This window comes from Eretmochelys imbricata, chromosome 2 (genome assembly GCF_965152235.1).
Source record: "Eretmochelys imbricata isolate rEreImb1 chromosome 2, rEreImb1.hap1, whole genome shotgun sequence".
In the NCBI taxonomy this organism is placed as follows: Eukaryota; Metazoa; Chordata; order Testudines; family Cheloniidae; genus Eretmochelys; species Eretmochelys imbricata.
In genome coordinates, this window is record NC_135573.1 from 81335261 (window position 1) to 81445698 (window position 110438).

Genomic DNA, 110438 nt, shown 5'->3' on the forward strand with positions numbered 1-110438 from the left:
TGCAGGCCCAAGGTCCAGTCACAGGTATGAGTTTGCAAGAATGTCGTCCAAACATGCTTATAACAAAAGGCTGACTGCTAATCATGGCAAGGTGGGACAGATCCTTTATTGTTTTTCTACTTGACTAAAGTTTTTACAGAGCACCAATCACTGTAGTATCTAAACAGTGTTGTAAAATTTAGGTGTTTACAGTTTTCTTGTGTTTCGTCATCATCCTTTTTTTTTTTTCTCTTCTGGGAAGTCTTACTCAATAAACAAATTAAGCCAACAAACATAAGTTAAGCAATGAAAGCTACAGTTTGTGAAATTAGTTTTGGTTACATTTCTCAGACTGCTGAAGGAACACACAGGAACATTTCAGGTTGAGTATATTGGCCATTTGCTTAGAACTATTTTGTTATAAACTGATATTAACTCGCTTTTGAACTTGTACAATGCTTATTTTGATTTGTCTAAAATTAGACACAAATGTACTCAGTTTTAGTTCTTTTATCCTGCTTATCTGTTGTCAACAAAATTGGGTGATTTTTTTCTTGTTTTCTTAAAGGTGACCTGCAAATTAAAATTTTTAAAATGGCATTGTACCCTTTTTATTACTGCTTTATGATCTAAGAAGCTCTGAAAGGTTTTTGGTTTTGCTTTGCTTATTTAAAAGGAAAAAAATCTTATTTCTTATCTTAGAAATATAAAGCTTGTCCTTACTATTTTTACTGGAGAACTGTTTGGAGAATCATATAATTGTACAGGGAACTTTCGTATCCTTCAGTTGTAGATGTGTGTTTGAATATTTCACCAGCTGTTTACCAGTTGTTTGAGTTAAATACATATTAAGAAAAACTTAAAAAAAAAGAAAAAAAAAGAAGTTATAGAAAAGTCTGGTTAAAAATTTCTTCTCAGTTGCTAATATTTCATTCTATTCTTCCTTGTGAGATCAATCTCACTAATTCTTCAGTCATCCAGAAAGTTTTCCAAGAAAAACAGAGTAGACAATACATGAATTTCTAATGTAAAAAAAAAAAAAAAAAAAGGGCAGAAAAAAACCAGCACTTAAAAATATCTTAGTCAACATTTTAGGCTTTTTTGATACATCATAAACAAGCACACACACAAAAAATATGGATGCAAACTTTTTCTTCGCCACTTTGTAAGTCACCTTTAAATTTTCAGAGAAAACACAGCACATCTCCTAAGTTGAAATTTAGTGGTTACATGTAGACAGGAGTCAGACTGATAACTTTCATTTCATATTGTAGTCAATGCTTATTGTATCTTGTCAAAATATGGGAATACTGCAAAATTCTGCCTCTGAGTTACATAATGGATCTCAGTTCTATGTCTCCTCTACATATACAGAAGTCCCATGGATGGCAATGAAAGTTATGCATACGTAGAGGGAAAGAAAAATATGGGAGTCAAAGAATATCATGAGAATGTAAAAGGGGTTGTCTACACAGTGTTTTTATATGGATATGTGAATTTAAAGCCATGTAGTTATGTGGGTATAAGGGCATGGCTACACTGGAAACTACAAAGCGCTGTCACGGGAACGCTTCCATAGTGGCACATTGAAGTGTGAGTGTGGTCGTGTGCAAGCGCTGGGAGAGAGCTCCACGAGGGGATTACAGTAGCACCAGAGACTTTGGCCCCACTTTGGCATTTCAGCCAGGTGTGGCATGAGCCCTTAAGAATTCTGTGGTGGCAGGTTTAGCAGCACTGTCTGAAACATCCCTGATCAGGAGCAGGTAAACACTAAATGCTGTCAAAGGGTGGTTTTAGTTACGGAAAATGACTGGCAATGTTGTTGAGATGTAGATGAAAAATCGTCACATATATAGCCTTATTTATTAGAAATAAAACCACACCCAAATGAAGGAGCTCACATTTATTGGTTGATTTGTTCCCTTTTCTCCTCTGTGTTCCCTGCAGGCTGTAATAATGATCCCTGTGCTATTTCTGCTGCTCTTTGGATATGTCTTTTCACTGCCAGACTGCCCCCAGAAGTGTTTATGTACCCCTTCTCTAATGGATTGCCGCTGTGCCAGTTTATATGAAGTTCCACATGGTATCGCTCAAAAAACAGAAACATTGATCTTGAACGACAACCATTTAACCCTCATTTCTCCAGGAGTGTTTCAACACCTTCCCAATCTCACATTCCTTGGTTTAGCCAACAACAAGCTGTCACTTCAGAATGACTCTTTTGACAATATCAGCAAGAGCATCCTCTCTCTGGATCTCTCTGGGAACAATTTCACAGACTTGCCATCAAACTTGTTCAGGAACACAAAGAAACTGGTTTGGTTAAACTTAGCTGAAAACAGATTGGGTCTTCTGGACAGTACAATTTTCATCTCCTTAGAAAAGCTCACCTATCTGGACCTCTCCAATAACAGGCTGAAGATGCTTGCATCCATGTTTGTGGGGCTTTCCCAGCTTGATACCTTAATGCTGGCTGGTAACCATCTCCCCACCATACCAGAGGGAGTTTTTGATCCCATTCATAACCTTAAGATCCTTGTTCTGTCCCACAATGAAATAAGTCATTTGCCTGAGGGTTTGTTTGACAAGATGAAGAGTCTTAATGACTTGCTGCTAGATTATAATAATTTTACTGAGATATCACATGCTATATTCACAACCCTCGACAACCTAAAACATTTTTCAATTTCTAAAAATAAAATCCAAAGTATTCCACCTCTCTTGTTTGCTAGCAGGTTTACCTTAAGGAAACTTGACCTGTCTAGTAATTTACTCTTAGAGATGCCTTCTGACTTCGCTTCAGGGTTGGAGCAGCTGGAAGTTCTTAATTTATCTGCAAATTGTATTGGTAATGTTCCCAAAAATCTATTCATAAATAATACTAAGCTAAAGTTTCTGCATTTGGACAAAACTTGTCTCCACACTCCACCCATTTTTTCAGGCCTTCAAAATCTGATTGAGTTAACTTTATGCTGTAATGGCATAAAAATCTTACCAAAAACGTTCACTGACAGTACGGCTAATTTGGAACTTTTGGATCTCTCCATGAACAATATAAGAGAAATAGAGGATGATGCATTTAAGATGAACCATAATATCACAAAAGTAATTTTGACTGGGAATCCAGTTTGCACAACTGATCAATTTATGCATTACTCTTTTAAAGGACTAGGCTGTAGCAGTAAAAATTAAAGGATTGGAAGAACTGTACTTCTGCGACCTTCAATAAAAGTCTAACATACATATGGCAAGAAGCATGATTATTTCTGAACTACAAAAGACCATCCTCTAACAGTACGAGCATTAATACATCATATGAACTCACTGCACTGTCTGGTAGTTTAATATAATAATGGATATGTGACATGGTACAAAATCCTTTTGGAATTTCACAGGTTAACTTCCTCAGGAGAAAGATATTGTGATAAGTATAGCAGCTGTGAAATTTATTATAATAATTTTTATATTTACATTTGTGTCCCTTTACTGTTAAATGTCTCCCCTACTTCTTACCAGATCATTAAACAATTGAGCTATGAGCATATATACCCACACATACATATATTTGAGGGACAATATGATGGTATGAGTTTGAGATGGCTACATTTCTCATGAGTGTTGAAGCCATAAGAATTAATCTGTTCATCTCAGAAAACCTTGACAAGACACTATTTACTTTGTTTATGACACAGTGCCTTCGATCCCTCCAACTAGGAAGCCAGATGCCTTAGTTACCACAGGGTACCAATTACCTCTACAGAGGTACATAGGTGCTTAAACCCCAGACTTAGTGGCTAAGTCCAACTTTTAGCCTCCATAAAGCTACAAAGTCCAGCTGGAGGAAGACATGTAAAAGGTACTTGCTGTGTAGCTTTTAGCTCAGGGATTAGAGCACTCACCTGGCAATCACCCCAATTTAATTGCCCCCTCTGCCACGGGGAAGCAAAGGCTCTAATCACAAAGCTATGGCAGAGCTCCCTCAGTCTCTCACGCTGAAGCTAACTAAAGAGTAATTGGCACAGGGGAACTTAACCCTGGGCCTCCCATCTCCCACGTGGGTGGCCTAATCACTGGGCTATGGAATTATTTGCAGTTGTGCTCTCTCTCTTTCTGTCTGGCCCAATGAGTGCTCCACTGTGGAAAAATGCTTAATAGTCATTGGGATAGAAAGTGAGATCATGAGAGACAATGACTCTGATTGGTAGCCTGGTAGGTAGGGCACTCACCTGGGACATGGGAAACCTTCAATCTCTCTTTCATTATTTAGCCACAGTGGAACAGCTTTAACAGGAGAGATTGAGGGAGCCCCATATCAAATATTCTATATTTGGGTGGATGGAGTATGTACCTGAGAGGTGGGAGACCCCTGTTCAAATCTTCCCCCATCCTCTGACAGGCCGGGGGTGGGGAGATTGAAATTAGACTTGGCACATCCCAGGTGAGTGCTCTAACCACTGGGCTAAGAGCATATTTGGCACCTGACTCTTGAGTTTGGGGAGGCTGGGCACGGGTGCTGAAAGCTCCGTAGAAGTGTGTGTGGGGGCGTGACCCACTTGTGGCTCCGTCCTGAGGCCCCCACCCTTGCTCAGCTTCCTCCCCCTGGGGCCCTGTCCATGCTCCACCCTGAAGCCCTGCTCTCGCTCAGTCTCTTCCCCGAAGGCCCTGCCCCACTGCTGCCTCTTCCTGCCCCTGCTCCACCCCCTCCCCCAAGGCACCACACTCGTCTCCACCCCCTGAAGCTCCCCTTGCTTCCTGCTCACTCCTCTCTGACCCCCCACAAAGCTTGGTGCTTCGGGCGGTAGCGCTCCAAAGGCAGCAGGCTAGCATGTTTCCAAAGGGAGGTGTGCAGAATCCGGCATTTCTTGCCCCATTTGGGGAGGCTTAGCCTCCCCATGTGCCTTATATCTGCTGCCCTTTGGCTAAGAGTTATAAGGTGGTTTTCTGTTCCTCCTTCTCAAGCCTTTTTGTATGGAGAGAGGTAAGCACCAACTTATTCACACAAGAAACTGCTTACGTGCTATGACCATAAGCCAGGGGTTCTCACAACAAATGTTTTGGTGGCCGCTCTGACAATTTTTCCTAAAATACTTAATTAACTTTAGGAAAAACAAATAAATATGCACATATACATGTCCAAATCATTGTAATTTATATATGTAGGGTGTTGTTGTTGTTTTTTTTTGCCAGCTCAATAATAAGAATAATGTACAGTTGTCTCTATTCTTTACTGGACCAAAACAGAATAGAAACACAAATAAGGTGCTTTGAACATTCTTGTGTTTTTTCTTGTTGTTTCTTTTGCTTTTTGGGGTTGTTGTTTTTTAAAGACTTGCTAGCTATAAGTAAGTCTGCTCTGAAAAGTGATATTTGTATGTTTGTTACTATCACTTTTCACAGCAGACTTACTCAGCCCCAGCAAGCTTGGGGACAAATTAAGCCCTGGATGGGGAGGTGGGTACAGAGGTAGCAGGGGCGATGGGGCACTGGGGGAGGCAGCGGGGGCCAGAGGTGATGGGGGGGGTGAGTTCGGGGTCAGAGCCCGCCACCATGCAGCCAGGGAATGGAGCCCAAAGCCCCACATCCAGGGAACAGGGCCTGGGAACAGAAGCTGAAGCCCCATGGCTGGAGCCTGGTGCCCACCACCCCCCAGGGCTGAAGCCCAACCCCGTCACTCCTGGGAAGGTGGGAAACTCACTGACTGCCTGCTCCTCCAGCTTGTGTGTCTCTTCTCCAGAGGGAGGTGGGACCCAACCACTGCTGGTGGCCCCTGGGGAGGAGCTGCTGCTTTTCCTTCCCCCCCAGTCACTGCCTAGAAGACTGTGGCCACAAGAAAAGGCTGTGGTGGCTGCATGTGGCCACAGTGGCCGCATCTGAGAAACACTGCCCCCAGTCCTCACACCCAACATGCTACTGTAATAATCTTTGTAAAAAATATGCCTTATATGAGGGACCATTTGAAAACCAATAACTCACTGATCATTAATATTCTTGTATGACGTATGCACATGTGTATTAAGAGGTATGGATATATGCTAGAATTAGGATTAAAGTGTGTTTAATTTAGGCATACTGGGGGAGTTGTTAAACAGGCCTGCCCTAGACAAAGGAATGTGTTTGCTTCTCTGACCAGCACCCTGGTCATCAGGCAGAGACAATGAAGGTACATTTACATACAGGTAAACAAAGCTATCAAGCTAACAACTGGTGGAAGAGGCAGCATGGTGTCTGTGCCCCAGCAGGAGAGAGAAGCTTGGCCTGGTTTTTAATTTTCAAAGAATACATTGCAAAGGCGTACTAGTCTATAAACACAGGGGGGCTGAGCCTGACGTGATAAGTAATTGAATCAACTGATTGTATACAATATTACTGTATTATAAAAATGTATTGAGTGAGGTGTTTTATGAAAGCCTCTGACACACTGGTGATTAATATAATTGTGAAATGTATGTGTTAACAATATATGAGGAAATATGGATACATAATGATATTATGCTTTCGTCTGTGACAAGAAAAGGAGTACTTGTGGCACCTTAGAGACTAACAAATATCTGTGAAGTGATCTGTAGCTCACGAAAGCTTATGCTCAAATAAATTGGTTAGTCTCTAAGGTGCCACAATTACTCCTTTAAATTTCTGTGACAGGTTCTCTCCTAGATATGAGAGAAGGCAGCTATCTGTCTATTGGCCTAACTTCATTATCATGCACATTGTGTAAAGAGTTGTCACTTTGGATGGGCTATCACCAGCAGGAGAGTGAATTTGTGTGGGGGGGTGGAGGGTGAGAAAACCTGGATTTGTGCTGGAAATGGCCTAACCTGACGATTACTTTAGATAAGCTATTACCAGCAGGACAGTGGGGTGGGAGGAGGTATTGTTTCATATTCTCTGTGTATATATAAAGTCTGCTGCAGTTTCCACGGTATACATCTGATGAAGTGAGCTGTAGCTCACGAAAGCTCATGCTCAAATAAATTGGTTAGTCTCTAAGGTGCCACAAGTACTCCTTTTCTTTTTGTCTATTAAGATTAATCAAGGTGTGAGCAAATACAATGGAAGCCCTGTTTGCATAGTACAGCATGACATCATCCTGCCTCTTGAGGCAAACGCATTGAACTTCAGAAGATATAAGCAAAGCCAGAAGCCATCTTTGGCATCCATCACCAGACAGACACAAGGAGGCAGAGCTCTTGCAACCCAAGAAAGATGGTTCTTTCAACCAAGGGGGCAGGGTGTGTGAAGTCTCTGGGAACTGAATATAGGTGAGAAACCTGCTGAGACAAAGAGCTTTCACATAGGGAGACAAGGGAAACCAGCACCTTGTGTTTCTGTGGAAGGTCCTGACTGAGGGAAAGTCAGCCATGGCTGGGAAGAGGGAAGACTGGTGGGAGAAACCAGTCTTGCACAAAGACTGTACCTTGCTAGATTAAATTTTAGACTTTTAGATGCATGTTTTCACCTTTATTTGCTTGTAACTATCTCTACTTTTATTTCTTTTACTTGGCATCACTTAACCTATGTCCTATTGTTAATAAATTTGTGTTTATTTTTATTATAAACCAACTCATTGTGGTGGTTAAAGGGAAGGGTGTATTTACCTCCAGTTAAGGTAATAATCTGTGATGTACTTTCATTTCTTTAAAGGAACAAATAAACCTTATTATTTCACTGAACTGTCCAGGAGCGGGCTGGATATTGTAGACACACGTTTTTGGGAAGTCTTGGGACTGGAAGTGTGTTGGCGTCACCTTGCAGATTGTAACCAAGACTGGGGAAAGCCAGCATGGGGCTGTGGGGCTGTAGACAGGCTTCTGGGTCAGAGCTGCTGAACCAGTGCTATCTAGCATACAGACAGACACTTAGGGTATGACCTGCATGCTTAGAGGCTGGTTATGAGTATCCCAGGCTGGGAGCTACAGTAGCAAAACATTGTAAAGCACCGAGGGTTGCAGGGCACGTGGTGACACAACACCTCACTGGTCTGTATTGCACCCCAAGCCCAGTGACATCTAACTCCAGGAAACGGGTTCCCATTTGTGGATCACTAAGCAAAGATAGGCACCTTACTGCAGCCTGGATTTAGGTACCTATATCTGAGAGAGGGACAGGGCTTAATATTGACTTCTCCCATTGGCTAGCTTAGGCAGCTCCCCAACTAGTGTGCTGGGTTTTGTGGATAGCATTATATGGCATCTATCTTTCCCCATTCATTGTATAGGGAGGTCAGATCCCTAAAGCAGCTGTTGTGAATTGCAGTGTTATCTCTGTGATTTCTAGGAGTTTAAAAGTTAGGTGTTGTGACACTGAGCATTGCAATGCCTAAGTCTCTTTGTAGGTCCAGGCCCATGAGTCCAACCAATGGTTCAGGGCTCAGAGGGAGCTGTTAAAATGTCTAAAGCTACCTAACATAGCTTTTCTATAAGTAAAAACGTCATTTCTTTAAAGTCTGATGTCTTGGATTCTTTCAGGGCTAGAAGTGAGTGCTGCATACCGCATTTTGAACATGGGAATCTTCCTTTCACAGTGGGATCATGCTCCCATTTCAGGCCCATCAGGGCCATTACATACAGAACTCCAACACTTTTTTTCTCTAGAAAAGCTATCACTGGGCTATGACTGAATTTTGCCCACACTGGGCCTTAGATGGGGTAATTATTTTGGGAAATCCCATATTTTTGGGATGAAAAGAAGGAAACATTCTGCGGCAGGATTTTTTTTTTTTTAAAAAGTAGCTGTTTGAACTTCTCAGATGTTTGGAATGTCAGAATACAGCCACATGGCCACCAACTAGCATGATTTAAAGGTGTGAAAGGGTGGTTAAAGGGGTTTCCAGTTGAGCTATGTAAACTTGATAGAACTAATCTGATTTAAAAAAAACCCACCTTATGTCATTATGTAGACAAGTGTGTGAAGCTTAATAGAGAATGTGATCTTTTCTATAATTTTTGAACCGCTACAGAATTCTAGAGCAGGGATGTAATTCCCAAAGGGTGGCTTTGGGATGGTTTCCCAAAAACAACCTATGGAAAGGTTATCATTCGCTATTAAAATCTGTAGGCATTTATTTTCCACAGTCAGCTGGAGTGTGAGAGAATCGTGAGTGTGAACCACACAAGTGTAAGAAGAGGGGTGTGTGTGCAAGTGGTGGTGGGGAGAGTGAGCATATCTGTGTGTCTCGTCTCTGGAATGGGTTTCCTCTGGCAAGAGGGAGCATCGCCCCTTTAAGAAGGCAGTGCCTCAGGAGGTTGTTCTTGTGCCTATTGGAGCAAACACAGAGCAACGTGTCTCTGTCATGGCAGCCTCTCCAGGTGGCAGTTTCCTGAGCACTGTCTCCAGTTGATCACAGCGGGAAGAACCAGTGCCTCATCTTCCTCACCCGGACGGGGGAAATGCTGTGACAGATGTATTTAAAGAGACCTGCAGCTGGTCTGTCCTTCTGTCTCTTCTATCTGGCTTCTTATTTCACCAACAAGGTGAGGACGAGGGAGCTGTAAGTTGGTTTGTATTGATTGAGTGAGTGATTGCCTGAGCATTCCTTTTTCTAATTCACCTCCCTGGATTTTCTCCCAGATCTGACAGCAGGAAGGCTAACTGCATTTCTTTCTCCTCTCAGCATCTTCCCTTGCCTGCTGAAAGAGGAGGAGCTGTTATTTCATTTTCAGTTTCTCTTGAGAATTGAGAGACTCCAGCTGGTCATAGTCAGCTGCATACAAAACCCCTTTCTCCTTGCAAATAGTCCTTGTGCACAGACAGAGGAATCGGAAAGGGGTCCCTGTATTGTTGAGACTTCCAGCCCCTCTATCTGAGGGAGACACCCAATAGAAACCCCATATTAACAGGATGCATCTCTGCGGCTGTATCTCCCTTTAAAAGAACAGCCCAGCGGCAAGAAGCCATCAAATCGAACAATTCCTTCACGCCTTATACCCAACCTCTGTCCCGCCCCCGGAAAGCAGAGAGGGGGAAAGTTAGGTCGAAGGAAAATCTGGAAAAGCTGAAAGTGATAGGAGGCATTAGGGGCTATTTGTAAATGCACAGATTACAAAGTTACTGTAAGGCAGAGAACAAAGCCTTGGACAAATGAGTGAAGTAGTGGCTCTGTGTGGGAAAGGGGGTGGGAAGAATTCAACAAGTATTAATTACAGTTATGATTACTGTACAGTACTTTCACTTAAGTGTGACTGCCATTTTATATTTCTTCTCACTTTTTAAAAACTTCTTTTGGAAGCTTGAAATTGAAACATGAGGCTTCATTATCTTTTCACCTATTCCAGTGTAAAGCATCAGTAACTGCACCAAAGTAAGTGGAATTATAGGTGTGTACATTAGATTAGAACCAGGGTCCTGGTTTCTTAATGTAATCCTTAAACATTATTGTTCTAGTGTTGCTCATGAGTGCTGTTTTGCTGATACTTCCCCCTCCCCCATAAGAAGAATTGAAATGTTTAAAATCCTCTAAAAAAAAATTTTTTTTTTTTTTTTTAAATTCCAGTAAGTCTAATTTTGGGCCTCTCACATCTGAGAGTATCCTTTCAATACAATGTAAGGCTTGTAAATATAGTAACCGTTAAGTTACAGTGGCAGACAAACACTGGCAGTAGTAAAAAAAAAAAAAGCACAAAACTGAGAATTATACTTATTAGTAAAAGTTCGCCGGTCCCTCCAAAATTAGGGCTGCAACATAAATGAAATCCCAGCTTCTCAGCTAAAGCTCTAATGGGTTTCTATTTGCTGTTGTGGGGATATGATTGTCCATAATTTCATGCACATCCAAGCCTCATTCACCTGGCTCCATTTTCAAAGATGTGAAAACAAGCAACATTTTCAAGGTATGTAAATTCCAATATCCTGCCTACTGACAAGAGTGAAGGGAGGGCCTCTTTACAATCCAAACAAAAAATATTAGCTACAGAGCCAGTAGTTCTATTGCTTTGATAGTGTTAGTTTAATATTCTTGTAAGGCCATTATTAGCTGCCTGGCAAACACAGAAAGCGGAGGTGGTCAAGACCTGATACATCATGTAGTCCTTACGCTTTCCAACATAGGATTAAGTCCAGAAGGCACAGTAGCCACCATTAAAAATAGAATGGTAGCTTAGTAGTTGCAACATTCACTAGGGAATACTGCAAACACCAAAGTACCTGATCCAAGACAAAACTGCCAAAGTTTTAAAGGGTGATCATGGTAGCTAAGCAAAGCTTAATATTCATTATAGCCACATTAAACTGTAAGTTCAGGGCAAAAATCTACTTTCCACTGTGCTCTCTCATTGATGTCATTAGAAGTTCCATGAAGAAATAGAAGGAAAAATATGCCAGAGTGCACACTGTGGATGAGAATTTTTATGGCCTAAACTTATTCCAGAACTGTTTTATTTGTCCGCTAAGTACCTGAGTTTGTGTATTATGTAGTTTTAATTCCACATTCTGAGTTTCACGGGTTTATTTTGAATTCCTGTAGCCCAGGGTTGATGGCATCAGTGAGTTTGTGATTCTGCTGTCAATGAGAATGGTGAAAATTAGCAGTAATTTCACTGAAGCCAGTGGAATTCTAGTGGTAAAACTGACACAAGTGAGATCAGAATCAATCCCAGAGTTTGCATTTTGATTGTCCCATAACTGTGGGGAAACTATGGTAACCTCTTCTTATTTTCTCTGCTAGAGGATGCCTCTGTGGCACTGGTGCAGATACTTTGCAAGAAGAGACACCTTTGTTTGTACAACAAAGGTGTGTGGAACTTCTTGGGAGAGATGAAGAAATGTACTTTTTCATGAGGACCCAATGTAAAATCATCCCCTTCCCACCTGCAGCTTCTGAGTTTGTCCCACACACATTCTATTAAGAATGTCAAGGAGGGTTGACGTAGTAGGTAGGAACCGAAAGGGGCCAAAACAGCAGCTGTGTTGTATCTAAATGGTGTTAGGCTGCAGAAAGTGCTTGGGTAAATATATTTTAGATAAGATAAACAAAGCTCCCTCACACACCTAAAAATTGTTTATGGATTTAATGCAGGAAAGTTAAAAGATAATCAGAGTAAGGCATTTACATTTGTCCCAGGCACTGCATGAACAAAAGCAAAGCAGAAAGACACTTGTGCTTTAAACCAAGACATATATCAACTCTGAAGCGTATCTGTAAAATGCCACTTTCTTACTCAGACCTCCTCCCAGTGTGTACTGAAGTCATTTCTTTAGTAACAAAATATAGGGGCCAATTCCTGCAAGAGGTTCACACCCTCCATGCCCATTAAAGGCAATGGGTATTGAGTTTTGCTCAGCTCCTTCCAAGATTATGCCAATAGGTTTTTTGCTACCCTTTACTCCTGAAGGCATTACAGAGCAACTATTGTTAAGACTGCAAGCTGGATTCTTTTTTGGCTCATCAATAGGTTTGTTAGTTAAATTTCATCTGCAGGGCTAAATTCTACTTTCATTTACACCTGTACGACCTAATTGTTGCAATTATTCACATACTCATCTGAAAAAATGTGTAGCAGGCATATTTATTCACATCACAACTAAAAAGTTAGCTTGGAGTATACATTTAGTTTCACTGCGAGGCAAGCTACATAAAGACACATCTGAAACCTTCGATGCCCAATATTAGAATACATACTGGTCAAGTGGATACGTGGATAGAAAGTGTAATGGACTGGGTGATAAAATAGATTTTCACTTCTCTAAGTTCTACAATTCTACTTGTAATTTTTATTTATAAGAATCATGAGTAGTATATGTGAAGTGAGGGTATCTTTTGCATACATATGTTGGTTAAGTTTGGAGCCTGTGGTTTCAACCAAAGACACACATCTTTGGACTCTATATTATTAAAATGTCAGTAACAAGTCTGCATTACATTATGCCCAGTAATGATATACCGAGGAAACCCAACCTGGATTGACTGAGATAGATGAGATTAACTGGGCCCACTCACATGCTTAATGTCCCCCGTTAATGTCAGTGAGGCTCTAAGTCAGGGGTGGGCAAACTATGGCCCATGGGCCGAATTTGGCCCCTTGGGGCTTTGGATCCGGCCCTTGGGATTGCCACCCCCGTGGCGCTGCGCTGCTCTGGGAAGCGGCCACACCACGTCCCTGCAGCCTGTGGGCGTGGGGCAGCAGAGGGTTCCGCATGCTGCTCTTGCCTGTGGGTACCTCCCCCAAAGCTCCCATTGGCCAGGAATGGGTTACCGTGGCCAATGGGAGCTTCGGGAGAGGTACCCACAGGTGAGAGAAACGTGCGGAGCTCTCTGCGCCCCCCTCCACCCTCAGGGGCCACGCAGGGACATGGTGCCGGCTGCTTTCGTCCCCAGCCGTGGCGTGGGGCTGGGGCAGGGAGGCAGGGAGCCTGCCCTGGCCCCGGTGTGTGCCACTGCCACCTGGAGCCGCTCTAGGTAAGCGGCACCAGGCCGGAGCCTGAACCCCTCCTGCACCCCGCACCCCAACTCCCTGCCCTGAGTCCCCTCCTGCACCCCACATCCTTCTGCACCCCAACCCCCTGCCCTGAGCCCCCTCCCGTACCTGGCACCCCTCCTGCACCCCAATCCCGTACCCGGAGCCCCCTCCTGCACCCCGCACCCCTCCTGCACTCCAACTCCCTGCCCTGAGCCCCCTGCCACATCCCGCACCCCTCCTGCATCCCAACCCCCTGCCTGAGCCCCCTCCTGCACCTCGCACCCCTCCTGCACCCCAACACCCTGCCCTGAGCCTCCTCCTGCACCCTGCATCTCTCCTGCACCTCAACCCCCTGACCTGAGATCCCTCCTGCACTCCACACCCCTCCTGCACCCTAAACCCTTCCGTGAGTCTCCTCATACACCCCGCACCCCTCCTCTGCCCCAACCCCTTGCCCTGAGCCCCTTCCTGCACACCGCACCCCCTCCGACACCCCGCACTCCAACCCCGTACCCCAGCCCTGCAAGCAATTTCCCCACCCAGATGTGGCCCTCGGCCAAAAAGTTTGCCCACCCTTGCTCTAAGTGGTAACTTGTAAAAGAGCATGGCTGGAGTCCTAGCCCAGAGCCCAAAATTACTCCATATGGTTCCACTGCAAGCCCCAAAATGATCATTAGGGTTCAGCCAAATTTCAGGTTCAAACACTAAGGCTTACCAGCACTAGATCTTAATCAAGAGTTTTATTTAAATGATCCCCAAGAGTTCTTGCCATTCTCACTATTCCAGGGAACATAAGGACCATTCACAAACCCTGAACAGTCTAGGATCAGAGTCTCTCACCCTCCATGCTGTTCAGTGCTGAGCCCTGTAGGCAGAATCTTCTTAGCCTGTTGTCTAAGCAAAGTATGATCCTTACAAGGAGTAAATATCTCCGCTAGCTCCCAAAGCCTTACTTCTTAATAATATGGTCCACTTGCCTGCACCTCCCTTTAGCACAGACAGCTTGTATTATCCCTTTTGGGGGCTGGCCAGCAGCTGGCTCACAATTTGTATAGTGGGGGTGCTGAAAGTCATTGAACCAAACTGTAAACCCTGTACATAATGGAAACCACTTCAGGCCAGGGTGTGCAGCAGCACCCCTAGTTCCAGCATCTTTGGGTATGGCAGGTATTTTTCCTTTCTTCTGAGAAAGTTTAACTCCTTCTCCCTTTTACTGGGGATGGTGTTTATAAACCTGGTCATAGAAAGTACTTCGGTGCTGCATAGGCATAAGTGTGGGTAGATTTTTGCTCCTTATTTGCAGAGGCACATATGTGGGAAATCACCCTAGGATCCACATCCCACACATACTGATCTGCTAAAACATTCTAAAGAAACAATATTAATGCTTCTTCTGTAGCATGTTACATTTCCAAAGCACTTTCCAAACACTAGTTAATATTATATGCAAATAACCTATACTAACCACACTGAGATTGCGAAGTGCACCGCTCATCGTCAGGAAATGGCAAAGTTAACATGCCCATTCAACCTTACCTCTGCCCCAGGGTGGGCGTGTAAGATGATACAGTTTTAATTACATGTCACATTTTTTTTCCTCCAGATCCTTGCCTCATGTGCAGTGTGGAAGGTGCTCAGTGAATGTGACAGCTGTCCAATATTTATATTTCTCTTCATTGTTCAATGTGCAGCCCTCAGCCTTTATTTACTCTAATGCCATGTAACTCCTGCACTGAATGAGGCAGGGTCCAGCACATCTGAAATGCTAAGAACAGTTCTGCACTGGGGATGTGTGTCTATTGCACTGATTTTAGAATTCCTTGCTCGTGCTTTTTTCTGTAGAAGTTTCTTGTACTCCATTACTTTTGTGAATGTCTGTTAATGTTATAACACCATGGATGTGTAATGTTCATTAACTTTGTATTTGTTTTCCAGTATGTCCTGTCTGTCCTGAAATTCACCTATCCTACCCTTTTTCAAGGGTAAGTACCATTTGAAAAACACATTTGTTTGAAATATGACTCTAATCAGTAAACGTCTAGCTGTTCCATGCTGAAGCTAACTTTAGCATCTCCTGTCATTACAGGCTTTTCTTGTCTAGAAAACATACTCCATGGAGCCCTAGTAAAGTGTTTGTTAATTTGTCTGTGTTATTATTAATGTCATCCTGGTAAAGTATCTGTTTACAAGGTCAACAGCTGCTCCATCAATTCTAGTTTTTATGGTGGCCTGATATTTTAATCTAGAAAAATAGCAATTATAAGATTCCCACACCATTTTAAGAAGTACTGATTTTGGCTTATGTGCATATGTGATTCATTTAATTTCTTCCAATATGCTAACAATTAAATACGAATCTGTATCTAGGCTAATACAAATACAAGGACACTTTATTTTCAAGCTCAGCCCATTTCTTAATTGTAATTCTGTACAGTATTACAAATCACAACTTTATGCAGTGACTCTGACAAGCCTTTTGTTTTGGCCAAGTTAGCTGTATTTACTTTCACTGCTGTCATCAATTTATAAAAGATATTGAGTGAAATCCTCGCCCATTGATGTTAATGGAGGTCAGGATTTCATCATCATTTTTGTTCTCTTGGCATATGTGACCTGCCAATAGTGTTTATGCAGAGTGGATATTTTCAAGTCGTGGACCATTACCTAACTTTTTCTGTCTTTTCCCCCCCATGACTGTGATGAACCCCTATGAATCTCCATTTTCTTTGAGGCCTGGGAGGTCTATTAATCCAAAAAAGAGTTATGACATCTTTTTTCAGGAGTCTGTTCTACTGTCAATGTGTGTACAAATTACTTTATACTACTGTTTCACCCAAGAGGCCTGGTCATGGACCAGGACCCCACTGTACTAGGCACTGTATAAACAAACATTTCCCCCCCACCCCCCGCAATACTTCATATTTTCTGGGATGAAGTGTGTGTGAGGGGAGTATGTAGAAGACAAATATGGTAAGTCCTCATTAAAAGTCAGCATTCACTAGCAGTTACCACACCGTGCTATCTGAGTTGCTGCAGTTATTTCCTTTCCTGAGTACACGGAAATAGTGGGCTATCTTGGTGTAGTGATGGTTGGTAAATGCTGACTGTTAAAAGGCCTTTGCATATTATTGCTTTAGATTTTGGAGTAAGTGAGCAGGGGAGAAAAGCACCTTATCCTCACCATCTAACCCTGCCATAGGTCTGTTGTCATTGCTTGTGTTCTCTGTCTAATGTAGGGTTCTCTCCTGCAAGGTGATGAGGACCTTCAACTCTCATTGACTTCAACAGGAGTGGTGGGTGCTCTGTACCTTGTAGGATTATCTTCAGTACCAGAGGTGCGTTTGCTCTCTGGGACTTGATCCTGCACCATTAATGTTAATGGGAGTTTTGACTTGAATGGGAGCAGGATCAAGCCCCTGATGAACATCCGGCTTACCCAGCTTTTACATTATTGTATGCCCCTCATCTAAACAAGGTAAAGTGAACTGTTGTAACTGCACTGATTGTTCTTAATGTTCCCTGTGGGCAGTAATCTATCTGCTTTCCACCAGCATCAGGCTGTAGAGCAGTGGTGGGCAACCTGCGGCCCGCGGGCCACACATAGCCCGTCAGGGTAATCCACTGGCAGGCCGCCAGACAGTTTGTTTTTTTGCCCACCACTGCTGTAGAGTGAATTGCATGTGATGGTGTCTTTCTTTTCTTTTTTTGCAACACACCGCTTAACAATGAAAGGACTAACAGGCAAACAAAACCTTTGTGCCTAACAGTTACACAGGTTACAATGGTTTCGCATTACAGCACAGTACACTAAACATTTACTGAATATAAAGCAAATAGTATTCAAACCCCGCACCCCCCAAAAAAACTTTGCTAAACCAAAGGAAAAGGAAATGTGGAACATAAAACTAGCACTGAGTATACAGATTTTCTTTTTATAGTTTAAAATAAATTCCCTCACAGTCCTTTCATGATTTCACATGCTGTTTCTCTGGTAGGATAGAGAAGGCTCTTCTGATAGGGCAGAGTGTTATTAGTTATTGTGAAATACCAATATAGTGGCAGATCCAGGAGGTTTTGGATTTGAACAAAAAACTAGCCAGTTATGAAGAAGCTCTCTCTAGAAGCTACAGATTAAAGAGTGCTGTGGGCCGTCTATGTATTTGTTATTTGATTGTTATTGACAGTATGCTTGGCACTATATAGAAAAAAGTACAGTTTGTGCAGTAGGGAGTTTTCAATCCAGGCCTAGTGTGAGCTACCATGGATAGTCATGTTCGCGTTGATATGTGAAGTCAGTGGGACTACACATGGTATCCCTGGTGCTTATTGCCAGGAATGATCCAAACGAAGCCAGTTATTGAAGCCTTAGATCCAATAGTGTTTATAGGATTTAAACTTAAACAGATGGACAGAAAGAACCCCAAAACCAAAACAACCCTCCCTCCAACAACATACAAAGACAAAGAGGAAGGTCAATCCCAAAATATTGTTTATTTAACTGTTTTCTTTTCCTTTCTCCCTTCTATAATATAATGGAATAGAAAGTTAGCATTTGGGTATGATTAGCATGCATAGTGCTTATCAGACAAATAAACTGACAGATCCCTGCCTACAATCTACTTGAACCCAGAGCAAGAGACCATAAATGAAGGGTGTGGGGAGAGTATATGGAAGGACCAAAGTTATAATGTAAGAGAGCAAGGGTGCTAATTTTTAATGTGGTCAGTTTTTTCCTTATAAAGTATATTTGAATACAATTAGATTTGAGGCAGTAGCCAGAGTGATGGATGGGGTGGAGAGATAGGTTTTAAAAGAAAAGAGCAGGGCTGCATGCTGTACAGCAGTGGTGGGCAACCTGCAGCCCGTCAGGGTAATCCACTGGTGTACCGTCAGACAGTTTGTTTACATTTTCACGGCTGCCCACAGTTCCCAGTGGCTGTGGTTCACCGTTCCCGGCCAATGGGAGCTGCGGGAAGTGGCGCGGGCAGTAGGGATGTGCTGGCCGCCGCTTCCCGCAGCTCCCATTGGCCGGGAATGGCGAACTGTGGCCACTGGGAGCTGCAGGTGGCTGTGAAAATGTAAACAAACTGTCTGGCAATATGCCAGTGGATTACCCTGCCAGGCCGCAGGTTGCCCACCACTGCTGTACAGGCTCAGGGCTGACATTCCAGGGCTAGGAGGCACTACAAGAAAAGATGCCAAGCCACATATGGGGGAAACCTAATTTCGTTATGGGAAATATGGTTTGTGATATTTAAAAAAACCACCAGAGTGACTGTTCTGTGTTGTTTCAGGTGGCAGACGTTAGTTGGTGGATTTCTGCTCCACGTCTCCTGGAAGCTGGGCTGGGTGGAGATCAGTTGCAGTTCAAGGTACAGTGAACTCTGCAATACGTCATTAATATTTATTTTTTGTTGTTGGACTATGACACAGTTAGGCTTGCTGCAGAGGAAAGTATTGAGCTGCCACGTAGGAACAGATGGAAAGTGAGCACAGTTCAGAGTATAAATGTACAGTTTTCAAACAGACCAACTCCACTTAGCAAAGGCATGAGATATAACCCATGGGTGATATGGAGGTTCAATTTTCCATGAAGAGTGAGTAGGAAAAGGTGGTAGCATCACAGATTACTTGACTTACATATTTTTGGTTGTAATTAAAAAGATACATCTATTTTATTTGATAAAGGAGTGAAATTTTCATGGTGATACTAGTTGATAGCGCACTTTTGTGTTGAGATCCAAACAATTTGAATAGGGCATTGTACCTTTGGACTTCATAATTTTGAATGGAATCCTTTTGTTTGCAAGTAATGGGCTGAATTTTGTTTTCACTTGTACCCAAGTAACTAGACTGACTTCAGAGAGGTTGCAGGGACATAGATGGGAACAGAATTTGTCCCAATATGGTTTTATAAGCAATTTGGCTAGAGTGGGAATATTTTGGGCCAAAACTCTCATTGACATTGACAGGATCAGGCCCTTCGGGGAACAGCCTTGTTTTGTTGGTGGTAGTTGTTAACTACAATTATTAACAAACTTTTATTCTATATGCATTATTTTTCTTTACCCTTAATATATTCTGGAAATCCAGAAGGGATGCGGGCATAAGTTACATCCTCTCAATTTTTTTTTTTAAGCAGGCCTCATTTGGAAATGATTTTTTTTCTGATGAAAACAAAATCAAAATTGTTTGTCACATTTTTTCTTTGAGTTTTTATGGGTTGTTGAAAAATTTAAAGCCATACCCAAAACTAAACTGAATTTTTTTTGTTTCTAATGTTTGTTTCTTTCAATGAAAACCCTGAAAAAGGTTGAAGAAAATTTTAGATGAAAACTTTGGATTTTGTTGAAGAGCCATTTTATATATATAAAAAAAGTTTTGATGGAAAAATTTGACCAGCTTTTTTGTATGTTTTGGAAACAAAACCTTACATCCACTAGATGTCAGTCTGATATAGGGAACTAAATGAGACTAACAACCCCTGAGAGATTAACAGTTGAGAGAATTCCTCCATAGTTTTATGGAGCAGGATTTCTCTAACTATTAGTTAATGACTAAATTAAATAACTAGGCATAGCCAATGCTTTGGACTCATTCTTCAAAACACTGTAATTATATTCCAGTCTTTGTATGAAGTCTCATATTTTGCTGTACCCTTCGCTAGGTACTGCAATTGGTGTGAGACATTTAGGTCCATATTTTCAGAAATACTCTTTAATTCTGGGTGGCTTTGATTTTTGAGTGCCCATCTTTAGATAGCTAAGCTTGGTTTTCAGAGATGCCAAGTGTCCACATCTCCAAGTGATGCTTCTGGGAGCTGTGTTCAAAACCTCTGAAAAAACAGGCGCATCAAGTAAGGCACCCAAACTTAAAGGGTGCTTTTGAAAAATGTAGCCCCATTAGCTTTGCACTGGAATATCCCTTTCTCCTGCGTGTACTTCTGATCCTGAACCCAAGAAATATCTTTTATAAAAGCTAAAATGCAGCAGATACTGAGTTATATAATGCATGTGGCTTACAGCAAGATTTCTTTAGCTTTTTGGACACCACAGTTTATCTCCCCCCAACTCCCAAGGCCACCACAGTCACCATTCTCCTAGCTGCAAAAAGGCTGGATTTGTAACTCTGTATGAAACTTGGGTCAGCAAGAAGGGCTCTGAAGAGAGTTGGAGATGTTCCTAGCCTTAGGGGCTATGCATATCTCCATAGTTACTCGGAGTAAGAGACTATGATTCATATTGCATTCATTCAAAGAGAAATGCAGAGCTCTAAGGGTCTGATTCAAAGCCCACTGTAGTTAATGAGTCTTTCCATTGTCTTCAGTGGGCCTTGGATCACATCCTAACAGCCAGGCAGCTGACTTTTCCTTTCCTGTCTTTGTTACAGCAGTTTACTTCCCTGTATGCATGTCACTGCGTTCTGCTGTCAGTCATGTTAGTACAAGTGACTCAGGCCATGTCTACATTACAGAATTATGTTGACCTAACTTATGTCAGCATACAGTCACCGCAGTAATTAAATCGCTTGTGTGTGGGTGCACACTTGGCTCCTTGTATTGGTGGTGTGCATCCTTACCAGGAGCACGTGTATCGATTGTATTATCAGTGTGCGGCATTGTGGGGCGGCTCCTGAAAGCCAGTAACAGTCAACGTAAGCAACACAGTATCTACACTGACACTGCATTGACCTAAATACGTCGACCATGTGACCTTACGCCACTTAGAGAGCTGGTGTTACTAAATTGGAGTAGAGAGGCACTTACATCGGCAGGAGTCAAATTTAAGTGAAGATACTTCCACAGATAGGTTGATGCAAGGCAGCTTATGTCAATTTAACCTTGTACCATAAACCAGGCCGCAGTGTAATCCAACCAGCTGCCTCCCATGTGCCCTCTCTTGGCCTATGGTCGCACTACAGGCAGCCTTCTTCAGTTTCCCCTCTTGGACTATTCGAAGAAACTTTACTTGAGGCTTTTTCTTGGTCAAACATACCCATCCTTAGGGACTGGGCTTATTAATATAAAATAAACTGTAAATAAAACCAAACCTCCCCCCCAAAAAACAGAGTCCATTCATAAATCTACACAACTCCAGGTTTCTCTTTCTCCTCTGAGGCCTCCCTGTCTGACAAGCTTTGCAGTCACTTCCCTGCTTGGTCATGGTGTCCTCCATGCCTGGAGCACTTTCTGCAGACTTTGCCACAGCTTCTTGATGTTTTTCCCCTTCATTGCACCTTCCTGCACTTTTTATACTGGAATCCCTGATTCCTCTCAGGTGGAGCTCATCCTGTAATCAGGGTTGGCTTAGCCCCAGGCTCTCCAGCCCACCTAGCTACACTGAACCTGACTATTGGACTGGCCTGCATATAGGAGTGCTTATTGCTGATGAAACATTACATCAGATATCCAGGCATTCTTTTCCAACCCTGAAATTCCCTCTTGGCAGCATAGAACCTACTGTTACATCCTGGGAACTGCTTTTGAAATTCTTTTCTACTGCATTTTGTGATTGCACTGGAGATATAAACATTTCTGGAATTCCTGAAACTTCACATGGTGATCAGGGTTTTTTTATTTTTATGTTCCAAATGGGAATCCAGTACTCAAGTTGTGGGGTTTTATTTTCCCAGAGTTCTCCATTCTAATGGCATAGTTTGCTTTAGGTAGGCATCTGATGTGAACTCATTGGTCATACACTACAGTAGGTTCAGATCCTGATTCAGGCAAAATTTAAATGGAAGTCAATAGCCTTAAAAGGTGCATTATTCCTACCAAATGATCATAACTACCCAATAAACAGGAAAGCCTGGGGATTTCTATGTCTGTGACTTTTAGCTCTCCTGGGTTTTTAGTCAAGTGTCTTCAAAAGCATATATGAAAAGAAATGTGCAGAAGGAAATGAAACATGATGTTTATGTTTTTCTTCCATTGTATTTGCATAAATCTTTGCACATATATCCTCATTTCAGCTCATTTTAATTTCACATTCTTCAGTGGAGGGTTTTTTTTTTTTTTGCATCATGTGACTGCACTTTTTGGCTCTTGTCCACAATTCATGAACATGATGTAAACCAGGGGCTTGTGTTACTTTGGAAGAACTAGGATTCAGCACTTTAAAAAAATAAATATTCTGGAGTAACTTCATGATCTGTTAGGCCTGATCCAAAGCCAGCTGAAATCAATGGAAAAACCTATTTACTTCAATTAACTTTGAATCAGGCCCTTAGTTGCTCCCGCTTTACCCCCTTATTCAGGATTTGATATCACTCACACTGAAGTTAACCACTTGCTTGGTGCTTTTCCTCCCCTACTTTCTGAGACTTGCAGAAGAAAACAAATTTTGAAGACTCTTCATAAAGGTGAAACTTCAGCCCACAGCACAAAACATGACTAAGAACAATTACTTCAAGCTGGAATGACTTCATTCGCCCATATTAGTTGTTAAACTGCCTCTAGGAGTTTGGCTTAGTCAAAGGTATGTCATTCTGAAAACTCAAGAGGCAAATCCCACAGGGGCTAAGTGACCTGTTGGAGGAGTATGTTTGCAGATCTAGCTGAGGAATAAACATGTACATCCTGTATGTATGTGTGTGTGTATATATATATATACACACACACACACACATGCATCACACAGGCCATTTTATACCTTCATCTGTCAGTTCTTCCAACTTCTATTGAGCATCAGTGATGCCAATTAAAATGAAAATTTCTGTCTGTTAAAATCAATACGAACAATTGTTGTTAATGGAAGTTAAACAAGTATTCTGGGGAGATATATATTGGGGAGCACAACTGCTGCTTCTGTAAAAGGGAAATTTGGGGTTAGGTGGGTTAACTTGTTCTTTTCTGTCCTGGAGCGTTCCTAAGTAAGTCGGGGGTGGGAACGTGGGGGTAAAACATTGAATTAAATATGTACTGCTTTGCTTGAGAAACCCCTTTTACATTGTCCACCATAAACAACTACTGCTAATGGCCATTTGTAAAAGGAATGTGTAAAAGGGGTAAATAATGGTATTTTTCATTCTTTTTAAGGTCTGAAGTACTGACATGGCTCCCGGCTTCAGTGCTTTTTGTGGGCATTATCTATGCAGGTTCCAGGGCATTATCTAGATTGGTAAGAAACACACCAATGGAAATGAATAACCAGATTCTCTATACTTCGTGCGTAAAGAAAATATTCTACAAGCAAGGACTTCAGTGCTGTTTTACTAACACTACTAGAGATTAGAGTCTTGATCCTGCAAGGTGTGGAGCACCACTGAGATGTACCTCGCACCCTGAACTTCCACTGACTTCAGTGACAGCTGAGAGGACTCAGCACCTCCCAGGAACGCTCAGCATCTTGCAGAATAGAGCCTCGCCAATCTGCCTTATTATGCAAACAGAAGTTTCTGGAGGAGTTACTAACTCTGTTTTTTTTAATTTTCCTCTATTGCAAATGAGATGCACAATGAGATCAGTGGAAAAGGCTTGTGTCCCTTTTACAGGATATTTTTGACACATTTGAAAAAATGGGGTTTGAAAAAATAAATTGCAAATTTTTTATTTGGGAAGAGATTAAGGGATTGAATGGATTCATAAAGTCCTTTAAACCATAATAGGCCAGTGAAGATCTAGGTGAGGTCAAGTATACTTTAAGTAATATTTAATATCATTTGTTTAAATTGCCTTTAGTATTTTTGGTTCTTAAAAATCCTGTGACCTTATTTAAAAAAACCCATAGCACTATTTTATAGGAATTGTTCAGTCTATGTGATCAGATGCTGTGCAAACTTCCCTATGAGTTTTGTCAATGCATCCCAGTCCAGACCTAGACAACACTCTTCAACTCCACAGCCAGATCATATACACCTGCATTAAAACCCACAGCAGGGATGGGGAGGGAAATCTCCATAAGGATCTGCTTGCAGTGATACACCTCAACTTCATCTTGTTGGGTGGGGAGGGTGAAGGGCAGGGCCCCTCACTGCCACGGAAAAGGCTGTGGGGCCCAATCTCATCCCCTGTGGGTTACAGTGGCTGTTCAGGAAACTGGGGCCATTTGCCTGCAGATTGAATCTCACCCCTGGTCACCTACAATGGTGGCCTCTCTGTCTCCTCATTAGAGCAGATCCATTTGGCTTCCCCAGCTGTGACTAACCACAGATCCTTCAGGAAAGGACTAAAAGGAAACAATAATGCATCACCAGACTTCAGGCTGTATTGTCTTCTCTGCCTGTATTCCATAGGGATGGAGGAGGTACAGAGTAAGTCCTCCCCAGTCAGATCCCTGGTTCACCCACTCCTCCCTTGGTTTACCCAGTTTCCACCTCTTCCCTACTGCCTGGATACATGGACATCCAGCAAAGAGGGGAATGTCTTTTGTGGGGAGAGGAAGGGTTGAGCCTACTTCTGTGCAGGAGAGCAGAGATCCACACAATGAGGTTCCCGTCCATGCACAGATCTTAGTGGTCCATGTCCTAATCTCTCTTGAACTGAAGCTGCCAGTCATACTTGGTTTTGTGATGTGCACAAATGGGGATTTAAGGGCCAATCCTGCAAACACTTAGGCACATGAGAAAGTTACTCATGTGAGTAGTCCCATTAGGTTCATGGACCCTAATTGGTGTGTAGGCCCATGTATTTGAATGAATTTCAGTCCTGAATGCATGCTTCAATGTCCACTATAGGTATATAATACAGATGTAAGGAAAATTGATTTAAAAGTTCACTGGAGTTGAGCCTGCTCTTATCAGCAGTATCTTTGGCTCATAGATCCAATGGTTTACCTCCCAAGTAGAAATTAAATGAAATTAATTTCCACACCAAGGGCCCAATCCTGCCAACACTTATGAGTGAACAACGTACACGCATAATTATTTATTGTATTGGGCTCTCTATTCTTCTTTGTGCACATCACAAAAAACACTATCTGTCTCTCTGCTCAGGACAGGTCTGGAACTGGAAGAGGATTGCTTGCGTCTGGACTGAGATGCATTGACAGAATTATGTGGGGAAGTCTGCACAGAATCCAATCGCACTGGCTGGTCCCAGCCAGTAAACCTTCCGTTCATGAGAACTAAAGCCACTCATACATTTTAAAAAAATATTCACATCAAAGACAATAAACATATGGAGACGGTTAACTGAGCTGGGCAAATTGGAGCAATTGTTGGCTCTAAAACACATTTCTTTTGACTCTAGAAGGAGCCAATAACACACACAAAAAGTAGTAAATTGGCTCCACAAAAGGGAGAATGTAAATTCTGGTGTCAACTTTCTTTGAATATCATTATTTCTAGAGTTTCCTATTGTGTCTAGCTCAAGATTCTTATATTAGATGGTCTCATTTTAACTTTCTCATTTGGCATCAGAAGTCCAAGTCCAGCTGTGGGGTCAGAACTTGTTGTTAGGTTTTCAGTACCAGTGAAAGAGCAGCTGACAATTTGCTGTCTACATGTGCTTTTGTTTGCTTGGGTTTTTTTTCCCATTTTCTTGCTAATTTAAAGGTGTCTAAAGTAATCATTGTGTAAATATGTTCATTCCTCCATCTGAATTGTCATTATAGCTAGGAATGTTTTAATAGGGACAATTTGTCCAGCTATATGGAAAAGAAGAACAAAACACAGAAAAATGGGTTTGAAGCTTCTTTGCAAAGTAAAATCTAAGGTGTATTTGGTGCGTACACTATTTATCATCCAAGTGGATCTCAAGCACTTTACAAACATGAATTAATCTCTCAGAGTCTGTTTTCCCATCTGTGGATATTAATATTTACTTTTCTCATGTGAGTATTATGAGAATTAAAATCAACATTTTCTGACGTTGGGTTGCCTCAGTTTTTGGCTGTCAATCTGAGGCACCTCAGACCTGATTTTCAAAAAGTGCTGAGCACCTGCAATCTAGTTGACTTCACCTGGAGCCAGATTAATCACTATTGTTGTTGTCTGTTTCTTGATTACTTTAATTGGAGTAGCAGCAAGAGGCCCCTCTGGGTCCTTTTGGTTGAAGGTAGAATTCCAGTACTGCTTGAGTACCCTGTTCTATACTTCTTCCCTAGTTTATGGCAATTCTCCATAGGAGAAACTGATGGTAAACCTGTAAAACCATGGCACCCACAATGCCTTAGGCCAGGTTTACACTACCCGCTGGATCGGCGGGTAGCGATTGATCTATCAGGGGTTGATCTATCGTGTTTAGCCTAGACGCGATAAATCGATCCCCGAGTGCTCTCCCGTCGACTCCTGTACTCCACCGCTGCGAGAGGCGCAAGCAGAGTTGACGGGGGAGCGGCAGCAGTCGACTCACCACCGTGAAGACGCCGTGGTAAGTCGATCTAAGTACGTCGACTTCAGCTATGCTATTCTCATAGCTGAAGTTGCATATCTTAGATCGATCCTCCCGCCCAGTGTCGACCAGGCCTTAGTCTTAAGTAACACCCAAGTTTCTGTATCAATAGATAGATATAGGAAAATGAATAAGAGCAGCTTACTGTAGAGAGATAGGGTGCTAATTCTGAATGTCATTTTCCTCCTCCGGTGGCAGCCAATTCCTGTGTTCCTTACTGTCCACAATGCAGCAGAAGTTATAACCTGTGGATTCCAGAAGTTTGTGCAGAAAGAGGTAATCGATATATGAAAAGCCAGCTCCAGTAATGTAACTGCACTATAACAGGATGCTGTTTTTCTTTTAATACCTAAATTCAGGGGTGAAAGTAAGTCTAGGGACTTGCTGGGGCCGGCTCTGGTCCCTGGAAGGGGTGGGGCCTCGGGCGGAAGGGGCGGGGCTGTGGGTGTCAGAGCCAGCCCTGGCCCACCCTGTACCAGCAAGTGCCTCCTTCCCCCTCCCCAGAGTAACAGCAGCAGCCGGGGGCTCTGGCAGGGGTTTAAAGGGCCCTGGGTGGTAGCAGCGGCTGGAGCCCTGGGCCCTTTAAATCATCCCCGGAGCCCCACCACCGTTTCCCCAGGGCTCCGGCAGCAGGGCTCCAGGGACAGGGCTCCGGCCACCACTACTGCCCCGGGCCCTTTAAATTTCCGCCCCAGCCCCGCCGCCGCTACCGCAGGGCTCCGGCAGCAGGGCTCTGGCAGCAATTTAAAGGGCCGGGGTTCCAGCCGCTGCTGGGAGCCACAGGCTCTTTAAATTGCACCTGGGGAAGCCGATCCACCCCAGTACGGCGCACCGGGGCGTACCGGCTTACTTTCACCTCTGCCTAAATTAGTCCTGCATGCTTTCCTGTCTGCACTGATTGCACTGCAGTGAGTCTCAGAGACAGCATTGACTGTCAGCAAATATCAAGCTATTGACCCTTTTCTTGGCTAGGGAAATCCTTTGAATATATATTGGCAATTTGATCTGTATTTTTTAAGACTGGTTTGATCCTGATGACTTGTTCCTTTTGAAAGTGAAAATCCCATCTCCTTTATGCCAGATATAAGAACTTGATCCTTTGACTTCAATGGCAGGAGAATTGGGCCCCTTAAATCTTGCAGGTACAGTGTGTATAATGATGTGATAAATGATATGAGTCTCATGTGAACTATACACAGCTGGAATTGATCGCATCTGAACATGAAATTCAGGGGGGGAACCACACAGTTTTAGATGCTATGGGGTATGTTTGCACTGCTTTTTAAAACCCATGTCTGTGAATCTCAGAACCCGGGTCTGCAGACTCGGGCTCATAGGGCTCACACTACAGAATTAAAAACAGTTGTGTGGACATTCGGGTTTGGGCTGGAGTTGGGGCTCTGAAGCCCAAGAAGGGGGGTGGGCTTCAGAGACCAAGCCCCATCCTGAACCACAATGTCTACACAGTTTGTTTTTTTTTTTTTTTAAGGCCATAACTACGAGCCCATGTCTGTAGACGCAGGCTCTGAGACTTGCTGCCATGTGTTTTAAAACGCAGTGTAGATGTACCCTTATAGAGTGAAATTCCCATTCAAGTCAGGAGAAAGATTCCCATTTCCTTTAACAGGAGTGGGATCTGTCTCTTAAGATGTATTGGAGATCCTGCTTATTAGATATCTGTGTGATTTGCTGTGTAGAGTGGCCCTGGCAAGCACTTCACAACACACTCCTCTAGTTTGAAAGGAATCTTCCATTAATTACATCTGTGGTATGTGGAATAAAAGACAAATAGCCAGCACTGGCTGCCACTAAAAAACTGAAGCTCAAAGACTGTACAAATGTGTATAATTTGATCCACGCATGCCAAAGTTTGGGTGTATTGACATCTAGGATTTTGGCTCACTCCAAGATAAAGGCCAGGTATGAAATTCATATCTGGTTTCAGGTTAAGATGACCAGTATGCTAAAAATTCAGTTCTGAGATTGGTTTATGCCATTCTATAATCCTCATTCTACTGCAAAATAAGTGTCCCAGTCAAGCACAATGGCTGGTTTATTGTTGTTTGTCAGTGTCTGAACCAATTTATTTGCCAGTTGGGATGTTCTATAATGGCTTTAACTCTTTTGGGAGACTCTTTTCCATCATATGAGGAACTTATTTTATTAAATTATTAGTTCTGAATTTTTGTTATGTATAGCAAATATTAGAGTCACCAGAGAAAATGTTTGAAATCTACCTCCCATCTTAATGCAAAAAATGACTACTTTTTCAGTGATCAGTCACTTTAAATCTTCTGAGCACATTTTCTCTTTTTTTATACAGCAAACGTCTCTCCTAAAAATCTGTAGGTAAGTTTTTTAAGCTACTCAGATGGGGTGAATTGCACTGGTTTTGGCTCTGGTTTCTATATTTGCTTCAGGTAATGGAACACCAAAACAATGTATAAATGAAGACACATTACTGTGGGCAGCAGTAGGCCCACATTGCAACATTTATGTAATTAAATTATCTTTATATATTTTCATTTTCTAAAAACAATTGTGTAAATAGATTTTTTTTTTCTTTGTATAACATAAATGGCATTGCTGGAAGGCAAGTGATTATGACTAACAAACCATTGCATGCACGTGATGGAGGAAAAAATGTTTTTGGAAAGGAAACCTATTTCAAGTTTAAGCTTCCAAAGGATAATCATAAACAGCAAAAGAATGAAGCTTTAAAGTAGCTCAAGAATGGCCTTTCTGAAAATTGTAGGGCCCAATTCTGCCACCCTTTCTCAAGCTAGGTGGAAGAATCTGGCCCTTCATTTGTTTCTCCTAGAAATTTAGCCTCTGAAAAGGAGAGAGGGAGAATAACAAATAGAAAAGCCAGTCATTCAGAAGGCCAAGTGCTCCTTCCCTCCCACACAACCCCTTAGAGTGTAGATTAGTCACTTTATTTTGGAGCTGGAGAGTTCAGCTGCCCCTTTACCCCTAATCAGGGAGATTAGGTTTAACATTTTTGCTGCTTAGAAGCAACATGTCCATTGATGTGTTATAACTTTTTTCAGTCTAGGTGTTTTTTCCCAGTGATCTTGTTATACGTGGGTTTTGATCACTGGATTATTTCTATCAAGCATGCCTGTGTTTTTCTTGCTGTCCCCCCCTCCCCCAGCCCCCCGTTTAAAAAAACAAAACAAACAACAACCAAAAAACACTCGAAAACTAACTGCAAAACAATTATTCATTATTGTTACTATTGATGCAGGGTTCCTAACTTTTCACGGTGCATTGCAGAAATAAAGGTAGACACGAACTTTGGCTCAAAATGCTTACATTCTGAATTAGGTGAACTTCAAAAATGATGACAACAGATGAAGGAAGGGATACATAGGGAGGGATGAGGGTTACAACAATCAAAGAAAACGGGCTTAATTCTGCCCTGCATCTGAGCTCTGCCTGGAGCAGGGGAGAAGGGTGCTGTCAAAGAGCATGTTATAGCTACCTGGTTCTGCAATTGACTCAGCCCTGATGTGAGTAAGAGCAGTTTTAGGGACCTTACACTAGCGGAGGATTGGTATAGTAGAGCCTCTCTCCATTGCACCCTCAGTCCACCGTGGCCCCATGTGCTCCCTATGTTAGGAGTGGGGTGAGAAGTGTCTGGTGCAGGTGCAACCTCTGCTGGGTTTATGACAGCAGGGTACTCCCCTCAACAAGTGGAACTCTTTGGTGGCCATTTATCGCCATAACCTGACCCGCTTTGTGCTGCCGGGGTGGTATGAAGGGGCTGGATGGTAAAGGAGAATCTGGCACAATGTGATTAATACTCTCAAGTACGAAGCCTGTCCACAGCATTAACTCGTGTATATTTTGCATGGGTATTCTTTTCTGCTGATTAAATTCTTTTTGTTGTTGTTAAATACAAAGGAAAATAGGTAAAATACCTTCCTGTTGGTGGAAAAGGTGATAATCTATGTAAAAATGAAGGGATGTCAGTGTGAGAATGAATGGAAACTCCCAATCTGATCTGAGAGTGCAGGATTGGGTTACGAGCTATAGGTCTTTGTTTTCTTTCACACAGTGTGCTGTTCCTCCTAATCGCAGCAGGGTGCCTTCCTTTGTTTGACACGCAGGTGGGTTCTGTTTTGTCAGCTGTCTTTGACCTTGGTATTTGGGAGTCCAAGGCAGGACTTGTTTCCCGGCAGGGGGAATATATTTGCATGGCTTTCGCTTGTGTGCTAAGGTAATTCACGGTCAGTTTTGTGAAGGGTTATAGAACTGTCTCCTTGGCCTCTTATGTTTTATAACAACTAGGGCTGTCAATTAATCGCAGTTAACTCACACAATTAACAAAAAAAAATTAATAATCACGATTAATCGCAGTTTTAATCGCACCGTTAAACAAGAGAATACCAATTGAAATTTATTAAATATTTTAGATGTTTTTCTACATTTTCATATATATCTTGTATTCTGTGTTGTAATTGAAATCAAAGTGTATATTTTGATTACAAATATTTGCACTGTAAAAATGATAAACAGAAGAAATAGCATTTTCTAATTCACCTCATACAAATACTGTAGTGCAATCTTTTTGTCCTGAAAGTGCAACTTACAAATGTAGATTTTTGTTGTTGTTACATAACTGCACTCAAAAACAAAACAATGTAAAACTTCAGAGGCTACAAGTCCACTCAATCCTACTTCTTGTTCAGCCAATTGCTAAGACAAACAAGTTTGTTTACGTTTACAGGAGATAATGCTGCACTCTTCTTCTTTACAGGGTCACCAGAAAGTGAGAACAGGCATTTGCGTGGCACTTTTGTAGCCGGCATTGCAAGGTATTTACGTGCCAGATATGCTAAACATTCGCATGCCCCTTCATGCTTTGGCCACCATTCCAGAGGACATGCTTCCATGCTGATGACGCTCGTTAAAAAAAATAATGCGTTCATTAAATTTTTGACTGAACTCCTTGGGAGAGAATTGTACGTCCCCTGTCTGTTTTACCCACATTCTGCCATATATTTCATGTTATGGCAGTCTCAGATGATGACCCAGCACATGTTGTTTGTTTTAGGAACAAGTTCACTGTAGATTTGACAAAATGCAAAGAAGGTACCAGTGTGAGATTTGTAAAGATAGCTACAGCACTCATCCCAAGATTTAAGAATCTGAAGTGCCTTCCAAAATCTGAGAGAGACAAGGCAGGGAGCATGCTTTCAGAAGTCTTAAAAGAGCAATACTCTGAGCGGAAATTACAGAACCCGAATCACCAAAAAAGAAAATCAACCTTCTGCTGGTGACATCTGACTCAGAGAATGAAAATGAACATGCGTCGTTCGCACTGCTTTGGATAGTTTTCAAGGAGAACCCATCATCAATGTGGACGCACGTCCCCTGGAATGGTGGTTGAAGCATGCACATCTGGCACGTAAATATCTTGCAACACCAGTTACAACAGTGCCATGAGAATGCCTGTTCTTACATTCAGGTGAGATTGTAAACAAGAAATGGGCAGCATTATCTCCTGCAAATGTAAACAAACTTGTTTGTGTGAACGATTGGCTGAACGAGAAGTAGGACTGAGTGGACATGCAAGCTCTAACTTTACATTGTTTTATTTTTGAATATTTTACTTTTGTACATAATTCTATATTTGCAAGTTCAACTTTCACGACAGAGATTGCATTACAGTACTTGTATTGAGTGAATTGAAAAATACTATTTCTTTGTCTTTTTACAGTGCAAACACTTGTAATAAAAATAAATATCATGTGAGCACTGTACACTTTGTATTCTGTGTTGTAGTTGAAATTGAAATTGAAATTTGAAAATGTAGAAATCATCCAAAAATATTTAAATAAATGGCATTCTATTATTGTTTAAAAGTGTGATTAACCACAATTAATTTTTTTAATCACTTGACAGCCCTAATAACATAATATATGATCATTATTATTTTATTTATTTGTATTGCAGTAGCTTTTAAGAGACTCAGTCTTGAGGAAGGATGTTCCAGTGGTTAAGGTGCTAGCCTGGGATTCAGGAAACCCAGATTTAATTTCCTGCTCTGCCACAGACTTCCTCTGTGATCTTGGGCAAATCACTTTGCTTTTCTGTACCTCAATTTCCTATCTATAAAATGGGGATAATAGCACTTGTGTTGTAAGGATAAATTATAGACTGTGAGATGCAAAGATGGCCATAGAAGCATGGAGAGCATCTATCTATGATAGACGTCATAGACCAGGACTCCATTATTCAGGTACTGCACAAACATAATAAAAATATGGGGCCCTGTTCCCAAAAGCTCACAATCTCAGTAGTCGGAGTTGTCATTTTTTCCCCAAAGTGAAGTTTTTTGTATTTATGGTGTGTGTGTGTACTGAAAGAGTGCTTATTTAGATACTGTAACAGAAGGTACACATCTTGGGCAGACCTAGTGGTCTGCACTGCAATCTTTGTTTGATCCAGTCATATGATCTCTCTTGGTACAAGCCTGCAGAGGCTGAGAATCTTGGGGTATGTGTACCCAGCAAAAATACCCCTGCAGCAGTGAGTCTCAGAGCCTGGGTCAATTGACTTGGGCTGCTGGGCTAAAAAACAGCAGTGTAGCTATTTGGGCTCGGTCTGGAGCTGGGTCTCTGAAACCCAAAAAGGAGAAAGGGTCTCAGAGCCCAGGCTCCAGCCTGAGTCCAAACATCTACACTGCTATTTTTAGCCCCGTAGCCCAAGCCTAGCAAGCATGAGTCAGTTGACCCTGACTCTGAGACATGCTACTGCAGGTCTTTTTGGCTGTGTAGAGTTACCCTTAGAGAGACGGAATGACAGGCTATTGTGGGAAGGAACACATTACAGTACTCTGCAGCAGTCCCCCATCTGCTATGCTAATTTAGGAGAATTGGTTGTGACAGGTTTCTGAGGGAGTCATGTCTCTTCTCCTCTGCTTAAAGAAGAGTAGCTGCAATGCAAGGGTTTGTCAGCGGAGAGTGGAGATTATGGGGGTTGGAGTCTCAGGTTCAGTGCATGGAAATCAATTGAGCTATACTGATTTTTATCAGCTGAGGGGCTGGTCCACAGAATATAAAGTCAGGATAGACTGAGGGAGGATGATCCTCTAGGCTCTAAGAGAATCTCTGAGAAATCTTTAATCTCTCCTAACGTGTTGTAGTTTATGCTGCAGTTCCCATTGCTTTTGGTTTCTGAAACCAAATACAAAAGAAGTATTGGTGGACATATTTACATGCATGTGCATTTATTTATTTAGATGTTCTCTGTTGCAGTTTGATCCAGGTGGCTATTTCTGGGCTCTAATTCACTTGATCTGTGTTGGTAAGTTTTGAAAAACTTGTCTGAGAAAATAAACCCATCAAGCAGGCAAATTATGGCCTTTTTGTGAAGAAAGGGAAATTTAAACTAATGATAGAAAGGAGAAGAAATACTTAGATGAAAGATAAGAAAGGGTTTAGTGTCCTACTGCCTTGCACAGCAGAAAATAGGAACTCCCCTGCCCCTGCCTTTGTAGCTTTTTAAATTGAAAACAACAATAGAGGAAAGTAGGTATGGCAGTCAATGGTAACTCTGGATCAGAAAATTCACATATAATTTTAATAAGCAGTGATGGTTTTGTAGGGTTTTGATGCTGTGCTCACTAATAGATCTTCCGTGGAAAACATTTACTAATAGCTTGTGGTCTGGGCTGATTTTATTTTAAAAGTCTGTTGGCAGATAGTATTTTAAAATATAAAAATCTGTGCCGAACATACTCCTGGAGGAAGGGTGATGAAATTTTGGGTTATATTTGTATGTGAGTATACAATCCTCTTGCATTTTTTAATTTAAACTGTGGTTTTTCTTTTCTATGGGTATTTGGATATTTTTCTGTAGTTTGGATAAATTCTGGGATAATTGGCTTTGGCATAGTAAATCTGATGTCAGTGACCCACTTTTTCCATGGTAGCTTAAATAGTCAAGCCTGGAGAATCTGCAGATCAGGAAAGTAGCAATAATTAAATAATAATACATGTATTCATATAAAGGGTCTTAACCATGGGTCATTATGTACAAACAATAAATATAAAAATAAATTCTAATTTTAAATTGACACAACTCAATAAAACATACACATTTTAAAAGGACAAAATTTAAAAACACAGGATTAACCAGTCTCCGATTCATCTACACCTTTTAAAATCACCACCCCTAGAAGGGTGGTTTTGTGGCTAAAGCATTGGACCAGGTCTCAGAAAACCTGAGCTAATTCTTTGCTCTGCAATAGACTTGCTGGATGGCCTTGGGCAAGTCCCTCAAACCCAGATCCTTCTGTTTGGTGCCTAAATACCTCTGAAGATCTGGGCCTTGGTCTCTCTGTGTGTCAATTCCCCATCTGTAAAATGGGGATAATAGTACTTCCTTTCCACCTTTCTGTTGAGGTTATAAACTCTTTGGTGCAGAGATTATCTCTTACTGTATTTTTGTATAGTGCCTAGAGACTCTATTCTAGTCTGGGACAAGCTTGGTGTTAATCTGTGTGATGGGGCGTCCACCCCACACTGGCAGAGAAGGGGTTAATACAGCCCTGGAGAGGCTGCGCAGGAAGCAGCCAATAGGAGAGAGGCTGCAAGGAACAGCCAGTCAGGGCCCAGTAGTCCCATATAAAAAGAGCCACAGGGCAGAGCAGGGTCAGTTGCTGCTGGGAGTCCAGAGAGTAAGGACTGCATCCCTAGAGGGCTGAGAGAATTGTAAGCACCTTGGACAGAGCAGTGGCTGGCTCCTGGGACTGAGCCGCTGAGTGCCTTTAGGTGAGGGTGAAGAAGATGCTAGGGCCATGGGGAAGTGGCCTGAGGAAATAGAGCAGCATTGACAGAAGAGCAGCAGGAGGCTGCTATTTACAGGGTTCCTGGGCTGGGGACTGGAGTAGTGGGCAGGCCCTAGTCCCCCAACTTGCCACTGGGGAAGTGGCTGGACTGTTGGACAGAGGTACTCCTTCCCCCACCTCCCGGAAGGGGGAAACATAGATGACAACCTATTGGAGGGTTGAGTTGAGAAGAGGATGCTGTGAGCAGGAGCGAAGACAGAGTGCTGATGTGCAGACCATGGGTGGGTTGGCCTCGAGCTAATTCCCAGCATGACCAGGAGGAGGTGCCAGTCTGGCAGTGAGGGTTGCCTGTGACATCCTTCTGACAACCTGTTCCACAGTAGTTGGCCAGACCCTACAGACACGCACTATACTTTAAGGCCACCTTCCTATCTTCTTTCCTTTCACAGTTTGGGGTGTTAGTCAGAGCCCTGCTGCTTCTGGATATTAAGGTGCTAGTAGCCCAGATCCTGAAGAAGCTCAGCATGCAGCTAGCATGAGCATTTGGCATAGACACGGTGAGGAAGCAAATCCTAGACATCGCCTGCCTGCAGAGCCATTTCAACCTGCTGAACCTAGTGGGATTCCATCCTCTTGGACATATGAGCAAGAGGGCACAGAAGACATCAGCATTAGAAAGTCTCTAGGTAGCTTCTGTGAAACATATTGTGATTTTTGATGTAACTCACTTTGAAATGGGAGTAGATCAAAGCACGAGGAATGCCTGGGAATGCTGCAATGAAAAACCTGTGGCACTGAATCTCAGAGCCCGGATCAGCTGACTCAGGATCCTGGGGTTTGGGCTGTGGGGCTAAAAATTGCAGTATAGATATCTGGGCGTGGGCCGGAGCCCAGGCTCTAAGTCTGCATTACAGTTTTATAGCCCTGTAGCCCAAGCCCCACAAGCCTGAGTCAGCTGACCTGTGCCAGCAGGAGCTGTGACATGGGTCTTTTATTGCAGTGTAGATGTGCCCTCAAGAATGGTTATTTTTGTTAGCAATTGTGTGCATCCTTTGTGCCATGCTGGTACAAATATCTGTGTGTACCACTGTCAAATGAATGCAGCACGTTAACCAGAACGATTGTGTACTAGACCAGTTACACATGTCATTTCAATTACAGGGGTTTACAAAGTCATTCACAAGTTGTGGAAAACTAGTTCCTTAAGGTAACTTTTTTTATATTTTCTTTTTTAAAGGAAAGGCATGGCCATCACAGAAAGGTAGACATTTATTTAGAGGACAGGTAAACTATAGGCCTCTCTACTCTGCTTTATCAAGATAAACTAGGTGACCCTTGATAGATTAGCTTTCTTTGATGGCTACCAACTGACCAATAGTAACTTTTTCTGATAAAATGAACAGCGTTGACTGTCACCCTTATGTTACACCTAAGTGTATTGTATACAGCACTAAGATGAACACTGCTAACTCATGCTTGAATTCACTTTAAACAGTACATCATTAATGAATCATGACCCAATTCAGAAAAACATACCTCTTGATTCCTGGCACAGTTATTTTTAAAACATTGGCTTGTGTTAAGCTTGAGTGCTGCAGAGTCTGCACTTATCTTTTTTTCCCTCTCTTTCCACTATAACAGATGCAGGACAAAATGTTCAAAAGTGACTTAGGTACCTGAAATTCATGGACTTTCAATGAGATTTAGGTGTCTTAATCATTTAAGCACTTCGGAAAATTGGACCCCAATCCTATGAGCATTTTAGCACTTGTGTAACTTTACTCATGTGAGTAGCTCCTTTGAAATCAAGTCAGCCTGAATATTTGTCCTGTCATTAGTCTGCAGTAGCATATATGGATATGGGTGCCTGTGGCTGCAGGATATGTACATATTTACTTTATTATAATATGGTTAGACTGAAACTTATTTTCCAGACTGGTTGCTATATGTGTTTAAAGACAAAGGGTACATCTACACTGCAGTGTAAGCTCAGGGTTAGCAGAACTCGAGTTAGCAGACTCTGGGCTTGAGTGTCTACACTCATTTGTAACCCCAGATTAGGAGTTCTTGAATTTTGGGTCCCAGCCTGAGGCTACAGCATCTACACTACATTATGTTGGCCTGAGTGCAACTACCCATATGCCAGACTTTCTAGCGCCCTCCCCAAAAGTGGCTACTCCAGACCTTTGTTCGTGGTGCATTGTGGGAAAATTTGACTGTCCACCAAACTTGCCTTTCCGGAGGACAAAGAAAGTCATCCCAGGGGATTGTGGAATTCTTTTGGTGGATTCCCAGAGTACGAGTCCAGTGGGGCTGCAGCTACACTGCAAAGCATTAGAGCTGGGTCCCAGCTTGAGTCAGGCTCAGACCTTTCACCCCCCTGGAGTCCTGGGACCCTGAGTCTGAGCCCTGGGTTAGTGAGAGTTGTGTGTAGGTGGAAGGCTGGTTAATCTTGTGCCTGAGTTTGAACCCCAGGCTTACACTGCAATGTAGACATACCTTAAGGGCCCAATGCTTAGTCAGACAAAACTTCTATAGAAGTTAGTGGGAGTTTTTCCTTAGTAAGGATGACTGAGCAATAAACTTGAAGTACTGTTGAAACCATTTATATGTTTTTAATTAACATATTGATATTTTAAATCAGTGCTAGCTAGAAAGTGCTGCCATTAGACTGCTTTACTGATAGAGCTCTTTTTTTCTTTTTTCTCCCTAGTGATTTAGACCAACAATATATAAACTATGTATTCAGGTAAAATGAATTTGCTTTTGATACACAGTGATTGTTCTTAGATGGTGGATGTTTTCAACAGTGCCTTGTTTCGGAAGCACAGCTGATGCTCCTGCTAACCAAATAAATCTAATGTACCTTTATAAAAATATAGAATATTTGGGGTGAGACAATGGGTGAACATGCCAAGTTACACCTGAAAAGGTAACTATGTTAACTATGAGTGATCACTGATCTCCAAAGGTAAGATTGAGACAACGACTTGATGAAAGCAAACCTGGAGGAGAGCAAGCAACACCAATTATTACCAAAGGGGAGGTATTAGGTGTAGACACATCTCACACAAAAAGCATTGGCAGTAACTGTGATTTTTAAAATTGGTGCTTTGTATGGGACAGATAATTCCAACCTCTAGTTGTTGGCATTAACTGAGTGTATCAAATCATAGCCAAGGGGAGTCAGTGAGCATGGCTGTCTTTGGATTTTTGCAAGTCCTTATCTGAAGTAAGACATGTAGGGCTCTATAATCAAACCTCCCTGCTCACCTCTGCATACCCATGCTGACCCCAGTCACCTTTTGCCTGCCTGTGACAAACACCAAGTGATGTTTAGAGACAGGCACAAAGCACATCCATATTTTTACTTTTGCTTTGTTATTGAGGGATGGGAAATAATACTGTGGCAGCCTTCATCTGCTTGTGAGTCTCTCTGACCACTGGTGAGCCCCATGCATACACACTATTAGATGGTGCTAGAGAAAGATGACATTGAAAGGGAAATAAAATCAAGAACTTGAACTAGGAGCAGAACCAGATGAAAGAATGACTGGAGATGAAAATGTGTTGTGTGGGTGTGTGCCTGCCTGATTGGGCCTTATACAGACACATCAGTATGACACATCAGGATAGACCCAAGGCATTTAGTTGACTACTTTTACTTTTCAGAGTAGCAGCCGTGTTAGTCTGTATCCGCAAAAAGAAAAGGAGTACTTGTGGCACCTTAGAGACTTACAAATTTATTTGAGCATAAGCTTTCGTGAGCTACAGCTCACTTCATCGGATGCTGTAGCTCACAAAAGCTTATGCTCAAATAAATTTGTAAGTCTCTAAGGTGCCACAAGTACTCCTTTTCTTTTTACCTTTACTTTGTAACTCTGTGAACATAAAGTTGAAAAGCAGGGTCCGGTCCTCTTCACGTGAGTCAGATAAAACTTTCCAATTTGCATGAATAAGGTGAGCTGGAGTAGGCTATTAATGCAGGTTTTGTATGTGCTAAAGAAAATCTAGCAATGCAGCATGCACTGATAGTGTATGAGTATCCATTTGCATGATGCAGTTTTATGTCCTAAGGCAATCAATCTGTTCTCCTAGGTTTCTCAAGTAAAAAGCAAATTTTTGATGGAGACAGACATCTGTTGTAATTTTGAACACTGGTTCATTCACATAACTGTAAACATGTTGTTTATGCACAAAAATAATCTATTAATTCTTGACTGAGTGGTTCTGCTTAGAACATCCTAAATGGGTCTATTATGTAATGATGAGGTGGAAAAGTAAAGCAAGCAATAAAATCCTGTTCCTTGTAATTAGCACATGCATGAACTATGAATCTCCATTGTCATTTAGTTGAAAAGTACAGATGGGGCCCAAACCGTAGATTCAGGTCTTGGATCCAAATCTGAATTTTGCAGCATGGGTTGCAAATTTAGGGCCAGATTCTCTGCTGTGTAAATGGGTGAAATTCCATTGAAGCTGTGCCCAGTAGACATGTGGAGTTCCATTTTACCTGAGAATTATCATCATTTCACAGGCTTGTTTTAAAGCCTGAACATGGGTCTTTTTTTCCATGGCCGTATAATTTAGGTAGAGCTTCCTCCCGCCCCCCAGAGAACTTTCAGCCAAATCAAATATAAGAAAGAGGAAGATTTGGGGGATTTATAGCATAAAACTGTTTTATTTAACCCAGTGCTTGTGGGCAGTCACTGTTTGTATGTTGGAAAAGAAAGCACTTGTAGCTAAGGAGCTGTAAAATCAGATGTTTCAGTTGTGGCCGGCATCCCAGTTTTAAAGCTTTTCTTTAGAGGTGGTGAAAATGTGTGAATCAGGACAAGGTGTTTTTTCAGCTTCTCAAAAGCAGTGAATGTTAACAAGCATCATCATGCAAAGATTTTCATTATCCAGGGCTTTACAGGTCATCTGTGCTTGGAAGTTGCTGATACAAAGCAAATGCTAGAAAACAGCTGGTTTGATTTCTTTGATTAGAAGGGAGGCAGGTGGTTGGAAACTTACATTTCTTTGATTTGGCTCTCTGGATTTCTGTTTGGTTTTTTTAAAGGGACATTCAGTTCCATGGCAATTAGGCCTTGTTGAAACCAGGGAAAAGTGTTTTTTTGTTTTTTAAATGTGTTAACTAGAACATTTTAATTAAGTGCTGTTTAAAACTGTAAAAAGAACAGGAGGACTTGTGGCACCTTAGAGACTAACAAATTTATTAGAGCATAAGCTTTCGTGGGCTACAGCCCACTTCAGTATTCCTGTTCTTTTTGCGGATACGGCTGCTACTCTGAAACCTGTTTAAAACTGTGTTAGCCAGTTATGGTCAACCTAGGGCATAGCTGCCATTAACAGATGTTAAGAATCTTAGGGTGACCAGACTTTCCATTTTTTGAGGGACAGTCCCGTATTTAAGGTGTCCTGACTTTTTCTTAGAAAATACGGGACAATTTGCCCTTTTTTGTCTTCCCTCCCCACCCACCCCCATCAGTGCTGGTGGGTCCTGCTGCTGGTCGGATCCCTGCTCATCAGCCACCCACCCACCAGTGATGAGTGAGGGGTGGGTGTCCAGTAGCCAATATGGGGGTGGAAGTACAAGGCTAGAGGTGGGGCCAAGCTAAAGCGCGTGGGGCCAGCCACTCCTCCTGCTGGTCCGTCAGCGCAGCCACACTGCCTGTCAGTTCTCAGCTAGCAGGGCACCGCCCACCGTCCCATTTCTGGCTGGCACTGGCTGCGAGCTGCAATGGCTGGTGAGTGTGGGTAGGTGCCAGGCGGCAGCCGGTAACATGTCACCTCTGCTGCCCATCGGCCTTTATGTGCTCCCCCTCTCACTGTCTTCTCCCTGTTTTGTCACTTTGCCCCACTTCCCTAGCCCCACTGCTCCTCCATATCCCCCTCCAGTGGGGCGTGTCCCGCTCCCAGTACTGTGCGGAGAACCAGCCCCTGGTCGGAGTGCTCAGCTCACCAACAGCCTGGCCAGCAGGCTCCTTCCTTCCCCCACTGCCTCTGGCTGGGCCAGTGCTCCGGGAAAGTCCAAGACCCTTTACCCACCCCAACCCACTCTCCAGCCAAGAGGCAGGGAACACTAGCATCAGCATGTGTGTGAGCAGGAAGCGATTTCCAGCCTGTTTGCAGCCAAACCTGCAGGCTCCACAGCAGCCCCCCGGGCAGGGCCTTAGCACCTTTTTCACCTGTCTCCCTCCTGCCCTGAGTCTTGCTCCCAGGGAGTGCGGGGTTGCTCCGACCCTCTAGGCACCCTCACCTGCTGAGCCACCTCTCTGGTGGGGTTCGCTAAAGCCCCTGCAGTCAGGCTCCCTGGGCCCTGGTGCACAATGCACCCTTAGGCTTAACCCCTTCATGTCTGCACTGTAGCTGGGACACAGGAGGCGGCTGGATTATGTCGGAGGCCAGCAGCAGCCTGGAGGTGTTAGCTGTCTTTCAACACTGTGCAGGCAGGAAGGGACAAGCTGCTTCCAGCCATGGGGGTGGGGGGATTAAAAGAGAGGAGCTCTGCAAAGATATGGGCTAGGTCTCCTCGCCCCTGGCAGCTGGAAGCAACTCCCATCCCTTCCCTCCTGCACAGTACTGAAATTCTGCTGCTGGCCACCTTCCTGTGTGAACCCTGGAAGAAATCTGGGAAGGGGGGGGGCATGTGACCCTGCATGTCCCCACCCCGGTGTTGCCTCAGGAAAACGCAGTGCTGGGTAACAGGAGAGATGGGTCTGTCCTGGGTTCCAGCCAGGCATGGACAGCAGAGAGGGAAGGTGGGGTTGGTCGGTTATCCCCTATAGTGTGAGAGAGATGTATGGGAGTGTGTGTCACCCCTCCCTGTGTGAACCCTACAGCCTTAACGATAAGAAGATAAATAAAAAGAATCCAACTACGCAGTATTTCTTTTTAGCAGGGGTTCAGTCAGCTTGATGTTAATGTGAATGTTTGTACTGCATAGTTCTGATTGATTGCCATTGAACTCGCTTGAATACAAGTAATTTTACAGGGTGTTCCATGTTCAGCATAGGGAAATATGGTCACCCTTGTTAAGATGGTCAAGTTAAAGCCAGTGAGGAAGCCTAGGATTAAGCTTGACCAACTTTGAATGTTAAAGTACACACTGCCTTGTCTACCCCAGACTTCTAGAATGTGTTAGTTAGCATGTGTTAGCTAACAACACACCTTGTATCCTAGACTAGACAAGGTCTCAGTCTTCTGAGGTGCCAGGTTCTGTGAATGTGTGGTGCTTCTCACTGGCCTTGTCTACTGTAGCACTCTTCAGGAAATTTCACACTATTAGATTAGTAGCTCCGCTGCATACAGACGCTTCCCAATTTATGCAATCTTCCATTCTGGAACGCCTGCGTAACTCTAATTTTGCGTAAGTGAGAAACGTCTACCCGACCATTACACACACACACACACACCCACACACCCCCCAAAAAACCCCTCCTATTTCTAGTTTACAGAACTTTTTCCATAAGTGCGGATTTGCGTAAGTCGGGTCTTGTGTAACCCAGGGAGCGTCTGTACTGATGGTGGGGAAAGGGGCAGCCTCCGCTGCGTACTGGTGCTGCTGGTGCCTGATCAGATGGTTTACAGATGGCTGTGCAGGAAAAAGCCACCGTGTGAACACAACTTGACAGTGATTGCTGTAACAGGGTCAGATGAAAGTGTTAATGCCTAGTTATGAAAACAAAGTTGCACTTTTACTGTAGATGATGCCTGGATGGAGCAGATTAAAAATTTCCCACCAAGCTGTTGGATGGCTTTAATATATTAGTATAAAGTTCTTTTTTTAAAAGATCAAATATTTGCTCCATCTAGTATTGTCAAGAGTGTAACTGAAACAAATTAATATCTTAATGCCTCCTGTCCCTGCATGCACTGATTCTTGTTTAAAATCTGGAATGAATTTTTTGGGAGACTGTCTTTAGTATGGGCTTTAGAAACATGGCGGAGAACTTTCCAGAACGAGAGAGGTCTGAAGAAGGAGTTGCTGGATTTTGAAAATATGGCATTTCTCACGCCTCATCACTTAAAATATCTTTCTCAGAAAGTTGACCACCATTTATATGATGTTTCTTAAAACTATTATAGAAAAGCCTATTAAAGTTCACTTCTACCAGTCTACAAATAATCTGTCAGCCACATAACCCAGATAGAAACTGTTCATCTTTAAAAGCTGGGAAGTTTGGTTCCAATATCAAAGACTGGGTGCTCCAGCTGACCATTTTGAGGGCCTCCCTCATAACTAGTTATCTTCAGTCTTATTGTCCTGTCCCCTTCAGAGGGGCATTTTGCTGCTTTAGAGTAGAGCAGCAGGACACAACTACCTCTCCATGGGCTTTAACTCATCTTGTTGCTTTCAAATTTAGCAATACTTTGAGAGGTCTGAGAGACATAGCAGGGTTCAATTAGCAAGAGTTGTATATTTACCGCTCTTCCTTTTCCTTTGTTCTTCCCTTCCCATTTTATTATGTGTTTGGGCTTTGGTCATTGTCCCTCCGCCATGCCCCCCACAAAAAATGAGTGGTGTGTTGACTATGACAGATACAGTTTAAATATTTAAGAACCTACTTTGATAAAATGGTGGAAATATTATATACATTTGTATGGAATGCTGAGTCTTCTATTTACTAGCAAAACTGACTTAGAGCTAATTCCAAAAGCTGTATAATCCCCTGTCCTTATGTGCCCTATTTTGTCATGACTTAAAGTGGGCTTGTTATTTTAATCAGCACATGGAAGATAAATCACAAGGAATTTGTGACGGGTTGGATCACAGAAACCCTCTGGGGGTTGCCATCTGATGTGCCAAGATTACTTCTGCTCCTGCTTTCCTGCCCTGTCAGCTTAGACTTCAGTGCCCTGCCTGGTTTGAGCTAGCCTGCTGCAAACCCAGACCTAGGTCTGAACCACGTCCCCTAACAGCTGTATACTTGACTGAAAGCAGCTTACGACTGAAAGTTCCTGTCTTTAACACTCAGATGCCCAACTCCCAATGGGGTCCAAACCCTAAATAAATCCGTTTTACCCTGTATAAAGCTTATACAGGATAAACTCATAAATTGTTCACCCTCTATAACACTGATAGAGATGCACAGCTGTTTGCCCCCCCCCCAAATATTAATACATACTCTGAGTTAATAAATAAAAAGTGATTTTATTAAATACAGAAAGTAGGATTTAAGTGGTCCCAAGTAGTAATAGATAGAACAAAGTGAATTACCAAGCAAAATAAAATAAAACACACAAGTCTAAGTCTGGTACAGTAATGAAACTGAATACAGAAAATCTCACCCTTAGAGATGCTTTAATAAGTTTCTTTCACAGACTGGACACCTTCTTAGTCTGGGCACAATCCTTTTCCCTGGTACAGCCCTTGTTCCAGCTCAGGTGGTAGCTAGGGGATTTCTCATGATGGCTGCCCCCTTTGTTCTGTTCCACCCACTTATATATCTTTTGCATAAGGCGGGAATCCTCTGTCCCTCTGAGTTCCCACCCCTCCTTCTCAATGGAAAAACACCAGGTTAAAGATGGATTCCAGTTCAGGTGACATGATCACATGTCACTGTAAGACCCAAGCCTTCATTCCTCCCAGTCTGACTCACAGGAAGACCTGCCTGCAAACAGAGCCATCCACAGTTAATTGTCCTGGTTGATGGGAGCCATCAAGATTCCAAACCACCATTAATGGTCCACACTTTGCATAATTACAGCAGGCCCTCAGAGTTATATTTTATATTTCTAGTTTCAGATACACGAGTGATACATTTATACAAATAGGATGACCACACTCAGTAGATTATAAGCTTTGTAATGATACTTTACAAGAGACCTTTTGCACGAAGCATATTTTAGTTACATTATATTCACACTCATCAGCATACTTTCATAAAATCATATAGAGTGCGTCACAGAATTAATCTGAAAAATGCCACAATCTGCCTCTGTTGCTGTTGTTCAGCAGGCAAGCTGCAAATAATTTTAGACTGCAGATTTGAAAAGACTCTTGAACCTCCCTAGTTTTTCAAATCTGAGCTCGCACTGAGGTGCTAGGACATGTAGTGAGATAGTGAAGCACTATCTCTGGAGGGCTATCTGCTGTCCTTGCATAGGATGAAAGAAAAATGCGTGGCAGGTTGTGGCTTATCCTAACAATGCCAGCCGTAGTCCTGCTGATGCTAGTGCTCCCTGCATCTTGGCTGGAGTGCGGGTTGGGGTGGGTAAAGAGGTGGGAATGCATGCTGGGTACTCTCCCCCACAGCAGATGGGCAAGGACTGGGTGCAGTTTTGGTTCCATCCTCCTCCCCATCCCATGTTGTGATTAGCAGAGCTGGCAGGGTGTGCAGTGTGAGGGCAAAGTAATGTGCGCCTGGCAAAGTGGTGGCACTAATTGCTTCTCCTAGAAACATTGAGTCACAATTCCTTGCCAAGCTTTTGCCTGTGGAGAGGTAGCTGTGTGCCACTCCTTACACAGAATCCTAGAAATGTGGGGCTGGAAGGGACCTCAAGAGGCCATCTAGTCCACCACTCTCCATGATGAGGAAGGGTTAAATACACCCCGACCTGACAAATGTTTGTCTAACTTGTGCTTAAAAACCTGAAATGATGGCAATTCCATAGGCTGAGCAAAGGCTGAATTTGTTGTTCTTAATCTATTGGATGTTTGTCTGTGAAACTGAAGTGCCAGACAACAGACAGTCTCTGACCAAGAGAAACCTAGGACATAGAAGGGGAGGGGTGTTTTCAGGTTTTGATTCAAGTGTGTTGACGGAAAAATGTGTAAAGCCTGTAGAGTGCTCACCCACATTATAAGTGGCCTTAGGAAGAGTTGCTAGGCTTTCTCATTTATGAGCACAAAAAGCTGCACTGGATTTTTTTGCAATGATAAAAGGCAGCTTTGCAGGCATAAATTGCTTTTCTTGCTGACAAAACCGCCCCATAATCAGACAGAAAAGCATACAAGGTGCAGCCCAAAATAAAATGTTGTGGGTTTAGGAAAATTGTGGCGATCTAGTGCCTCTACTCCTTCTTCTCCCTGCCCTAAATTGTCTTTTTGGGAAGCCCCAGCTTCCTTCAGGCAGTGCCACAAGATGTCTACCAATGCCCAGTTGAGAACATAAATGCAGTGCAGCTTATTGCAGTTTTAACCCACTGGCTTAGGCTGCCACTTTCCCCAGTAAGATTTTTGTTTTCTTTGGATCTGAGCCTGGGATGTCGAAGGGTTATCAGTTCCCCTTGCTTGCAGATGAAGTTTCTTACCGAGGCAAACATATACACATTTCCTACTCTCCACAATCTTGTCAGTAAAATATGTACAAAGTAAAAACGGGGACTGTAGCACAGCCATAGCTCTTGCCACTGTTGCTGCAGCTTCATTTGTACTTCCATTCCCTTGTTGTGTTTCATATTGAGTAACAAGCAACAGGCCGTCACTTCCTTTGCTATGTTTACCAGCAGAATTGATAAGGTCAGTAAATTTGTGGAATTGGGGTTTATTTCTGGGTATCTAGTTTGGAGGCAGCAGCAGAGAATTACATACTGTGTGTCCAGCAGTCTAGAAACGTTGACTTTTTTGTGGCAAAACAGTGGTTTGTTAAAAATACAGATATTTAGACTTTGGACATTTTCCGCCAGGTTATATATACTTTAAGTACTTTGAAGAAAATGTTAAGCCTAAGCCACTTGACCATATCCTTTACATGTAATTTTCCCCTTTGCCTTGTGTGCTGCACTACTGGTTTCAGAGCCAGGACCCTCACCTCCACACCCTTTGGGACCTTAGTATCAACGTACGCCCTGCACCGGGCAGAAAAGCTCCATGCTTCATTGAACTCTAGTAAGACCCTGCTGCAGGCCCTGTCTTTGGCAGCCACAACTCCTTCTCATTTTGCAGGTCTCCATGGCTTTAGTGGTTGGGTTGGTACCTTGCAACTATCCTAGATCTGCCCTGGGACTGCAGGAGACCGTGGCAATTAATTGGTGGAAATTGTGATGCCTTCAGCATATCTTTTCACTGTCATAAATGCAGCGCCTACTAATGGTCAGTCAGGAAAAGGCATGGCCTGACCTCTGGCTGAACTGCTGCCCTCCATCTTTGTTGCTTTTCCTCCAGTGACCAGCATGGACAGCTGAATTGTTCCAGTTTGGAAGCAGCTAGAACTTGGCTTTGGAAGCATAGCTTCTTTGAAGCCATACAGCCACAGAATGTTTGCACATGGTGAAGGACCAATAATTCTGTAGTCTTTTGTCCTTGGAGACGGGATATTAACTGAACAACAGGGTGCTTTTCAAGAGAGACATTAGTATTGACTGGGAGTCCCTTCACCCCTTTAGTTTTGTGGTGTTGGCTCTGGTTATGCTAGTCTTAGAAGTCTGGCTGGGGCCTCACAAATCTTAGTTGAAAGGCCACAAAACCTAGAACCGGCCCTGACTGATTCTATAATTTATATATGCATGAAAATGTTCATTGATAAATATTCTTTAAAATTCCCCTTCCAGTGTTGTGAGTGTGTTTGGAACTCAGCAGTAAATAGCTTTAGAAAAGAAAACTAAATGCTGTTCGTTCTGCTGAGGCCAGGAGTTTCACTAGTATGCTCTTTCTTTATACATGTTTTAACTGTAACATGAATACTTGTTCCCTTCATCTAAGTGACATTTCATCTAAGTGTGACACTCACAAATATGGGAACACAGTGCTTGCACAAACACACATGTGGAACTGGATCCTTAATTTGCGCATGCAGTTACCACAATCATGCCCACAAATCATGTTTGCACACACAAGGTCAAAATTCACTCTTGTACAGAGAGCCAGCTCAAGGCTTATGCACTGTAGTCCCACCTAAGCTCCATTTTGATGACATAAGTGATCCAGAGGCCTGTGCTGTCCCATTGCATAGGGGGAGAACGTCACTCATTAATGAACAGTTAGGTGCACTGTCCATTTGTGGGCAGTTTGTTTGTACCCTCCTTTGTTCATAACTTTTGTATTCAATTTGTAGTAAAGTATATGTCTTTTCTTTTTTTAGCGTGGTGCTTTTGGCCTCTGTGTCCCATCCAGCAGGTAAAGTGAATAGAGAATGTGGTAACATTTATTTTTTTAGGGTTCTGGTTTGATTTTTTTTTTTAATGTATGCAGTTTAAGAACAGACTCTACATCCTGGTGCAAAATCTTGAAGAGTCAACAAGAAAACCACATGGAATTTCTTGCACAAAGGCCATGACAAAAGAACCATAGTAAACTTGTGTCAGGCCCTCCCACAGGGCTGAATCCTGCACCACTAGGAGGTTTGCTACTGAATTAACTGGGAGTAGGATCAGGACCATCTAGGCCATGATACAATGTTCAGAGAGGCGAGGGGAAAGGAGCCTATCACTGTGATATCTATGCACTGATATTTAATTGCATCTAATGGACTGTCATAAGGACCTTACCTGTCCTTTTCAAAAGAGCAGCATGGGACCCTGACTAACAGATACTGCAGACTATAGCCTGCATTTTAGCTGACTGGGGGCTAGTCCCAAGGATTAGCTGGTAGACTGCTCCCTTGAGACCAAGGCCTACCAGCCAGCCTGGATGCTGGGTTTCCTTCCTCATGCTCTTCTCAATGCTAAATAGAGGTCTCACTCTGCTGCTTGCACATAGAGTAAGGGGATCTCTTTTTTCACTATTCACTTCTCCTCTCCATCACAGCCCATGGTGGGATTTAGTCCTTCACTGTGGCCAAAGGGCCAACAATAAGTAATAATTCAGGGAGGTGAGGTATATTAGAACAGGGAACATAAGAATGGCCATACTGGGTCAGACCAAAGGTCCACCTAGCCCAGTCTGTCTTCTGACAGTGACCAATGCCAGATGCCCCAGAGGGAATGAACAGAACAAGAAATCATCAAGTGATCCATCCCCTGTCACCCATTTCCAGTTTCTGGCAAATTTGTGTTTTACTAGTCAAAGCAGTGATGGTGGAACCTGTCCATATTTCTTTATACAGAAGATTCAACCAGTCAGAAAGACAAAGGAAAAAGCATTTAAGAAATGAACAGGTACCGCTCTTCAGCTAGTGGGAGCTTTTGGTACTTTATAAAGCCACTGTGCCTGCTGTGTCCTCCCATCAGGAATTATGAAAGAGAAATTCCCAGTGAAATAGGCACACATTTTAAAAACTGAAGGGAAACACTTAAAGAATTTGTAGAGCTTGGAGGTAAGAGAACTCCAGACACTAGGCACTCCTGAGAGCTCTATGGGTCAGACTTCCTGGAAATGCAAATATTCACCAGCCCTACTCTGCTCATATTTGGAAGAACGTTTTTAAACCTCCTGACTTGCTGTTTGTGACAGAGTTCAAATTCCAGAGAGGGAAGCAGCCAATACATGTAAATGTTTCCTGTTGCACAGCATGGAACTAAAAGAATTAACTGACTTCAGTGGAAACAAATTCACCCCTGGGGGCCCTCCAGTAGAACTAGCGAATGTGGTGCATGCCTGGTCATTGGAAACTGCAGTGTCAACACAATCATTTATGTGCCATTAGAAACGTATTAGCCAAGAATACTTTTACATTTTCTACAATCCCTTCCCCCTTTTTGAACAAAAGGCAGGAACCAGCTAGAACTGAGAAAGTCAGGAATGAATCATTAATAACACTATAAATGTGGAAATCTTAGTAATTTAAAGAGTCAGGCAGCTGTAAAGGAATGTTAAACTAATACTGTAATGACTATTTAATTGCTGTTCCCTACTTGTTTGTAACTATGGGTATTTTTGCCAGTTTTCCACTGAGCATATTCCTTTGTTCCTCAGGTGATCTCTTCAGTGCCTTGGACTTTCCATTTCTGTACTTCTACAGATTTCACAGCAGCTGCTGTGCCAGGTAACCTCTCCATACTGGGGTGTGTGAATGCTTTTAGAATAATTGGTTCTGTCAACATCCAACCCTGACTCTCAGTTAAACACTTGTAAAACCTGAGTTAGATACAATAGTCTCTCTTGGCACAAGCCAGTAAAGCTGCAGAGCATTGACTTCCTCTGAAATGCCATCAAGGGCCTGAGATTCAAATTTGCCAGGGGTTGTTTCATCAGAGGGGGAAGGGGCATAGGTATGTGCAGTTTGGCCATGAGTGTTCCTAGCCACCATTAAAATAGTTTTACATACCATAGCAAAGCTTTGATAGACCCCATAGCATTGTAGGACTGGAAGGGACCTTGAGAGGTCTTCTAGTCCAGTCCCCTGCACTCATGGCAGGACTATGTGTTATCTTAGCATTTCTCAAACGCTTCCCAAATTGGATTAGGCCTTGTAAAACTTGCTGTTTATGGTGATTACAAGGCATTAGTCTTCAGCACTATATTAGTATGCATGGATTTATTTGCCTGTACACCTTGTTACTTGGCAGAATGGGTTAGTCGTGTAAAAGGTGAAGGCTGTAACAATTTTGAGTAGCAAAAGTTCACAGCCTAGTAATGTTATCCTGTGAGAATTACATTATTTATTCTAGACCTCCTTACTCTGCTGAAACTTGCAGTCTTCTCTTAATCTTCTGCTCTTTGTCCACTAGATCCATTAATATTTTTAGGTTGAATTTCAACTTTCATGCTAAGTGGTTAAAAAATAATTGTGATGTTTCTTGGGACTTTTCTTATTTTCTTTATTTGATCTTATTTACCTATTAAAAGGGTTGACATAATGTGAAAAACGATCACGATCCTAATGCTACAATTGATTTTCATGGGGTGGGGTGGGGGTGGAGAGAATGATCTCTTCCGAACTAACTCCTCTGTGTGGATGCTTGGTTCTGAAGTAAAAGTGACTTTAATGTGAGAGAAGAAATTATTTTGTAATCAAGTCACTTTTATCCCAGAATATAGTGTTAACATGGAGTTATTCCACAATAGTTATATGGTTTCTCATCCAGTAGACAAGACCCAGTTTCAAAGACTCTAGAGAATTGCAACTAGACCAGAGGAATAGTTGGGGAATATGGGCAGACCTCTCAATTGCTCTCTGGGTTCTCACTTTCATTTTTTTGAAAAGTAAGGCTATGTCTACACTGTACTTTTGTCATTAAAACCTTTGTTGCTCAGGGGTGTGAAGCGCCTCTCTTTCCCCCCCCCCCAACAATATTTTTAACAATGAAAAGTGCCGGTTTGGCTAGCGCTTTGTCAGCGGGAGACGCTCTCCCAGCGATGAAGCTACCGCCCCTTGTTGGGGGTGGTTTGAGGGTATGTTTACACTTGCAGAGTTTTTGTGCTGTAAGTTTCACTGGTGATAGGGAACCGGTGAAAGTAAAGCACCGGGTTGTGTACTTACTTCCTCAGGCATCACAGAGTGTTTACATTAGGAGCACTTCCATTGCCAATGAGAGCAGCGCTCTAGGGCAGCTATTCCATAGTGCAGCTCTCTCCATTTTGATGATGGGCCTTGTGGGAAGGTTGAGGGGGAGGAGGGGTGATTGTGGCGCATCCTGGGTCCCTGCACAGCCTCGTCTCCCCAAACACTGACCGGCTCCAGTAGCTCAGCATTGCTCCAAGCAGGGGATAGTTTGCTCCATGGAGCAGACATTGTTACCTGTCCAGATAAGTGAGCACTTGGCAAGAAAACAGGAAGGGGAGTTTCAAAGTTCCTGGGGAGGGATGGATGTCTGTTTACCTGGCAGCAGAAATGCAGGCTAGAGTGGTCACCTAGGCACTGTGGGATATCCCCTGGAGGCTAAAAGCTGTGTAAACAGGAAGAACCTGTTTTCACTTGCACATCACTGCAAAAGCATCACTGGTAAGAGCTCTATGCCTCTCGTGGAGGTGCTTTCCTTTTTGAGGTGAAATTTCTGAGTTTTACTGCAAAAAGTCATTGGTAAGTGTAGACGCTCCCATGGTTTCTGTGCAAAAAAGGGACTTTTTCCACTTTAAATGGCAAGTGTAGACATGCCCTTATTTTGTCGCTGGGACAGCTCTCCACTGGCGACAAAGAGCAGCTACACTGTGTACTTTACAATGGTGCGGCTGTAGCGGCACAGCTGCACTGTTGTCATGTGCGCAGTGTAGACATAACGTAAGTATAAAGCACTAGTGTGGACAGGCTCCGAGTGCTGGGATCCGCACTCCCAGCGCTCGGAGCGATTCCCCTCGTGGAGGTGGATTACCAGGAGAGCTCTCTCCCAGTGCTCGTGTGTGACCACACTCACACTTCAAAGCACTGCCGTGGGAGCACTCCCGCAGCAGCGCTTTGAAGTGTCTAGTGTAGACGTAGCCTCAGTGTCTAGCTGTTACGGTTCTGAAGAAAACCTTCACAAATGCAAAGTATAAACAATGCAGCAATGTCAGCTTGAGTGTGCAGAGTGCCTGGAACAATAGTTCTGAGGTGTAAACTGCCCTAAAAGCAGAACATCCGCAATATACCTGCCGTTTATCTTAGTGGGCATTTTATCTACCTCAAGATTTCTTTTTAAGAGGTGTCTTAAGAAGAAATGTTCCTGGGTTTCTCCTCGCACATAGCTACGCCTCCCTTTGTTGGTGCAGAGGCGTGTTCCTGAGAGATGGTTACAATCTTTTAGCATAGAGTAGTAGTGCTTAACCTTTTCCAGTCATGCCGCCCCCCACCATTAATGGAATCTGTCTGTGCCCCTCCCCGCAATACTGCACAGCCAAGGCTTCCTCAGCAGCAGAGCTTGAGCTGAAGATGGAGTTGTGGGCGGAACTGGGGATGGGGGAGGAGCTGGGCTGGGGCCAGAGCAGGGGGCAGCAGTGTGGGGGTCACATGCCCTTCCCCCAGATTGATACCTCTGGGGTGGATGTCCAGCAGTGAAGAGACAGCATGTCCCCTGGCAGTGGCACTCTGTGTGCCTGGGCAGCTCAGGGAGGGAGGAAGCAGCCGGGCAGCTATCTGCTGGCTGAGCAACTCCCGCACCCTTTGAGGCTGCTTCGCCTTCCCTGCTGCTAGGGGCCCACTGTTGGCTCTGCCTCCCCACCCCCAGACTCACTTCAGTGGATGGTCTGCAAAGCAAGCACCTCCCCAGGCTGTAGGGACACAGGGAGAGTGCTGTCTCCTTGCTGCTGGGTGTCCCCGCCAAGGGCACCCCAAGAAATCTGTGGGGAAGTGTGACCCTGCATGCTCCCTATATGGGGGGCTCTGGGAGTGGGAAGGGGCAGAGTGGAGCTGCAGCTGGGGTCAGAGCTGGTGTGGGGGCAGAGAGGGAGTGAGAGTGGAGCGAGAGTGGAGCTGGGCCTAGAGGCGGATTAGGACTGGGGCCTGAATGGGGTTGGAGGCAGAGCTGGTTTGGGGATGGAATGGGGCTGGAAGCATGGTGCTTCTTCCCTGCCCCCCGTGGGGGCTGGCCCCAGTCCTACCAGGCACCCCCCTGAATGTTCCTCTGTACCCCCCTAAGGGGGCACACCCCACACTTTGAGAACCATTGACATAGAGTATCACCATAGGTACTAAGCACTGTCCTTTCCCCTACCTATCTGTATTAACACCATAGCAATATCTGCTAATTGCAGGCCATACGTCTTGACATCACTAGCTCCAGCTATAGCCTCAGGGTTTTGTGGTTATGCTTCAATAGAATAAGGTTGCATTAACTCCTTCCTCTGTGCAGTTACAGTACTCTCTCCATTGTTTGGCGTATCAAGATACGGAAATACACATGTAGGGATAAATCCTGGTTTTTCCACAAGGGGCAGCACTTTGTTGTGCTGTCCCTGGAGCAGCCCAGCAGGGGGATCATGACTTGGGGAGTCACAATCTTCCTTCCTGCTGCTCCAGGGAGGGAGCGAACTGTGCTGGGTCTATAACTGATACAGTGTACACCCATGCCAGCGCAGCTGTACACTCTCCCACATATGTGCATGAGCACATTTGCTCTCTGTCATTCACCATGAGGGCACCTCCTCTTGGTTGCTCAGGGATTAACTTGTTCCAGGTCGGGCACCCATTCTGCCACTTGTTGCATACCTCGCTGTCTCTCTCTCTCTGCGATTCAGGGTGCTCTCCCTTTGTGGCTTGTCCCCCCCGGAGGTATCATACAAACTGTCTCTGGCAGTCTTCTCGTTCACTACCCAGACGGTGCCCCTTCCCCCATGGTTGGTAGGGGAACCTAGGCCCATCCTCTACTCTGAGTTCCAATTCAGGGACCCTCTAATCAGAAGCCAAAGTCTGCACTGTTTAAACCTTATTCCCTTTTTCCCTATATCATCTCACCTAGGTTTATTCCCTTCCTTTCTCTCTAAGGTCCAGAGGGTAGTTTCAGGCTCCCTGACTACAGCCCTTTCTGCTGCTAGCTTGCTGGCTTTATATGAGCCCTGCCTGTCCCTTCTTAGCTGGGCTCCATCATCATTCAGGGAATTACATAGGCCACCTAATTCCCCTCAGCTGTGGCCTATCTGGTTAATTGGCCCCTTCTCAGCCTCATTAGCCCCTTTAAGGCTAGTGTGAGGGTTAATACCCCATCACACTCTCCCATGCTGCTAGTGATGATGTCTTGCAACCCTTTATGCCCCTGGTCCATTGCACTAGCCAGGCCACAATTTGTTGCATAAATCTTTTTGAAGCAGTTCTTTGAATCCCTTCACTTCCCTGTCATTAGTTAACCCTAAATGGCTCTGTGAATTCTACAAAAGGTAGATTGTGCCAAACCAACCTGATCTCCTTCTTTGAGAAGGTAACAGATTTTTTAGACAAAGGAAACACAGTGGATCTAATTTACCTCGATTTCAGTAAGGCATTTGGTACGGTTCCACATAAGGAATTATTAGCTAAATTGGAAAAGATGGGGATCAATATGAAAATTGAAAGGTGGATAAGGAACTGGTTAAAGGGTCATACTGAAAGGTGAACTGTCAGGCTGGAAGGAGGTTACTAGTGGAGTTCCTCAGGGATTGGTTTTGGGACCAATCTTATTTAATCTTTTTATTACTGACCTTGGCACAAAAAGTAGGAATGCGCTAATAAAATTTGTGGGTGACACAAAGCTGGGAGGTATTTCCAATACAGAGAAGGATCAGGATATCAGACAGGAAGATCTGGATGACCTTGTAAACTGGAGTAATAGTAATAGGATGAAATTTAATAGTGAAAAGTGCAAGGTCATGCATTTAGGGATTAATTACAAGAATTTTTGTTATAAACTGGGGATGCATAACTTGGAAGTAACAGAGGAGGAGAAGGACCTCTGAGTATTGGTTGATCACAGGATGACTATGAGCCGCCAATGTGATATGGCTGTGAAAAATGCTAATGCGGTCTTGGGATGTATCAGGCGAGGTATTTCCAGTAGAGATAAGGAGATGTTAGTACCACCATACAAGGCACTGGTGAGACCTCATCTGGAATACTGTGTGCAGTTCTGGACTCCCATGTTTAAGAAGGATGAATTCAAACTGGAACAGGTACAGAGAAGGGCTACTAGGATGATCTGAAGAATGGAAAATCTGTCTTATGAAAGGAGACTCAAAGAGTTTGGCTTGTTGAGCCTAACCAAAAGAAGACTGAGGGGAGATATGATTGCTCTCGATAAATATATCAGAGGGATAAATACCGGAGAGGGAGAGGAATTGTTTAGGCTCAGTACCAGTGTGGACACAAGAACAAATGGATATAAACTGGCCATCAGGAAGTTTAGACTTGAAATTAGACGAAAGTTTCGAACCATCAGAGGGGTGACGTTCTGGAATAGCCTTCCAAGGGGAGCAGTGGAGGCAAAAGACATATCTGGCTTCAAGACTAGACTAAGCTTGATAAGTTTATGGAGGGGATGATATGATGGGATAGCCTAATTTTGGCAATTAATTGAACTTTGTCTGTTAACGGTAAATATGCCCAATGGCCTGTGATGGTATGCTAGATAGGGTGGGATCTGAGTTACTACAGAGAATTGTTTCCTGGGTGTCTGGCTCATGAGTCTTGCCCACATGCTTCGGGTTTAGCTGATTGCCATATTCGGGGTCGGGAAGGAATTTTCCTCCAGGGCAGATTGGCAGAGGCCCTGGGTTTTTTTCGCCTTCCTCTGTAGTATGGGGCACGGGTCACTTGCTGGAGGATTCTCTGCACCTTGAAGTCTTTAAACCATGATTTGAGGACTTCAGTAGCTCAGACATAGGTCAGGGGTTTGTTACAGAAGTGGGTGGGTGAGATTCTGTGGCCTGCATTGTGCAGGAGGTCAGACTAGACAATCATAATGGTCCCTTCTGACCTTAAATTCTATGATTCTATGAATTCACCTCATCTGTCAGTTAAGAGCATCAGGATGTCTTATTCCACAACACTACAGATTTATTAATTTATTTTTATCTACCATAATTGAAGATACATTTGACATTTTAATTTGAATTTTGTCTTTAGGAAGATTAAGCAACATGGCAATATTAGAAACTGAAATTCTCCAGTGGTTGTTTCAGCTCAAGCAATCACAGAAGTTGGACTGAGTGAGAATATGGGCCAAATATATATGTCTGGCTCCCATTGAAATCTTGAATGATTTGAATTAGAGCCATTGGAACATCAGAATTTGACTTCACGTTTCCAGTCACCTGTAGAGCATGGATTATGCTAGTGCATTTTGGCACCCATTAAAGACCAAGCATGAGCTCATAAAATGTTCTTACTTATACTGCAGCCCCTGACTGGAAAAAAAAACAGGGTCTTTTGGACATAAAATAAGTTCTTTGTCTACCAAATCACCTACTCCAGTTCTTGATCAACACTACCTGTTTGTTTAGTTTTGTAATAGGAAAAGAGATACCAAGAAACCTGTAAGATTCTGGCTAATAGAAGCTGAGAGAATTCTCTTTAATAATGAAAGCTTTTTCAACCCTTTACAGTGGACTGTTGGGATTCTTTCTGATGTTGCACACAGTGAAGCTAAAAAGCATCACATCCTCTTGGCAATATGCAGCCTGGAGTTTCCTTGCAAAGGTAAGAGAGAGACCATCAGCTGAACTTGGAGGATCTCTATTTCCCGTGGGTAAACTGTGAGCTAGTTGAACCTCCATATCCCTGTTCTTCCCCCAGCCATTCTAATTAGACACAAGGTGCATCTGTCTATTTCATCCCGCACATAGCAGAGCTCAGGCAGCCCGTATCAGTCACCTGTGACTACCCCCAAAATAATGGGCCATACCAACTGAGAATCTGACCTACTGGCTCCAAGCACTGCAATTAGATACAAGAAATACCACTTGTGGAAAGTGAGATACTGCTGCTGAGAACGACATTGGTGTCTGCCAGCAATTGTTTCCCGTGTTGTCTCTTCCTTTCTGGAAGCACTGGTTTTCAGAACCACAAAGCCAAAACCTGGACCCATAGAAGCCAATGTCACAACTCCCTTTGGCTTCTGTGGGGGCAGAATTTGGCCCATTGTCATCTGATGGCAACCGTATCAAGGGCTATTTTGACAATGAACTGAAAGAGTGGTGGGTGAACAAGGGGTTTTAAATAAACCAACTATCCTGTTTTCTTTGTGCTGATTGATGCTATCTGTCCCCTTCTGAGGGGGATGTGTTTTCTTGGTCAGAGCTATTCTAGACCCAGATGAACCAGTCTTACTTTTTATGCAACAGCAGTAAGGATCCACAGGGGCACAACAAGGTTCCAGTAACCTCCATATTACGCCCCCATCCAGAGAAGGGGGAAGTGTTCACATAATGTCCTAGTAGCGCAATGCTTTTTGCCAAGAGAGGGAGCTACACTATGACATCCCCGTGAAAATGAACAAAACTCCATTCTCTGCTGCGCTGAAGAACAATGTCTGATTAATTGCAAGTTTATTTATACCACATGAAATGTACAGGAAAAGATTACAAAATGACCCTTCCCTGGGTGACTGTTGCAATAAAGTTAATTAAAAAAAACCAAAAACCTGAAATGGGTGATTCTTGCATTGAGTAGCTAATGGCTTAACTGTTAAACTATCCAGAGTATATAAAGTCAGAAGAGCTGGTCTGACTCCCATTTCCTATATGTAAATTACCCAGTTTAATCATTACCATGTGTGATACTCTGAAGCCTCAACTCCCCTGAGCAGTTTGTCCTCAAGTTTTTCCCACTAAAATGAATGAAACTGCTTTTTTAATGGATTTATATAATACATTTGTTTACAAATTGCAATAAAATGACTCCTCAGTCTTTGTTCTGGTGGCTGTGGGAAAGGAGTGTCACTGTTTTTGTATTAAGTATTTCTGAAGTCTGTCTCAGTAAAACTCTGCTAGTCCCATGGCATTTCTTGTTGGCTTGAATTTCTCCTAGGAGCTCTAGGAAGAGTCTGGCTGTGGAGGTTTTAGTGCCTTAACCTTCTTGTTGTTCTTTGGTAGCAAGTCAATTGATTTAAAGCTTGCTGTTGAAATATTATGTACTTGGCAGAGGTGCATGCTACATGGGAATAGCGAACCCTGTTAGTTAATATTGTGCATAAGGAGAACAGGTTCTACGTGTGGTGTTTTTGAAGTATCAAAAGATAGGAGGATGAGAAGTAGTGGGAGATGTTATTGTAAAGCAGACGTGAGCCTTCCGCAGCTGAAATGGGTCAGAGCCTCAAAATCTGTATTGGGATCAAAGCTTTCCCAAAGTTCAGGGATGTTTAGATTTGGGGGCTTTGTTCAGAGCCAGCTCTAGATGTAGCCTTCACAAAATATGGTCATACTATTGTTGTCAAAGGAGTTTCACCAACTTACGCTAGCTAAAGATATAGCCCTAAACTTTCATGGTCATTTAGTCAACGTTTGTTTTCTTGAAATCAGCCCATAAAGGTTAAGTTTGTTTGCATTAAAGTTTTTTTTATCCAAAACAAAATAACTATTTAAAGGAGAAAATGAGTTTTCTTACCTTTTTGTAACCTTTATTGCAATGTCTATACTGTTGCTCAATAGTCATTTATAGCCTGGTCCTGAATATAAAGAGGACGCAGGTACATGTGGTATGTCCAGCTCCAATTAATAATGATACAACTGGTACATTGCATTTCTGTAGTGCCTTTCATCCAAGAGTCTCAAAGCACATTACCAGCATGGTATTAAGCCTCACAGTACCCTTCTGAGGTATGTAAGCAATACATACAGACCACTGCTGAAGTGCAGCCACCTCTAGGGTGCAACTCAGCAGCTGCTTAACAAAATATAGAAATATTACCCAACAGTTTTGGGAGAGGAAGAAGAAGAAAAGACTATTTTATACCAATAGTTCTGTGAGGGGCGAGGGGTGGATAGTCAGAATATAATTACTTGAACTGGAATTTAGCCAGACCAGTGGAGTTAATACACCAAGTCTTATAAAATTGTCATGGGATATGTCATGACCACAAGAGCTCAGGACTCTGGTTTGATGTTTCATCTGAAGGATGGCTCCTATGGCATCGTATTGCCATCCAACACTGTGCAGGACATTGGTTTAACTATCGACTCATTTGGAAGAGAGAGACCTACCGAATCACCAGCAGTACTTCCCGTGGCAGCTAGGTGTCCTTTGGAGGTCGTCCAACCTTGGCCAGCATGTGAGGATTGAGTGGATCACAGCACAAGATACCATAGCGGCAGATTCAGATTAGCCTTACCTAACATTGTAAAATGTATTTTAGCCACACTTTTAATATTCTTTTAAAAATGACAGAGAAGAGGAAAGAAAGTTAATGTAAATAGGAAATAATAGAAACTATTTAAAACTAGACACACAAAATGAGGGAGATGTGGCCATGGTTGTAAGTTTTCCCTTCCCCCTCCACTGGATCTCAGCAGCAGCAGCAGCAGCAGCATTATATTCCCACACAAGCATTTTTCTTGGACTGAGTTGTGCCCCAAGTCATCCCCTTAAACTCTCAGACTGACTGGAGTTTTCACCAGCAGTTGGAAAGAAGCAGCAGTTCAGGCCAGAATGTGTTTGTCTTGAGAATTAGCCAAGAAAGGAGAGTGCTGTAGTCCTCTGATAGCAGCTCAGGCCCCGAAAGAGGTTCAGAGAATCAAGAATCTGTTTTCCATTTGGATGCTTTGTACCTATGTGACTGGTGATACATTTCTTCTTAAGCATTGATGTACCAATATACCATCCATGATCCCTAAAGAGTCCTGCTTCACAGATACAGTGAGACGTTCTTTATGCAATCTACGTATCTGGTCTCCTTGTCTATTTATTTTCATTCAGTTCAAAACTGGACTAGGGGCATAACTTGATTTTTAATATACTTTGACTGTCTGCAGCAACTTAGTCACCACAGGAGGTTTTTCAGGTTCTTCGGTCTGGAACAACTGTTCAAGAGAGAAGGTGGGCGAGGTCATATCTTTTATTGGATCAACTTCTGTTGGTGAAAGAGAAAAGCTTTTGAGCAGAGCTCTTGTTCAGGTCTGGCCCAGAAGTCAAGTCTAATAAAAGACATTACTTCACTCACCTTGTCTCTCTACTATCCTGGGACCAACGTGGCTACAACCACACTGTAACAACTGTTGACAGTTCTGGTGTTGACGCATTGCTGAGTACCTCAGCATCAGTCTGCATGTACACTCTGTGGTATTCATACTGATAAATGCACTCTGCACATTCAGAGTAAAAGCAAATACTGTGTGTATTAGTCATAGCTGTATAGACACGTGAGAAACATTGAGAAGCGTCCATAAAAACAAAAACTACCTTTAAGATGTACAAAGATGGAATCCTTTGTCTCTGTTTTGGATTGATTTACCCCCAGAAGAACAAGAATTTGAAGATATGTTGAGACTGCATGTTTTAATTCACAAAATATGTTCGTATCATGGGTCATATATTGGAATGAAAAACCAGAGTCACTCGTATACACAAACTGAAACATCTGGTGAGAACTCTAATGAGCTCTAATAGTGCTGTCAGTGAGGTTTATTTAGATTAGGGCTGTTAATCTGTATTGAGAGATTAAACATGTTGGGCCTCTAGGAATTAGGCGACAGCCGCAGTTGAAATTGTTGAGTTAGGAGGAATAATGTCATTGCTTCTCAGTGCTATATTTGATCAATGCTCTGAGTTTATGGGAATGTAAGCATGTCAGATTATATACAGCTATCTGATTAATATTTTGGTCAACTGTTGTAGGTTTGGCCTCTACCCAGAAGGTCCCAACTGAATTAGTCTATTGCGAAGAGGAGGATGGGGAATAGATTTTGGATGCTTCCTTTTCTTTCTCCTTCCTCCCAAGGATAAAAAAATGAATATAATCTAATTGAAGTCAAACTGCATTGGCTCTTCTACTGGCTTCTTGTACTCTGACTGCGAAGAGTTACTGTAATCTCATTTGAAGATTGTAATTGCCTTCTCTGTCTCCCCAGATCCCAACTCTACAGGCTGCAGTGTATGCAGACTGCTGCTGTTAGCTATTTCACACACAAAAGAAGCACAATCCTATCACCCCTGTCATCGGACAGCTGCACTAGCTCCTTATTCATTATTACTGGATATATTTGCCCCAGGTTACCTCATGGGCTTGTCTCTTTCTACGCCCTTCCCCAATCCCTCTTATGGCTCATACTGGCTGCCAGACATGGCTTTAGTACTTTTGTGGGGCTTCTGGAACAATATCTTGGTTTTCTCACCTCCAGATATAACTGACTCCAGCCTGGTGTGATCATAGCACTGTGCACAGAGCCGGCCTAAAGCGTTTGGAGAGGGTTAGTGAGCTGGTTCTTTAGGATGCACCCCAAAATGAATAACTTTGCTTTGTACGTGTGTGTTTTATGCCCTTACAGACTCGCGCTGAGGAAGTGTAGCACAGATCCATGTTCTTTTCAGCTCCAAAAAATGGATGATATCTGTTTACATTTGAAGGCTATCTACAAACAGTAGGATGACCATATGTCCCATTTTGGCTGGGACGGTCCCTTTTTTTAAGCCCTGTCCTGGGCGTCCTGACTTTTTTGGCAAAATTGGGCATTTGTGCAATTGTCTTGCTGACTTGATCAGTTGACAAGAGTAAATGGGACAAATGCCCACTTTTGTCAGACAGGTGGGGTGCAGTAAGGAGGAATGTGCGAGGGGGTGAGTGGAGATGCCAGCCTTGCACAGGGCGGGGTGGCAGAGCTCAGGTGGGGGACAGGCAGGGCTCAGGCAAGTGGCTTGGGCCAGCTTTCGTAGTATATCAGGGTTGGAAGGGACCTCAGGAGGTCGTCTAGTCCAACCCCCTGCTCAAAGCAGGACCAATCCCGCAATTTTTGCCCCAGATCCCTAAATAGCCCCCTATAGCCCCCCTCAAGGATTGAACTCACAACCCTGGGTTTAGCAGGCCAATGCTCAAACCACTGAGCTATCCTCCAGGGGGTGGGGCAGGGGAGGGCTCGGGCCAGCCCCGTGCAGTGTTCCATTTTCCCTTTGGGAAATATGGTCACCCTAACAAACAGGAAGGAGCTATTACTGTGCTTTGTTTTTTTTTTAAAAGAAAGCCAAGATTCTCCCAGACCTGGGGGGCCCATGGCCATGAGCTTCATGAAGCCCAAAATCTAGCTCTGCTTGCTGCCTCTCCATTTCTTCACACAATCTAATGGCCAAAGGCATTCTCTGCTGGTGTTCCAGCCATCTGGAACAGCAGCTCTAGTACCAAGGAAAGCAAGACAGATTTCTGAATCACTCTGCCTTATGAACGTTTCACTGTCTTTGAACCTCCCCTAAAATGTCTTTCTCTCGCTCCTGTGCCTCTTAATTTTCCTGTTGCTGTGCTATTAGTTGTTGTTTAGCTCTATAGCTGAATTAACACTGTAAAATATTATGGGTCAGGTTGTGAACCCCTTATTCCTGCTGATATGTAGTTACTCACAGAAGAAGTCCTTTCAAAGGTAATGGATGCACATGGGTCAGTCCTAGTGAAGTCAGTAGAACCACTGGTGTAACAAATTTCCCGCCAGTGGGCCTAAAGGGTTCACAAACTGGCCCTGTGTGATCACTTGTGTAAAAGCTTATACAAAATAATGTTGTGTTATACTGCACTTGACCAGTCAGTGTTACAGATTAAAGTATACTTTCCTCTTGGTGTACAGGTATACTCAAACTAACGTAAGAGCAGCTCTTGCTGACAGTCACCTTTTTTCCTTGGTTTGGAACTTATAAAATTGCTTATACAAGAACTGAATAAACTCTGACTGGAGTTTTATCTGTACTATATATTACCTTTAGCCACGGTATAGTGCAAAGTATAAGAATCTTGCTCCCAACCTCACGCCCTGATCTGGAAGAACTGTGTAGTGATGTGCCCAGAATGTGGGGGAGAGAGAGAATTTTGTATAACTCTTCATCAGCCTCTTCTGCCAAGTGCCTTGAGTGGCACAGATGTGAGCCGTGTCTACCTTTCAGTTAGAGAGTGAGTTTCCATGCTCTCAAGGCTTCAGGTGTGCAGAGAAGAGCCAAGTAGAAGAAGGGATTACAGGGAAAATAGGAAGATTTTTGCAAGTTAACTTCTTCCATCTCTAACATATATATCATCCTCAGTCTTACTAATCATAGAGGTAATGTCATCCATTTACTTTGTATGGAATATATTCCATCTGTGATGGCACATGGGTAACTTCTGTTGAAATCAGTGGGAGCTAGACATGTGCATCAAAGAGAGAATTTTACCCTGTATATCTAAGCTGAATTTAACTAACAAACAAGGCAATCGGTGAGCCTTTAATAGAATCTTAAAGGTCTATAAAAAGCAGTGTTGATGCAGATCACTTCTTGCAACCAAAACAGTATAGGTTTTCTGGTTGTTTCCATGGAGATAACTTGACAGTCGTGTTATAGCATCCACCACTAATTATACACTGAAATTTCTAGGAATACTTCAGAACAGTCTCCATAACAACCCCTCAGTGTATAACATGACCATTAAGCTAAATGGAGTATGGCCCTTGGGCATTTAAAATACAGTCATAACAGGGAGTCCCTTTTATAAGAATAACTGAAATCTTTGGGGATTTGAAATCTCTCAAGAATGGAAAATGTTAATACGTACGTTAAAGGGCTTCATATTTTGTAAGGATGTGTAAAAGTTATTAATTACACAGTAAGCATCCATATAAAATACACACGTGGCTATATGGCTTTTAGGTGTGGTGTTGATATATAGCTAACTACGGAAGCATGTAGGAGAATATAGTTATACACCGCTACTTGGTGCAGCATTGTCATACAAGCAAGATGCAAGTTTTAACCTGTGCTCAGTACTGTAATTTACTTTTCCAGTATGAGCAGACATAAATCCTGAGGGTTGGGCAGAGGAGATGCTCTTTAATGGTCACTGTTCATTTAGCCATAACCATATCCATTTGAAATGCTCACTGCACACTTTATTAAATGCAAGATAACCTCCAGGGAGCATAGATGCTAGCTTGAAATATGACACCATTAGGTACCTTCCACCCCACTACTGCCCTTTCCCATATACACACCATGTCTCCTTTCATATATTCAAGGGCAGCAGAGGGTGACACAGTTTAAAGAGAATCTGTCAGAAGCTGATACGGTTTTGAATTGCAGAGGAAACTGAGCTTATTGGTTCCTATGCATAATAGCTCCCCACTCACCCTTTTTTTTATTTAGTCTCCCTGAGTTAGTTATATATGGAGAGCTAAAGCTGAACAATGAATCATGAGTGTAAGTGGCAAGGAGAAGACAAGTACTGGCTTGGAAATAGTTTCCACTGCTAATATCTGTGCCAGAAGGATGGAGGACTAAGTACTAAATAATATGCTAACGTTGAAGATTTCAAAGGTACCTGAGTTATAACATACATTTGAAAGGAATTCAATGAGCAAAACATACCACATCACACTCCTCTTCCATTGGCCCCCCGTTCATTTCAGGCTGGAATTTCTCCAGACTACCTCACTGACTTCAAGCCTAAGCCTGAGGGGGACCACATCTCTCATTGACTTCAGTGGGTATTTCAGGTGATCAGCTTCGCTTGGGATCAGGCCCCTGGTCTCTCTCTCTAAGTCCCTGTTTCTTCAGACACACCTCACTAGTGTTGGTAGGAGACTGCTTGTTGCAGCTCTTGCCACCTGGAACAAGTCTCCTGTATCTTTCTGGCTCGTCACCTATCCAGCTATTTCCCAAATCTCCTCTGAAAAAGTCCCACCCCTCCCCCCTACCACTGCTTGCATTTCTTAATTTTCTTTTCCCTCTATTATTTAAGAACCAGATTATAGTACTTTGCCCCTCTTGGGGTCCGTGTGGAGCCACATGGCCCCTGGAGAGTCAGCATAGATGAATGGCTTGAGTTCCAGGCATACAAACTATCCCTGAAATCCCCAATGTACAGGGGACTTATGCAGCCTGCTCACTTTCCAATGTCTGGCTGGCCCTGTGGGCTGACATAATGGGGAGTGGGGTAAGTCCCTGTCTCCTACCCATTCTGTTTACAATGAATTGCTCCCTTGAGGGTGCTAGGAGGGAACAATCCTTACACTTCCTTGATTGTAGGGCTGTTGTTCCCAGTCCTTGCTGGGGGAATGTGGTGGGGGCTGGAACAAGACGCTTTGTCCATGCTTGTCTCTATCCTCACATGCATGAAAAATCCAAGGACGGTTCAGTCCCAACTCTGTAATATACCTGGGATGGTGTGTATGAGAGACACTATTCAGAATGAGTTGAGTTGTATTAACATTTTTGGAAGTGTTGAAAAAAATACCAAATTCTTGATGGTTCCTGACAGAATATTTTTTTTAACCTTCTGTATGCACCCAATGATTATATGGCACTTTGTTTTTTCATGGAAAATTTAAACTTTCAAGAACCCCCACTTTTCCTTGCAGTCTTGAGCATCATCATCATAATAATAAATAATGATGATGATAGCATGTTAATTTCTTTCCATTACATCAGCAGTAAAGCAGCATAAACACCACCAGAAAGTGGCAATAGAGAGACTGGAGTTCTCTTATTGTCGGGTTTTATGGAAAGAGGTCAGCAAAGAAATTAGTTATCTGGTCTGGGAATTGTTTGTTCATGAATTAGGTTCTCCCAAAGGAGCCATGAGATGGGAAATATAGTAGGAAATGGACTTTTAACACACATTTAAATATTCCCAAATGTGTGTTTTGCAGGAGAGGGTAGAGAGGTTGATGGAAATTTGCTATTTTGGTTAGTGGATTTTTTAAAAACCAGATTATGCATCCTTAACTTTCTTGTGCTGTTGCCAATACTATTGACCTCCCTCGCAGAGTGTTCTGTGTTGCAGAAATATGATAATTCAATAGTTGTGAAACACTGACATCAGCCAGTTAAGGTGTTTATGCATACTGTGAAATCAGAAACAAAACAGTGCACCCCTGTTGCTCGTTGTCTCTAGCTTTTCACAGTTAAAATATTTCTTTAACACAGGTGGCTTGGTAGAGGCTGGCAATATTTCTGAATGCCAAGCCAATCAAATTCATGATATCAACTAGCGTGTAAAGCATCAGTAATGAGAGGAGGGGCTGGGATTTGTTGAGGGCATGCCTCTTCCAGGGGCCCTTATCCTGCAAGATGCTGCGCACTCTGACGCTGATCCAGCAAAACACTTAAGCATGTGCTTAAATTTAAGCATATGACTAGTCCCATGAGAGACCACAGATTAAAATTATTTTAAGTCTTTGAACTTGATAAAAAAAATACAAATGGAAGTTTTCATTCAAATCTTGGTGCAAATGGTTTGTGTCAGATTTCTTTTGCATTCATGCCTGAATCTCAGAGATTCTGAGAATACAGATACAGAATCTCAACTATATTTGAGATACAGAATCTCAACTATATTTTGTAAGAACAGGATTATGATTGGCATACATATTTTTCATGATCTCTGAACCTATATCACTTCATAAAAACCCTGTGCCCATACCCATTTAACTCATAGTCTTTAAGGTCAGAATGGACCATCATGATTATATAGTCTGACCTCATGCACATTGCAGGCCACAGAACCTTGCCCACCCATTCCTGTAATAGACCCGTATCCTCTGTCTGAGTAACTGACGTCCTCAAATTATGATGTAAAGACTTCCAGTTACAGAGAATCCACCATTTACACCTGCAAGTGACCCATGACCCATGCTGCAGAAGAAGATGAAAAACCCCCAGGGTCTCTGCTAGTCTGTCCTGGGGGAAAATTACTTCCTGACTCTAAATATGGTGATCAGTTATACTCTGATCATGTGGGCAAGACCCACCAGCCAGACACCTGGGAAAGAATTCTCTGTAGTAACTCAAAGCCCTCCCCATCTAGTGTCCCATCACCTGCTGTTGGAGATATTTGCTACTAGCAGTCGCAGATCAGCTACGTTCCATGGTACACAATCTCATCATAACATTACCCTCCATAAATTTATCAAGCTCAGTCTTGAAGCCATTTAGGTTTTTTTGCCCTCACTGCTCTCCTTAGAAGGCTGTTCCAGAACTTCACTCCTCTGGTGGTTAGAAATCTCTCTAATTTCGAGCCTAAACTTGTTGATGGCCAGTTTATATCTATTTGTTCTTGTGTCCACATTGTCACTTAACTTAAATAACTCCTCTCCCTTGCTGGTATTTATCCCGGCCTCTGATGTATTTATACAGAGCAATCATATCTCCCCATAGCCTTCTTTTGTTTGGGCTAAGCAAGCTAAGCTCTTTGAGTCTCTGCTTAAAATGTTAGGGTGTGGCAAAGGGTGTAGTGGAGGTTTAAAGCACAGAGCATTTTGAATATTATACATGCCCGCTCAAAGTTTTGTGTGTACAGATATCTGTTGTCATTGACCTGAGTATGAGAGTCATAGCAATAAACTGAAACAAAGTCCCTGGTAAATAAGGTGTGTGTTTCCATTCTGGGAAAATTAAATTTTAGCTAGACAGGTGACTAGGATTATGTACAGAGATGGAGGACTCTCAAAAGGAACTAGAACTCAGCCAAAGATTATACTTCATGGAATTTTATGAAAATGGATATTTTGGTGAAATTTTGCACTTGCAATTCTCCACAATTTTCTCCTCAGCAGACAAATTAATGTGATCCATGATCTGTGTAGGTTCCAGAACTGAACAAAGCTTAGGCCACAGTCTTTGCTAGAATAACTCTATTGACTGTAGTATCATTACATCTTCAACTTCACTGGAGCTGTGCCGGCAGAGAATTTGGCCCTGTATTTTTAAATCATTTCTAGGAAGGCTGTGAAGGATTTCCTCCCAATTCTGAATAGCCTATCCTGCTTACTATGTCACACAGCCTTCTCCCAGATGGTGCTGTGTTTAGTACAGTACTCATACATCAGATGACAGTTTCAACAGCTGTAAGCTCCACAGTTTCAATAAAACTTTGTTTAAACGGTGAGGCTGCAGTACTTGTAGCTACCAGGAATTAAGATTGCCAACTTTCTAATTGTTGACAAACAGACCCTCCTGCCCTGCCCCTACTCCACATCTTCCTTCCAGGTCCCCCGCTTCTTTGCCTCTCCCAAACCCGGCCACTGCTCGCTCCTCTCCTCCCCTCCAGTCTCCTCCCCTCCCCCCATTGCCCGCTGCTTGCCCCCTTCCCCTTCCTCATAGCTGGATCCACTCCATCTCCCTCCCCCACTCCCGCCTGGGCTCCCTCTGCTTGGGAGCTGCTGTCTGACATGGAGCTGCAGTCTGACACGGAGTCTGCCTGCCTGTCTGCCCACGAGATGTAGGTAGGATGCAGCCCTGACTGAACAGGGGCTGGTAGGGGTTTGATGACCCAGCACCTCCTCCACCCCCAACCTGCGGTAACTGGATTTTTGGTGTTGAAAACCAGGCACCTGGCAACCCTACTGGGAATTGTATTGTTCTATAGCTTTGCCCTGGACATGGCAGAGCTATGGCAATAGCCCTCCACTAGACCCATAGCTGTGTTTGTGATCCCATTCTTTAACTTCAGCCTGAGGGATATTTGAGTTCTAATGCCCTCACCTTTTAGGGATCCCACCTACAGTGGCAAAAGTGTGTGTCATGCATGAATGCTATTAGGATGAATTATACAAGATCTGCTCCAAGAATCATGCCTAATTAAAGACACGTCTTCTCAGCATTATTATTGTATGTGCTGTGGTAGCACCTTGATGCCCCAATCAAGATCAGTGTCCCCGTGTAGAAGGTATTGTACAAACACAGACTGGAAGACAGGTCCTGTCCAAAAAAGCTTATAATTTCAACATAACTAGGTATAGTATGAGAGGCTGATGCAGTCTCTATGGGAGAGAGGACACCTCATTAAACACACCATTGGTCTTCTCCAGGCCTGTCAAGTGGGTGCAACAAGCAGTTGGAGGCAGGAGTGGTGAAGGGAGGTAGTAATAAGAACGTTTGTGTACATAGGACAGATGTGTACAACAAGAGGAATGAGCGGAGTTATTTTTTCTTCTTCTTAATCTTCCTCTTTAATTTGAGGACATCTACCTATTTGCAGGTGATGGCATGTTTGCCACACCAGGCCCTAGGGCGTAGAACTCACTCCTCCTTAACATCAATCATGGATCCACAGGATCTCTGCTATGCCCAGCTTTTAAACAGTCTCTTGGAGAAACTCCTGAAGCACGGCAGACCCTCAAAAGGTCTTCCTTCAGGGTGGGCCATGCACGGGGGTGAAAGTAACTTAAAGGACTTACCGGTATGCTAGAGTCCTGAGCAGGGGGCATGGCTTCAACCGGAAGAGGTGGGGCCTTTAAATACCTGGGGCCTTTAAATCAAGATTTAAAGGCCCCGGGGCTCCGCTGCGGCTGGGAGCCACAGGGCCTTTAAATCACCCCTGGAGCTACCAGCTGCAGAGGCGGCTGGGAGCTCAGGGGCGATTTAAAGGGCCTAGTGCTCTGGCTGCCACTACTGCAGCGGAGCTCCGGGCCCTTTAAATCGGCGCTCGAGCCCTGCTGCCGCTACCCCAGGGCTCCGGCAGCCAGGCTTGGGTGGCGATTTAAAGGGCCCAGGGCTCTCCGCAGCGGCCAGAGCCCATGGCCCTTGAAATCACTGCCTGAGCCCTGCCCCACTACCCCAGGGCTGCAGCAGTGATTTAAAGGGCCCGGGGCTCTGGCTGCTGCAGGGAGCCCTGGGCCCTTTAAATCGCCAGGCTGGGGAAATCGGTCCTGTCCAGCACAGCGTACTGGACTGTACCAGCTTACTTTTTCCTTTGGCCACGCAGCCTCACTGTCTCCTAGATTGAGCAGCTGGGCTCCAGCACTCCTGCTTCCCATTGCAAGCTCTGTCCAGTCAGTCCAACTGTACGCTCTTCAGGGACTAATGCACATCGTGCAGTTGTGACACCCAAGCAGTGTTTTCAAAACAGTAGGGCTTTTTAGTCACCTGGGACACAGCATTGCATCGGAAGTTGTTAGGCTAGTGTAGAGGAATAGAGGAAAAAGCATAGTCCATACTGGTCAAGCCAGAGCAAATTACCAGCCAGCCTGTAGTGGATTCCATCTTAAATGCTCTTTTTCTCTCTCTTTTGTCCATCCCAGGAGAGAGCAGCCAGCTTTTTCCAGAGCCCATACTTTATTCCCTGCCTGTCACATCTCAATTCCTTGCTCTCAAGTTGGGGTCTCTGCTCAGCTTTCCTGCAGAGAGATGATGGCAGGAAACCTTCTTCCTCTTCGTTATTGTTTCCTGGTGTAAGTGGTTAGGCATTGGGGCTTTTCCATTGTCTTTGGGATTCTGCATTGATACTGATCACTTTCAGTAGGTCCCGTAATGGCCCTATTCACTGCGGCCCAGACAGCAAGGTGACACCTTTACCTTATGTCCTGCACTGCCCCAAAGAGCAGACTGAACACTTTTAGCAATGCAAACTGCAGTGGGAAACCAAGGCACACATAGGCATCAAAAATATTACAGAAAATTCCCACTGTGTCACACCATCTCTGCCAGTTCACCCCCATTCTTAAACCCTTCACTAAGTCTTTACAGCTCTTTCTGTAGGACACACCACTGTTGGCTCCCTATTCATTTAAAGGAAAAGCAGGGGGTAAAGAAGAGAACTCTTTAAAACTATGACTAAAGCTGCAAGGTAGAATCCAGGCGTCTGCAAGGCTCCCATTCTTCCCCTGTCCAGGGTCTGTTGTTATGGAAGACTGGGTTTCTTAGATCTAAATGGTTAGAGTCACAGTCTTTCCATAATGCCATTAGGGGAGGTGAGAGGGAAAAGGATGCAGAAAAATTACATTTCAAGTATGAAACGGATATTAGCCTTTGCAGAAATTTGGAGGCATGTAACAAGGTTGTATCTCCTTTAGTGTCAGACTCTGACACTGTCTCAGTTTCCCTTTTCCTTCCTCAGGAGGGCAAACCAGCACAACTGATGTTGGTGTACTGCTCCCTCCGTTCAGAGTCTGGTTTAACATAAAATAACTGTTTAACTCAAAACTAGGATCTTCTAGTCCTTCTTCTCCAGGCTCACAATCCATTATGCTCCAGCAGGGCTCCTAAGTTCCTCTGAAGAGTTTTGCTCCTGCCTCTTACTGCAGTAGGGTGACCAAATGTCCCAATATTGTGGGCTTTGTTTTATAAAGGCAACTATATTCCCCCTCCGCCCCAAAAAAAAGAGTCCCAATTTTTCACACTTACTGTCTGGTTACCTATACTTCAGGTAGCTCCAGCCAGGCCTTTTCCTCTGGCTGATTCAGGGAGTTTCCTGCCCAGTGTGACCCTGTGTCCCTAACAGGCCCTTTCCCTGCTGTCTCTTTATCGTTGTAGCAGGATATCAGTCCCAGGGTATCTCTCTCAGCAGAGGTGTTTTATTAGGTCCACTCCGTATCTCCCTATTAGAATTTTCTTATCCCTGGTCTCACCCTCTTATATAAAATCCCACCCTTGGGCTACAATCAGGTGATGCCTGGTCACCTGACCCAACCACCATCCCAAGGCCAAACCCATCACCGGTGGGCAGAGGCTTGTGCCTGCCAGTGCGGGGGCGAGGGGTGGGAGGGGAGGGAGGCAGAGTGAAGGCAGCTGGCTTCAGCAGTATTACTGAGCATACTCAGTCCATGTGAGCATGCTCAGTACAAGTTAAGTGGCAAATCTGCGGGGCACATGACCTCACGTATGGCCTCTGCCAGGTGTGAGGCACATAACCTAGGAACAGCTGGGGCTGAGCCCAAAGCCCCTTAAAGGGCCAGTCCACCCTGTGACAGGGCAATATACCAAAACTGTCCAAGCCGAAACTGAAGTGACAAAAAGCCAGTCATTAGTTGATCTTTGCTCTATCTGTAAAACTGTTTGCATAGCTCTAGTGGGTGGCCACCTTCTTTTGGGATGAGCATTTCTTAAAATTTAATTTACTTTTTTTGTTACTAGGCTATCACCATTTGCTATGCTGATCCTTTCCTGTTTTGTAACCTTGAAAGTCTGGAGACTGAGGTGAAGAACCACTTAGAATGCAAACACCCTAGTTAGGGCTGGGCTGGGGCTGATCAAGTGTGTTTTACTGCAGTACCGCACAGCAGCAGAGCATTAGAGTAACCTGTCACTCCATAAAACCTGGAAGGCAGTAATTTTCAAACAGCTAAAAGGCAATGCTGCTTCAATTCAATATACTGCGTAATTAACCTGTGAAATTCAGGACATAAAATGAATGATATTGAGGCAATCAATTTAGTAGGATTAAAGAGAGGCTTGTACATTTTACAGGTCCAGTCCTGCTCCAGTGAAGTCAGTAGCAACACTCTTGCCGACTTCAATAGGAGCAGGAACAGACCCTGTATGACATTCTGTCTAGGACAAAAGCACAAGGACTAGCAAACCACATGCTTCAGAGCAAAAGGTGAACACAAATTAGGGTCAGAAAGAAATCTCCCTCCCTCTGCAGAATACATCTGTAGCACAGCTAGATGCATTATGAGAGGATTACACATTCTTCTGAAACCTCTTACATTGGCCAGTACCTGAGACAGGATATGTGAGTAGACAAACCATTGGTCTGTTCCATTACAGCAGTTCTTATCATTCTAGCACATAGAACATATTACTTTTTTTTGTTGCTGTCATTTCATGCACACCTATTGCACTATATACAAATGTAATAACCATAATAATAATAATTAATAGGACAAATCAGGTATCCCTACTAATTTCTTGGGCTCAACTGTCCGAGAAGAGAGACACCAGCAGTTTGAGGCATCTGGAGTTAATGTGAAGAAATTGGGGGAAAAGAGGACATTTTGGGGTGTTGAAGTGACAGTGGAGAAAAAATAATGTCTTATATGGTGTCCTTCAGTGAGCACTGGGGATAGCAACACGTCAGTCTTTAATGAAAGGGTTTTTTGACAATGTGACATATTGAAAATATGAATTTTGTCCCTTGGGAATTGATTACATAGTCTTGAAATGCAAGAATATCAATCTCTTGGTCTAATGTGCATGTACCAACAACAGCAAGAATGGAAAAATAATCTTCTTATAAAATCAAAGAAAGACAAAGTTAGTTGGGCCGAATGAAATTCACTATTTCCAGTCTGTCAGTGCCTTCGGTTGTCCTCATCTGACAAGACTTCAACTGTTGCCTGGATTCTCCAGTGCTCCTAGGCTTCCACTAAGCAGGCTTTGTTAATAGAGGGTATACTTGTGCACCTGTCTGAATCTTGGTTGAAAGCAGTTTTATACAACAAAGCAGACCACATGGAGAACTTGTATGCATAAAGTTCTCTCTTTTCTTCTTTGAACTGGTGAAAAAAAAATCACTGTCTGGTTTACATATGCAGTGGTCACATTTCAGAGAAATCTTTTAACACAAACCAAAGCAGAGTTAAAATTGAGTTGAGTACTATAACTGCTCTGCATTTTATAGGCCGAAGCTTTCTGGTGTAGTGCCACGAATCACATTACTCATAGGAAGGGGGAATGTGTGTTTTGGCCATTGTTGTCAGTAGCAGATACTGTATGCTTCTTGTTTTGGTTTTCTCTGTATTATTACAAGATGTCTGATGTTTGTGTATAAGAGAGAAGGTAGGGTGGGATGGATATTTGATGTCCAAAAAGAAATAGCTACCACAATTTCAACCAAGTCTCGAGTTTTATGAGAGAAAAAAGGTTTTTGTTAAAGTCTCAAGATGTCTTTTGTTTTGGGAGAAGTAATTAAAGTGAGTCATGAGGAACTTGCAATATTTCAGTCACCTTACCCTGAAAATTAATGAGTTACTTATTATCACATTATGTGTGTTTATATATATTTTTACACTATATACATGAACAACTGTAGACTTTCACATGAGAAAAAAGTATGGTCTTGATCATATTTGACCATTAAAGATATAAGGGTGCTTTTGCTTAAAAAGGAGAGGTGCCCTGTCCAAATTCCAAATCAGCCATTTACAGTCAAAAGATAAGGTATTCTTTACTTTCTGTTCTAACTCGTAGTGTTGCTGTGTTCCATTAAACAACTGCTGTGTTCTATTCTAGAAGTGGCTGCATTAAAAAATAATATAAAGACAGAATTCAGCACTATATAACTAGTTTATGAAGCATATAATAATTGTGAAATCAGTAAACAGTTGAGCAGTTCTCTGGCATTCAAATGCTCTTCCAGAATAAGAAGCAAACACTGTATATAAAATATAAATCTTAAAAGATAAGGTGCTGAGTGAATTTGAGTAGGTTGGTAATGTTGGCTTAACTTTCTAAAGCCCTGATTCTGGAAACATTGTAGAACTGGGGCCTTAGTTTTATTGCAAGTTTGTCTCAACAGCTCACAGAGCAAAGAGATAGTAATGAGAACAAATGAAACATACCAAACAAAGAGATGGACATTGAAGAAATAATAATATCCAAGATGGGAAGTAAAGACTGGCAGATAATAAATCAGCAGAATGGCAATGCTGTCTAACTATGTATATCACACATCATTATGGTATAAATAGTACCACAGTGATCACTCAGTTACAGGAGCAGACTAATGAGGTAGTGACACAGTCTACAGAGCAAGATCACTGGCAGACAGCAACAGCCAAGCACAAGGAGATAGATCTCCCCAGTCCAAACCCTGTGGCCTAAACACATGTACTGAAAACCTCTTCTAAAATAAGAAATGCTGGGAAAGGCCTTGGTAGCCTCTGATAGCTTCACTAACAGCCATCATTCAGCAGATTAGTGATGGAAGGCTGTTAAAAGCCATTGATAGGCTGCCTAGAACTGCTGGTTAGCTGAGTGGAGTAGGAAAGGAGAACAAAGCTAAGTGCAGCAGCTGGGAGAAGGCCCGAGACTTGCTCTCCCACATATTGTAGAATGCAAGGGATGTGGTGTGGAGGGAGGTGTGTATATAGCTTGCAAGGGTGCTGGGCGTGTTCCATATTCCAAGCACAAAGCCCAGGCCCACACGAAGTTCTTCCTGCACCTGTCCCACATGACAGATATAACACTGGTCCTTCTCCAGAAGAACGGGTAGCATGGAAGAGAACTAGGGGCCTGTCAGGTATGGCCAGACCACTTCCAAGCAGGGCAGGGAGATGACACAAATAACCTCTCTTAGAGACAAAGGAAAGAGGAGGAAGAACAACAATAGCACATACTCCCCTGCCCTCATGGTCACCAATTAAAATATAACCCAGGAAAAGTTGTGCAGGGTAGGCATTAGCCAAAGAAGATTCCTCCAGGTTCCTGGACAGGGAAACCTCAACCCAGAAAAAGCCATTGCGTGTCCTCCCCAATCCTGTATAGATACATGAGAGGCGTTCTCCAGGGACACCAAGACAAAGTCAAGCAAGAAAAAGGAGTACTCCGGGATAGACAGTTCCCATTGTGATTAGAGGGAGAATTTGGGGATAAAGTACTGGGAAACCCAGAGTGCTCCCATTAAACTCCCAAACAAACTGACAATCAGGATGAGAGGGCATTTCTTGCACAATCTGGAAAACTTTTGGAAGCTAGACACCCCATATTGGTTCCCTAGTGTCAGTATTTCAAAATGGTAATGCCACCTTCCAGATATGAGATGAAAGGCAGTCAGGGCAGAATTTCTCCAACCCCACACTACCCTATAAAGTCTCCTTTCCCCTGGATTTTGAGCCAGATGTATTAAACACATATGGCAAGGTAGTAGGAAGGATCCTTGGAAAGGATTTTACTGGGCTATAATGGTCCCCCAGGATAAACACATGTGCAAAATATGCCCTTTAACCCAACTGTTTAAGGTGTGGAGCAGCCCCGTGAGTGCAATCAGAGAGCCACCTGTTTCATAAGTTATACAAACGATGCCTTAACACTGAAGCACTGGAAACTATCGCTTCCAAAAGTTGTGACTCTGTCCTTAAAAGATCAGTGGATCAAGCAAGGGAAGCAGGTTATCTGAGGTGAAATGTATTAGCGCAGTGTTTTTCACTGGCCTGTCCATGGACCAGCGCCCGTCCCGGAGATCTCCCTGACACAGTTTAGGAAGGCAGCAAACCGGTCTCTGGTATCAGAAAGGTTGAGAAACATTGTATTAGAGACCTGGGGGAAGCTCAACATTTTTTGCTCCCAGTGACACCGATGCCAGCACACCAAACATAGCATGGTCTTTAGACGGCAGCTAACACACTGGCAGTAAGTGTTTCATTCTCAGGTAGATTGGCTGGAGGGCAAAACAGGCCCGTGTTCAGTGCACATGACAGCATTAAGCTGGGCAGAAGATGTAATGAATCTGTGTGCTGACAGCATAATGACTATGTTCTGCCCAGCCCTTAGGCGGCAGCTCAGCAGGAGGGAAAGAGTGTGAGCTCACCACTCCACATGTCCCTGTGCAGCTTACATAGGAGCTGCTAGAGGGAAGGCAGGGCTGCTACCAAGACGCTCCCCAAGGAGTGTCTGACGACCCTGTGATTGACGACCCTGGACAGGCAGAGGAGGGAGTAGGTAGTATCATGGCATGCCTTGTTCTGAGTCACATAAAGCATGAGCTTTACCTGCCTCTATAAACTTGCTCTGAGCACCTTTGTTTCACTTTTGCCTACCCACTTTCAGATGTCTCCACCCTCGCAGAGAAAAGCTGTTCCCCCTTCTCCTACCCTTTCCTTACTTCTGATGCTCTCTCATTCTCTGTACGTTATTAATTAATAACATAAGGGTAATGAATTCAAAGAGATTGCTAAAAGCACAACTAATTACATGCAAAGTGACCCAAAGGCAGTAATGTCAGCCGTCAGTATCTAAACAGAGCCTGGAAGTCAAACCCCCTAGTTACACTGGTAAGACACTAATCCTAGAGTGAATAAAATAAACCTATTTTATTTTCACTGCAATAAACTTCTGACCCAACATGAAGCATCAAAAACATAAAACAACCTACAGGAAAGTCTTTGAATAAATGACAAGAGACAAGCAAAATAACCTGCCTATGCTCTCAAATGCTTTTGGGAGAATCTCAGTACAGTACAAATGTTAAATGCTGACAAGTATCATTACTGTTCTTTGTTTTTTCACAAGATTCATACCCTGATGAGAATCTGCATCTCCCAGAGAAGAGTCTCTGTATATTAGCTTTTCAATTGTTACAATGAAGCTGAAGTCTTAAGCATCTTGAATGTTGTTGGTATGATTTAGGGCCACATGTATAAAATATTTTAATAGACAGGACTGAGGTCTCACTGCATTTCTGTTCCTAGATGTGTGTGAGCAATTCCAACATTTAGATAAAAACCAGTATTTAATTAGGTGCAAATACCCAATTTGTTTTGATAACTGAGGTAACTGACTGCCCATGCAAAGGCAGGTGCTCAGATATGCGTGATATGCATGCATTGGAAATAATCCTGCAGTCTGGGACACTATTTCAATGCGTCTCCCTGAAGAAGTAAAAGAATAGTCCTCAGTATTGATATTGCATGCAGTGATTTTTGCACTGCTGATAAAATTAGACTAATCTGATTAAACTGTTTCCAGTGACACTGGCACTGATCCATTCCCTTGATGGTTTTTTGGCCCTGAGAGGCTGGAAAAATAGGTACAGAAGACGGGTGAAACAAATGCCATATCTGTAAAGAGCCTGACATTGCTTCAAGTCCACCAATAAAATGAAAACAAAAGTTACGTACATCAGAAGCTTTTGTCTTCTCTGTTTGGAGAAGGTGACACTGATGGTAAATAGACAGGAAGATTTATTTTTATCAGTGAGTGAACTTGAAAGGCTGTTTCAAAACACTGTCTTTTGAAAAATACATATTTTCAAAATAGTATAGAAGTTTTGGCAGATTGGGGAAGTGAGGTTAAATGGATTGCCTTTGGGTAAGTAAACTAAGGAAACTTCTTTATAAATTATTCCATATTCAGTTACTGTAAGAGCTGGTGAGAACTATGACATTATGTTTTCTAACAAACGTGGTGAATTAAAGGAAATAAGTACTTTTTAGAGGCTATAATGAAATAATATTGCCATGTTAAATAATCAGATAAGTCTAAACCAAAATCTTGCATACATCCCTGAACTCTGGCGTAAGACAGTAAAATCTGAACCGGATATGGATCTGAATTTTGCAAATGGCTCTTACCTTTATAATGGGCCAAACGAAAACCCTGGATCTGAACATCTGTAAACTTTGGGGTATTTAAAATTCAGATCCAAATTTTGTGTCTCGAGAACATCCTGGAGATAATTGAGAGAGAACTGACTAGTTGGTCAGGGTTGATGCTCAGGGAGTGAATTCTCAGAAGGTTAAGGATTTTCCTTTTACCTTCCTGCTCCAGAATGTACAAATGGACTCATGGATAAGTTGTGAGGCCTAATTCATTAACATTTGTGAAGTGACTGGGTACTGTAGAGATGGAGACCACAGAAACATCTCTTTAAAAGCAAAATCTCCTTTTATGAATGGTAGGGATGTTTCTTTACACCACCACGGACCTCTGAGGATCCCTCTCCACAGTTGCCCCTGTTATTACACCTTTACTCTTCAGTTGCCATGCCATGAATACCATCTTTCTTGATGAGGAGGACTGGATGGGACTCCTTTTAAAACCAGTCAGTGCTGACCTCTACTTGGTCATAAGGGCCAATGATGAGTGATGTGAGGTTGCAGATGAACAAGGTTCATGAATTCACAAAAGCAGATTTGCAAATACAAAGTGTAATTGATGTATATGACCCTATTTTATCTGAGAATACAAGAGACCGTAGGAGGAAACAAACTGATGGCCTTAAAAACATGCTGAAATCAGGGAGGGGTAGTTTCCAGGCACTTTGGATACTGTACCTATATGTTTCACAACATTTCCAGAGGATGTGGCTATGTTTTTAGTTAAGACTTTGACAAACACTGTTCAGTGATATGTATTAATAGTCTGTAGTCTTTATTCCTGAGCAGTTTGTTCTGCCTACATGTAAAGTTGCATGTATGTAGATCAGCAATTGGAATGACAGAAATAGCTGGAATTGAGATAGGTAGGTTTGATCAAAATATCAAGTCTAAATAAGTTGTGTTACTGAGGCACATGTGACCAATGATCTTATTTCTCTTTAGAGTGACTGCTTTTTAAAGAAAGCTTTTTTTTTTTTTCCTTTTCGTGTGGGTAGGAGTTGAAATTATTTTTCAGTAACAGCGTCAGGTGACGCAAATGCTTTGATGGGTAGAAATTGTTCTTTCCTAAGTATTACAAGATGTGCCATAATTATTTTAGGGGAAAAGGGAGATTATGGAGAGCAATCCTAAACTGGTACACTTAGGATGCATTTTTAAAGTTATGTCAAGGGCACCTAGAGCATGTGGATAAAGGTGCCTTTTTCTGGCATTTTTCATAAGTAAAAATAAATGTACATGTAAATTAAAAACAGCTCAACACATTTTGTTTAAGTTTAGTAAAAGAAAAATTAGCTTCTGGATTGGAGCCATGTGTTCCCAATTTTACCGTAGAGCAAGTTACGTGCTTTACTTCCCTGAAAATTTGTTTTTCATTTTCAAACGTTTCCTTTTTTTAAAATGAAAAAGATAAGTTGGAAGTTTCTGTGCAGAATGTTTTTTTCTTTGTTTTTTTTCTTGCATACACTTAGTACTTCTGTTCTCAGAGACATTTTGATTCTGTTATGCATCAAGATATTCTTATATAATTAAAAAAATACAAGTGTTCTACAGTAATTGTCCAAAAGGCTACAGCTTACAGTAGTGTTTGTGCAGAGGTTTGGGGTGATTACTCTAGAATAGTGTAATATTTTTAATAAGGGCAGTTCTCAACGAGTTTCTCATATATCTGTTTCCCTTTTTTGGCCTCCTGTCAAGTTACCTGTAAACACAACTCTACAATGTGACATAACCGTACCTTGGGTCACTTTAAAAAATGACACTTTAGTTCCTGATAGTGAAAGAATAGCAAACAGTTTTAAGAGAAAAGTAGTTCTATAACTATCACAGCCTCCATCCTATACTGATTTCTATGTACATGCTTGGGAATGAGCATTATACTTTTCAGTCTACTACCCCAGCATTAGTGTAATGCAAGCTCGGTACACTTGACTCTACTCTCACTCACACTTAAGTAATGAGGGGTAATTCCACTAAAATTAATAAAGCTACACCAACGTATGTAAGATCAAAATCAAACCCATTACAGTAACGTGCAGGTTCTTAGATTTTGCAGGATCCAAATATATGCAGCCTGGTTGCTGTATTTATGTGACCTGCATAACATACTCAGATTCTCTAACATCTGGGCATTAATTCTTTTTTCGGTAAGTTTCTAGCCCTGCTGGTTGTAAAGATAACCTTCCAAATGTGAATGGCACGCAAACTATTGCATTCTGTCTTCCTGAGTCTGCAGATAGCCTCAAGCAGTGATTCTGAGAACAGTGAACTGTCCCACCCTCCACTAATCTCATTTGGGTGCTAACACTGCAGCATTTTGGAGCCTGCAGTGTAGCTATAGTTAGGACCTTTCCCCTGATTTTGTTTGTTTTTGGTGGGGGGGTTTATTTGCATTTTCGTTGGCATATGGCTAGAAAGGAGAGAAAAACGCAGATAACTAGTGAGTTTTGACCTTATATTAGTGTTTTGTAGTGAAATGTTCTCATGGAGAGGCGTCTTAATTATTCTCTTAATTTCATGCTTTACAGCTTTGCCCATGTTAAGGTGTAGGCTCTTTGGAAACACCTAAGACAGATGGCCAGGTAGATTATGTCAGTTAGAGATACATATGGCCATATTAATTACAATAATTCCATGCAGTAAACCTGAAGTCCCAATGCTATACATGCTGGGTCAAATGCTCACCCCTGGCTTTGTCCTTTTTGCACTGCTCCAGCGATACAAACGGAAATTTCTGGAGTTTTTCCTAATTTACAGCAATTCTTAGGTGGCATAAAGCCAGAATAGCTATCTCTTCTCCTTCCCTCCATCTCGCAGGGGCAGGGGGTGGAAGAGGACCTGGCTGGGGTGCACTGTGCTCGGATAGTTCCCAACCAGCATCGTGGTTCCCATGAAACTGTTCTAGCTGACATAATTTGGATTACTTGGTTCAGTCCCCAGTTGGCCTCAGGACAGGGAGTGGAGAGATGGCCCAGAGCCACCTTTCCTTTTGGTACTGGTCTTGTGCTGAGCACAGCTCAGACAGACTTAGGGGTCTGAGCCTGTTTTTTAAAGGGCAATGATAACATAAATGTAACCGATATGGGCTAGTAATGTAACTCAGAGTTACTGTGAAGCAGAATCTGGTCTGAAATGGCTTCATGCTCCTCGTTGCACTTATGCTAGTGTTTTGTCAAGTTTTAAATGAGCCTAAGGCTGGGGTTTCCAGTACTCCCTTGAGAGACAATTAGACAAGCTAATAAATCTTACTGTCAGGAAGTCTTTCCTGATAACCGTCTAAATATTTTGCTGCATCCTGTTACTCTTAGTTATACCCTGCTGTATTATCCTAAATAATCCCTTTCACCCTTCAATGTTTGCATTTGTAGACTGTCACCTTGTCATTCTTTTCTATTGACATTATTTATCCTAATGTTTCATTGAAAATCAATTCCTTCTCCCTAATCACTTCTGTCACTGTTCTCAGAACTCCTTCCATTTTGTAAAAAGAAAAGGAGTACTTGTGGCACCTTAGAGACTAACAAATTTACTTGGGCATAAGCTTTCGTGAGCTACAGCTCACTTCATTGGATGCACGAAAGCTTATGCTCAGATAAATTTGTTAGTCTCTAAGGTGCCACAAGTACTCCTGTTCTTTTTGTGGATACAGACTAACGCGGCTGCTACTCTGAAACCTTCCATTTTGTGTTATTGGTCTGGCAATGAGGTGCCCAGGACTTAATGCAGCACTGCAGCTGTGGTAGCAACAGGGCTGTAGAGTCAGGGATAGATACTATCCTGCTCCATAATATGGTGGGCAAGATCTGGGGCCTGTTCTCCCTGCTTTGTTCTACCAGTGACACAAAGCAGCTTTAAAACCAGCTTAACTGGCTGCCTGAGGATTCTTGCCTCTGTGTCTGGGGATGGATTCTTTCTCAGTATGGGGAGTCCTCACATGGCAGAGGGCTGGCATAGCAGCTTTGACACCTGACCCATTTGTCAAGGGAGTGTTTGGGGAAAAGAGAGCATGGCCAAGGAGCCATTGATTATATATGGATATCATTACATCCTTGGCTGCCAGAACAGCTCTTTGGAGCCCTGGGGGGACAGGGACAAGCCTGGAGACTGCTCACTCATACATTGGATCTGGCCTAGTTTCCAGCTATCCCTGAGATCAGACCACTGCTAAGATGGCATAAAATCACCTTTGCCCTATCCTCCTAGACTACCCTGAGTGCAGCTTGGTTACTGTGGAAGACCTAGCCTGATGCTCCTGTGTTTGCTGATCAGAAGTGCACTGGCCTTTCCCACCCTGCAATAGTGCACTAGACATGAATTTACATTGCACTATCTCCTATCATCCTCAAGTCTTGTTCACCTTTACTCCATCCTGATGTAATTGTTACAGCTTCTAGTGCTGTGGCACACTAAACCTTGATGGTTCTAGAGATGTGCTGGGTGTACCCCTGCTCAGAGGCAAGAGTTGAAGGCCCTTCAGATGCTACATCCTATAGGCCCTTGCTAGGTCCCAATAATGATTCGGACACGTGGCTAAACGAAGGGGTATTTTACTAGGGCTGGCAGGAAGGGGAAGGTTGCAATACCCTAAGTACTGTGGCTTACACGGTGGCAGTCTGCTAGAAGGTTAGGGCTCCTCAGGCCCAGTGCCTGGCATGTCTCTCCAGTTCAGTCTCTGCTAGAGACAAATAGGAGAATACAGATTTCCTGGCCAGGATCAGTTAGTGATACAGCTCTTTGGGGCCCCTCGGCAGTGGCTCCTTGCCCAGTCTCTGTTGCTTCGCCACAAGTTCTGCGCAGACCTGAACCCAGCTGCAATGTCCTACAGTCACATCCTGTTCCAGATGTGATTCCCTGGCTACTGCTGCAGCCTGCTCTGCACACAAGGTCCCCGGTGGTTTCTGCTTTATTCAGTGTCCTTGCTGCTCCTAGCTTGCCATGTGGATCCTGCTTCCCTAAGTGCTAGGTCACTTCCAGGATAAGGTTCTTTTAATAGTTTTTGCCCCTTCCTTCTACTGGCCAGGGCAAGGAGATGTGCCTGCATATACTTACCTGGCAGGGGAGATACCATGATCACGAAGGTGGTTTTCCCAGAGTGAGGCTCATCCATTGCACTGTGGGTGCGCTGACCCCTGCGATTTCCCCAAATGCGGGAAACTCGACTGCATAATTTGTGTGCTCCCCGGAGGGTCATAGATCAGTAAGGAGGGGTTTGATGGAAGTGGTAGTTTCCTGATGAGCAGATTCTTCATCCCGGTGGGTTTCTCCTTCCCACCGAACGTCTGTGTTATGGCTGGGTTACTGACCTGGGGGTAAACAAATATTTAGTGTGAGTGCACCTGTACAAAGTTAATCTGAACAAAGATGTTGCAACTTTCAATGATGAGATCAGGCAAATCCTCTCTTCTTGTTGATTTTACAGGTTACCACAGCTGGTTTATCACCATTCATCTTTGGCATGACTGTTAATGTACGAACAGTTTGTTGGTAAGTAATTTCCTGAAATTTGTGTGGTTATTTTGAAGTTTCTATTGAATTTCTTCACAAGACTCATTATTTTACCTAGAAATGCTTTTTAAAAGGCTAGTCTGACAAGTAGCAAAAATATTTTGTACAGAGGGAGAGCCAGGTCTTCAGACACCATGGTGATGGGCACAGTATAATAATCTATCTGAAAAGAACAGAATTTCTTCGCGGGAATCTCAAAACTCTTTACAGATATTACACCTCATGACACCTCTGTGAGATATTGTTGACTATACACATTTTACAATCTAGATAAAGTGAGGCAAAGGGCAGTTAAATGACTCATCCAGTGTCACATAGTGAGTTAGTGACAGAGCTGGGAATAGAACAGGGAGTCCTGATTTTCAGGAACTCTGACATTCTGACTAATATTGTATGTATTCCTGTGGGTGTCCATGGACAGTGCCTAACATAGCATGGACTGCGAATACAAAGAATAAAATGAAATAACAATAAATATTACATACCTCCATCCAAAGCAGTACATGGGATTTGGTAATAAAGAGTTTGCTTAACAAACTTAGAATCTCCCAAATCAAAATTCTTATTGAATGGTATCAATGCTTAGTCCCTGCCTCAGTACTTACAGTCTATCTTTTGGTTCTGTGTTTGTACAGTGCCTAGCACAATGGGGTCCTGTTCCATAACTTCGGCACTACTGCAATAGAAATACTATTATTATTAATTAATAAACAAGGGAGTCTAAGTGTATCTCAAGAAATGGAGATACTGTTGAAAGTCCAAAGCCTCTCACTTTTACAGACCTTTAGACCGGGCTCTTCTTGTTTTCCTCATAGTATGGTTGGTGCCACAGAGAATCTGCTTTGCAATGAATTAAATTACCGTATTCTGTTTTCAAGATTTGATATCAGTGGTGATGATGTTAGGCCCAAAATTGTGGGACTAAGTATTTTGTACACTTAAAATCTCAGATTTGCATTTGTTAACCACCTGAATGCAGCCAATCAAGCTATTGTGCATACAACTACACTGATTTGAATTTTTAAGCCATGCAAAACATGGGCATGCAAATTTTGGGGACTTGAGGTGCATGGACTTTGTGCTGACTGTCCATAAAGGGATAGATTTCACCCAATGTGAGTAACACAAACAGGACTAGTCTCTTAGATACTACTTTAGAAAATTGATTCCAGTCTGTATTATGTAGATATTCATTCTCATCTTACCTTGAAATTTTTGGGAGATCTGATCTAACTCTCACTGAAATCCGCAGAGAAATTCTGTTTGGCTTCAGTGAATGAAGGACTAAGCTCTTTGTCTGTACTATACAACTGCGATTGTGTGTCCATTGTAACTGAAAAATAATCCTGCTTCCACAAACGATCCAGTTTTCCTTGTGCTTGACTTTCCTTCATTGTTTTAAAGAATTTCCAAGTCAATGAACCACTCATTTCCTTCCTGTATTTGGTTCTTTCTTAGTTATCTTTATATATTAATGCCTGATTACACCAAGGCAGAGAATCATTGCGAAATGTGACCTCTTCAATGGACAGTCAAAGTATTAAAATACTTCCTCCCCCAACATGCATCCATTGCTTCTAAAGCTTTCTGTACATGAAGCTTTTCAGACTAACAGACCTTGAAAAACTATAGTGAAATGTATATAAAATACATTTACACAAAGCTGACATTTCATATTCTACCCTCTTTCCCCAAACAATTTCTCATGTTGCTTTTTTTTCGGCTACAGCTCATAGGTTAAAACAAGTTGCAGAAAGCAGACTTTAAATTCAAATTGGGCTGTTTTTTTTTTTTTTTTTTTAAAGAAATGCCAAAATAAATCTTTTGTATTTTTCTGCAGTTGCAGGAGGTCACTTCTGTGCCATATGTATGTAACTCAGTACATCCTGCTGAAGTGTTGCCAAAGGCAGAAAACAGCAGCACACCCAGCCCAGGACATTAGCAAGCAAGCATATATATATATGTGTGTGTGTGTGTATATTGCAAATTTATGATATATATACAGGCATACACTGACATATATAATACACATGCATACAGTGTATATGTATTTGTGTGTACATACAGATACAGTATAAATGCATACATAATTGCATACACAATATGCACACGATACACCCTATATACATTTATATGTATGTAATATGTGTGTGTAAGTTTATGTGCTTACCATACACAAGTAACAAATTCATATTTTAAAAGAAACTGTGTTTGGGACCTTAGCCCAGAGTTACGTTTAGATTGTTGAGAACTCAAAAAGGTGATTTTTTTTTTTAATTATTTTTTGTCTTCCATTACGGCGTGTGCACCAGCAGCATCAGGGATTTCAGCAGAGTTTTTGGAATAAGGTTTGTTAGATTACGGCAGCTGCAAAGCAAGCATAAGATCACAAACCACAGGGGTTTTTGGTGTCAGTCCAACATTAACAGTGGCTATCATTTCGTGTGTTAGTTTCTCAGTGACAGCATGGTGCTTTTAACTCTCATGCCTTAATTAATAGAATCCAAAGGGTTCACCATATTTTAAATTTAAGGTAAATCCAGGGTTGAGGGTACATTACTTGACAGTACTCCATTTTGCAGTTAAAATGAAGACTTCTGCTAGCTCAGTGGTCTGGTGGTTATACATTACACTGGTACACTTAAGCAAAGGAGCAGATTTCAGATATAACCTGTTTTTACTACTATACTCTTGTGAATAATCCACAAAGCAGTGTGTTGGTAACAGAGAAAATTTTGTTTAACCTCAGCCAGAGGATTATGATGAAGTAGGAGACAGGAAGGGGAAATATGGATAAAATCCAGCATTCAGAAGGATCTGTGGATAATGGATGTAGATACAGGATTTAGAGCCTGAAGAAAAATAGTTTTGAAGAAAAAGTTTTGAACATTCCAAGAATCAGAAAAAATTTGAAAGTTAGGGTCTCGTGGTAATCTAACCCTGACTCTGTCTCTCTAGAGACAGTGTTGGACTCCTCCTGCTTTTATGGCCCTCACCAGTCTTTTTTACATGCACAAGGAAGTTAGTGCCTGGCGTGAACAACAGGTGAATTAATGGCAGTGTTAGAAAGTGTCGTGGTGGATGTTTTGGTATCCCGTGCTGCCACTGCAAAACAAGGGTATTTGGCAACCGCTGTCCAAGGTTGGAAGAGGCTGAATACAAGGACATTCATCCTCTTCTCTTGTTTGATGGCCAGATTGGTAAAGGGCAGCCCACAGAGTGAGCTACTATCTTCCCATGCAGGGGACAGTATCTATATTTTTAAAGCTTAGTGAGGTGTATCTGAGATCATGTTATACGGCTGAGGATAAAGACTGATAAGTGATAATACATAAATACACAAAGAGAAATCATAATAGAAACCACACATTTATGCCTTTCATTCCAAACCACCCACAATCACTTTACTGTGTACTGATGCTGCAGATATGGTAGCTCTCCTGGTATACACATTTTTTTACTGATCGCGGAAGTGCAGCCACCTCTGAAATAGAACATGACAGCAGTTAACACAGTAGGCTAGCCAGGAAGTGCCCTTGTGGAAAAGTGCTAGTTAATAGAGTTTGATATCTTCTCTATCGAATTTTTAAGCCAATCTGTAGAATTCTGTAGAAGAGATCTGATTCTCTATTAAACTGTCTATTAAAAACTCTATACAAAGTAGAAAGTACTCTTTCTATCTCAGTGTAATTTCTATGGGACCCTGTTGGTTTAATTCCTGTTGAACTCTACAGGACTTTCCTTTAGGGATAAAGAAGAAGAACATATTATCCAATTGTAATTTCAGAAGGAATTAATGCAGATAAATGTTAATAACTGGAGCTGAAATGTAGGCGAGAAATGTAGGCTAATGGTTTCCTGTGAAAAGTGCCATGAATTTGTAATGATTACAAGTGACCAGGCTCTTGGTTTTAAATCTCTTTGGAAAGCCCGCACCTCTAACAGTTCATTGCTTCTTAATGATAGTTCCATAGCCAAAAGTGGACTGTCTCTGAATGTGAAAGTTGTCATCTCCTTAGCAGCTACCCTTCCAGGGCTTTATAGTGCACAATAGTATCATTGTACTAATAGTATACTGTACAGTTGTTATATAAAGTTTGCATCTTTCGGGAACAATAGGAATGATGGTGTTTATAAACTATTCACTGACACTAATATTTAAGTCAATATAATACTATTAATGTCCGGGCAACCTTGTCAGGTATACATACTTTTTGAATAACATAAATAAGTGCCCTCTTACCAGTAACCTGTAGAGAAGTTTGTTTTATTTATAAAGTTTAATAAGGAGCTTTGCTGCTTCATAAGCTAACTAAGCCGTGAGGCTAAAATGCAAAGTTGTTACATTTAGCTTTTCACTGTTGCAACAGTGTGGAGACGAGCCAGCAGTCTACCATATTCCTCTTGGATGTGATTTCAGAGGAGATTTGGGGATTACTGACTATTGCACAAGATGGATGGGCTGATGGCTGACATTTATATAAACAAAGACAATTCCATTGAACTCTGATAGCTTTGGAACCTTGCTTCCAACGCTAGCTGCTCCCAAGACAAGGGTGAGAGAGGGAACAAGAGAGCCGTCATTGTGGCAGGAGAGAGGGATATGCCTTGGTACACACACTGCTCCAGTTAGAACAGTTCAGTGTGCCAGGTCTTCCGTAAGTGGACAGTAAGTATGCAGGCATTTCTGTTGGTCAGCTAGTCCAGCATAACCTGCCCAGAGTGGAAGTTTCTTCCCAACCTCCTCAGTTAGATGTTGTTTCATTTCCCAAAAGCAGGGGAGTTTATCTCCCTTTCCATTTTTGTCAAGCAGTGAGTCCATTTTCAAGTTAGAAGACAAACAGAAATTGCTAAGGGGAAGTCTGCACTTATATCAATAACCAGATGAGGTTCAAAGCCTTCCTTCTCCCTCCCTCCCTCCCTCCAGTGTATAATGCCTGTGCAATTATTTTAACATTGATAAATAAAGCAGCTATTTGTGTCTATATATTTACATATATGCACCCATCTCTAAAATGTTGGAGGGGAAGTATCACAATGAGATCTGAAGAAACAAGCCATTTCTGGTTCCAGCCGTTTCTTAGCACTCTGAGTGAAAAAATGTATCGTCATGAAAAATGCTGGGGTTCTGTAATGTCACCCTAATGAAGCACATGCATGTAGACGAACAAACTTCCTCCTTTCCTTTGATGCTCTGCCTTTTGCCCTTCTATCAAGTGTGTGTACTAGATCAGTATTGAAGTTACACTTTGCTTTTTTTACAGTCTTCTGCTCAGTGCACTTGGAGAAGCCCTGCTTGTTTACACAGAAAGGATGGGCACATAACTGAAAACAATGAGGATTCCACGCCTTCACCCCCAACTGGAAAAAAACAGCTGTAGCTCAGAAAATTCAGAATGAAAAAAAATAAAGCAGCAGCAGCAAGAAAGAAAAAATGTGATCAAACACCAGGTCCCTTCATTCTTCTTTTGTCTTTCTTCAGAAGGAACAACATGCTATTAGTAGCACTGGTGAAGGAGAAGCATAGTTGGTCTGATGATTACCAGTGTTTGCCTCAAAGTATAGGACGAGAGCTATTTCTGATCGACGCTGCAAAGGAAAAACCGTATTGTGTCTCTAGACGGCTCAGTGTGAGAACCTTTTTCAGCAGCACCTTCTCACGCAAGGAACTGAACTCCCCCTGCTAGTCTGCAGAAACAGGAAAAGTCATGTTCTCCACTGGATTCCCCAGAGCTTTTGTTAGAGACTGAGAGCAGGTTACACCAAACAATGTGAAAATCCAGGCACTGCCATGAATCAAATAGCAGTGGGCATGGATTTTGTTTTAAGTTCTCCTGTAAAAGGCAAGTTCCCACATGCAGGTCTCCAGTCACGTTGTCTGGATTGGCACAGTGTGTGAGAACATGGGGCGTCTGGAGATCATTCCTTTTCGGAATTGTGGCAGATTGACAGATAAATCTTTGCTGAATGGGAAATCAACAAATAAATCTTACTATCTATTGTACTGACTCAGTCTGTGTGTGTGTATTATTATTTTTTTCCTCCTTATGCAAGGTTTCTCTTGACCATTGTACATTTTTTTTTAGGGAGGACTTCGTTTTGTTTTGGTACTGTTTGCTAGCTGTGGGTTGTCTCTAAGATATCTTAAGAGGAAGCAGAGATTATAAACCTTGAATCAATGTCATGAGAAGTTGAAAGAAATTAATTCCAAAAAGCCTTGAAATAATTCCATTCCCCAGTCACTTTAAGTCTGCTTGAAATTTTCATGTTTGCAAATGTAGGATGAGATTTTTAAGAGTCTCTACAGACTAGATCCACAAAGGGATGTAGGCACCTAAAGTGGCAGTTCGGTGCCTTAAGTCCAACATTTAGGCACACCTGTGATCCTCCAAACCCTTGCTTAGTTGCCACCTAAATTCCCTAGGTGCCTACATTTCTGCTGCCAAAGTCCCGTAGGTGCTTAAGTTTCTGCTGGAGGGCATGCACAAAACTGCCCAAGTCATGACAGTGCAGAGTGCACCCTAGCTCACACCTAAGTGTCAGCAGGATTCTCAAACTATGCATTCCTCTGCCTATCTTGTCTGCAGGGCCCAATCTAGTAGGAGTGTTCAGAGCATGCCTACTATATGGGGCCTCACGCAAAAAGCAGCCAAGGGTGACCAGACTGGGAATCTTCCAAGCTGGTGGGTTGGGAGGTACATCTCAAAATACCCCCCGTAATGAGGACACTTGCTCACCTGCCTTTGAATCCTTGTTCAGACTGATTTGGAGCAGGGACTTGAACTTGGATCTCCCATCTGAGTGCCCTAACCACCAGACTACTGGATATTCTGGGGAAGGGTGCTCACCTGTCAAAGCTATTCCATTTTGTAATAAATAAATATTCATTGGGCCACAGGGAGAAAGAGAGAGAGAGAGAGATTGACTGATAATTAGGATACTCTCCTGGGATGTGGGAGACCCAGGGTTGCTTATTTAATTATTTATACAAAGTGGAACAGCTTCAACAGAAGAAACTGAGAGGGGCCCACCCCGAGCTGACCTGGTGAATTATAGACCTCTCAGCCTGACTGACATTGATTCCGGGCAAAATAATGGAGGGGTTGAGATGGGACTTGAATTAAAAGAGCATAATGTAATGCCATGCAACAGGGGTTTACAGAAAATAATTCTTGTCAAACTAACTCGATATCTTTTTTTGATGAAATTGTAAGTGTGGCTGATAGAGGCAGAGGTATTATTTTAATATACTTAGACTTCTAGAAGGCGCTTGACTTGCTCCTGCATGGCATTTTGATTAAGCAACTAGAATGATACAAAATCAACATGAAATGGATTACAAACTGGCCTGCGCTTTTCAGGAGGTCTGACTGGATGATCCCATTGGTCCCATTGGCCTTGGAATCTATGGATCTAGAGGCAGTGCAGACTGCACAGCCCCAGAAGCAGCTCCGAGAGGCATTGTGCTCCTGGAGAATACAGATTCTGCTCCATCTTTTCGGTTCTCCACTCCATGACTGGTCAGTGTAAAGGGGACAATGGCGCTAGTGCCAGGCCTCCTCCCTGCTCCTTTTGCAATGGCTAATGGCTGCAGCTGGTTTGCAGGGAGTGCTGTCTGCATAACAGGAGAGCACAGGGGTTGCAGTTGTGGCTGGACCCTGTGCTTTGGGTATAAGCTCCTTATGCACATCTCCTCTTATACAACTTTCACGGGCCAGACACAATCTCGAGCTTACCCCGAATAACTCTGATTATTACAAACTATAAAAAAGGGATGTATGTATAGTGCCCTGTCGGAAAGGAGCTGTTCATCTCAGTCCAGTTCTTCATTGACAGGGGTCCATCAAAAAACACCCAATATAACTGTACCTTTGTTGGCTGTCTCAGTACAGACACCAAGCGCTGAGTCAGCCTGCAGACTGACCTAGTCCTGGAGGTTGTCTTGGAGGCCCATGGCCTGGGCAGCGTAGGGGAAGCTTGCTTTATCACTGTCTGTGCAACCTGGTCTCCGGCAGACTTCAGCCTCTAGGGTTGCTAAACCGGAGTCTTCATCAGTGTGAAACTCACCCATTTTTGTTCTTTGGTATTTGACAAGCTAAGCTGGTTACTTTCACTTTGGTTTAATCCCTTTCATTTCCATGTGCTGGCACCATGCTCTTGTGTTTGCATTTCCAACATCACATGGGAATGGTAACCAAAAAATCCTCAGTTTCAAGTTAAAAAAAACAAAACAATACTTCACGTTAATGTTTGGCTCTGCTGTGTAAAGGAGCTCTAAAAAGGCACTCAACTGCTGTCTTTGGGTGAAACTGGCCCCTGTGCAAAAGGCCAGCACAAGGCCTTATATGTCCTTAAGTCAAAATAGGTTTAAGTGGAACTCCAGAGCTGCATAGGGCTGAATGTCAACCTTTGTCTTCAGAATCATATTGGCTCACTTTAGTGACTAATTAGAATTGCTCTGCAGGGTCAAGAGGGAGAGATGGATTGAGTCTCTTCTCCTGCAGCAACAGAATTGTTTGCTAAGTTCCAGTCAGGTACACCTGTGCCAGCTGGCTGGCTGGGGGGACGTTGCACAGGTGTCACTGTCTGATGAGCTAATTTGGCCTGTACTAGCCAGACTGCTGCAGAGACAGAGACGCCCCAGCATTAAAAGTGCAGTAAAAACAAGTTGCTTTTTACTTCCTAAATGTGGTAAAATTCCATCTGGGATTAATTACCGTCAATAGACATGAAAGCCTAGTATAGCATTTACAGGGAAACTTCAAAGAAGACCCACAATAGGCCTAACTGCAGCAGGACATCCCCTCTGCCGGACTTTCAGCATGGGAGGGACACCAGTGTGTTTTCCTTCCCCACTTCCAGCCAGTGAAAGAGAGAGCAAAATGGAAACCGTTTCTAGCCCCCAAAGCATAGCTGTTTGTAGCTATAGCAGCAGCTTCAATAGTCCCTGCCTCCTTTTTCTGGGAACTTCTAACAGCAGATGAGGGAAAATCAGAGCACCTGCTGAAAAGCAGACCACACTGGAGGGAACAAGAGGGAATAGTCTAGCTTCCTGTTTGCTGTTTACATGTACAGGCAGAGTATCTTCCTCCCCTGAGAGGAGATAGAAAAGATACCCACTGCTGCCTTCCATGGGAGTGGGTAAGTATTGCTGGGGAAGGGAAAAAGACAGCTCCAATCAGGGAGTCTGGGCCTAAGTGTCATATGGAACAAAGAGCATGGGGAAGGGGCAGCACATTAGTGGGGTGGGGTTGGGTGGGATATAGTGTTATACACATTCTCTGGAACGTGTATGCATGCAAACCCTTATAATGTGTGTATGGGATGTGGTGTTACAGGGGGCTTTCAGGAGGAGAACTGAGCTTATCTGTGTAGCCAGCTTCTTGTTCTGCATGACCAGCTTTTGAGTAAAAATTACTCCATCCAGAGGGGGGCCCCGCCCATTATTTCAGGCCTAAAACATGTGACAATGTTCCTTTCAGCTGCTAATATAAGCTCAAGCTTTGGTGAGCTTCACTAGAATCCACAGGGAAAGCATTGGGATCAGAGCTGGTAGAAGCTTTCCAAATTTTGGAATTTCAATGGGGGGGAAATTGAACAAGTTCTTCCCCCCCCCCCCAAAAAAAAAAAAAAGAAGAAAAAGTTCATTTTGTTTCCAGCCAGCTCTAGAACTAGTAGAAATTTCTGAATTTTGACACCTAAACTTTGATTGGGGCAGGAGAAGGGGAGTGAATTTTTCCATGAAAAAATGTTCTCACTTTTCAACAACCTTTACTCTGGTTAGAGGGGGATTGTCCCACTCAGCAGTCCTAGAACTGATATCGAGTCTTTCCTTATTTCTTCCACCCCATGGATTTAATTTCTTTAATATAAATTTTCAGACAAAAAGCTATGTTAAGATGGAGTTTAAATTTTCAGAGTACATATCAGTAATTTAAGGATAAAAGAACACTACAGGGATGTTATAATTATCCCCCCAACAAAACCTGTTAAACCCTGGAAATTCAGAGTTAGAGTTACACTTAAAAGAAATCCAAACATGATAAGGTAAGAAATGCACAATTAAAGCACTCAAACAACCCTAATTCTGCCCTGTTGTGAGATCATACAATAACCACCCCAATCTGCGTAACGGGGCACTTGCTCCCTGTAAAAGCACTGTGGCATTGATCTTTGTCCAAATGCATCATGATGCCTTTGTCATTAAGTCTGTGGGAGAACCTCTGGTTTCTCATAATCAGCTAGTTGATGTGCTTGGGCTCTATAGGGCATCCTGTCTTGTCCTTGGCAAGGACAGACATGGGGCTGCAGGGGGAATGTGGGGGTACAAGAGGGCTCTTCAAGGGAGAGCAGATCATTAGTAACTTTTTCAGAACACTGTCATTACACAAGGCAACTTGCAAAGTTTCATGTCTCAGGTGAACTTCAAAGGCGATTGCTGAAAAAATGAGGCTGGTTTAAAACTGATGAGCTTGATTCTCTCCTGCACTGCCGGTGGTGCAGTTTGTTCTCTGTTCCCCACCGGTGGGGGCAGCTGTGCTGGGGAGGGTATCACCACGTCAGGAAGGCAGGGTTTCATAAAGAAAGGATGAGCTAGCCTGGGATCAGGACATTCAGGTTCAATTTCCTGCTCTGCTATTGACGTTCTGAGTGAGGTTGGGCAAGATAGTTATAACAACATTACTATGATACAGCCAGCAAGAGCACTCCTGGTAAACAATTTTCTGTACCTGATTTTTTGTTAACATGAAAATTTGTAGCAGGAGGCTTTATGGATGCTAATGTGCTTGCTAAATTAATATAACCTCTACTGTTGAAGCACTTCTGTTTTCTTTTAATCTGTCATTGCTGCCTATGGCCCAGTGATCTTTGCACCTTGTTACCGGTGATGGGAAAGAAGTGAGGGTGTGTTAGTCTCCACGAGCATGAGTTTATAGCAGACTTGGAAACCTCCTGCATGGCAAATTACCACCACTTTTGTTCAGGTCAAGTATTTTGCAAAAGCAAGGAGCCTATTAACATATTTACTGAAAGGCAGAGAGTCATATTATAGAATTTCACCCAGGACACAACATGATGCATGAATATAATTATTTCCCCTCTCTTCCCAAAACATCAATAATCCCCTTCACTTGCCCCAAACAAATAAAAAGGGACCTTGATAATAAGTCAGTGTGTAAATATACATTTGAAATAAGCATTTAAAAGGGTCTGAACCAGAGAGTCCCTCAATGCCAACTGGCATAGGGCACAACATATAACTCACATCAGGCCTGATGCACTCATTCAACAACACACTGTTGTCATCATCTGTATCTAAAAGGGATCAAGTAAGATATCACATGCAAACCGGTAACATGCTGATCATTAATATTATTGTGTGATGTATGTGTGGGAGGAGTATAAAGAATTATAAGTGTGTGCTGGAAATATATTCTTAAAGGGTGTTTTGCAAGCAGTGCATAAGATCAGCCTGTGTTAAACAAAATAATGTTGTCTTTCCTGTTTTTCCTGTGTCGCCAATGTAAGTTGAGCCAGGTAATATCTTGGAGGACAATGAAATTGTACATCTACATCTGAGGTAAACAAAGCTATCAAGCTAAATGAGCCTGGCTGGGGGGGCTAGACCACTTAATGCTCATGAAAAGGGATGGAGCCTGCAACCCCCTCCCACTCCCCCTCCCCCCCACACACACAAAGCCTTCCTGGCTCTTGAAACAAAGACAATAGACTTTGGGATATATAAGCAGAAAGAGAGAGCCATTTTAGTATCCATCACCTAGGGGACAAAGAGTGAGCAGTGCCCTGTGAGCTCATGAAAAGTGGACCCTCTTGGCCTGAAAACTCAGTAGCTGGAACTGACTCTAGGTGATAAACCTGCTTAAATGAAAAAAGAAAAAGAGTACTTGTGGCACCTTAGAGACTAACCAATTTATTTGAGCATAAGCTTTTGCGAGCTACAACTCACTTCATCAGATGCCACAGTATGCATCCGATGAAGTGAGCTGTAGCTCACGAAAGCTTATGCTCAGATAAATTGGTTAGTCTCTAAGGTGCCACAAGTACTCCTTTTCTTTTTGCGAATATAGACTAACATGGCTGTTACTCTGAAACCTGCTTAAATGAAGATTTGTAATGCTGAAGCTAAGTTTTAGTCACTAGAAAGCGTGTTCTGATTTGTTTTACTTGCACCCACAGCTGTCTCTTCTCTTTTTGCTTATTATCACTTAAATATCTGTTCTTTGTTAGCAAACGTGTTTTGTTACAAAACCATCTCAGTGCTGTGTATTAAACTGAAGGGTAGAATCCTCAGCTAAACTAACAGGCTGGTGTGTGCGCTGTCTCTGGAGGCAGCATGCTTATCTGTGAGAGGTCACTGCAAGGGAGACATTGGACTGGAAGGGCTGTTAGTGTCACTCTGTAAGGCGTAACCATGCTGGTGGCAGCCAGGGTGAGGCCACTGTGCTGTGAGCCTGGTGCTGGTGTCAGGGCTCAGCCAAAGCTGCACAGCACAGAAGCACCCAGGGTTACAAGGCAAGCGGTGAGCAAACCCTTTGCTGGACTGGGTGAAACCCCAAAGCATCACAAGGGGTGCTGGAGTGGTATTGCAAAACAATCAGTGACTCGGAGCTGTGCTGAATACTAATAGGAAGAACAGTCCTTTCTACTTTGTTGTTGTGGTTTGTCTGTAAACCGAAGGAGGGGGTCGGTGGAAGAAAATGTTATAGCAAATCATGGTTAGCCCATGGCAGAAGCTGAATGAGCAGCTTTCAAGCAGATCATCTGTTGCTGGAAACCAGGCAACAGATCAGTGTGAAATGTTAATCCCATTTCAGACGATCAGCACATGGGCAAGCTCATTTTGTTTAGAAAGGGGCGAGGGGGTGATGGTGAAGAGAATAGTTGAGACTGGAACAGTTTTGTACCACAAGATAGAAAGCTATTTTGCTTCTAAAACTCTGATGCATGATCACAGTCTGTTTGATTAGAGTGTGCCATAGGTACATGACTCTTTCAGTCCCTTTCAAGATGGGATTATACCAGGCACTGGTCATAGTCCACTAAGATGAAAGTTGTGTAACTGCTTCCGTACTAACCCCTGGACTTCAGTAATATATAACTTCACTTCTGGGGCTGAAATTGTCTAGGCTTGGTTTCCGCAAGGTGAAATTTTATGATTGGTAAGTCTTTTTGAAAATCAGTTGTGCAAGCTTAGTATATTTTGCTCATGCTTTGTTGCTAAACTCATGTAAAGTGCAGTTAAATTTGATCATGTTATATCTGTTATGTATGGCTAAAATGGCAACACACTGTGACCAAAAGCACTCCTGTACTTACACCCTACACCAATGGAGGGCAACCTGCGGCCTGTAGGCCGCATGTGGCCCATCAGGGTAATCTGATTGCAGGCCACAAGACATTTTGCTGACGTTGACTATCTGCAGGCATGGCCCCCTGCAGCTCCCCAGTAGCCGCAGTTCACAGTTTCTGACCAATTGGAGCTGCAGAAGGTGGTGGCTGCCACTTCCCGCAGCGCTCACTGGCCGGGAACGGCGAACTGCAGCCACTGGGAGCTGCAGGGGGCTGTGCCTGCGGATTGTCAATGTCAGCAAAATGTCTCATTGCCTGCAGTCAGATTACTCTGATGGGCTGCATGCGGGCCGCGGGTTGCCCAACACTGCCCTACACACTACTGTAATAATCTTTGTGCAAAATATGCCTTCTGAGGTATCATTTGAAAACTGATAACTGCTGGTCAGTAATATCATGGTGAAGTGTATGTAGCAACACTATATGTAAAGTTATGAAATCCCCCTGTACAATGTTCCTAGCACACGTTCAAAACCCTGCAGCTCTGTCCAGGCAGAAGTATCCTGAACAAAGAAATGTGTATTTACCTCACTTTACATGTAGTTAGTGAACAGGGCCCCTGAGACCGCAGGGAGAGGAGACGCACACAATTATTTCATCCCCTGAATTACTCCAAAGTGGCCTAGACCTCTTTCCAAACTCTTCAGGGAAATGCAAAGCTTGGTAAAAGAGTGTCAACCTTCTCTGTCAACACACCTCATCTCTGGGAGCCAAGAATGTTCTGAGTTCTCTTCCTACCTTTCTACTGACTGCTTCTGATAATTCAATGTACTTCATAACTCTTACTCAGTGGAGCATCATACTACTCCCATAGGAAAGAAGCAAACTTATTCCCATTATACAGATGAGGTAACTGAGGCCTCGGGTGGCGGATGCAAATGTTTTCAAAAGCTTGCATAGGCAGGAATAGTTTGTTGCACGTTCCAAGTTGGCTTCAGCTCATGACTCCAGAGGTGGAGTAAGGGCTCTTTTGGTGCTGTGCAGACAGAAACTTCCATTCTATGGGTGTGTTAATAAAATGTTAAGCTTTGTGTCAGAGCTGTATATTTAAATGTAGCTCTTAGCTCTGTTTAGCTGTTTAATGTTTGTTTAGAGAAGGGCTGACTAGTATTTGTGGTTTGGAATTGCATCTAGTAACCTTTACCCCAAGTCAGCAAAAGGAGAAGATTGTACCCAATAAACCTGCCCTAATATAGCTCCTAGGAGACTGATAGAGGTTAGTTATACCAGTTGCTTGGTTAAGGGGATGTTACAGGTTTGAGAGGTGGGTTCAAGGCTAACTCTATTTACAGCGTAAGAGAAAAGGGGGACGATTTAAATGTTACAACATACTCAAAAGGAAAGAGAGAGGAGTACTGTTTTTTATAGTTTCTATCATATATGGATGGAAAAGGAATTAACATCACTAATACCAGGCAGATTAGCAATGGGCTTAAAGCTTTCTATGAAGAATATTGTAGTTGAAGCAGAACAGAGCTGCTAATTTGGAATGTCTTAATGGTTTACAGATGCCCATTGTAAAGCTTGAGGATAATCTTTTGCTCTAAGCTGTGACTGCATTGTGGAGGGAAAAGCTGTACTATGAATGTCAGTTGGTAAGAGTCCTGGACCTCATGAAACACACATGCTCCTTGTGCTCTCATTTTAAAGGAGAGAGGGGCTCTGGAGCTGGTGAAAACCTGCAGGAATTCTGTTGCTTTTCTGTCATGTGGTTTACTTGTTATCAGTGGGTCAGTCAGTTTGGACTCAAGTTCAAACAAGCCATGGAGAATTTCTCACAAGGAGTCCTGTCTTTCTTCCAGTAGTCCGTACAGGCCCGAGTGCATGCCTTTCCCTCCTAAATGTAGGACGCTCTATGCAGCTGCACCAAAGCCACAGGAACTTATCAAATTAATTTAGCTCAGAGCAGTAATAGAAGAACTGACAATACTTCCAAAGAATTAACCCCTCCTCTCAGTAAGGATACCACCCTACAAAGAGGTTTCGGTGGCTGTTAAGGTTTCTCAGCAACTCGCAGGAGGTATTCAGCACGTCATGTGATCAGACCTCAAATGAAGGAACTCAGTGTATGTTTTAAGGCATTTACTTGCTTGCTGTTGTAGAATCTAATGCCGGAAGTGCCAGCTTCATTTCACTGTCACTAGAGCACAGGCAAAGGAAGGAAAACGACATCTGAATATGCAAGTGTTGCTTTGGCCTGTTTGCCACTAGTTGATCAATCCGATCTGTAGCAGCTTTACAGGAACACACATGAGCCAAAGCAATTAATAGGAAAATGTAAGGACGGCTGGAAATGTGAGAGCCACAATAAAAACTAAAGCATGGAAAAACCAGCATCAAAATTCTTCTCTCTGCCATCTCTCTTCAGGCTGGCAGACAGCCCAAGTTGCAAGTCATTCCCACAAAGACCCATTTGAAAATGGAGTTAAACTTTTTTTTTTTTTTTTAAATCATTCAGGGCTGAGCCTATTGTGACCTCTTCATTTAAAGTCTCTGATTAGTTGTATCCAAAGAGTTAGAATGTAGGCGAGACATGGAAGTGAAAAACCTCAGCCAGGCAGTTTTTGTTTCTTGTCAGTACAGAGCTTCTTCGGCATGGTTGCTCCTTGGACGTGTTATTGATGATGAATAAGAACGGACTGCTCAGAGATTAACACAGATGGTTGTAGCCTCAAGACTTGACAAGCTGTAACCAAAAGAGAAAATTCTCTATCTTCAAAGGGAGGGCAAGGAACCTTATACAACAGGATTCTGTACAGTTCAATTACAGTGAAAGTGGAATGTTACAGTTGTGGAGTGGAGAGCTGAATGGGTTGTGTTCTGAAAGGGCATGTTTTATAGCTAGCTTACAGCTACCAGCATTTTAAAGTGCCTCAGCTGCAGCTGAACACAGGCTAACTCCATTTGCTGGCCCCCCCCCAGCCCTTTTCTGACAAAGAACCTTCCAGCTCCAACAGTCCCTGGGAGGGAGGCTGTGTGGTTCAGTGGATAGGCCACTGGACCAGGAGTCATAGTACTGCTAACATCAAACTTCCAAAAAATCATGAGTCATGCCCCAAAAAATCGGGAGATAAAAAGAATCCTAAATTTTTTTTTTTCCCTTCTGGTTTTTGTGCCTTTAGGGTGCACTTGGGTTGCACTCTCAAGCTTTTTCTCTGCAACCATCAGGGCTAACCCCAGGCTTTAAAAAAAAATAAAAACTGCCATTCACTCACATAATAGCTTGTCTACAGGAGGTTGGGCTTTAAGTGACATCAAATATCACAAGCCTTATGCTAAAATCACAAGAGTGGGCAAAATTGGAGAAGACCTAGTTTCTGTTGCACTGATGTGCTGGGTGATTGTGTGCAAGTCACTTAACCTCTCTGGGACTCCATTTACCAATTCATAAAACGAGCGTAATCTGTGCAGTGGTGATACTTATAGAATCATAGAAATGTAGGGCTGGAAGAGACCTCATGAGGTCATGTAATTCATTCCTGTGTGTTGAGGAAGAATTAAGTACATCTAGACTATCCCTGACAGGAGTTTGTCCAACTTGTGCTTTAAAAACCTCCAGAGATGGGGATTCTACAACACAGGGATTGGAACTCAGGTTTGTGGAGCCTGGGGCAGCTGACATTCCCACATCACCACTGGCAGGTCATGCAGAAATGTATCCAAGGAGTACTGTGGAGATTAGGCACATTGAGATGTACTGCCCAAAGGGCCAGAGTAACAGCATCCTGTGCCTTCTGATTGGCCCATGCTCACTATTTAACCCTGGAGTGTGCCCCAGGAAGTTGTCTGGGCAACCATGCAGATTTCTGGCTTGCTGTGATTCCAGACCTCACCTTGCTTGCTGGTTTCCAGTCTTTGACCCCAGCCTGATTCTGAGCCTGAATCTTGCCTCCTGATTCCAGCCTGGTAACTACCTCTGATCTCCATTCTCTGACACCAGCTGACTCCAATCCTGACTCTTGTATATTGATCCTGGCTCTCACCATTACTCTGATCCCTGCTCACTGATTACTGCCTCACAACCATCCTTGACTTGCTGACACCAGTCCAGCTGTGACCACTAAGCCAAGCCACCTATGCCCCAGTCCCCCAGAGAGGCACAACTGACCCCACCTTGTTCTATGTTGGTTCTTTCCAGACTGACTGATAGGCTTTTCTGCAGAGCCCCCTAGCCCGCAAGCAGAACTGGACCCCTTAATCTCCCCCCTCCCCCAAGCTTAAAGGGATAGCTTGCAATTCCAACACAGTCCAAAATACTTATAATTTTTGCTTTCTTCTGGACTCTCTCTAGTTTGTTCACATCTTTCTTAAAGTGCGGTGCCCAAAAAAGTACTCTAGCTAAGACCTCACTAGTGCCAAGTAGAGTGGAACAATTGACTCCCATGTCTTATGTACAACACTCCTGTTAATACAGCCTGGCATGTTTGTTTTTTTTTCACAACAGCATTACACTGCTGCTGACTCATTCAATTTGTGACCCACTATAACCCTCAGATCCCTTTCTGCGGTGCCAATTATTCCCCATTTTGTGTTTGTGCATTTCACTTTTCTTTCCTGAGCATAGTACTTTGCACTCGTCGTCATTAAATTTCATCTTACTGATTTCAGACCAATTGTCTAATTCATCAAGATCATTTTGAATTCCAATCCTGTCCTCCAAAGTGCTAGCAACCCCCCCGAGCTTTGGTGTCATCTGCAAATTTTATAAGCATACCCTCCACTCTATTGTCCCAGCTATCTCCTTTGTAAAGTGCTTTGAAAGCAATTAACTTTCTCTCTTAAAGAGATGTTCATACAAATGCAAACATCTTTCACTACCATTTCAGCTAGGCTGGGCAGAGTAATGAACGCTGATCAAAGAGGGAACTGCATTGCGCCTCCATATCACCCCCTTAACAGTAATTTCATGAGTGTGGGAATGAAGCCTTTGAAAAGTTTTGGAAGTACTTGCACCTCTGCCTATAGAAAAGGGAGCGAGGAGTTTTCTTCTAAAGAGCCATAGATGTGAAAAGAAAAGGAGTACTTGTGGCACCTTAGAGACTAACCAATTTATTTGAGCATGAGCTTTCGTGAGCTACAGCTCACTTCATCAGATGCATACCGTGGAAACTGCAGCAGACTTTATATATACACAGAGAATATGAAACAATACCTCCTCCCACCCCACTGTCCTGCTGGTAATAGCTTATCTAAAAGCCATTTCCAGCACAAATCCAGGTTTTCTCACCCTCCACCCGCCCACACAAATTCACTCTCCTGCTGGTGATAGCCCATCCAAAGTGACAACTCTTTACACAATGTGCATGATAATGAAGTTAGGCCATTTCCTGCACAAATCCAGGTTTTCTCACTCCCTCACCCCCCTCCAAAAACCCACCCCCATACACACACAAACTCACTCTCCTGCTGCAGGAGAGTGAGTTTGTGTGTGTATGGGGGTGGGTTTTTGGAGGGGGGTGAGGGAGTGAGAGAACCTGGATTTGTGCAGGAAATGGCCTAACTTCATTATCATGCACATTGTGTAAAGAGTTGTCACTTTGGATGGGCTATCACCAGCAGGAGAGTGAATTTGTGTGGGGGGGTGGAGGGTGAGAAAACCTGGATTTGTGCTGGAAATGGCTTTTAGATAAGCTATTACCAGCAGGACAGTGGGGTGGGAGGAGGTATTGTTTCATATTCTCTGTGTATATATAAAGTCTGCTGCAGTTTCCACGGTATGCATCTGATGAAGTGAGCTGTAGCTCACGAAAGCTCATGCTCAAATAAATTGGTTAGTCTCTAAGGTGCCACAAGTACTCCTTTTCTTTTTGCGAATACAGACTAACACGGCTGTTACTCTGATAGATGTGAAAGCCTGTCTTTCAAAGGTTTTTTTCTTTGGTGGAATAACTTCATGACAAATTTCTTGGTGAATTGGAGTTCAAGCTATCCTGATCTCCTGGGAAAAACCTGATAGAACTTAAACATAAATTTTTTTCTAGAGTGTTTGGTTTTTTAACCGTCTCAGAATGCAATAGAAAAATGGTACCCCTGCTATAGAACTTAATGGAATGGGTTTTTTTTAAAGGGGGGAGGAGAGGAACCTCAGCATTCCCTATCAAATTCTATAGGTAGGTAGAACTATTTGTGTGAACTGTACTAAACTTCCACAGAACAACGTTGTTTTTGTGCCCTGCTAAATTCTAGAGGACTCTTCCACAAGAGTAATTCTGATGGGGTTTACACTAGATTTTTTCTTTAATAGCTTTATATTCTAATAAGTATTGCTAACATTCATGCTGCCCCATGGCTGATAGTAATGGTTGAAGCTCTAGTGTAGCCAAGGTGTCAGCAACTAGCTCTGTTAAAACCTGGATCAGTGCAGGTCTGCATCGTACTGTGGTTAAAATGCTGGCAGCCCCCAGTGATATGTCAGTAGGACTTCCACTTGTTGATACCACCTATGGAGCTACACCAATGATACTAAAGGTGGAAAGTTTTCAGAAAAAAAATCTAGTGTAGACAAGTCCTGTGGCCTTCTCTCCACAAGACAGGAGGCAGATGTTATGGGTTGATTACAGGAGTGAGTGGTTTAGGTTATGTGGCCTGTGATCATAATGGTCCCTTCTGGCCTTAAAGTCTGAGTCTAATCCCTGTGCTGGGATCTATTCATAGTCATGCTTCAAAACTCACAGTATGTTACTGGTCTCTAATAGATTTACAGATTTAGGAGGCATGACAGCTACATAGTGGTCAGTTTAAGACCTCCATTAATACCATTAACATCTTGTTGTGAAGCTGGACATGAAACTTATTTTAAGAAACAGTTTGAATAAACCCAGATAGCCATTGTAAGAAAAAATTAATGGTTAAACAATAGAGAAGAACTTTTATCTTATTTCAAAAGATCAGTTCTGCAAAGTGTCTGAATATCAAGCAATGGAATGAAAAGCAGAAGTGATGGTTGAACTTCTTGCAGTCAGTGCAATCAAAGGAAAAGAGATGAAATGTCTATACGTCTCAGGAGAATGCTTGTAAAAGAAAATATGTACTGGCAGACACGATGAATTACATTCTGTAAGGGGAGAAACAACTCAGAGAAATTCACAGTAAAAAGGGTGAAATTAGCCAGCATAACTACTGATGGCACCAACAGCTTCCACCATAACCTATCCTAGATAAGGCCAGAGGATGAGGGAATGGGGTCACTCAGGTGGGGTCACAAGCCCCTTCTATCACTGTTCTCCCTACTTAAGATCAGCCTCAGAATGCCTAAGACATTTCTAAGGCACTAATTGCCCTATCATATGTCGGTGTAACGTATTCTAAAGGCAATGGCTCACATCTCTATCTTTCTGAAATGCTTCTTATCAGCTTTCATTCCACATAAACGTACAACTGATCTATGTGTTAGTGCTTATTGATGAGTGGGTAGATTAAAACACCTGCTTTTCTAAACCTTCATGAATTATATGATGTCCTGATAACAATAAGAACATAGCATTGATCAAAGATTAGATTATCTATAAAGAGCTATAGAACAAATCCCAAAACAAAACACTTCATGCTTATGCATTTTGCTTAAAGCAATGAGGAGGCGCTGTGATGTAACATCTTGGGAATGCTTCCCCTCTGACACTGATTTTTACACCTGTGGAATACTATTGACCTGGATGGGATTACTTCTTACTTACATCAGCATAGATCAGAATAGAACTGGGCTCCTTGTTTCTAAAGGCATCCTGGGTCACAGGTGAAAGTAATACACGCAGTCGTGTCTTTTCAGCAGTTCTAGCAGTAGAATGTTAAGAAAACTTGCCTATAATTTTAAGGTCTGTAGACAACAGGCATCTAAATCCTCCATAAAACAGCAACTCTGAAAGGTCTGTTGGAGACAATTCCAGCTGTACTCAGCACAGAATCAGATGCAAGGGACAAGGAAACTCATGCCAGGTTAACTTCTTCCCAGTCCTGTAGCTGGCTGTGGTTGTGGATTTGCCCCTGGTGCAAGAGCATCCTCACTTGTTCTTCTGTTCATGGGTAGAACACTACTATAACTGTCCGTGACCCTAAGGGGACAGGAACTGTGCCAGCAGCTGGTTATTTTAAAAACTCTTTTTCCTCAGCTATGCTGAGGGTGGGGACTGGGGGGACATAGTAGTCACTACATTAGACCTATGCCACTGGAGAGTCCCCTATACAGGGAATGTTCAGTTAGTTGGTAAAGCTAGCTTTTGGGTGCTTACCCAGGAGTGGGGGTGGGGGGTGGGAGGAGAAAGGGGGCAGAGTCTGGTCCCAAGGTCTCCAGAGTAAACACCCACATTCTATGCACTGTCAAATACAGGTTGCTCCTGCTCTGTTTTTCACAAGCTCCTGTGGAAGCGAGTAAAGAGTCAGCTAGCATAGTCCAACAGAATGCTCTTCAGCCTTGGAGAGCAGGCTGAGAGTTATAGGCCAGTTTAGGTATTGTATTCCTCTCGCATCAAAGGCTGCACATTGCACTTGCCCACAAAATACTGTAAGATGGGAATTTGTGAGGCCTATGATACCCAGGGGCATAATGTGCTGTCCTGGTAGAGGGAAAGCCAACCTGTCTTTTCCAAAATCCTTAATGCAGTTGGAAAAGAATAATTCAGCCTCTTCCCTTCATGGGCTCAGAGACCTGTATCCCACCCTCCATCACTTTTCAAGCTAAGTGGCGTCTCTGGGTCACAAACTACAACTTCCTTGGTATTAGCATGGACAAACATCAATTAATTTCACTAAACATTCACATTTTGGCCTCCAGCAGCTTTAAGCTAAAACTTTCCATTTTCCTATCCAGGGACACAATGGGGATCTGAATAGAACTCAATTTTCCATTAAAGGCCACAGCCTTTGGTTTTTAAAATAAATCGGACAATGCTAGATGGGTGGGGCCCACAGCTCTGGAAGCACTAAATTAAAAAGGCTGACTGGGACGACTCCCTACGTAGCACCATGTCCTCCCTGTTTATCTCTAGGTTACTGAAAAAGAAAACAAAGGACAAATGCTTAAAAAGTAGTTCTAAGGGGAAAAAATGATTGACATAGAATGAAGCAGTAAACAAGGCCTGATCATTTTTGATCCATCCACATGACTCTAGTTTTAAATTCTGATACCCAGTCTCAGGGATTTCAGTGGGAGGTCAGCACCTTGTTGTTTCAGGCCGTATGAGTTGAACTGCTACTTTCTTCAAATAGAAAGTGTTTTTCTCTCCCTCTATAGGGCTCATGTCTTTGTCATCCTTTGGGTAAGGATCTCTCAAGGCAGCTTGGAGAAAAGGTGGATTCCTGCCAGAGTCTATTAGGGTTTGGTTTACACTTAGCTATGCTGGTATAGTCCCCGTAGCATAGATGTGGTTTATGTTAAGATTTCAAAGCAGGCTAGGAGATTTAGACATCACTTCCATTCATTTCAGTTGAAGAATTGTGTCTAAATCCCCTAGAGCTCTTTGACAAATTCATACTAGAAATAAGGTGCAAAATCTTAACAGTGAGGTTGATTAATCACTGGAACAACTTACCTAGGGTTGTGATGGATTCTCTGTCACTTGAAATCTTTAAATCAAGAAAGACTGTGTGTCTTTCTAAAAGATACGTTCTAGCTGAACCAGAATTTATAGGCTTGTTGCAGGAAGTTCTGTGTGCCATTATTTTATGGCTCGTGTTATGCAGGAGGTCAAACCAGATGACAATCATAGAATATCAGGGTTGGAAGGGACCTCAGGAGGTCATCTAGTCCAACCCCCTCCTCAAAGGAGGAGCTATCCCCAATTAAATCATCCCAGCCAGGGCTTTGTCAAGCCTGACCTTAAAAACTTCTAAGGAAGGAGATTCTACCACCTCCCTAGGTAACGCATTCCAGTGTTTCACCACCCTCCTAGTGAAAAAGTTTTTCCTAATATCCAACCTAAACCTCCCCCACTGCAACTTGAGACCATTACTCCTTGTCCTGTCCTCTTCTACCACTGAGAATAGTCTAGAACCATCCTCTCTGGAACCACCTCTCAGGTAGTTGAAAGCAGCTATCAAATCCCCCCTCATTCTTCTCTTCCGCAGACTAAACAATCCCAGTTCCCTCAGCCTCTCCGCATAAGTCATGTGTTCCAGACCCCTAATCATTTTTGTTGCCCTTCGCTGGACTCTCTCCAATTTATCCACATCCTTCTTGTAGTGTGGGGCCCAAAACTGGACACAGTACTCCAGATGAGGCCTCACCAATGTTGAATAGAGGGGGACGATCACGTCCCTTGATCTGCTCGCTATGCCCCTACTTATACATCCCAAAATGCCATTGGCCTTCTTGGCAACAAGGGCACACTGCTGACTCATACCCAGCTTCTCGTCCACTGTCACCCCTAGGTCCTTTTCCGCAGAACTGCTGCCTAGCCATTCGGTCCCTAGTCTGTATCTGTGCATTGGGTTCTTCTGTACTAAGTGCAGGACCCTGCACTTATCCTTATTGAACCTCATCAGATTTCTTTTGGCCCAATCCTCCAATTTGTCTAGGTCCCTCTGTATCCTATCCCTGCCCTCCAATGTATCTACCACTCCTCCCAGTTTAGTATCATCTGCAAATTTGCTGAGAGTGCAATCCACACCATCCTCCAGATCATTTATGAAGACATTGAACAAAATCGGCCCCAGGACCGACCCCTGGGGCACTCCACTTGACACCGGCTGCCAACTAGACATGGAGCCATTGATCACTACCCGTTGAGCCCGACAATCTAGCCAACTTTCTACCCACCTTATAGTGCATTCATCCAGCCCACACTTCTTTAACTTGCTGACAAGAATACTGTGGGAGACCGTGTCAAAAGCTTTGCTAAAGTCAAGAAACAATACATCCACTGCTTTCCCTTCATCCACAGAACCAGTAATCTCATCATAGAAGGTGATTAGATTAGTCAGGCATGACCTTCCCTTGGTGAATCCATGCTGACTGTTCCTGATCACTTTCCTCTCATGTAAGTGCTTCAGGATTGATTCTTTGAGGACCCCTGCTCCATGATTTTTCCAGGGACTGAGGTGAGGCTGACTGGCCTGTAGTTCCCAGGATCCTCCTTCCCTTTTTTAAAGATTGGCACTACATTAGCCTTTTCCCAGTCATCTGGGACTTCCCCCGTTCGCCACGAGTTTTCAAAGATAATGGCCAATGGCTCTGCAATCACAGCCGCCAATTCCTTTAGCACTCTCGGATGCAACTCATCCGGCCCCATGGACTTGTGCACCTCCAGTTTTTCTAAATAGTCCCTAACCACCTCTTTCTCCACAGAGGGCTGGCCATCTATTCCCCACGTTGTGATGCCCAGTGCAGCAGTCTGGGAGCTGACCTTGTTCGTGAAGACAGAGGCAAAAAAAGCATTGAGTACATTAGCTTTTTCCACATCCTCTGTCACTAGGTTGCCTCATGGCTCAGTGTATGAATATGTGAATTATTCTGAAGTTCAGAGCAGGAAGCTAAATTGGTGTTGATTTTACTTCAGTAATCTGTTAAACAGAGTCAGCTTGTCTCTTTGACCTGCCCATAGATGGAGCAAAGAAAGAGGGTCTGGAAGTACAGAGACTTGACCTTCTCTCCTACCTCTGAATGAGGTCTGGTCTACACTTAAAATTTAGGTTGACATAGGCACAGTGCTCTGGGATGTGAAAAATCCACACCCCTGAGCGCTGTAGCTATACCTGCCTATCTCCTGGTGTAGATGTAGGTTGGTCAAAGGAAGAATGCTTCCATCTACCTAGCTACCCTCACTCAGGTAGGTAACGTTTCTACAGCAATGGAAAAATCCCTTCTAATGCTGTTGGCTGCATCCATGCTATGGTGCCTGACATATGACCTGAAAAAGAGATGGCCATGCATGAGAGATGATTTCTTGAAATTTTGGGAAGGGGTGACTTTGAAGCACTTTTTCTCTCTTTCCCCATAACTATATGTATGGGGACAGTACCAGTCAGAAATGTGACTTGTTTAGAAGGAGGGGACGATTCGTTATATGCCAGCGTCCCCAAACACAGGAGAGCGTATATCATGGTGGAATCACTTATGTTTCTGGAAATTAACAGGTGTGGCCTGCAAACTGGCTAGCTAAGATTCTATGACATATCAAAAGACTGGTACAACTTAGTCACTGCAATAGATGTAACTCCTGGCATTTGTGCAGGTGGAATGCTGTTTGACAAGGGGGAGATACAGTCTGCCGACACCTTTGCATCACAGATCCAAACTGGTACTGACTATCTTCTCCAATGGAAAGCAAGGGCTGTGTATGGCGATTAGGCACTACTAATACCTAGCTATAAGGTAATGTACTGTTAACCCTGGAGAGTGATATTCTTCACAGAAAAGTGAAGCTCTAGCAGCATTACAAGCTTCTCCACTAATGTGAACAATCCCTGATCTAAAAGGGTCATCATGAGGCAAGAGAATGGTTCGCTCTCCATGCCCAGACACCCCTTGGCCTAGTTTCTCAGCAAAGAATGCCAACTAGTGCCATTCCTGTGTGCACATTTTTATATGGCCACCTGTCCACTGGGAAATGGACTGAGACCACCAAAATAATATCAGGTAGACTACTGAACAGCTCAAGATGGTAACAGCTCACTCATAAGAACAATTAAGAAACAAAAGCTTTATATCCAATTACCCATCCCTGAGCCGTC

The 110438-nt window shown here is 43.0% G+C and overlaps 2 protein-coding genes and 1 pseudogene across 3 annotated transcripts; all 3 read left to right on the forward strand.

Annotated features, from left to right (window-relative positions):
- The first annotated feature begins 241 nt into the window (after positions 1-241).
- LOC144260424 (uncharacterized) lies at positions 242-5212 on the forward strand. Its single transcript, XM_077809048.1, has 2 exons — positions 242-361; positions 1927-5212. The coding sequence occupies exon 2, from the start codon at positions 1936-1938 to the stop codon at positions 3169-3171; it is 1236 nt and encodes a 411-aa protein (XP_077665174.1). The 5' UTR covers positions 242-361; positions 1927-1935; the 3' UTR covers positions 3172-5212.
- Positions 5213-9267: 4055 nt separating this feature from the next.
- On the forward strand, positions 9268-90413 carry SLC35D4 (solute carrier family 35 member D4). 2 transcript variants are annotated; one of them, XM_077810372.1, is made up of 15 exons: positions 9268-9449; positions 15306-15352; positions 18665-18742; positions 23407-23488; positions 26899-26976; positions 29024-29049; positions 30761-30812; positions 33966-34014; positions 36662-36707; positions 38214-38249; positions 48529-48563; positions 50301-50370; positions 57312-57405; positions 84319-84383; positions 89669-90413. In XM_077810372.1, the coding sequence occupies exons 1-15, from the start codon at positions 9378-9380 to the stop codon at positions 89727-89729; spliced, it is 891 nt and encodes a 296-aa protein (XP_077666498.1). In that variant the 5' UTR covers positions 9268-9377; the 3' UTR covers positions 89730-90413. The 2 variants fall into 2 exon arrangements, with proteins under 2 accessions (XP_077666498.1, XP_077666500.1); XM_077810374.1 differs by lacking the exons at positions 84319-84383; positions 89669-90413 and adding an exon at positions 58004-58286.
- LOC144261671 (U1 spliceosomal RNA) lies at positions 83941-84075 on the forward strand (annotated as a pseudogene).
- Positions 90414-110438: the final 20025 nt, after the last annotated feature.

What these genes read in the sequence shown, in the direction of transcription:
- SLC35D4 (XM_077810372.1), top strand. Translation starts at nt 9,378, where the DNA reads ATGTATTTAAAGAGACCTGCAGCTGGTCTGTCCTTCTGTCTCTTCTAT. An exon ending in AGAAGTTTGTGCAGAAAGAG is followed by an intron (nt 26,977 to 29,023) that starts GTAATCGATATA and finishes TTTTTTATACAG; the next exon opens with CAAACGTCTCTCCTAAAAAT. An exon ending in AATTCACTTGATCTGTGTTG is followed by an intron (nt 34,015 to 36,661) that starts GTAAGTTTTGAA and finishes TTTCAATTACAG; the next exon opens with GGGTTTACAAAGTCATTCAC.
- LOC144260424 (XM_077809048.1), top strand. Translation starts at nt 1,936, where the DNA reads ATGATCCCTGTGCTATTTCTGCTGCTCTTTGGATATGTCTTTTCACTG.